This window comes from Leptosomus discolor, chromosome 4 (genome assembly GCF_034619465.1).
Source record: "Leptosomus discolor isolate bLepDis1 chromosome 4, bLepDis1.hap2, whole genome shotgun sequence".
Classification (NCBI taxonomy): Eukaryota; Metazoa; Chordata; class Aves; order Leptosomiformes; family Leptosomidae; genus Leptosomus; species Leptosomus discolor.
This window is the reverse complement of record NC_141394.1, coordinates 52,119,124-52,263,302: the sequence shown is the minus strand read 5'-3', so window position 1 is coordinate 52,263,302 and position 144,179 is coordinate 52,119,124. Positions and strand designations below refer to the sequence as shown.

The 144,179-nt window shown below is 40.5% G+C and overlaps 4 protein-coding genes across 6 annotated transcripts; 2 read left to right on the top strand and 2 right to left on the bottom strand.

Annotated features, from left to right (window-relative positions):
- The first annotated feature begins 16,294 nt into the window (after nt 1–16,294).
- Nucleotides 16,295–58,391, top strand: CRACD (capping protein inhibiting regulator of actin dynamics). Its single transcript, XM_086464452.1, has 9 exons — nt 16,295–16,455; nt 33,060–33,195; nt 43,270–43,434; nt 45,933–46,001; nt 47,274–47,456; nt 49,135–52,447; nt 53,868–54,058; nt 55,118–55,280; nt 58,231–58,391. The coding sequence occupies exons 2-9, from the start codon at nt 33,076–33,078 to the stop codon at nt 58,389–58,391; spliced, it is 4,365 nt and encodes a 1,454-aa protein (XP_086320578.1). The 5' UTR covers nt 16,295–16,455; nt 33,060–33,075.
- Nucleotides 58,392–61,457: 3,066 nt separating this feature from the next.
- On the bottom strand, nt 61,458–82,508 carry AASDH (aminoadipate-semialdehyde dehydrogenase). Its single transcript, XM_086463708.1, has 15 exons — nt 82,489–82,508; nt 81,247–81,500; nt 79,114–79,234; nt 77,757–78,097; nt 76,813–77,005; nt 74,190–74,431; nt 71,274–71,380; nt 70,649–70,821; nt 69,909–70,101; nt 69,282–69,400; nt 67,120–67,945; nt 65,846–66,009; nt 64,983–65,108; nt 63,829–63,960; nt 61,458–62,786 (listed from the first exon to the last, which is right to left on the bottom strand). The coding sequence occupies exons 2-15, from the start codon at nt 81,474–81,476 to the stop codon at nt 62,379–62,381; spliced, it is 3,375 nt and encodes a 1,124-aa protein (XP_086319834.1). The 5' UTR covers nt 81,477–81,500; nt 82,489–82,508; the 3' UTR covers nt 61,458–62,378.
- Nucleotides 82,509–85,363: 2,855 nt separating this feature from the next.
- PPAT (phosphoribosyl pyrophosphate amidotransferase) lies at nt 85,364–134,152 on the bottom strand. Its single transcript, XM_086463809.1, has 11 exons — nt 134,025–134,152; nt 100,310–100,376; nt 96,668–96,874; nt 95,207–95,319; nt 94,942–95,087; nt 93,666–93,738; nt 89,775–89,926; nt 88,398–88,525; nt 87,870–88,091; nt 86,967–87,087; nt 85,364–85,539 (listed from the first exon to the last, which is right to left on the bottom strand). Exons 1-11 carry the CDS (start codon nt 134,150–134,152, stop codon nt 85,364–85,366), a joined length of 1,533 nt encoding a protein of 510 aa, XP_086319935.1.
- PAICS (phosphoribosylaminoimidazole carboxylase and phosphoribosylaminoimidazolesuccinocarboxamide synthase) lies at nt 102,414–143,231 on the top strand. 3 transcript variants are annotated; one of them, XM_086463804.1, is made up of 19 exons: nt 102,414–102,801; nt 107,581–107,667; nt 111,009–111,488; nt 112,552–112,641; nt 113,381–113,452; nt 117,697–117,783; nt 121,088–121,159; nt 121,864–122,265; nt 123,716–123,781; nt 124,864–125,054; nt 134,749–134,797; nt 135,539–135,736; nt 138,314–138,492; nt 139,193–139,372; nt 139,463–139,576; nt 140,859–140,942; nt 141,047–141,227; nt 142,202–142,360; nt 143,065–143,231. In XM_086463804.1, the coding sequence occupies exons 1-19, from the start codon at nt 102,414–102,416 to the stop codon at nt 143,229–143,231; spliced, it is 3,246 nt and encodes a 1,081-aa protein (XP_086319930.1). The 3 variants fall into 3 exon arrangements, with proteins under 3 accessions (XP_086319930.1, XP_086319931.1, XP_086319932.1); XM_086463805.1 differs by having other exon boundaries at nt 107,581–107,669; nt 111,044–111,488; XM_086463806.1 differs by lacking the exons at nt 107,581–107,667; nt 113,381–113,452 and having other exon boundaries at nt 111,051–111,488.
- Nucleotides 143,232–144,179: the final 948 nt, after the last annotated feature.

Below are 144,179 nucleotides of genomic sequence, written 5' to 3'. Positions count from 1 at the left end.
TAGCTGAGGCGAGTGATGACAATTTTGCGTGCCTTGGTGGTCTGTTCACAGAACATGCTTCTGTGCTAGGGCTTTATTTTACCTTTTTTTTTCAGTCCCTTTTCTGTCCTAGTATGTGCAGTGACTTCTGAACTGTCTCACCTACAGCAAACTTTATCTCCCAAAATGGGTAAAAAGCAAATTTTGAAAATATTATGCTATCAAAATCTTGTTGGTAATATCTTGGGATATTTGTTTCCGATTCCTTAAGGAGCATGTAATTTACATGAGAGAGGAGTATGACTTAGCTTAGTTCTGCATAAGTATTAGAAGAACTTTAATTAATGATAGCATGAACACAGGTGATGTATACATCCACAAGTGCTCTGGATAGGATAGCAATGCTTTTTATACATGGAACATGAAGTTTTAATAGCGCATGGGTGGAGACAGCCACTAATTGTCTAACCTGGTCATTTGTAGCAAAGGCAGTCATTATCTTTGTTTGGTAAGATTTCTTTCAGAAAAGTTGGAATGTGTGGTCTGACTGCCTGTCCCCATGGGTCAGGGCTGAATTGCAAATTAATCCTATACTGCTTGAGCAGACTGGCTGCTATTAGAAATGCAACACTCAGCTAGGTGGAATTCTTGTCTGCACCAACCTTGCCATGCCTGCATTAATTTTTCCTAATTACTAAACAACTTACACTTAATGAGTTGCAATTAATCGGTACTTTTTGCTTTGCTACACATACAAAATTATATTTTCATTAAAATGCTTCATGAACTAATTAGAGATCTCAACCCAGCCTAGTCGGGAGAATTCTGCCCTCTGTTTTACTGCTTTCTTGTTAAATAGTGAGATTAAAATCTTGTCTCCTTACTCCAAAGATGCAATCTTTTCATATTGTTCTTCTCCCATGGCAGACTAGGTTTAATTCTTATTCTGGAATGCTGTTTCCCTAAATGACATGTCCTCTTCAGCCTATACAGCAGAGCACTTGTCCCATTTCACAACATAGCCTAAAGCAGGGATGACCAGCTGCTCTGTGGCTGTTTGCCTCAGCTGACTACTCAGGTGCTGGAGGATAATAAGAGGCTGACTCTGCAGAGGGTGCTTGGGGTATCCTGAAGAACAGGTACAAACAAACCTTACCAGTCTGATGGCATGGCCCAGGAGGGCAGGGCAGAGAAGCACAGCTATTCACAGTGAGGTCAGGTCCTTGCTAGCTCTGGCACAGAGCCCATTCCAGCAGAAGCCAGCAGAGTCCTTCAAGGCTGCCTTGGTGACTGTGCCCTGTGCCCTTGCCCGTCAGCACCTTGAGGGGCTTACAGCCACCTTGCTTTTCCCCGCTGTGGATCTTGGAACAGAAACTAACATGCTTTCAGTTAAAAAAAAAAAAAAAAAACAAAAACGGCAAAATAAACCCCCTTCCCCCTTCAATTTGGGCTTGTTATGCTAGAAGCCAAGTAATGCTGGTGATGACTCCGCATAACTTACCCAGGACTGAGGTGCCTGGAGCTGCTGCTTGGGCTTCTGTCGTGCTGTGAATAGGCACTGTGTTTCCACCATGCCTGCAAAGGGTCTTGTCTTTGGGAGAGTTTGTTTCATCGAGGGTTCTGGGGACTTTACTATGGGCAGTTTTTGTGGCAGACAGTATAAGTAAACAAACATTTGATGTTACAAGGAAGTAACACGGATTGCCTACTTCTTGGCCTTCTCTGAGATGTAGGGTCTTGCACCCACTTTCACAGCCATCCTTTCTGCCCTCTTCCTCAGTCCTGGTTAAATTTCAGGTCTTTTGGTTAAGAGGCTTTTGGGCTCCTTTATAGTGATGCGCAGTGCATGTGATGTCCACGCAGCAATGGGCTGCCAGGCTGAAACACTCTCCAGCCAGCGAGGCTTGCAGCTAGGTATCAGTTGCATGGCTGTACACATGGCCAAGGCACCTCAAAGAGGAACAGTTACAGGTAGATAAACTGTTTCAGCTTCTATCCAGTGTCCCCTTCCACTTTGTTATGAATGTTTTATTTAAATAAAATTGTGGAAAGCAATTCCCTCTGCTTTTGGAAGAATTTAGTAAAAATATTATCAAGTTTTTAAAAGCTGTTCATGTAATTTTTGCTACAAAGCAATGAAATCTCACTGCTCTCTTGTTTTCTATTGTTTAAGTAGTTGTCCAGATGTCATCTGCATTGCCTTACCATTATTGGAGCTTTAGAATAGAATGTGGGAACTGCCTTTATAGGAGTCTGTTTACCAAAATCAAGTACACATATTTGAACACCTTTTAGTCACATGTTTAACTGTGGTTTCCAGACTGGCACCTTCGAAGTAAATAGCGGCTGTCCTGCTATTAATGAATAGGGATATATAATGTCAGGTAGCTGTATATATTCTTTCCAGGTTTCTTTTTTCCCAGATTCATCAGTGATCTGCAATACATAAGTACATGATAATTTTTCTGTGCAGAAACGTGTCTGTGCTCATCTTCATTTCACATTTGTTGGAATGTTAATAAAACAGTGAGTTCTCAGGCAGTACATCAGATTAGTTGTCATTAGTTAATTTTCACTCTACAATCTGAAATACTTCAAACTCAAACCTGTTTGTGCGAGTCAGTCAGCCAAGGGAGCACATATATGTAGTATTAACTGTGACTAAAACAGTTAGAATTGCATTTGCACAGAGTAGTATTTTCTGCAAACAAATTAGGAACAGTCCATATCCTGGCATATATATCATCTCTCTACCATCAGGTAGAGACATACCTGATAAATCAAGCCAGACTGAAAAACAGAAGATTTGGAGTCTCCTGTTTTGTTCTGGTGCAGTGCAGTTGTGCATTTTACAGTTTGGCTACAAATGATTTGCAGCAGAAAAGCAGGAAAAGGAAAAGGAGGGAACTGCTTTTCTCTTGTGATTGAGACATACCCTCTGGTAGAAAAATCCTGGAGAAAATGTTGCTGTATATTGGCATTGCAATATATTCCCACCCCGCAAATGGCAACTGACATTTTTCTTTCTTCCATGGAATATGTAAGACTTAAGTCTTAAAAGGTGAAGAAGAGAGGACAAAGGGACAGGAAAAGCCTAAGCTTAACTTGTACATTGTGAAAAGTTACCTTTGTATAACTGACAGTGCTGTCATTTCATATACCTAAATTAAATGATTCTTTCCTCTGTCTATCCTGGGTGGGTGTTACTGTGCAGATGGCTTTTGGGCTTTAGCTCTGCTGTTTAAAGAACTATCAAGATTAGTACAGCCATTTAGAGCATCAGGATTTTTCTGAAAATGCAGTAGAAAACCTGGTATGGAGATCTGGGGATCTGACAGAGGGCCAACAGAGAACACTGGAATGACTATTCTCTTTACCTAGGACTTTTGGCTATAAATGTTAATTTTCTGCTTCTGTATGCCATGATTAAAAAGACTGCCTACAATGCAAAGCAAAAACTACTTTTGTTTCCATACTCACACTTGACAGATCTTTCAGAAACGATCATGTGAGGAAGGCTTCAAGAAGTGTGACCTGGATTTGCTTTGAGATGCTTTGCTTTGCGGTATCTCAGCTTCAAAATGTGTCAAGGGGAGAGATGTGGGAATCTCTTGAGGCTAGTTGGTCACATAATGGAAACTGATTATTTTTATAAACTTTTCTTTCAGCTTGTTTATGCTATTTTTATGCTGTTACATTTCTTTCAAACTTGCATGTGTTGTTGTAACCCTGGGTGGTGCTTCACAGAGATGGAAAAATACTGTTTTGGCTCCTGAATGCTTGTAGTCTAGATAAGAATAGATATGACACAAGTAAAACTAGATGAGTACTCACCTCTCTCCTCTGCACCCACCCCTTTCCCACATTTGCTCTCTGCAATTTCTTTTACCCTGATTGCTCTTGAGCCTTGAGTTTTCCAAGCAGAGCAGAGCTATCAGCTGAAAATGTGTTTATGCAGGGTGGCAGGAAGCCTATGGTGTCAGAGAAACAGTTAGGGAAGGGAGCTAAATACAGTTTGGTCAGCATGGGCTTCCCCTGAATCTCATTGTGAACTTCCCTTAGCTGGACAGGCAGGGTACCAAGATGCTTGCAGGGATCCAAAATGTGCTTCAACAGCTGGGAAACAAGTGTTCAGAGCTGCTGAAATGGAGTGCTGCCTCTATCCATGATTGACAGTCAGACCCTTGCACTAATCAGTACTGGGAGGAGAATGTGTTTCTTGCACTTGTTGCTACACTGGAACAGCTGGAGGATACCTGTTCTGCCAGAAGGCACCCTGTACAAGTGACATTTTCTGGAATGATGCTGCACCAGGAGACGTTGCACTCGGCTGGTCCTCTGGGCTTTTATGGCTGCTGTAGCACCTCCAAGTACAACAGACAAACCTGCACTCCCAATGTCCTTCCAAGGCTTATAAACTGCATACTTGAATATTTTTCACTCTAGGGGCCATATTGATGTCATATCCTAGAATCTACAATGCATTAACTTCCCTTGGTGGTAGTTATGTTTAACCATCCTCACTAGCACAGGAAATCTTATGCTTTGCCTGGCCACCTGGTTCCCTTCATTCTGTTTTGCTCTGGGACGTAGTAAATGGTAAATAAATTCCAATATGGGCAGGATATGTTGGAGAGAAAGTGCCATCTCCTTTCTCAGTGAAGTTTAATCACGTCCAACTTGTGTGGCTAAATTTGATGTATTTCACCATTCAGTGGCGATAATGCTTTGTAATCTCAGCCCAGTCAGACAGTGTGCAACTAGCGTGATCAGTCACACCCTGGCCTGGCAAATCCTTGCCTGGAACTGAAACAGCATGAAAATAGGAAATAGGTTTTTTCTTTTTGTTCCCACTACTTAAAGGAAAGAAGATGTTTTAAAAGGAAAAGTCTGGTTGTCCTTGTTCAGGGAAGTAAGAGTTGTTCATTTATGCAAAGGTCTTTTTATGTTTTAATTATTTTAGATATTTTTTAAATGTTCAGGTTTATAAATGCCCGAGTATCATGTCTTTATGGCTGCTTCTCTTCTCCTCTTTAAATTTGCCTCTTCATGAGTGATTAATTTTCTTCTGTCATCATAAAATAGAATGGATAGGGGAGATTTCACTTAGCATCACAGTGGTAGCCTGTTTTTTTCAATTGTGGCACAGGTCTTAAAAGAACCCTTTCTTGATACTCGTATTTGTAGTGTTCATGCAGGTATCTTACTTGGCTGACATTTAAAATAACACTGTTTCTACTTATTAGTGGTTTATATTAATAAGTATACCTAGTGTTAGCTAAATAAATTTGATGACAAAATACATCTATTTGAGTATTTTATGAAGTGAATATTATTAGTTTTGCAAAGATCAGAAGAAAAATGTTCAGAGGTTTTTGTTTCTTAGATATTTATAGGGAAGTCTAAGTTGTAAAATTCCATCAGATTTCTCCAAATTTTCCAGTCAATAAGTGTTTCAAATGATGTCCTGTTTCTCTGTTTTAATTCTGGAAAACAAAGGCGAACCATGATCACCCTCAATTCTTCAGTTGCCTTCAAAAAGCAAGAGCTCCACTGAAAATATACGACTCATTGATTTTGGTGTGTGTTCTGACTTTTTCTTTCTTTCTTAATAAACAACAGGGAAATATCTTCTTATTCCTTATATTTTATTACATTGATGACAAGATGAGGAATTGAGTTAATTTTAAGCTCCAGTTCTAAAGTAGATCTAGCATTTGAGAAAGTTGCCAGGACTTCAACCCAGAGACACAGTCCTCTTCCTGTAACAAAAATATCTTATGCACATCCTGTGTCAGTGCTTGTCCTGAGTGGTGAAGGCATCCTAGACTGAGGGCTCTGGCATGGATTTGGAAAAGCAGCTATGAGTTCCCTGACCTGTCTTTTACTCTGCTCGTGAGAAAGTTGTTCAAAATTTGCCTTTGTGGCTCAGCCTGTTGCCTACTTGCCATGTAGGGGCAGGTGATGAATAAGGAGCCACTAGTTAAGGTTTGTAAAATGCTTTGAAGTTGGAAATACAATGCTAGTATAATTAGTGATTAATAGTAATGATCAGTTTTGTGGTTTTGTCTCCACGGCCTGTTTAACTGCTCAAAATCTCATTACTGAAATTGCAGGTAACAGTGTTGGTTAAGTGTTGGCTTTTATCTTGGCAGCATTCAAGTCAATACTGAGAGACCAGTTTCATCCTTAAGCTGATAGTAGTCTGTGTTACAGAAACTGGCAATTTCAGAAAAAGGTGGAAATGGCCATCTGTCCTTGGCACTCAGAAGGAAGATCCACTGCGGACTGGAGTGATAGTGTGTCAGCAGGGGAGGTAAAAGCGCAGTACAGTGCTGGTCTCTGTGCAGCACGGAGGTGAGGCTGTGGTGCTGAAGATGTGGAGGAGCAGGAGGAATTGTAAGCTGCATGTGAGTAGAGGAAGAGCCTCTCTGACTTGAAGATCTATCCAGGTCTGACATATTTCGGTATTTGGAAGATCTATGACTGAGTTTCCTGCCTGCATGCCCAGGAGGCAAATCTTGTCCCTGAACAGAATAAAGAATGTCTCAGTGTCGTGCCTGCAGTTCCTGAGGAGGGGGAGAATCTGGGCCTGTGTAGGTAGTGAAAGCTGTTAAGACAGTGAAAAACCAGGTGTTGCATATATAGGCAAACTCACAGACTCTGGCCGGCTGTCTTGAGTCTTAATCTGGCCACAAGTAAAGTCATTTTGTGCAATGAGGATTTGTTGGTCAGAAGGAGTAAGCCTGGAGGAGTAGTTGGGCAAAGAGAGTGTGCAGCAGAAAGGTAGAAGAGGAGCAGTGAGGAGGTGTAGGCATCCTCCTGCCCTGGCTCTGCAGAGCTCCAGGAGAAAAGGTGGCTCCTTGCAGAAATGCAGCATTTTCAGGCTTTGGAGAGGAACACAGAGCAGATTCTTCACTCCTCTGTGTTGCTGACTCATGTTGTTTCTGATGATGTTTTGGTGATACATCAGTCTGGGGAATGAGTGCCATGATTTCTCCTGACCACCTTGCCCAACAGAATAAGGTGGTTGAGGTTTGGGTTTCTTCAGGAAAAAAAACAACAATGTAAACAAAACAAAAACCTTTCCATCTCCCTACTTCTCTTGACTGTGGTTTTCACCATGCAAGTGTTCACTTTGGTCTTTTTTTACCGAAATTGTCTGGAGAATTTCAGAATGCCGTGGTTCATGCATCTCTTTTCTTAAGATATAGTTTGTTTTCTTTACTTTGCTACCCAGCTGTAAACCACGACAGCATGATTTTAATTCTGTGGAAACAGAGATGGTCACAAGTGTTTTAATTCTTTTAGACACATTTAGCTTGAGTTCGGATTTGACTTGGCTTCCAGATCACTCAAATACGGGGTTTTGTGACTCCTTGCAAGATTTAGAGATGGTTCTGAGACTTCAGCCCCCTAAATTTGGGGAGGGGAGATAGATTTACTGCCTCCTGTTCAACCTTACCTTTATAAAATTTAATGAGGAAATTATTAAAATAATGTTTCCACTGCAGTGGTTGGTAATTTGCTTGGAATAAGATCCCTTTTACTCTCGGCTTTTCTGTATCGCTTTAGAATTCTCAGAACTTTGAAAGACAACACTCAGGCCTAAAGTGATCATAGGGGTTTTTTTTCCCCCCTTGTTAGAGTTACATGTAGAACTATGCCTGAACTTTTTTAAAGGTATTTTTACTTCATAGAACATATGTGGTAATTTTCCTTATGACCCATGGAACTGCTCTAACTCAAAAGTTATATTGATAGTTTCCAAAAAACCACCCTAACAGTCAGACATCCCTTATGACTGGAGTCTAAGTAAGGTCATAAAATGAAAATTTGACTCTTGATTTCATCTGACCTATTTAAAACATTATATTAGTTCATCTGAATTGCAAGGGTAAAATTTGTGTGTTTGTCATTGTAAAAGTATATTAAACTGAAACTGCAAAAATGAAAAAAAAATCACTTGAAGCCATTCTTTGACACTTGCCAGTCACAATGAATCTAAAAACCATTTTTTATCTGCTGTTTTTCTTAATTGTCAAATATTTTTGTGAATAGTGACACTGCTTTGAAAGTGCTCCATAAATTGCTAGGTTTTGTGCATGCAGCTGCTCTATGTCACAGTATAGTGGCATATATATATTGGTTTCAGTTTGTGTTAGGCAGCAAAAGCAGAAATAATGTATCTGATTTTGCACCATGATAAGAAATTTTTATCCAATAAGATTGTGTTTATGTGACATTCAGGAAAGAGTTTGTTCTGTGTCAAAACGCCTCAGCAATGTCTTAGTTTGTTCTTTTCCTTATAAAAGAAGGAAAAAATTCTGAATCCAAATCCACAATATATTGGATGTGCCTGATTGCTTTCAGCCTTGATTTATTATCACCTAGTGATTAATAGCCAGCTGGCTCTGCAACCCCTATCGCTTCTAGGAGCCCTTTTCATAGGATGACATTTACTTTTTTTGTAGCTGCACCACAGTGCTGGGCTATCATTATCCTGTGATCAGCTGGTGTGGCCAGGTCTGTCTTCTCGCCCATTTCTAGCTGATCAGGGACAAGTTATTAGAATATCTCAGCAATATGCCCTAAATGAATGAGTTGGTACGTAATATTTCAACATTGCCTCTCATTTCTCTTGTCCCAGGCCTCCCAAGGCACTCTGACTCTCCTTTGCATTCAGGATACTTCTCAATTTTGTCTTCCTAATAGATGTCAGTAGCATGCTGTTAGCATTTGCACCTTATCATTGAAGAGGTTTGGTCTATGAGTTTCATGCTCCCTTTGTGAAAATTAACATTTTCTATGGTAAGCCAGTAGTTTCTGTGAGGATGAAATGCTCCTTCTCTCACTGATGAAAAAATGAGAAGTGGTATGATCCGAAAGTGTTGACTGGTGCAATATAAGACTTGCTTTAGGGCTGGAAGGGCAGAAAAAGCAGTTCATGTAACACAATCCCCTGCAAGCATGATCTTAGTAATAGTGATTTGAGCACAGGATCCTTATCTGTCAGCAGCATATGCCAGCCTTGAGGAGGTACAAATGACCAGCTGTGGAGGGACAGCAAGAAGGTGTTTGGCTGGTTCAGGTTGTATTCCTTGGACTTTGGACCGCTTTGCAGCAGGGCCTCAGGCAAGTCCCTTCGTCTTTGTGAAGTTTATCCTTCCATCTGCAGCTTGGCCAGTAGTTCAGATTTTAAATGCTTTCAGGCAGGAATTGTCTCATGTAAAAAATGAATCTGCTGAGGGAATCCCATGTTTTACAATTTTTTTTCTCTGAGAAGGAAATAATGAGCCAATATCTCTTTACTGTATTGACTTCAAGTGTTTGATGCAGATCTGGAAACCTCTGGTAAAATCCAGCCTACCAAAAGGGACTTCCATCATGAATAACTTCAGTTAATATGTCTTGTCCTAGTAAAATAAAACTTTCTCCCTTCTGTTACGTAATGGATGAATGTTTTGTTGGTGAATCAGGAGCTATTGCGGTCTCTTCCTTTCTAAAAGTCTCACATGCATCACTGATCCCAGAGCTATTATAAGCAGGTTTTATCTTATCCCATATGTTCAGTATCACCCATACTGAGGTGCAGCCCAGCACCTCAGTAGCATCTATCACATTTACTTAACCCTTTTGCAAATGTCGTTATATGTGTGAACTCCACTAGCTGCTGTCACTGTGCTCAACATGCCTATCCCAAGTTGCTCAAAGCCCCCGACTACACACTGCGTAACCTGTATGTGGGGCTTCCCCCTGGAAGCTGGGAAAGAAGGAGGAAACTCTCTGGCAGCAATAAGGTTTGCTGCTGAAGTTTGTACCGACTTTCTCATACTGTCTTCCCTGCTGGGAGTCCCCACTATCCCCAGTCTATCCCACGTGTTTCCAAAGTGACCTGCCTGCTCTAGGTTTGGCTGCGTTTTTCAGAGAGCAGTGTCTTCCCCATCCCAGAAATGCTACCCGAGACTGGCAGTGAGATGGATTAAGGAGGCAGGACATCAGTGTCGGAATGAAGGGTTGGGTGAGGCTTTCTGACCTCTAGGACCATTCATTGTGATACTTAATAAAAATAACAGACACAGAAAGGCTGGCTGGGAAGGCTTTGATTCGTAGATGAGAAAAAGGAAAACAGGAGCTCAAAGAGGCAGGGAGATAAGACTCTTGCCAGAGCAAATGAGACTGAGCAAGTAGATAGGAGCGGTGTTTACTTGGCTCTGGTTCTTCTGTTTAATGCCATCTAAACACTTTAAAACTACTCTTTACTCCTCCTCTCCAGTAGTATCTCTTCCTTGCCTAAAGACCACTATGCCAATCCTCATGCAATAGAGGTTGAGTGCTTTTGCCTTGAAGTGAGTAAATTAAGGTTTTACTTTCCCTGTTACTTCCTTGTTGTGTGAAAAGAAGTGTTGAAATAGTTCTTTCCTTGCTCTGGATGATAAAGTTTATTATCTGGTGTTTGAACATTAATAGACTCTGTAGACCCTGTTATGCTGATTCATATGCGTTTCCTAACAGCTGACTATCTCAGCTACATATGGTTTCTTTGGAAGAGACAGTCTTTGAGAGGAAGAAGAATCACAAAATGGGCTGTTTATGGAAATGTTTTTGCTTCTTCTGCAGGAGGCAAGGGAAAGTAGATGTTTCTGGAAAGTAAGATTGGTTCTTACTGTGTTATGGATACTTTAGGTAGTATTACTAGTTTATATCAGGTAATCCAAGAATACCTCATCTTCTCTATGGGACAAGATTTGCAAGAAATAGTATCTCTTATAAGATCACTTGATACTCTTGGAAAAATCAGCAAGCATTGGCATGCTATTTTCCCTTTGCTTTGCCTAGGTGTTTCATGAGACTGTTGTGGCTGTAGCAATTTGTCGCCTTTGATCCCTCTCAATATTGTTTTCCTTTAACATTTCTCAGGTATTGATTACATCTCTGGTCATATTATCTCATCATATCTCTGTCAGCTTGGGACTATTGCATACTGTTCGCTTTACAAGTGTTATGTGCTATTACTAAATGTCTCACACAGTTGAACTCATTGCTGGGAAGTTATGTCATTGAATCTGAGCGTCAGTCTTTTTTTGTGTCAACCTTTATTCCCTTTGTGTTATCTTAAATGTTTCCTCGGGCTTTTTGGTGTTTGTGTCTGCTTCCTATATCTGGACTGTGTCCATCTATCAACCCCAGCTTTCTTTGTACCTACTTACGGAAGAGAGGGCAATGGACTGAGGGCAGGTCATGGAGGCAGAAAATGTCCAGAAACCAACTTTCCCTGTGAAATCTGATGAGCTACAGTAGTTGCAGGAGCTCACGCCTATTTTAAAACGTGGGAACATGGTTAAGCAGAGCCGAGTCTGCCCTCCTCCTCCTTGCTCCCAACAATGTGTTTCCCTTGCCTGGGGGAGTGGAGGCACCTCTCTGGAGAGCGCTGCTCACGGCTCTGAACGCAGATGTGTCAGCAATAACGAGCAGCTCTGGGGGCTCACAGAAGTGGATGTACTGAGATCTGGAGTGGGTGGGAAAGCTGGAGGCAAGTACCGATCCCGGTTTGCACGGGGAAGCTCTGTGCCCTGTGAGAACAGACTGGGCAGGGGGGAGGCAGGGCGGCTTTTTCGGTCGGGACCTGAAAAGCAAAGAAGTTTGTGCAGATGCATGGCCAACCCAGGGCTCAACAGGGCAATGCTTACGGTAGTAGCTAATCTGAGTTATTTTTTAAAAAGCATGAATAATAGTGTTAGCTTAAAATCAAGGTGGGTTTTTTTATTACCGGTACTGGCAATGTATATCATAACAGCCTTTTTCTGCTGTAGAGAAGTGATTAGAGATGTCAGTCAACTTACCCTCTTGACAGTATTTTTTAGTTCCCTTTTTTTGCCTTGGCTGCTCTATTGTGCCCGCAGCCCAGTAACACACCTGCCCTCTCCCTGCCATGAAGTTCTTAATGCTGCTTATGTGTGGATTTCCATTCTCTAAATTCTTTATAGAAATTCCTATTCAATTTAATAATTCATATCCTCATTCATCTGGCCTATTAGACCATATTTTATAGCCATTAAATTCACTAACAAGGAACACAGCTGGAGACAGCTCTTGTGCAATATCTCATACTACAGATAGGTATTGCAGACAGGTGCTGCATTTCACGTAATGAACAAAATGACTGTGAAATCTCCACAAATCCCATTGCAAAACTGAGGTTTGAAAAATCTTGGCCACAATACTTTCAACTTTAAAACATCACTATAAATCCTGCTTTTATTTATTTTTCCCCTCAATGATCATCTTTCTACCCACCAGCTGATACATTTGCTTGGTCAGCTCTGCTCAGAGAGGTCTCCCCCTGCAGGTTTTCTCACCCATGCTACTGTGAGTGCCCCCAGCACCACAGCAAGGAGGAAAAGCTGCAAAGAACCAGTACCTTGTTACATATTTAGGTGTCTCTTCTGTGATTATGTGAGACTTTTTGTTTGTCATGTGAAGCTTGCTTTTCTGGAAAATTGTTTTTCAGTTGTTTCTAGTGCCATTGAGATCTCCTCTGTTCCATCCAGTGGCGTAGCCCCACGCTGGCATTGTGCCTGTTGTTCAGGATACATTGATCACTCTCTTTCCAATCATCTTCCATCTGTAAGAGTGGTAGTTAAATCTTTATTTGACCTGTGCTTGTGTGGAGGGCTCTGTGCAGTTTTTGAAAGACACCATAGCCTAGGAATCCCAATGGATTTTGGTGACATTTGAGCAGTTTAACTACAAGCTATCCTGTGGGAATTTGTCAGCTGGTGTGTTGCTAAGACTTCGCCAGCTGGAGTCCAAAGGCTCTGCCTGATTTACCAGCAATAAAGCCCATTGCACCAGCCTTCATCTTTCTTGGAGAGCACCCTAGAGTGAAAGACAGAGTGCGAGAGGAGTAGCTGCTCCTACTGGTCTCCCCTCTGTCGTTGGGAGTGGAGGCACCATGTGCTGCCTTCATAATGCTGATGCTCTCCGCTTTAACTGGCTCTGTGTTAGGCACTGCGTGTCTTTATGCGGCTGAGAAATTACATGACAGGTTAAAGATTATTCTAATCTGCTCTGCTACTCTTCTGGAATAAGATGAGAAGGGAGCGTTTACCATATGTGCTGTGTTATTCTAGCTAGCGTATCCAACCTTGTTTATCTGTCGCCTTCACACCTCATGTTTTTCTGTGATTCAAAACTGATTTACTGTTAACTGTTTACAGTGATTTGAACAAGAGAGGCTTGTCAGACAGACAGGAAAAAAGGTTTAATTGCTGATTTCCCATGTTCTCCTGGGGCTGGATCTGTAGGATTCCCTTGTGAGTGATTAAGGAGAGATGAATAGTGGCCTGGGTAAGCAGACTTGTTTCCTGGCTGTCTCAGCAATTGTCCTTGACACAAGCCAACAGCATTGGATGTCCCAGCCCTCAGCCTTAGCATTAGAGATTCAAAAAGCTTTTGTGCAGGGCGTTGTCTGTTGCATTGCCAGTGTTTGGATTCCTTTTTGTACTTGTTTTACCGTTATAGGAAGTGTTTTACCCTCTAGGTGATATCTTCCCACATCTTCCTCCATAGCATCTTGTGAAAAATTTACATAAATAGACTTTGCCTTAGCGGTCAGGCATTGCCTCCTTAGAAACCTGGAAGGGCTGGCTGCTCCTTATCTCTGCGCTGGCAGGATGGGGAGTAGTGTGTGCAGCCTGTGCAGGGAAGGGTGTTCATTGGTTTTGCAATGAGTCATAAAGCCTAATTTAAAGAATTCATGCTTAGTGATGTGACAACTGTGATGATGGGCTATGGAGCAGGGAAACAGCTAAGGGATATGTTAAATCACATGGAGAAAAGCAGATCTTGGCTGGAGGTGTCCATGTTGGCTTTCACCCATTTTGATGAAATGAAAGTGGTGTTGACCTGTCTTATTTCTTCAACACCTAGATTCACAGTTGGTGAATCAGTACAGTAGATTTAGAGTTGATGAGATAATTCACAGTTATATCTGAAGACCTCCAAAAAAGGAGGGAACAAGGGTAATGTGGATGAATGACACAGTGAGAACCTTTTTTAAGAACACTGTAGCTGATTTATGCAGTAAATCATATTAACCACCAGAAATGGCATCACACAGCCTTCCCTTTCAAAGAAGCTTGAGGAAGCAGGCGAGGTCGAAACTGTGGAAAACTAGCTCTTTCACCCAGTCCTGTGTCTGGTTCTGGTGCTTTCTCTCCTGTATGCTCTACCATTTGATTTATGAGATTTGCAGGCTGTTTCTGAAGTGCATGAAGGGTGAGGGCAGCTGCGGCCTAGAGCAGTAATTTCTCTCTTTCTCTGCATGACTGCCTGCCTGTCTGTCGGGGGTTTAGTATAAGAATATGTTTCTCTGAAGTCGGAATTGAGCAGCAAGCAGTTGGTCTGGCTGGAGATGTGAGTTGGTTAGCTTATGGAAAGCCGGGCTAGGGGATGGGGAGAGTAAACTTCTGTACCCCTTTTTCTTCTACACTGGTAAAACTGCTGCTTCAGTGGTGGTTGTATTTCTCATCACTCATTGTGGGTCAGTGATTCTGAATCAAAAATTTCTAATGCTGGGCCTGAATTTGAGGTTCATAATTCAGCTTTTTGTTTTTACGCTGCTGCTGGGATGCCATGTTGTCATAATGAAGTTGCACAAATGCTGTGTATCTTGACTGCCCAATGAGAAGAATGATTCCTGTGTAAACTTCTTAGGGTTCTGTAAAGGAAATGCAGAATTATTGTCATCTGTTGCACCTTTGACTTTATAATTTCAGTCTAAATTTCCTACTCCATTGTCAGATACAGACAGATTCACAAATAGTAGCTTTCTTGCTCTTTGCCTAAGTTTGATCCCACCCATGGGTTTAGCTCGGGCTTGCTGGCACATGCTAGTTTGGAGACCACTTGTAACTGGAAGTAGTCAGATTGCAATGTGCTGGTGTGCATTTTCTCTCTCTAAATACCCTGTAGTTATGCCTCCAGCGACTACAAAGGGATGTTATCCAGATGTGGCTTTGCCATACATGGGTATAGCAGAGTGGAGTGTAAAACCTGACGTGGTATTGAAGAGTACTGTTGCATCACAGAAGATTTTCCATGTTTCCTGGTCAAACGTTCCTCCAGGGGCCTCTCTGTACTTTGCAACCAAACCGCAGCTTTCTGCCAAGCAACAGCTCATAGGAAGACTAGAGCGTGCTGAGGCAGTGTGTATGCATGCAGTCAGGGAGAAGAACACATGTAGGGATTTAAATAGCTTATGAAAATATTTGTCACCAGTACATGATGCTTCTCAAACTGGATTATGATAGGAAGCTAAAAGTTGGTTTTTTTTTTTTAAAAAAAAACCTAGCTTGTTTTAAGTAAATTCAGTGCAAAATTAAGTAGAGGCAGAAAAGAAATGACGCTCTTTGACAGTTACGATGTTTTGGAAATTCTTTCGTGCATCCTAGCCCCAAGAAATTAACTCTTTCTTGGCAATGTTTAACAAGAAACTCTTGGTACTTCTTTTTAATAGATGTGGGCAAAGTAGTTTGAAGCTGCCTTTATTTTCTTCAGTCTTTGATGGAAAAAAAAGTTACTTTTTTTTTCTGGTTAACTTTTTTATTTCTTGTTCCTGTCTTCATGTCTGTTTTGTCTTTTTGCTGTGCTTTTTTTGGTGGAGCTTTTAAAATTGAAGTGTCTCAAGGAAGAAATGTTTGGTCAAATTCTGTCCTCAGTTAAGTGGGAGAAAAAAGTCAGAAAAATGTCTTGACTTTGCTAATATAAAGCTGGATGTTTATTGAAGTAACCCACCAGCAAACAAACAGGACTTTATCCTATGCTCTTTGTTCATTTGTAAATTGACTTGTCTGGTTATGGGGCTATGTAAGTAAAATACAGCTGGTTATTGTCAATTGCTTTTAATTCAAGGCAGGGGATCCAGCACCTGCCAAAGTAAGGTGACCAAAGCAGTGCCTGTCTTTTGGTGAAAAGGTCAAAGGTGTAAAGCCTAAAAACAAGCCTCAGTGCTATATTCTGGCTCAGCAAAATTATTGTTTGTCTTCATCCATATATTCGGTTGCACTGACACCTCAAAGCAGATCCTTAAAGCCAAGAACAGATGTTTTAATGCTCTTACCTTTGCTGTGTCAACATGACGTGTCAACAGCAAGTTGCAGCCCTGCATTTATATTGCAAGCGCCAGGCTGCTTCGGGCTGGTGACTTGCTCTTTGACCTCATTCTTCCTTTGAACCTGCTGTGGCGGTGCGTGCTGGCCAGCCGCGTCCCTCAGCCCCGCGCCTGTCTGGCTTGTAATCCGCAGACAAGAAAAAAGCAGGCAAATTCCAGCCTTTCAAGAAGCTCTTCGGCAAGAGGAAGAAAAGAGAGCCTGTGTCAGACTGTGAGGAAGCCAAACTGAAGCCCAGCCACTCCTTCGGCAACGTCTGCAACGGCACCTTCTCCTCCGATGAAGAGCCAAACGGTGGTCTGAGGTAAGTGCACGTGGGCCTGCTTCCAGCCCCTGCAAACACAAGGCTTGTTCTCCCTGCTTTTAACAGAATTAAATCTAAATTCTGCCTCTGCTGAGTGGTAGCAATTTGTACATTGCTTTTTACAAAGCATGTGCATCTCTGTCCCTCCTCTGAACGTGATACCTGCCGCCGTAGAGCCCAAGGTCTCTCTTCTTGCATGCATTACTTATTGGGTACATGTGCTGGCCTGCAAAGAAGAAATCCTAGGGTGAAGCAGAAATTAATTTGAATCCAGCTCTGTGATTTAACAGAACTCCATGGTGGACATCTGAGCAGAGGTGTTGATGGCATCTGTGTTTTCTAAAACTGGGAAAAGGGAAACTTGAACTGGCTGCTACTGATACTTTATTGCATGCTTTTCCCTCCAAGCTGGTATCTCTGGGTCAGGAGAGACACAACCTCTTTCAGTCTATCCCGTACAGTTTTTGCATTGTAACTGAGGTCAACAAACAGGCTGCTTTTATTCTGATCCACTTTGAACATAGAGTAGAAGAAGGAAGAGAGAGGAGAGAGGCACCTGGAAATCAGATAATATTCCAGTGACAAGAGGGGATCACAGAAGGATAGTGTGAGAATTTTCTGTAGAAATAGTGGGAGAAAGAAACTGTACAGAGTTAACTAGTCAGCAATCTAACTAGGAACAGAACAGGAAAAACAAACAAACAAAAACAACAAAAAAATCCCTACCCCAACAACAACAAAAAACCCCAAGACCAATTGTACAAGCTAATTGGGTCAGTAATACTTATTTCACTTTCCAACTGAAAGTCTCAGAGAGGTTAGTTGACTCCTGGTCAAAGCCCGCTTTGGAAAAAAAGGAACTGTTTGCACTGGGGACTGTGAGTATCTGAAAGTAACAAAAAATATGAGAGGATCAAAAACACATACCAAATTAATCTGCTCAGGAAAGAAATGTATATAAAAAACATCACCCTGCACAGTATTTTCAATGGTGCAAAATCATAACTGTGAAAAACGTGATTTTTTTTTTTTTTTTAATTTTTTTAAGCTTCTGGATTTTTTAGTTCTATTCTATGAAATTCTGCGAGTTCTAGGTTTCCTCTTTGGTTTCTGCAGTGCAGTCTTGTATACCTCTTTTGCCTGTCCCAACTTTTCAGAAAATCAAGACTGAGCATTCCCACACTGTAGAGGGAGATATGACTGACTGCTGTTGCGTTGCATTACCTGTGTGCATGATGCCAAGCTACTGTAGGAAGTTACAGTACCTTTTGCCTCGAGCAAACTGGTGAACAAGAGCAAAACAAAGGGTATCATCTTGCTGTCAGGGATTTCCCATTCAGTGGAGCTGAAAATGCAGTACTGTGCCCAGGAACAGTGATATGGGAACTTATCCCATTCCTCAACAGCGAAGTGAAGGTGTGGCAGACCTCTGTGAGTCTGTTAAATGCTTGCATTTTTAAATGTATTAATTTTTTTTTAATTAACGACGGCATTACATGTAAGCCTCTGGTGGAATAAATCAGACTGCACAATTTAAATCACGGGGGATTAGCAAATGTGAAGGGTCCCACGTCTCATCTCAAGTGGAACATTTCTTTCTGCCCCTGTGATTTGTGAGAGGTTCTTCTGTTTTAGCCTCCTAGGAATACTCAGTCAAAACTCTGATTTCCCTGTCAGGTTTCATGGTGCAAATGTGGGTGCGATTTGATAATAATTTTTAGTGTCTGCCACGTTACTCGTCTCACAACCAGCACAGATGTTCAGTGCAGTGCATCAGATTGCTTTGGGAAGCTTAGTTTTTCTACCCCTTTCTGTTTTCAGCAGCATGGTTTCCATCCATTATATTTTTTTGCCTTTAGTATAATTGCAAATGTTTATGAATTGAATGCAGAGATAGACTATCTAAGTAAAGTATGTGGTTGTTTACAGTTTGTCTAACAATAGATACATTGCCATACCTTCCACTATTCATATAGAAATGGACCAGAGCAAATATAAATAACCAGTAGTATATTTATATATCCAAAATCCTGAGTAGTTTTATAAAACCATTTGCTTCAAACTCTTTAAGAATGTGCAATGACTGTATATTTACAAAAGCTTAATAAAAGTTCTGATTTTGCAAAAAAAGTTCAGGGATGTGCCCATTCCCTTAATAGAGCTATATTTCTTCATGAACCTGTACAGTACATTAATTTGTTATCTGCAGACGTTTCATGTGGACTTTTTGTTTTGTTTTGGGAAGAGGAGGTTGTTATTTTGAAAAGATATTAAGGAAGGTAGAGTATTAAAGAAGGTAGAGACAAGCAAATAAATGAGTATAGGCTAAGTAAGAGATCTGTATTGCTTCCAAGACCTAAGCTAGTATTTCACTGTGTGCTGTATTGGCTTACAAGCCTGCTCAGAGGTAATGCCAGAGTCTCTAATGGAGACTGTGCCAACCAGGTGATGCAGACTTACCGGGAGCAATTTAGGTAATCTGCATATGGTGTAGATTGACTAGCTGAGTTGGAAGCAGCCTGAGAGATCTGCCTGTCCATCCTTTCTTACAGATACTTCCTGGACTCATCAGATGCAAATAACTTGCTTGGTATCCTGATGTATGCACACGTCAACCTATTTATTCATCCATGTTGTTTTGCAGTTCCCACGTGGGAGGTTTCCTACTGCAATTTGTCTTGCCCTGCCTTGTGAAAGACTGGAATTCCTTTTCCCACTTTTATATTCTGCTTCTTGAGTTTCCAAAGTTAAAACTGTATTCATTAACTTTCTCTCCTAACCATATGAGCTGGGAGATGGAAGTGCCTGTTACAAGACAAATGTTATAAGCCATGTTAAGCCACCTTTGTGGAGCTTCACTAAAGTCTCCAGAAGCTTCTGTTCTGAGGCTGTGATATGCACTTTATAAGATTTTATATTTGACTTACTTGTCACAGTTGACACTAAGCAAGCACTGGGGAGACATACCTGAATGGGCACCCGTGTGGTGCCCTACAAAAAAGGTTGTCATTCTGGGTTGATGTGCAAAGGCAGTGGGAAATTAGGTTTTTCTTATAGAGAGTACAGTAGAGTGCCTTTACGTGGGCTGAATGCAATATTTCAAAGGACCTGGAATTAGATCTGTCGGGTCTTTAAGATTCAAGTGTGACAACACCGATCTTCCAGGGAAAAGTCTGTTGGCAAACATCAGTCTCTTGAACGTGCCTGTCCATGAAATGGGACCCCTTTATTTGTAAATTCCCATTAAATTCCACATAATCCCTTTAAAACTGTTCTCAGGACACCTACATAAAGTCATCCTCCTTACAAAGAAATCACCTAAAGATCTTAGTTCTCTCTATATGCTGAGGAAGACTGCCTGTAAAGAAGAAAAGTGAGAGATTTCCAGTCTTGTAAACAACTTTGCCCAGTATTCACTGAACCTTTTTTAGCATGAGTTGTTATCGGGACTGAACCGCGAATCACCCGGCTCTTTGCCTTGTAGAGCTGTGCTAAACTGTACAGCGGTTACTACGCAGCTAGTGAATTCAGATGCTTTTCTGCTTGTGGGGACCATGTGCATAAGCAGTGTGATTTCTCTGAAGGTATTAGTTCTTCGATAGTGCCTCATTTTGGCAAGCAAAGTTGGTATTTGCTATTCAAGCTGTAGCCTTCTTGCACTTGATCAGATAATTTGGAGAGACCGTATAATTGCATTGTGTCACTTCCATGATTGCAGAAGTCGAAAGCATTCCCTTGCAAATATGAAGTTTGATTTCTGACAAGTTTACCTGCAGAATTTCAAAATTGTCTTTCCTTGCCAGGAAACTTAAATTCTAGAAATGTAAACAGGCATATACAGAGGTGGAGGAAAATCTTTAAGTACTTTTTGTAATGTTTGCCCAGTGTCTGCACTCAAAGACAGGCTTCATGTGAGTTTAAGGCAAGGATTTTGCACAGTTCTCATCACTAGGCTATATAGATAAGCAAAATAGGCAATAAACTGTTTATGGACCAAAGCTGCGGGAAGGAGTACAGTGTGTTCCCAGGCTGCGTCAGGAGTTTTATTGCTTGTGATGGAAAGTTCCTGGGGGGAGGCCCCAGGGTGGCAAACGGGGTTGCCGTGCCAAAGATGCAGCACAAGTCAGGTCATGCATCTCTATGGAGCTGCAAGTTGTATGAGTGGCTGTCTCTTGGTAAGAACTGAGGTCTCCTGAATTTCTCCATGCAGTCCGTCTGCCAGCACCAAGAGTGACTCTTTCTGTTTGAAAAGAGCAGAAGAAGGACTGGGGAGAGGGAAAAAATGTGTTTCATGGTTGTCTTAAGAGGCCTGCATTTAGTAATTTGCTGAAGTTAATTTTTGTCAGAGGCTGGGTGGATTGGGCTGTTTCACTGGTGATTTACACCTGAGTCCAAATGCCCCAGACAGTCTGAAGGTGGAAAGGAGACAGTGGTTTCATACCAGTCATCAGCTTTTGTAGTGCAAATGTGGCTTCTCTCTGCTTAAGAGATGCCAATAGCAGTGGTGGAAAGAACGTCAGTGATGAATGGACTGGACTTCCATGGGATGGGATACCTGCACAGTGTTTTTCTTGGTGTACAAAGTATTTTTTAGAGGGGAAATCGTGTGATCAAGATTTGATCAGTCAGTTGAGTTGTGATACCGGCAGTAAATTCCAGACAGCTGTTGTTATTTATCTTAGAAGTATTTGACCTGTAAGGTATAAATTTTAATTTTACATTAATTTTTAATTCCGTGTCTGAATGGCCACAAGGGGCACAAGCACAAATCTTCAGGCAGAGAAAGGACAGGAAGCATAGCTATCAACATGGCTAAATCACGATCTCTTTAATGGATTGAAATTTAAGAGAGTAGCCTACAGAAAGTGAAACAAATGATTATTCACAGAGGGATGTAAAGGATAGAGGGGAGTCATTTTATGGATACTGCTAGGAGAAGGCCTATGCAAAGAGTTGGTCCTCTGAAAGCAAGGAGGATATGATGGCAACAAATAATGCCAAGAAAGCCACAGTGTTTCAGTCCCTTTTTAACTTTCATCTCCATACAAAGAAAGGGGCGGAAAACGCAGGGAAAAAAAAAAAGCAGCACTAGGTGTACTTTTGACATTACATCTTGTTTTAGCCTGTGTGAACTTTGTTACTTTGAGTGCAGTTTATATTGGGTTTGTGCATACGTGGATAGCAGGAATACGACAGCTTTGAGAGAATACATATGCCAAATAAAACTCAGGCTCTTCTGAAGGGTGCAGATTGGGACCTGTATTCTTGTGGTTGTTTTAAGAGAAGTTAGAGATAGGAGAGGCTTGTTCAGTGCCCAGCCACCCTTTCTGTGAGTGTTCCCAGCTGAGTGTTTACCTTGGAAAACAAAATTATTCATCTGATTTTTCTAAACAGCGCACTCAGCTTGGGAATTTCTGCAGGTATTTGTGGTCTTCCACTCCTCCAACAACAGCATTTTATGTAAGACAGGTCTAGGAGGTGATACAGTTTATTCACTATTACTCATCTCTTCTATCTCCATTTTAGTTTCTGAATATTTAATTTTCATTTTGCATTTCATGTGAATGAGAACAACTCATCTGTGTCAAACGTGGCCTTAGTTACTAACTGCTGATCAATGGCGTTAACTCTGGTTGTCATAGAGACTGGCCTGAAAAATTAAGGTAATTATATTTTCCTTGTCTCTCAAGTGGCTCTTTTATTATTGCTCAGGTAATTACCTGACATGTACCTTGAAAGAATATGTAGTGATTGATTAAGTAAGGCAAAAAAAAAAAAAACCCAATCCGGAAAAACTGCTCCATATCTTTCTTTCTGGACTTCACATTGCCTCTTGAGCAGTCCCAGCCTCTGCTCTGGTGGCGTATTCACCCTGCAGCTCAGATTTCCATGTTGTTTCAATGGGTAATGTGCTTCACCTGAAGAGTGTCTCCCATGTTACTTTGCAGGGTTTAGTAAAAAGAGTAGGATGGATGTTATGGTCTTCTTTTCTTACCATTGTCCTGTACTACCTGTAAATATCAAATTTGGTGCAGATGACATTCAGTAGCAGGACACGAAGATTTACGTTCCTGTTCCAGACCACCTCAGGGATTTCACTAAAGGCTTGATCCCAAGGTACAGTCTGGTTTTGGCACCTCATTTAGAGGGACTCTTATCAGGCAGACATATCAAAGTAGTTGTTGGCATACAATGTGTCCCAAAATTTCCAAAAGCAGCTCATGATATTTTCAAATCTTCATAAAGTGAAGTCTTGCTTTTACCTCCAACTCAAATTTCTAAGCCTAATGTATAAACTTTTAATGTCTGTGTATTGTTTTTCCTGCATGACTGTAAGAGCATTTGATCTCATGAAAATGATTCATCAACAGTTCAGCTGTTCAGTTTCTAAATTTGAGAGCGGGGAGGAGGGAAACCCAACAACCTATAAATGATAACTTGCAAGAATCTGTTTTGTTAAGATAGGAAGAATAAGAAAACTTTATTTGATATATTTGTTTATTAGCTGGTAGTATAATTATACATTCATAAATCCTTATGAATTGAAGGTACTGGCTAAACATGAAAACAAACAGACCTAGAGAATCACAAGATTTTGTGGTTTGGGTCCAGGGGAACATCCTGATTCCTTCTTGGACAATTTCAGCCACTACTTCTACAGTTCCATGGGGATGCAGCATTGGGCAGTTCTATATGAAGTAATCTAGATGAACAGTAAAAAAGTGATCTGTCTACCTCCTTGCACCTTCAAAAAGCTCCCAAGATATCTTCTCTCTGTCATATTCAGTTTTCATACCCTGAGCAATTTTATTTTTCTTTTGCTTATTAGTCTGACTTTTGCAATTGGCTTTTGCCAGTCTCCTAATTTGCTTTCTAAGTGCCTCATTTTTAGTGCCTTCCTGACTCCAGTGCAGTGCTTTGGTGCGGTGGTGCTTGGCGTCCACCTGCTCCTGGAGACTTCATCTTAGCAGCACTGTGATTTCGGTATCTCTTGAAGACCAAGCAGAGCAAAGCAACATACAGACATTGCAAGACTTTTAGAAATGAAGCACGCTTGGATTTTCCTCACTTGTGTCAACTGACGTGGATCCACGTAGAACAAGTTTCTTATTTCTGGGTTATAAGGTGTATTGTGCAAACAAAGGCTGTTCCAGGTCAGGAAAGGTTGTGGCAAAGAGCAGGTTTTCTCTCTCCAGTTCTTTGTTTATATGTATCTCTTTACAGGATTCGTTACAGGTTTTGGTGAAATCAGCGTTGTTTCACTTTTTCTGTAATTTATATTGCATCTGAGCAGCATGGGAATAGGAGCCACAACCACCTTGTAAGTGGCCATTTCTGATGTGTACTGAGTGGCATGTGGTCGGGGCGGAGGAGTGGAGAAAGCCTTCCTGAAATGGTGTCTTGACAGAACATAAGACTAACATCATGCTCAGTGTTTTTGTAGGTCTTACCCTGTCTTGACACCTGTGGTGGTTTGACCCTAGCTGGACACCAGGTGCCCACCAACGCTGCTGTATCTCTCCCCTCCTCAGCTGGACAGGGGAGATAAAATATAACAAAAGGCTCATGGGTCGAGATAAGGACAGGGGGATCACTCAGCAGTTACTGTCACGGGCAGAACAGACTCGGAGAAAATTAATTTAATTTATTACCAATCACATCAGAGTAGGATAATGAGAAATAAAACCAAATCTTAAAAACACCTTCCCCCCACCCCTCCCTTCTTCTTGGGCTTAAATTTACTTCCAGTTTCTCTGTCTCCTCCCCCCAGCAGCACAGGGGGATGGGGAATGGGAGTTGCAGTCAGTTCATCACATGCTATCTCTGCTGCTCCTTCCTCCTCAGGTGGGGCACTCCTTACACTCTTCCCCTGCTCCAGCATGGGGCCCTTCCACAGGGTGCAATCCTTCAGGAACAGAATGCTCCAGCATGGGTCTCCCACGGGGTCATAAGTCCTGCCAGCAAACCTGCTCCAGCGCAGGCTTCCTACAGAGTCACAGCCTCCTTTGGGCATCCACCTTCTCTGGTGTGGGGTCCTCCCTGGGCTGCAGGTGGATATCTGCTCCACCATTAACCTCCATGGGCTGCAAGGGGACAGCCTGCCTCACCATGGTCTTCTCCAAGTGCTGCAGGGGAATGTCTGCTCCACTGCCTGGAGCATCTCCTCCCCCTCCTTATTCACTGACCTTGGTGTCTGCAGAGGTGTTTATCGCACATATTCTCACTCCTTTTTCTGGCTGAAATTGCACAGGGCTGGGTTTTTTCCCCCCTTCTTAAATACGTTATCAAGAGGCACTACCACTGTTGCTGATGGGCTCGGCCTTGGCCAGTGGCAGGTCTATCTTGGAGCCAGCTGGCATTGGCTGTATTGGACATAGGGGAAGCTTCTAGCAACTTCTCACAGAAGCCACCCCTGCAGCCCCCCACTGCCAAAAGCTTGCCACACAAACCCAGTCCAACACCTCAACTCTTGCCTTACTCCTTCCTGTTACCAACTTGCTTAAGTCTTTGTGCTTCCAAAGCTTTCTTCTCAGGTATGGGAGCTAAGACTTTTCACTACTTGTTGCAACTTTATTACTTACTAGAAATTTGCACTGAATGCCATCAACTTGCCGTTTTTATTGTTTTTCAGCTGCTACTTTCCCTTTCCAATGTTTTCACTGCATTCCCCCTCCTAGTCATCATATACTTTATTTCCTTACAGATTCTGCATGGCACCTGGCTTTTCAGCAGCTGGTAAGGCCTACTGCTGGGCTTCTGAACCAAGCAGGGTTGTCATCTGTAGTTAGTGTACTGTCTTATTTCCTCTTCCTTATGAGCTAAATGCAATCACTATATAGTACTATTCCTGCCAGGGCTACTTAAACTTTTCACTTCCTTTTCTGTACATTTTGCCATATTTTAGAGCAAATGTTGCATAAACATATGCTGCTGTTTGATAGAATAGTGTCACAGGCAATGGATTGCCAGGTCAAGTGTGGAAGTTGGACCATTTGGAGCCCTGTTCCTTCCACTAGTCTGCATATTTCTATGATAACTCGTGAATTGTCCACAATCTTCAAGCTGCGTTAGGGATTCACTTGTAGAATTACTGGAAACCAGAGCGATGCCTTTCTTTGATCTGTATACTGAGACTTTCTGAGATTAGATGATTTGGTGAATAATTACATAACATCCATGTGTCAAGAACCATCTAGTCCCACCTCATTACCTTCTTGTCAGACAGCAGCAAGGACAGGGCTGCTCCCTTAGGGAATGTGAGTGGGGCACCAAGAGGGATCCCAGAGCAGGGTAGGGGCTTTGTTGCCCAGGGCCCAGCCCCACAGTATCTAAGCAAGGCAAGCAGGACAGATGCTGGGGTGGTGGCCAAGGCCGACCAGGAGTACAGATAAGGCAGATCTGAGGCTGAGCCAGGAAGTCAGTCTGTAGGTCAGGATCAGATTCGTTGATCTCACCTCAGGTCCACAGCTGAGAAGGCAAGGCCAAGGGCAAGCCAGGAATCCAGTCTGCAAATTGAGGTCTGGATCAAGGGGCTTCATGGCCAGGCACAGTTGGGGCTGAGCTGGAGACCAGCACTCCTCCAGCATAGCTCAGGCAGGGACCAAAGCCTCAACTGTGATCTTAAATAGAGCTCCTGGACCCATGTGGGTGTGTGGAGGTCCCATATGAGGCTGGTCCTGGATGTTAGAGCTTATTAGTACACTCAGGTCCTTGATACTTCCCATGATTATTTTTATGCCCTTAATTATCGCTGTTAGTTAGGTTATTACCATGTCTTAAAGATGCATCAGCTACTTAAGGCTAGGCTTGATCTCTACTTTTAAAATAAATAAATTTATGGTAAGTTCATAGGTTACAGATCCCCCGATGACATCAAACTGGAGCTTTGTCTAAGATACTGTTGCATGATGTCTTTGAAATGACCAGGGCTACTAACGCAGAGGGTGCAAAACAGGCTGTTTTCCCAGAGTTAGTGCCCTACGGTTTGGCACTTCCCGGAGGTGATATGGGTGCATCTTTAGATTGAGCAAAGAAATGATTTCTAAGTTTACTTTATGAAAAAAAGATCCCTTCAACTACCTTGCTGAAAAAAAGAATCTCCCTTTTGCCTGTTCAGCTTGTAAGGACCAGTTTACAGACAGTTGTAACTCAGAATTATGTTGCAGCGTGAACAGTATTCCCCATCCAGGCATGAGTTAGAAACAAAACTCACATGCCAGCATGACAGATGAGAGAGAACACACTAAAAATACAGCTCAGAATTACAATCCATTTTCTTCTATTACAGTATTTATGCATCTCTGGAATGACTAGAAAATGCAATTTATGTTTTTCATCTCTAGCTGCCTTGGGGACATTCATAGGAGATGCAAAGTGTTGGAATCAGATTCCATTTTTTAAAACAAAACATTAAGTAAAGGCAACCTGTCTCTGCACTTGTCATTTCCCTCAGGCACTATGCTGGGATGTGACTCTCAGATGTCTTTGAAGGGATTATACTAAGGGTCAATACCTGGCTAAAACAAATTCATTCTTGCTTTGCACACTTTGTGAATTTTTTAGTGTTAAAAATGGCTTTATCTTAAAAAGTTGACTCTGATCTCTAATGATTACAGAGTAAGTTTCTAATGGAAATCTGAAAGAGTGAAAGTCATAAGACTGGGGGTTTTTTGGAGTCAGTCTCTACAAACATAAAAGAACAGAACAACTCATTCTTTCCCCTTATTTTCCAGTTTCTATTTCTGACTCTTTAATATCAGAGTGGGAGGAACATTTATGACACACTGAAGAGGCAATTGGTGGTGCGAGCTTTCTCTACTACAGTAATGCACTGATAGGGGATTATGCAAGAGCTGAGACCTCATTGTTCCCTGCTGGCAAAACTTCCCCTTTTTAAGGACTCAACATTTGTCTTTGAGAGGAGAAATAGCTCTGGAGAAAAATGGGGTCTAAAACATAATAGCCACCAATACCAAGGTGAACTTAGCTTTGTATTCTGTGCCGTATTACCCCGGTACATACGCTGATGTACTTAAAGGTGCAGTCCCACAGCAGTATATGATGGTTGAAGTCTGAACTGCAGTTGTCCAACTCTTTCTGGCAACTCTCTGAACACGCAGCTATATGGAAGCTTGTGTCAGTGTTTGCTCAGACAAACAAGGAAGTTGTGTGGGTTTTTGACTTTTGTTGGGGTTTTTTTTGGTACTTAGTTATTCAGGCAGAACAGCTTTCTGAATTGTTTCATGTGAACCATGAGCACTAAGCAGGTGCAAAAGAGGTGATGGGAACACACAGGGAGGAGGATAAAGGGAGAAAAGATGATACCTCATCCAGTCCTGACTTCGAGTCTCTAGAGCTGGTGGAAAGTTACATCCTGAACAGATAACAATGCATAGCAGTGGATGGCTGATGGGGATCCAAACAGTGATCTCTCTCAGTTTTGTGGTCTTCATGGGAGAGGAGTAAGACTTTTGTAGGCTGAATGTGGTCCCATTCTGCTGTGAGGGATTTGTTTCACATTTCCTAGTTTCTTAGCACACACAAACACCTCAGCAAGAGTGAGTATAATGGAAAGAGGGGTTACTGCACAGAGGTTTTTGCAAGCCAGATTCATACATAGATACATTAGAGCTATGATACTTCCAATATCTAGGTAATCTGTTTTACCTGTGGTTTTCTGGGATTCTTCCAGAAGTCTGAAGTACCACAGAAGGTGTTCTCCCTTTCCAGGGGAATGAATTTATTGGCACTGAGTTAATCAAAGAGTCTGATAAACATACTCATTTTCTGCAGAAGAAAGCTAGTTAGGAGCAAGATGTATTTGAGACAACTCTTTTTACAGCTAAATACAGTTAAACCTGGGCTAGGAGTCCACGTCATGTCTGTGGTCAAGGTGTGGTGCTCATAGTCCATGTCTTGCTCTGTTTCCCACCTCTTTGACACTACTGGCTTCATTATTTGTAAAAATCCTGTGGGATGGTTGGTTCTGCTATACTTTTATGCTCTTGGGGTACCCTCAAGATAAAGACATATCCTGGTGCACTCTTTTTGTGCCAAAGCCCATGTGTATCAAAGAACCCCTCAAACATGTAGTGGTTCTTAAGCATTTCATCCTAATAAAAGAAGGTGAAAAGTATGTTCTTAGTTCTTAGTTTTGCTGAGAAACCAAGTATTCCAACCTATCTTCAGGAATCTGAAGAGGGCCACAGGTGTGGTAAAGAAAACTCTGAGAAAAAATGGAATTTTAACTTTGCTTTGAGAAAATCCATTTTGAAAATTTGTGCATTGGGACTGAAACTTGAACATGATACTTGGGTTGCAACACATCTTCAGTGAGATCAACTTTAAGGATTTGCTGAAAGTGCTTTGTATTTTGGTATAGCACATCCATAATTCATTTAATTTAGTCAGGTTTCTGGAAGTGAGTCAGATGATGATTCAATTATTTTCAGCACAAACAGCCTCTGAAGTGTCATCGTCGGTATTATCAACAGAAGTGCTCATAAACTGATGCCACTATTTTCCCACATCTATTGAAAGTGATATGGCAGTTTGACACTGTAATACCTTTGACCATGGCTGTGACTGTAGCCCGGGCCTCTGACATACCATGAATCTATCGAAAGCCGTTCCTGATGTTGGCATGAGTTTTGATTGAAGGGAGGGTTTTCTGAAGCGCAGTCCATAGATGCCGATAATGAGAATATTATTTTATAAAGGCTTCTGAGAAAAACTGCAGAGATAGGAATGGTGGTAGCAGTGAGGGACACTCAATTATTCATACTGTATTATGACTTCAAAGAAATTCAGTCTTTCCAAAAGTAGAACATGAAGGGAGTGAAAAAAGAGGTGAAAAAAGGAACTTTGTGATATAATCTGTCAAACTCTCAGCTGGGAAGATTGAAAGGATTGTGGGCTCTAAATAGGTAAAATAAGAGATCTTTCAGAAAGTTCAAGTAGCCTGGAAGTCATCTTAAATGCTATTCAAACTCACCTGTAAAAGAAACTAGGTTACTACAATGTGTGAATATGTTTTTTTTTTTTCCAATGTACTTTAGCCTACATAGACATTTAAGCAAAATTCTTACTGGTAATTGGACATGCGGCTATCAGAATTGCTCAGTCACCCAATTCTGAAATATCCAGTATATCTGCGAAGCATTTTGTGGGGATACAGCAGAGAGAAGTCTTGGGTTAATTCACTGTGGGTTTTTTGGTGAATGTTTCATGTGTTATGACAACTTGGAGTGTGTTTGTTTTGGTAGCAAGTTAATAAAAGAACAAAAGCAGACAAAAGCTTTCAAATATGTTTGGCCTCAGCTCTATGAAACAAAAATTTGTGATGCCATGTAATGAGGAAGTGCCTAAACTGAAAGCAGGTGGCTTATGGGAGCATGTCGGAGAGAGATGCTGAGATAGGCACTTGTCAGAGATAGAGTTGGACTTTCAGTGGTGAGGTACTTATGATTGCAGGTCACATGAAGCTCCCAAGAGGTTTCACATGACCCAGTGTCCCAAAATGACATTTTAACAAGTCTGATCAGCGTAGCCAAACCCCAATCTGCACATAGCCAAAAGCTAGTGTATTGTGTATCTCAGTCAGGAGATTCACTGGGTTAGTTCACAGGCAGGAGGTGAGACTAGATCACTAAAGTGTCCTCAGCTCTGTAGCAGGATGGGGAAGATCTTCATCAGCAGCCATTTCCTACGCAGTCCACCAGCAGTGACCTCAGCAGTTGCTCTTTTCTTCCATTCCAGGGACTCAGGTTATTGGGCAGTTCCCACTGCCAGAGCATCCCTGCTGCTGGTCAGCTGAAGTTTTGGGGTTTGAACTGCTAGCAAACCCTATTGAGTCCAAAAGCTGCAGGTTGGCTGTTCCCAACTTAAATATTAACAGATTCATTAGTAAGGTCATGAACAACTTGCAAACAAGTCACTGAACTCCTTGGTGCCTGAATTGCAACCTTTGCCTACTAATTAGTTGTAACAAACAATAGGGATAAACGTGAGCTGTCTAATTTTAAGTAGGAGAATGCCAACCCGCTGGACAGTAAAAGGGGAGAATGGTGTCATATGCACGGTGAATAGCTGTGAGACAAAGACACGAGTATCTAAGCCACAGTACTGCTGGAAAAACCTTTGAGAGAGGATCCTCTCTGGAGCACAATCTGACCTGGATTATGCATCCTCAGCAGATCTCTCAGCTCAAAGCTAAATCATAAACGATAAATGCACACTGGCCTTGCCTTCTGCACCTGCAGCAGTTTCACATATTGAACGATGTAAATGCAGGAGGGGTTGGCATCGTCTGGTTTGTCAAATTTTGCATGTTCTCCTCAGTTTTGGTTGTGAATGCAGACTTCTTCTCCCCTTGTTGAATGCCATGCTGGAGCTTTCAGTTCAAACAGACCTACATGGTTATAGGAAAAAAGCCAGTGTTCACTCAGCTTCATGCCAAACCACTCATTTTGCAAGCCAGGCCTGCTAGGAATTTGTATGTGTTTAAGGGGCATTTCTCAAACTGTGGTTCATGGGCTGATTCCTGGACAGTCGAGGAAGGTAGATATATTCAAATGCCATGCAATTTTAAAACAGCTCTGTGTACAGGTTGAGTCATGACAACTCAGTATAGAAACCTTTTCAGAAGAGGTTTTAAAAATATACTTTTATGGTTTCTCTAATACAAGGTTTCTAAAATAAGGCATTTTAGCAGCCAAAGACAATCAAGTTGTGGTTTTTATTTAAAAAAAAATAAATCTAAAATAGAGTATAGCATCAGTTAAATGTTCCTCCTCTTTGATGGCTAAAAATGCTGTGAAATATTGACCAGCTCTTTGCTTGATTGTGTGCTGTTTTGTTTCAAAAGAAGCACGTTGTTCAAATATTAATTCTGGATAAAAAAATTTTTTTTTCAGTTACTCTGTGATTGCACAGAGGACGAAATGATAGAGAGAGCTGTGTATGTTCTCCCCAAAAGCTTGGATTGATTGTTTTTTGAGTGCAGATGTATTTTATATATAAACTAGAGAGACGGAGAGGTTGTAGGGAGCTTTTTTGCTATTATTTTCAGGTTTCCTGTAAGAAATTTTGTTATAAAAGTTAAGAATAGCCTATCATTTAATCAGTTATAAAAGGTTAATGATACCCTATACAAGATTCTTCCTTGATAAGAAAAGGATATTGTTTTTACTTAAAAAGATTATGTTCACACCCCAAGAAAAAATGTGATGAAAATATAATAAATACATTCCAAATTTTTTTTTTTTCCCAAGGTATAAATAGAAATATCTTGAACAATTAGCACATTTTAAAAGGCAGAAAAAGATAATATACTGATTTTCTTAAATACGTAAGGATTTAATTTTTCTTCTTATTTTACTTACTCCTCTCTCTGGAAGTATCATCTTCCTTGCTTTTGCTGAAGTATTTGTTTATCATCCAACCCCTAACATTCTGTGATTCTGTGATCATGTTTTTATCACATGTAGAAGGTTGTGTTGGTTAGATTAGTATAAAAAGTATCTTTTTTTTCTTCCAGATTGTTTGTTTACTGAAGCTATAAATGGGTTCCATAGAGTTGCCAATAAGTTATTAAAAGGAGAGATTTAAGACAATCTCAGTTGTTTAGTTTTCTTCTACTGTGGCTTTTATCATGTTTTTATTTTACTGGCTTTCCACTCACCATGAAATATTCTAGGTGAGATAAAACATGTCTTTCAAACTTGAATATTTTTCCCCCAGAATGCCCCCAAAGCCCCAGGTAACAACTCACAAACCTTTTTTTTTTATTATTTCTCCATTTTCTTAGTGAGCGTTTAAAATTTCCAGTAAATTAAACCACTTTTTGTTTAATCCCCTTGCCTGTGGGTTTAGAACAGAGCCATATAACTAGGTCGTTCCTGATGCACTCTCCTCCTTGGCATCGATATCTAGTTTAACAGTAACACACGGGCATCTCTCGCTCTTTGTTGCTAATCAAACACACACAGGTTGGTGTAATAAGCTGGTTATCAGTTCGGGGGTTTGATGATAACATTTATTTGCCAGTGTGATCATACTCATGGTGGTAGGAACAGCTAAATAAACAGCTAAATGAGGTAGCTTTTTAAAAGTAGGTTACTATACTATACTAAGGTATGACCTCTTTTTGTGTTATAGAGCTACCTTTGCTTGGGGCCTTTCTTTGAATGTGCATGAGAGCAGGTCCCAAGCACTGGGACTAAGCACGAATGCAGGCATTCTTAAACATGCAGTCTGGTTATGTATGTATTCATCGACATCATCTACTCTGTATCCTGAAAGTAACATCGCAAGTAACAGATTTGAGACTAAGGAAAATTGATTGAACTTCTCAACACATCTATTAAAAACACCCCACTCTATGTCCTTCCAAGGAAGAAAACTGTGTGTGAAGGAATCATGTACCTTTGTTAAACTTTTGATAACAGAACATGTTTAGATATCTCTCTTCTAAGAAAGTTCAAAGCTTTTATGTAGAAGGCAAGAGGGAGGGAAAAATCTATACAGCAGGGCAGCTATGATATGAAGGGTCACCCTCATAGATTAATTGCTGTGCTTATTTATTTTTTAACCGTTTTTTCCAGGTCCTCCCATTACTCTATGGGCAGTCGAGCTTTTTCCCATGACAGTATTTTTATACCTGATGGGAGAACAGAGAGTGAACAGGCCATCCAAGCAATGTCACAGGAGAACGTTTTAGGAAAAGTCAAAACTCTTCAGGTAAGAAGTTGTAAGTGGGAAAAATATTAAAATGTGGTTGAAAATGGTCTACAGAATGTGTCAAAGGTGGCTAAAGGTGGGTTGCTTTTTCAATAGCCTTGGGGCAGTTTCTCAGCCATGTAAGTTGTCTGGACAAAAGCCATGTACATAATTTGGATAATCTGCGGAAGATCTAGGGTTTGGTCTTGAAGGTACATCAGTGATGCTGCAAGCAAATCTGCAGAAACGTCTGCGTCTTGTGGAACTCATTTCAATTGAACTCTTGATTTGGCCTGTCCTGATTTGCGTGCCTGAGACCTACGGATGTGGTACTGAGTAAAAAAAATGAGGGTGGTGTTGGCAGCAGGAAATAGCATGCAGAGTGATACTTCTTTGCAAAGGTGATTTAATGATCCTTTGATATGTATTACATTTTGTTCTCCTTTTTCTCCCTGTCCCTTGAGTCGTTCTCATGAAGGGTGGATATGTTTATCTCTCCAAAGCAAACGGCACATAAGTAACTACATAAACAACACGTTTGGGTATTTGCTTCTAAAGAGCTTTATATGACCTGCTTGCCCTTCTTTTCCATAAGTCTGTCCCAGTAGTGCTCTGATTTTTTGCTTTACTTGTTGTACATCTGTAAGATTCCCAGCTGTTTGCCTTTCTAGACCTTGAAAGAGCTGTCCTTCAGAAGCATGTTTCAGTTTATTGCTCAGGATGCTTACATGTCCCGTCAAAATGCTGATAAATTTTTTATGCTGTACAAGTGCCATGACCCTGTAGCTGACTAGTAAAATACCATTGATTGCTTTTACCTCCAAAGTCTACAAATGGTCCATCTTTTCTGGTGAGTGAGAGATCATGCACAGTAGGCGGATCTGACCTTCAGGATAAAATTGTTCCTTCTTCCTGCCTGGTGCTGTCAGCAGGCAGAGTGCCTCAACAGCACTGGCAGTGCTGACTGTGGATGAACTTTGAAGTAGAAACCACACTAGGACAGCTCCAATTTCTCTGTGCTGTTTTTTCTGCTTAAATTTCCCTGGGTCAGGTAGATTCAATGCATGCTACTGTCCAGGCTAGAAACCATTATATTTTAAATGACTGCTGACTCTGGACAAAGATGCGAGATAGCTGGACCTGTCTTGCAGCATGCTTGAGTGTCCTTTGGGTACAAAGGCCGCTGACTTCTGCAGGGAGCCATGCCCTCCCTATTTGTTGGATCTGTTGTCTTGGCTTCAGTACGTTAGCTTTTTTGTGAAGAACTTTTCACTTTGTAGGAGTGATTTCTCCCATTTCCAAACTGACCTTAAAATTCTCAGTGGAAATTATTGCCATCACTAAATTCAGAGACATGATAAAAAGTGCAGTTACTTCAGTTGCTAACAACCATCTTCACTAAGCAAATGGTAACTGAAGAAATTAAAGCAAAAATAGTCACCCTTGAAAGCTGCAAAATAAATAGCCAGTGATACACTTTTGCTTGTGTGAACTTTGCATAATCCTTTTTTTAGTTACTTACATGTATTTTAAGGGGGACTGTTGTTTCAGCTGCTTGATGTCGAAAGTGTGCTTACCTTTTTATTTAAATTGAAAGACAATAGTTCATTTTTATAATTTTAATATAGCTGCAGCCCAGTGTGTAACAACATCCCCAGTTCAGCTTTTCCCACTCTACTGATGATGGTGATATCCAGAGCAACGTGTTCAATCAGAAAGGAAATTAATAATATTGTAAATGACACTTTTAACTATTTACATGTTTACACAGAAATTATATATTCATCTAAACGTCCATGGATTTTTTTCATAACCCCATGGAAAGGCTCCTTATAACAAGCCCAGGGGCCACTTCTTGTATCTGCAAAACCTGCTGCCCAGCACATAACCGTCGCCGTTTCCCTAGCCATGATTTCTGCAACTGTTCCCTGAGTTTTAGGACAAGATCATGCTAAAATCCTATTTTAGGTTGTCCTTAGAGTTGAGTCCAAGATCTGACCAGTTATTTGGACTGTCATTCCTGTCTGAAGGCACTCCGTAGCCCATCCTTTTTTATGCTGTAGTATTCTAAAAGGAGACTGTGTTTGCTGCATGATTTTGCAGTCACAGAAAACACTGATACTCAGTCTCCAGTTATCAGAAGGTTGTACCTACTTTGAAGTCCCTTTCTGCAAGCTCAGTCCCACTGGGAATGTCTGTATTTCTTCAAATGGAGGAACAAGAGGAGACAATCATCTCTTCCGAGCAGCACTCCAGTCCTTAAAATCAATTCTGTGGCCACCTCCCAGTCCCAAGTCATTGCTGTGCCACCAACATTACTGTGGTTTTGCACAGACTTGTATGTTACAGTGAAAGCACAGCATTTTCAGTTTCCATTTGCCTGGCAAGATGCTCCTCAATAAAGAAGTGTGGCCAGGATTCAGTGCCTTGTACTGGCTCTGAACTCACTGTATCCCAAACAGAGATCAAAAGCTCTGCAGATTTTAACCTTTTTCAGGATTTTTTGGGGCATGGTATAATGAACATTCCTCGAAAACTTGAATCTTTTTTGGAAGAGGCACCATGCTTACCAACCCAACTGATAGCATGCTGAAAAGGGTTTTGAAGTCAGCATAGAAATGCAAGTCTTTTAATACTGGTGGTGCTGGATCTCATTCTGCTGACCAGTGAAGTGTTTCCCCCTTCTCGCCTTGCATTTCTGCTGACTTTGGAGTGTTGATGAACCCACAAAAAATGTTGTGTAATGGTGCAAAACTCAGTAGCAGTCTGAGCAGCTGGCCAGGTTATGCACCGGTTCAGCTCCTTATTGTAGGAATTCTCTCTTTCTGATTGTATGTAAGGTAAATTCATTCTTCTGGAATGGCTCTCATTTCTTTTTATTGATTTTCAGATTGGCAGTACTCATCTTATTAGGCTTTGTGTAAATGGATTTGGTCATGTTTGGAGGTTTTAGTGTGTGCTAGGAGTCAGGCTGAGAAAAGCCTGACTTCTTGTTAACCTCCAATAGCCTTTGTGTATCCTGAAGTTTTTTTGTGTTGGCTCAAGCCATCTGCTGTTGTAAAAGCAGTCTTTTCCTTGTCCTTTGGATCTGCTGAGATTTATTATTACCTAGTTTTTAAGGTTCAGTATAGAAAGCCAGCCTGAACCTGCTCCCATAAAGAGATGGTACTCAGGCACTGGTACTCTTAATGCTGGACTCATTTAGTTTCTTGGGATCTGGTGCTTTGCTTCTTGTACAGGACTGTGAATGAGACACAAGGAACATTTAAAGTCTACATCTAGCAGTGTGTCAGAACAAACTTAGACTCTGGGAGCTTGTTTTTACGTCCTTCCCTTTCATAGGTTAGTGGGTTGTTTTTTTCCTCACACCAAAGTGTATTAGATCAACTTCCTCACATTTTGCAACTGTGTCTCTTCTTCCTACTACTGATATTTGCCAGAAATGGTCAGCAAATGAACAGAAGACAGTTTTTGTTTCAGACTCACAAAAACTGTAGCAAATAAAATGGAAACTTGTTTTGAGTGTCAGTATCTTGATGCATCTAAGCCGTTATCTCCTTTTGCTTGACAATAATATGGTGGGGCATTGCTGCTGCCTCTGGAGGCAGGAGGACAGCTTGTTCTCCACCTCTTGCCTTCACTGGAAGTATCTTGGGTCGTCTGGCAGCCACAAGGCTGTGGCAGTCAGCTGCACGAAATATTAAAGGTTGACTATGACATATGGTTTATTGCATTTAGGAATTACTGGGCTACATCTTTTCTGTTCCGTGTGGCTACATGGTTTAAAACAAACAAACCCTCTGCTGTGTAAATGTGTAAAACACCCATTTATTACACAGATATTAATGATGATAAAACACACCTTGGGAATCTAGTCTTCTTGGTCAAATTCTAAAGGACCACTTTTTAAATTCACATTTCCCTGGCTCTGTAATGATGAATATCCTAAATCATTTTCTTCCTATCAGACCTAATGACTGTTCAGTTTTGGATACTGTTTCTTTTGCTCATTAGCATATCTTAGCTAATGATCGCTTGATGATGCTAATGATGCTTCCCCTACTGTGCTTTGCACATGCATTGTACATCTGTATTCTGCCAGCCATTCACATTGTTATTTCAGTCTGATACTACCCAGATCTCAACAAGGCTGTGAAGTCATTTGCTAAACCTCAAAGCTATTATCTTTTAACTTGATTCTCTGCATTTTACAGAATTGGGAGTGAATTTTCACTGCATGGTTGCCCAGCTTTGTATTTCTTACAATTAATTTCTTTGTTGCCAATATTTTCTAGTGCCAGTGCAGCCTAATTGTTTTCTTCACATTTGATAATTGTTTTCACTTTATTTATTAAACTGAATTTATCATTTTTTCTTAATCATTCTAGCATTTCTGGGGCAGAGCCTCATTTTCCTATGATCATATTAAGCCCTGGAAGTGAGCTTCCATTTTCTTTACATCTGCTTTGCTTTTGGTACTCTGCAAGGAGTACCAAATGCCACAGATTCTGTGAGTATCTTCGGGCTTTTCCAGAAAGTCTTGCTCTTAACATGTGAGCATCTATAAGTGGTCCATTGCCACTATATACTGAATTCTTCATTTGAATCTGGATTTGCTTCAAATACATATCTCTAGAGATCCATATACAGTTTTCTTCTTCACCATTCTTCTATTTTGGACTCTCCCAAAGTCTTTCTTGAAGTATAATGCCCCAAACACATGCTGCTCCAGCAATGGAGAGTGGGATAGTTCCTTCTCTGCATCTTATATCCAAAACACCTGTGGTAATACTTATTATTTTCCTACTTTTCAGTAGGTTTATGTGTTAATTTTACCTCTAGTTTACTTTCTAAAGCCTCTAGCTATACTGATGTAACTTCTCACACAATGCTTTCCAGTTTATTCTCTCCCTTTGACTTAAGCGATTTTTAAAATTTTTTATTTTTTTACGTGGGGTGTTTTGCTTGTTTAGATATGCTACAGATTTTCCTACTTGGATAAAGAAGTGACTCACTTCCATAGAAAGAACAATTAGGTAAACTGTCTTTTCAGCCTAGAAAAGAAATTATAAAAGAGAGAATATGATAGAGATGCATGAAATCATGAGTGGAATTGAGAAAATGAATAGAGGACAATTACTCAGTCTTTCACAGCGTGAGAACACATGAGCACCACGAGTAACACTTTCAAACCAAAACAAATATTTCTGTATGCGTAGTTGGACTATAGAACTCATCGTCATACAGCACTGTTATTTGTGAAATATTTATAAATATTCAAAGAGCAATTAAACAAATTCATAAAAGAAGAGTTCACAACTGGCTGTTGTCACGGTCCATTCGGTGGACTCGTGGTGGTTCATTTGCTGTGATCTCGAAGTGCAAAATTAAGGCCACCACACCAAAGGGATTTGCTTTAATCAAACAGTGAAACTTTATTGTTTGGCCATAAAGCGGCATGCAATAGGTAAAGAGGGTGAAAGGAAAGGGAAAAGTAAAGTGAAAAGAGGAAAGAGATCGATAGCTACCACCGTGGGTCCAAGGTATCCCTATGGTCCCAGCTCCAGGCAGTGTCCCACCAGTCCTAATGATTGTTGTTATCCTTGGCGGGGAAAGCTTCCAAAGTTTGGGTGCTGAGGGGCCATCTTTTACACCAAGTAACACACCTTGCTCCTCCTCTGTATCTCTGCCTGTTCTTGGCTCCATCGATGCTGATCAGTCTTTCATGACAGCAGTTATGCGGCCCACCTGGTCAGCTCAGGCTTGTCCCGTACCAGAGAACGGCACAGCACTCTTCGCGCCATGCAGCTCTCCCTCCCGGAGTGTTCGTACCACATTCCATTCTTGGGGTCAGCAACTGTGTCTCAGGCAGGCTGCTGCAGAGTCAAGATGTTAGCCTAACTTTTGGGGTACCTTATTGTCCATATCCCTGATGACAAGGTTGAGACAATGCTGTTTTCCGGACGGACTCTTACAGCTGTTGACTCCAAAAGTCCTTGGATGCCACCACAAGTCCTTGGAGCATTTACAAGGAAAATCCCAAATTTTACAAGAAAAACGGGCTTGCCCTGTTCGTATATGTTCCCAAGGCATTTGATTTTTGGGTCACTGTGAGAGACCGTACAGGACCAAGTGGAATTTCAACAGTATGGCTCTTCTTAGGAAAAGTATTATTAAGTCATTATTTCATAATTATATATAACTAGAAAACATAATTTCGTTTATTTATTTATCCAGGCATTGCAAACTGATATAAAAGATAGGTGTTTGAGTTGAAGGCAAAATATGACCAGTGTTTCTTCTAAGACTTGTATGAATAGAGTCAGCTGAAATAGTACACTCTGTTTTAATGATTTTTAACTGAGCAGAGTAAGCAGCTTAGCTGATCCGGTTTTGGATTCACTCCAGGCACAGAGCCATAAGAATGATGTGGTTTCAGGGGGCTGAGTCCAACATGCATGCAAGCAGGCATGTACACAGAAGAGGAGCCAAACTGGAGCGAAAGAGGAGATGTACAGCCTGATCTGGGCTCTCTGCCGGTTAACATGGAAAGTTTGTTCTTTGGCATTTCCTATGCAAACACAAAGAGTGCTTTGAAAGTCTAAGCTTTTTAATTTGCTGCAGGTGCCAACCCATACAGAGCAATTTGACGTAGGAATTTTATTTCTGAAGTTATTAATGGTAAGGTGGTGTAAAGATGTCAGTTAAATAGTATCACATTTTAGGAAATTATTTTGCATAAATAAAAGTATGCCTGTGTCATGGTCCAGTTACTGAGGGAGATTTTAAAAATTGGATGAGTGTGAACTTTTTTTTCTAAATTCCCAGTATTTCTTTTTCTTTATTAGATGCGCAGTCCTGCCCCTCACCTCACACTGAATGGCACTGCACTGATAGCCACCCGGGCTGGGTGTGAATAGACAAGCTCTCTTGCACCTCTTGAATCTTATAGAAAAAAAAGCAGGGATGAGGTAAACCTGGTCTGGAGAACAGCCTGATGATCCCATTCTGAAGCTTCCCTCTGTGTGTGATCCCTCCAGCCCCATCATCCTCCTGCTGTCAGCACAGTGAATTCTCAAGTACAGAGGATTTATAGTTTTGTGTTCAGAAATACATGTCTAACTGAAACTTTTGAGAAATTTAAAGCAGATGCTCCTTTTCAGGGAATATGGCCTCTCCTCAATGGCCTTGCACCTTAAATTGATGTATCTCTCCATCTCTGGGTAGGCCTGTCTGTGTGTGTTCTTCCAAGTAAAAGTTGTGGATTTTTTCTTTTCTTTTAGGGATTTTAGGATTGACCAGGTAGAGAACATATCTGTATGAATTTTTCTGAGAGAGGATAATTGCATTGTAGTTACATTATAAAGCACATTTTTAAAAAGAACAAGAAGCGGGTTTAACATTGCTCTTTGAAAGCAGTAAGAACAAATTTGCTCAGCAGTAACAGTAATCTATTTGAGATTTTGACATTTCGTATTCAGCATCAGCTCTGGAGACTAGAATGCACTGAAAGAAATTGGCCAGTGGAGAGCTATTAGTGGAAGATTTTTAGGCTTTTTTTTTTTTTTTTTTTTTTTTTTTTTTTTTCCCCAAAAAAGGCCAATAGTAAATGAAGAGCCTTCTGTCCTGGAAGGAATGTAAGGGCTACTAGGGTTTCTTCTTCAGTCTTCAAACTAATTTATGCAAGTCTGAGCAAATAAACTTTTAAAACTTTGAAGTAATTCAAACAAACAAACAAACCTGTGTACAGTCCATAAATATTGAGGATAGTCTATTTCCTGGAAATACCAGGAAAATAACATTTTAAACTATTATATACACAAATACACATTTTTACAGCAGAGCCCTCAAGCATCCTTGATGACAATTAAAAAGGCCATTCTTGTTCAAGCACAGACCGTTCTCCACAATAGCTCCATCACCATACAACTCCCACCATGCATTGCACACACATACTAGATCAAGAACTTGATCAGAAGATCAAGAGAGTAACATGCCATCCCTTCCTCCAAAACACGTTGCAAGCAGTATGTACATGCTTGCACGTTCTCACCATGGAACAGATGCACAAATCCTTGGTTTCTGGGGTAGTTGCTCAGGTAATGCTGGCAGTTCCAGTTTTCTGCCTGGGAGAACTATTTGTCTAGGAATATGGCTTTAGGAAGAAGAAAGGAGCAGCATAAACTTAGAAAATACGTTATCAAATTAAGAAGCTGTTCTGAAATAATTTTCTACTAGCATCAGAGGGCCTGCAAGAATAGAGCAGAATTACAGCCTTCACACTATCTAATACAGACCCATTTGCTCTCTCCAGCTCCCATTTACGCAATGGAAACATGTAAGATTTCAATTCAGAGAGCTGCACTGCTAACATGAAATTCTGGGAGGACTTGGTGAAACCCTTGCCTTTACATTATGGGTGCACTGCCAGTAATCTAGACGGGAATAAAACTGCCATTCAGAACTGCCCACTATGCCAAAATGATGTACTAGATGAATTTCATTCTTTCTGCCAAAATCCAAATGGGCATAAATAATGCATCACTCGATGAGGAGACAGAAAAACTATTCTTATTTAATAACCTGATTATAAGGAGTCTCTGCATGAACTTTTTGTCTTAATAGTTCATAGAGGAATCTGGTAATGTTTGGGGGTAATATGGATAAACTTTATACAAGAGTCTAATCCACTGGGCAGTGATGGCAAGCGAGGTTGATCTGACCTAAGTCCTTTTAGAAGTCCATCCACTGCTACTAAAGCTTATCTTCCCTTGCCAAATGTTCACCTAAGCCATGCTACAGATTCTGTGCTATAGGAAAAAAATAATATATTTGTTTTACATGTTGTCTGCTCCAATCTTCTGCAGTTCTCAGTGGCAAACTCATGTGAGGGGTCCGTGTATTTACCTGACGTTTCCACTGAATAGAAGCTGCACAGTTGAATTGAGTATCACTGAGTTGTAGATGTTCATAGTAATATAAGACAGAAATGGGAGATCTCCTTTGGAGAATTTTCTGTGCTTGAAAGAGAGTAATGCAGAAAAATAACTTCATGGTCCCTTCCTTCCTAACTGAGAGTGATTCCCTGAAATATTTCAGGAAGAAAAATCTGTCAATAAATGTTCCTTACTCCATTTACTCCTCCTGGAGAATTTCTTTTAACTCTTTTGCAAAAAATTCACTTTCAAAGACTACATGGTATGTGTCTCTGCAGTAGCCAGGATTGTAATTTCTCTAATTCACCCTACCAGAGGACAGATACTATATGCTACTTATTTTACTCATCTTACACTTGATATAATTCAAGAGTACTTTCTTGTAACCCTTGAGAGAAGATTACTTCAACAAAGAAAATAAATGGTGGGAAAGCTCTTTTATCCATTCATCTACTGCATGTCCCCTGCATAAAATTCTTTGTGCAAAAGCAATGGTGTGGCAGTGCAAGTGAGCATGAGCAGACATGACTTTGTGTATTGTTCCTGAGATCAAACATCTAAAAGAAGCTGGGTTTCCCCTCGTTTGAGAACTTGCCTCCTCTAAGGCAGGGTTATGCCAAACCCTTAACATTTAAAACTTACAAGTAAACATTACAATAAGGCTGTCTTTTAAGAACTACAGATGCATGAGATGCAGGGTTTGGGGGCTGGAGAAGAAAAAGATTGCCTTCTGTGGCAGTTTTACTCAGGGTACACCTGGCTTATAACCTTATTTCTTAGCAACAGTAAGGCTTCATAATTAGCTTTTATAAATAAAGTCTTATCCTAGGACATAGATTAAAATAAGAGAAGGGATGTTTCAAAATTCACAGTAAGTTTGCAAAAGTTGGCCACACTGACAAGAACTCAAGCTGATTATCCAAAATCAGAAATTGTGCAGAAAATTCCTGACCTACGTCACTTCGCGAGGAGAAGGAAGAGGGGTGCCCACCGTGTTGCAGCAATGTGATTCACAAGTTGATTTTTTTTTTTGTCCAGAGTCAGAAGTTGCCCTGAATGTTTCTGTGCCACTTCCAGGTGGAGAAGGGGTGAGTGCTAGACTTGGCTTGTTTTGCTCATAATATAAATACCTTTTTTTTTTTCTTTTATTGTTTTTCAGCAACAGTTGGCCAAGAATATAAAATTTGGGCAGCCTCCACAAATGACAATTTCCGTGAGGACAATGGGGGAGGCAAACACTAGTATAGAAGAGGATGTGTTGCTCAGTAGCCCCATGGAGATTGAGACTCAGCAGGATACAGCAATCTCAGACAGTGGTATTAAAGTAAGCACTTTAAATCCACATATTGATGGCATTATAGCAGTACTAAAACAGTAAAGTTCACTGGGGCGTAGCAGATGTCTCCAGTGAGGCGTAGCTGAGCTCAGCGGGCTGTTTTATGTGGGTGGGATCTCTCAAATTGTGCTTCTTAGACTGGTGAGAAGCGTGTGCTCTTGGCATCCTGAGATGAGTCCCGCAGAATTACCGGTTTGAACATTTGCTGTGAACTTCCAGCAATGCAGACATCACTCACAGTACAGATAGAAGACAGAAGATTTTTCTGAGACAGAAAATGTGTTGAAATGTGGATCTCCCAGCATGGAAAGTTGTGTACAGCATCAAATGGCAAAAGGGAAAATCATTCCAAAATGAGAGGGGCCTGGAACCTAAACCTGTAAAATCCTGAGTCTTGGGGTAAATATCCATTATTTCTCACGGACAGGAACCAAAGGCAAAGAAGGGGGAGAAACATTTTGAGAATGCTCCCTAAATCCAAATGTGCAGTGTAATTCAAATAATTATTCAAATTATCCATGAAGATTTTGATACCAGGAACTGTGGGCATTTAGGTGTACAGAAGGTTACAGACAGCGAAGAAACAAAATGAGTGACAGAAGCTCTCTGGAAACCCTCTAAGGCGAGACTGGTTCTTTGTGTTGCTGTAATGGCTGAAGGGAGTGTGGGGGACAGAGGGACATCCTTCCCTGCCTGGAGGAGGCTGACTTCGTGCCTGGGAACCCTTGGGGAAGGCACGCAACAACCCACCATGCACATGCAACCCTTAAGATCCTGGAGAGACACTGGGGCATGAGCCTCCGCTCGTGTGAAAGACAAAGGCAGTAAGTCTCCTCTGCAGCTCATGCCTACTTTCAGCCAAACACACAGAAGGGAGATTTATGGCTGAGGTGGCCAAAATTCTTCATCAGTGTTCAAGAGGCAACGTAGCTCCTCTGTGACCACTTCCTTCATGGCTGTGGTTGGATTTGTCAGGGAGCCAGGCATTTGGATAGGACCTGCACACTCGCACCTCTCCCTCTGCAGTCTGGAAGGACAAAAATGAAGCCAAAGTAAGGTATATTTTTTCTGCTTCACAAATACTCTTTTCTGAAGTTAAGGTAGATCAAGATCATCCTTTGTGCCTTAGACCACAAAGAGTGCAGTGGGACTGGACAGGTTTTGGCTATGTACCCTGGTATGGGGCAGGACTCTGTGTTTGAGACCAACATAGATTCTCTGCAAACAGCCTTCTTACTGGGTCCTGCAGGAGACCCAAATGTCACCTAGTGACCTCCAGCTCAAGGAAGAAAATAATTCAAGCACTAAAAAACCACTAGAATATCTTTGTGTAATAAGGAGGGAGAGATTCAATCCTTACCACCTCCTGTTTTACATATTACATTTTGAAAACAAAATTAATTCCCCTTTGCATAATTCTTTTTCCAAATAATTAAGAAGCAAACATCCCTACTCAGAGGAGATTGCAGACACAAACAAACTGATGCTACATGCATAGGTTCAGCCAGAGCACTCCTTTTCTCTTTCTGTGCACTATTCATTAGCTGCTTTACCAGACATTTCTGGTGCACAGCAGCTTGCCTGGTTTCTGCTCCTGTCTGCTGTTGGCCTCGTAACTCCTTTCCTTGTTTATCTTCATAGGTCCTGGGGGTACGGGGTGGCTTCTGTCAGGTGTTGGTGGTCAGGACCACATAGTGCTGCTCTACTTCAAACAGGTTTCCCATGTTGCTTTGTGACTTCTGATTTTCCCAACTGAGTAACTTGGATCGATGGCAAGAGTTCTGGGTTTCATGTAATCTGTATTTGGAAATCTGATTTTTTTAGGCTTTATACTAACAATCGTGTGCACCTGGTGTAATGGCCTCCCAACATTCATTAGGTTATGAAGTAATACTATGATATAATGATTAAAACCAATGTTTCTGGGTGTGATGAATGCTGCTTCAAGCCCTGCGCCTTAAAAATCCCCTCTGGTGAGATGGCTTGGAGAGGGACAGTAGCTAAGGAGTCCTAGTGACTGATAGGCTTCAACCGCTTGGGCAGGGGGTGGGTTGCTTTGTGAGGAGTCATCAAGAACCTGGAGTTGAAACTCCTTGCAGCAGAGGTAATGCCTGATCAGGTTCCTATATTTTTTCCTTAGTGTAGGTCAGGAGAAAATAAAGTTACTACAAGTTGATTGAAATCCTGCAATGCTGTGCTCTTTCTTTTGATTTGGAACTTGGTTATTGTACTAAGGAAGAGTGAGTGTTTTGCCTTTTTTAGTGTCTTGTAGCAGCAACTGCTTCTGTATAGACAGCAGTGATTCAAAAAGCAGCAAAATGAAACTCATAGCATTTAGGAACAAGAATTGTTTATCCATCAATCCTACAGTGACAGGAAACAGGATAAAAATCGTACCCTTACACGCCTGATTTCATGAGTCCTTTGAACCATATTTATTAGATGCTTTACATTTTAATTTTAGCTGTGGTAATCTTGTTTTCTAGTCCACTGAGACTTCGAATTTGTTGAGAACAATGGATTTGCCTGGAATAGGACGTGAAGTGGAAGAAAAGGTAAAAAAACTTTGACACTTGGTTTGCACTGAATTACTTTCCAATTTTAGTTATTAGAAACCTCACAGTCAGTTTTTGCTTTAATAGTTATTTCATTGTTTCATTGATCATCCAAGATTTTGTGAATGTTGTGCAGTTTTAGGGCTAGTAAATAGGCAATAACTAAGATTGAGAAATCTGTAAGTTGATTGCAGGAAACAGCAGAACTTGGTCTCTGCCAGTCTTGCAGCATTCCTGCATTCGATGTATTAATCATAGAGCCGTAATTTTCATAAATACTTCTACTACTTTGTTATGCCTACATGTAATTCAATAAGTGTAAGCAAAATGTTCCATCAGCTTTTAAATAATTGGTTCCCTGATTAGCATGTGTTTAACCTCAGAAGATTACAGAGCTGTCTCGAAAACAATGTATGTGATTTTCTTTCCTTACAGAAGATGTTTTCTCCTTTTTTTTCTGTCTTGATTTTCCACTTGGATTGTGCCACATACAAGATGATAGCTTGGTGACTTACGGGAGAGACTGATGACAGGCTCACTTTTACACGTCTAGACATACAATTTGCATTTATTCATGAGAGGAGTCTCACTAAATCACTTTGCTTTCATTTGAACTTTCTGAACCAAATTTTGAAGGGCAAGAGAAAAAACCACCAATCAAAGCCAGTATTGTCTTATTTTATTTTTTGCTATACTTTGGTGCTAGCTTGGACAACTCCACATGGCTGTGAAGGGAAGGTTTCCTGCAGGCACTGTGCCGCTGAGATCCAGTACTGTAGTCATCTCCCATGCAGATAGCACAGCTCTGTAGCTGTTCTGTTATAATGCTTTGAGAAGTCAATCTGATTTGCCTTTGCTTAAAGTGTATAATCTAAATTATCGAAAGATGTAGGTATTTTCTCCACAGTAAGCAAACTTTAAAATGTCCCAGTGTTTGGTGTTGCTTAAAACTCTGCCTCTATCCTTCCCATTCCCAACAACTTCAGAGTGGAACTAAACAACTGTGAAAAAAACTTCAGTTAGAATGGTCTAAGTAATTTTCAAATGAAAAGTATAAAAAAAGTGTAGTACTGGAAATAGGAAAATATTACAGCTGTAACTTTCATGTCTAAAGTTCATGATTTCTATAATGGAAAAACAGGTTTTAAAATATTTTCTGCTAATAACTCCTTTGAATTCAAATCTGTAAAGCTTTATTTTTTTTGTTTTATTTATTTATTTAAATGGAACAAATAGCTAAATAATAGCTTCTTGTGTTTGTCATACAAACAGGTCACTCCAGTCAAGTCGCTTCGGCCAAAAAGACAATTTTCCTGTTCTGGCACAATTGAAACAATCAATTTGGATGCAGTTCCCCAGGCCGTTGCTCGTCTAGACAACAGTGCAGCTAAACACAAGCTGTCAGTGAAGCCAAAAAAGCAGAGGGTGTCAAGAAAGCACAAGAGATTAACAAAGGTATTGAATCACTGGTCAAACAGCGAGAGGAGAGGGGTTGCTTTTGGAACTGGCCACAAAATAACCATAACTGAGTGCACCAACAGTAGCTATAGACAGAGGACTGTCTTATGTGATTAATGCTGTTAGAGATAGCTATTGAAAGCTTCATCAACAAACCTGGTGTCTTCAAGGCAAAACAAAATGCATGCTTCTTTCATTTTGTCTTGAATAGACAGATAGAGAAAGATAGAGACCTAAAGATGAAACCCTAGCTGGAGAGAAGATGCAAACAAGTTTTAATATAGCCAGCTGAGACAACTTAAACCTGAAGTACTCCCACTAGGATTTTACATTGGGAAATCTTTCTCATTCTAGTTTTTCTAGTAAAAAATTTAGGTCATAAAGATCTGAAGGACATCTGCTATGGTTAATGCTTCTCTGGTTTGGGCAATCAGTGCAAAATTCGGTTGGGAAAAAATTAGATTCTCTAAAACTGGCGTGGGTTCTGACAGTGATAATAGCATTGCCTTATAAGAAGGAATAGGACTTCAGTAACACAGCTCTTGCTACAGCTATAGAATGAATTATCAGATCCTAGCTTTGTACGCTTACTGCATATGGCTATTTTGTTTTTTCTCCTGACATCTTACTAGTGCTTGTAAATGGGACAAGACTATTGAAGTAATACAGGGTTCAGGAGAGGTCGCTGTCCTTTCTTCCGCACCATTGTACTTGCATTTATCACTCTTGCAATGAAGAAATTAATTTTAAACCTCTTGTTTATACAGAATGTTTAACTGGAGCCAAATGATGGCTGAACAAATGATAGCTAGACAGGGCATTAGCCGAGCTGTTTTCGAGCTGTTTTTGTCACGGAAAGTGCTGGAAAGCACTCTGCAGGTGCATCTCACTTCAGACCATGTGGCTACAGAGACAATGAGTAAGCTGTGAAGAAGATCTGCATTCAGTTTATTGCAGGTATTGCACCCACATGCCAGGGCTGTGGGGCAAGCTCAGAGAACCAGTCAGCAGTTGGCACATGCCTCAGTACAGTACAGTATTGCTGAGGAGCTCTAGGTTCTCTGTCCTTGCATGGTTCCACGGTTTCTGCAACAGAACTGAAGTCTCAGCAGGGCTAATGAGGAAGATATCCTGGCTCAGGATTTGTGAAAAGCAACCAAATTGTGTTTCCCTGAGCAGTGTTCTTTCTTGGCTAGCATTGCAGAGCTCTTTTCTGCAGGCAACAGCTTCTGTCTCTGCAAGTAACAGCTAGATTTGCCATGAAAGAACTGGCAAAACAATGCCCGTAAGCAGGTGCTAATTACTTCAGGCTTAAAGGATGGAGTTCTAAGTAGTAGAACAGGCATATGAAACTTTTGCTCTATTCCGTAGGCTTCTAAAAATTTGAAATGGCAGGTCTCAGTCTGGATTAGCTCATCTACACCAAATGGTGACTCAATATTTAGCATTATACTGTTATCATGGTTGGGATGTTTTCTTTCCTTTAAAGGCTATAATCCAAACAGGTGAGAGGCATGGGATCTTTGATGATGTGATCCGTAAATTAGGGTGGGTGTTTTGGCTCTGGTTTAAAAAAAAAAAAGTTTTGCATTTGCAACTGATTGTTTGTTCACTGTAAAGAATAACAAGCCAATTGGCAATATTCAGTAACTCCAAACTTGTCTCCCAATTTTAGGGATCACAAAGTTTAACAATAACAGAATTTGAGCCAGACGACCTAGAAACTCAGCTGTATGGAGACAGATACCCAGGTTATAATGGACACATCATAGCAGACAAGCTAATCCAGAACAGAGATAAGCAGAAGCAGCTTCAGCTGGAAGAGGAGAAAAGAATTGAGGATCACTGGGGTATTGTTGAGGCTGAAAGGATAAGGCAAATTGTAGAAATGGAGGAACAAAGAGAAATGGAAGAAAAAAGGTGCCAAGAGCTTGAGCAGATGCAGAAAGAGCAGGAGAGAAGGCATTGTGAAGAAGAGAGGAGGCAGTATCTCCTTGAAGAAGAGACATCTTTGAAAACAGAAGAGCAAACATGCCATGAAGAGGACAGAAGACTGCTGGAGGCTGAAAAGAGGCAAGAGCTGGAGGAGCAGAGGCGCCAGGAACTGGAGAAGCAGAGGCAGAAGGACTTGGAGGAGCAACAGAGACAAGAGCTGGAGGAGCAGAAGCTCCAGCAACAGGAGGAGCAACAGAGACATGAGATGGAAGAAGAGCAACAGAGACAAGAGCTGGAGGAGCAGAAGCTCCAGGAACTGGATGAGCGACAGAGACGACAGCTGGTGGAGCAGAAGCTCCAGGAACGGGAGGAGCAACAGAGACGAGAGCTGGAGGAGCAGAAACTCCAGGAACAGCAGGAACAGCAGAAGCTCCAGGAACAGCAGGAGCAACAGAGACGAGAGCTGGAGGAGCAGAAGCTCCAGGAACTGGAGGAGCGACAGGGACAAGAGCTGGAGGAGCAGAAGCTCCAGGAACAGCAGGAGCAACAGAGACGAGAGCTGGAGGAGCAGAAGCTCCAGGAACGGGAGGAGCAACAGAGACAAGAGATGGAAGTGGAGCAGAAGCACCAGGAACAGGAAGAGCTGAGATGTCAGGAGTTAGAGGAGCAGAAGCATCAGGAATGGGAAGAGCAGAGAAGCAAGGAGCTGGAGGAGAAACAGAGACGAGAGCTGGAGGAGCAGAAGAGGCTAGAGCTGGAAGAATTAAGGCAACACCAGTTTGAAAAGCAGTGTCAAGATGAAGAAGAAAGAAATTGGCTGGAGGAACAAAACAAACTCAAGGAACAATATAAGGAAGAAAAACAGAGACGAGAGCTAGAAGAGAAAGAGTTTCGAGAAGCTGAAATGAAACTGAAGTGGGAGAAAGAAGCTGAGACCCTCAAACAACAGAAGAAACAGGTGGAACAAAGGCAGCATTTGAAGGAGAAAGGAGAAAAGACAGAGAAGGAGCAACCCCAGCAAATAATGGTTAAGAAAAAGAAATGGGAAGAGCAGAGAAAACACAAGCTGACAAAACAAATGCACATGGAAAGTGCAGAGGGTGTGCAACAAGATGAACTGAAGCAGCAAAACCAACAAAATGACCAAGAATGGAACATGCTGGAAGAGCATAAGGTAGACACAGAAGGACAAAATCTTCAGCAAAATCAACAAGAAAAATCCTTGGAACAGCAACAGCACAAGGATCAGTTGTGTTTTGGAGGGGCTGATACGCATCTGGTAGAGGAGAAACTCCAAGAAGGATCAAGATCCCAAAAACTCAAACAGCCAGAAAAAGGTAGTAGAACAGCAGAAGAAGTCCTAGCCCAGAAACTGAAGAGAGAAGTTGAGGCTCAGGAACAAAAGCGAATAGGGGAAGAACTTCGTTGGCAAGAGGTAGATGAAAGACAAACTGCATCCAGACCCTTCACATTTCAGGTGTCTTCTGGAGATAAACAGATCATATTTCAGAAAGTAAATCTGAGTCCAGTCATGCCTGTCAAAGGAGCAGGACTCTCTTCTCCATCTGTCAAAGACTCCAGGATGCACACTGCCAGCAAGGGCTCTCATACTCTTCCATCATCTGTGTGTGTACCCCATACAGCTATTTTGGTTACTGGAGCACAGCTGTGTGGCACAGCAGTTAACTTGAACCAGATAAAGGACACGGCTTGTAAATCATTGCTTGGCTTAACAGAAGAGAGAAAAACTGTGGATATTCCTTCACCAGAGAAGGCCCAGAAAAAGACGCAGGATCCCAAACCCAGCAGCACTAAAATGAAATATGCACAAGAGTCATTGAACAACCAGGCCGTACTAGCTGAGTGGGCCTCTATCCGCTCCAGAATCCTAAAGAATGCAGAAAACAGCAAATATAATGAGAGAGACCGAGTAAGTGTCTGCAGACACAGTGACGACTGGACACCCCGAGGACGGGGTGCTCCCCATGGCAACTTGAGGAAAACCCTCTCTGCAAATGCAAAGTTCTCGATAACACCAGCATGGCAGAAATTTTCAGAAGCTTCAAAAAACAATTCAGATGCTGAGAATGTCAGTGCAGCAAAAGGCAATGAAACAGTCACTGTGGGAAGAATCACTGGTTCATGCGCTGATTCGAAGAAGGATGTGGCTCCCACTTCTAAGGATAACTTAGCTGAAAAGGCTGAGAAGAAAATGGAAACCCATAGTGAAATGACAGACAACACAGAAGGCTGTAAATTTGCAAAAGATCTTCCATCTTTCCTTGTTCCAAGTTTTCCTCATTCTCCGGGTAAAGAATTAGCCCAGGCAGAACTTCCCGGTGCTGTGGAGAATCAGCAGAACAATAGCACGAAAAAAGCAGATAAACCAGCACCAAACGGAGAAGAAAATGTTTCTCCTTTTGGGATAAAGTTACGAAGGACAAACTACTCTTTACGTTTCCATTATGACCAACAGGCAGAGCAAAGGAAAAAGAAAAGATACAGTGCAGGAGATAGTTTTGATGGTGTGCCTGACCCACTAGTTACAACAGAAGGTGAGAAAGAATCCGCTGTTTTTGCTCCACAAGAGAGTGCATCCCCTGGCATGGGGAGAGTGAATGTCCCTTGTAATTTAAAAGACTCCAAAGACTCTTCAGTTAATGTGGTGGAGATCCCACAACTAGTGGGCACACCAGTGGTCCTACCAGCCACCGGCCAGAGTGCTTTACCCCCTCATGAGAAACCAGCATGCAAGTCACTGGTCCCACAGAAACCTGCTTTAGCTCCAAAGCCCACCAGTCAGACACCACCGTCGTCTCCTCTCTCTAAAATTAACAGATCAAACCTAGCCGATACATTAGGGCAAAGGTTGGTTAAAGCTGAATCAGATGGTGGCTGGAGAAAAGAAGACAGAGCAAATGCAGTGCACCCCACACCATCCAATGAGTTCAAAAATGAAGAGGAAGAAATCAGAGAAAAGAAGTCGTTTTTCCCATCTATAAGTATTCCTTGGAGAGAAAAAAATGACAAAAAGCCTGAGCCAGTGAAGAAAGGTATGTATTTTTCAAAGGCCATTTAGCTATTGTCTGCACTTCCAAAATGAGGTACTGGAGGTCCAGAGGAAGACATTTCGTCTTAAGCTATATTTTTACCCGGCATGTTATTTGTGGAGGACCACTACTTTGCTTAGGTTATCTGAATGAATGGGACTTCCCATCCCCACAGCTGAATTCAGAAACACACAAACTCAGCCTGACCAGCGTGACCTGCCTAAGAAAGTTCGTTTCAAGGAAGTAACTGAAGTGTGTGTGTGTTTTCCTTGGTAGAGATGTTACCTAGTCAGAGGATGGACTCTGTGTTCCATGTGTGACGGTGTCATCAGAGCAGAGGGAGTAATTTTTATAATTTACATTATATTGTTTCTATTCTTTAGGGGAATATTATCTAGCTTAAAAAATATTACGATCTAGGCCCTCTTATAGTGTCTATCTTGAGCAAATTCTCTATCTAGCCCAATATAGCTGGGCACAGGAGTCTGCCTTTCAGAGGCACTCTTCAGTGATAGAAACAATTACAGTAGCCATAGTGGCTCTTCAGAGGACTGAAAGCCCCTGTGTCCTGAAATAGTATTCTGTACAAGAGGAAAAATTAGCCTCTCAGCATAGGGACACTCAAAAGAGCAAGGTGGGAATTCACCATTTAATTGGGAAATCCCATTTTTTAATTTTGCAAACATCAAGACACTTCTAAAACCGTATCTCACTGGAACTGCTGCTTATTTTTTACATTTTTTTTCACTTTTGCCTTTCACTTCCATTTTAAAATGAGGATTTATGGAAACTAGTTGGAGGCACAGCTTGAGGGTTTCTGTGCTCACTGAGCTCTGCAGGAGCACCTTTGCACCCCAGTGCTGCTCCTTGCCACTCACAGCTCTACACTGGGTGCTAGCCCCAACTTCATGCAGGGTACAGAAAGGCAAATGCTCAAATGACAATAAACCCGCCCATTTTTGTAAGGGAGGCTGCACTTACATTTCAGCCCCCTTCTTTTGGCTGAGGTTCAGACACTTCGCTTAATTACGACTAGAAAACCAGGGAACCGCAGTGCAGTACATAGTGGCTGGATCCCTTTCATCAAAGGCATAAACAATCAATGCATGTGTGTCACTTTCACTTAAATATTCACACAGTGTGAATATTTGTAGTAAATGAGGCTGTAAGTCTAAGTGTCTGGGGTAGGCCTTTTCAGAAAAAAATATAAATTTGGCCAGCTGTATGAGTGTGTTGAATTATGTCTTGTTCTTGAGGCAGAAAATCTGTTTCAGGATTTGGCATACAGTCCATGAAGGTCTGTGAATGGCATGGCATTCAATGGCTTAGCTCCAGAGTCTTCACAAGGTAGGGAAGTTGTGCGGGTTTGCTTGAGACAAGAGATGTGCATTACTCAACCAATTCTTGTCATGTTTTCTTTCAGAAAAGCCCGTCCTTCAGAGCAGGCACTCTTTAGATGGCTCTAAATTGATGGAAAAAGTTGAAACTTCACAACCCCTTTGGATTACATTAGCACTGCAAAAGCAAAAGGGATTTCGTGAGCAGCAAGCTACGAGGGAAGAGAGGAGACAAGCCAGAGAGGCGAAGCAAGCAGAGAAGCTGGCTAAGGAAAATGTAAACAAGCTTTAGAAACCTGCCCATTAGAAATAACGATACCACAATTCTAACTATTAGATAGTTTTACTATGTGAAAGGGAATTTTTTTTTTATGTCTGGTTTTTAAGATTTCATAAAAACCAAAATGACAGTGAGTAAAAAGTAGTCTGAAACTCTGGAGTTCCCTTTTGCAAAACTGAGACCTCCAGGAGAAAATACTGTGCAATAGTGTGATGATTTTAGTGTAAACTGGTGCCTTAATATCAGATAGCAGCAATCATAAGCACAGCCACTGTGCAGCTGATGGAACAGCAACATGGTTCTTTCAAAGCTTGAGTAAACAAGATGTTAAGCCTTAATGCTTGGGGAATAACAGCTGGAATACTCATTTGTAGGTGAATATAGGTGAAAATTAGTAAGTTTGAATTTATTTTTATTGTAACATGTATCATTTGGATAAAATGCAGATGAATGAAAAAAATGAACCATCACGTGAAACACCCAAATGCCTAAAGCAGGCACTGAGTTCAAGTATCACTGCTTTCCTGTTCTCTAAATAGGTATTTACTATCCATGGTGTCCTATTAGTAAGAAAAACACTTCGACTTACAGTACAGAAGTGATGCTACACAAACAGATTACATCTGCTGTATACAGATCGTAAAAAAAGGAGATTATGTGGATAACTAAGTATATTTTGATGTTTGTTATGAGTACCAAATTTCTGATGGACACATGCATAACTACAGACATAGATAACTGGCAGCAGTGGGTGTGAAGTTGCCCACCGAGGCACACTGTGTTTCAGTGCTGTATTTAACAGGTAGGGCTGCCTCAAACTGTTCAATATTTTGACCAAAATGACAACATGACAAATTTAACTTTGTGGGGTTTATTTTTTTACACTGTCTAATAGCTGTTTCTTTTAGAAGTATTGGTGTGTTTTGATCCTTTGCCAAAAAGGAAGGTTAAGGAAAGGACAAGTGATGAATGAAAGCATCAAGTGTGACATCTCTTACTTATAGCCATTACATGACAGACTGTTTCTCATTTAGCACTCTTCTTTCTCTTTTCTAGGCTGCTGTAAGTAATCAGTCAGATAAAACAGGCAGCAGCAAAACAAGCACACTGCAGAAATCTACACCTCAAGAAGGGGAGAAGAAAATTGAGACTGCTGCGTCAAGACTAGAAAGAAGGGAGCAGCTAAAAAAGTCAAACACCCTTCCAACTTCTGTGACAGGTACAGTGAGAGATTCAGATTTACTCTAGGAATAATGCACTTCAGCAATGGTATTGCATGTTTTTGTGAAAATGAATGATTTTTTTTCCCTCTTATATTACCCCCTACAATTACAAATGCTTTCAGCATGGAATAACACAACTTGTCCCAGTCTCATGTGCTGGCCATTATGCTGGAATTACATAATTTTAACAGGTTTTTACCAGGTTCCTCAGGTTATTAGGGTGGTACTACTGCATCTCCTTAGAATTGCCCCAGTTCAAAAATCAGGCTGTCTCCCCAAGCCACATCCAACAGTATTTTTGGAACATGGCTAATGAACATTAGAAGGATTTGATTTACTGTAAATTGCAATTGCAGTACTGTTTTGCCTTTAGGTTGGTTGGGGGTTGGCGCAGAGGCAGGATGATACTTAACTTCTACAAAGTGTATTTGTGTAGGAAATGAAGCATATTGTGCTCCTGCACCCCACTTTGCCAAGGAGAAATACTCACCCCAGAATATTTGGAATGAATATTCTTGTTTCATTCAAAAATGCAAAAACTAATCAATTCAGTTGAAGGTAGCCCATCACTTTGAATTTAGGAATTCTCCCTCCCATTCAAGTATTTGGTATGGGAGGTTGGAAGCAGAACCTACTACTTTATCTGGCACTTCAGTTAAGCTGAAACAATTCCATATTCAAAAGGCAGGCACATTAAAATAAACACTTCCCCAAAGGGCATAGTATTTGGGATGGTAAAAGGTGATTGTTGAAATACAGACTTGCCTAATATTTCTCTAGCCAACATTAGTCCTAGGCAAAAGGTTTTGGAAAAGAGTACAGACAGGTTTTGAAGAAACCTTTTTACAAGTTGCACAGTAAATAGCGTGGGCTTCTTTGAAAGTAAATGCTCCTAGCAGCTAATCTATTCAGTACCACTCCACACCAAGAACTACGGAATGCAACTACTGAAAGCGATGAGGTGATTCATTTATCTGATCTGTAACAGTAAAGGGTAAAACAGTGCAGCTCCTACAGACTGCTCCAAGCTGACCAATGCTGCTCCAAGCTGACCAACCCCTACGCATGCCTATATTCAGTTTGTTCAGCAGCTGCGTGTCCTCACTGCAGCTGCACACCAGTGCAGATACCCCTGAGAACTTGTTTTACTTGCAGCATCTTGGGTTGGACGAGATGACCTTTAAAGGTCCCTTCCAATCCAAACCATTCTATGATCTCACACAGATTGCCCAAAACTTTCCTGCTCCCTGTTAGCCTGCTTCCAGTGTCCAAACTGGCTTTGGAGGTACAGCTGGAGAAGCTTTACAGCATTCCAGTCAACCTGTAATAGGGCACTCTATTGCAGCCCTACCCAAAAAGATTCGGTAGTGTGATGTTACGCTGTATAATGTATGATGGTCAGTTCTATAAGGAACGAAACTCTAGCACAACAGCTGATGTCAAATTAGACCAAAGAAGGGCCAACTATCCTTGGTCGGTCTGTCTGCATTAGAATGAGAGTTTTGGAAGGAATTACCAATTTTGAATTACCTTAAGTGAAAGCATAGAACTGTGTTGGCCCTAAAGCAAATAGTGACTGGATTTATGTCTGATTACTGGCTATATTTGGAGCCAGGTAGCCATTAGCAACTACAGAAATATGCTACACACAATTATTTGTTTATTATGGATGATGACACTGATTTCACTCCCACAATTAGGAGCGCATTTAAGTCAGAACATGGTTAAAATAAAAGTTTGCTGAGTCCTCCTCTAAGGTCATTAAAAAAACACCCAAAACTTGAAGAAGTTGGTATATTTCAGACTTGCACTTGAGACTTGTATGGCAGGAACTGGTAAGAGGGTATAACCTTTAAAATAGCATAAATTACCATAACATTTAAAATAATTAGCTTTTCAAAGTGTCTGTCTTCAGCAATAGCTGCTGCTACTGTTCATTTACTTATAGCTAAAAATACATGACTAAAGATGTACTGAAAAGAAAACTAAACAATTTTTGCCATCCGTGCAATTTTAAATCCTTTTAAAACATTCAAAACCTGAAAATGAAATGCAACTGAAAGTAATTGGACTGAATTTGAACATTTAACAAAAAGAGCTTTTTTACGAGCAAAAAGAAAATGTGTAAGGGAGGATTAGTGAGGATTTATTTTGTAACTATGATTTTTTTAGAGTTACTCCACAGGTTTCAGATAGGACTCATTTCTATCCAGGCTGCCCTCAAGGGCATTCACTGTCTCAAAATCAAACAGTCTTCCCACCTGACTGCTTCTACAGTTCTACTCTGTAAAGTTGCTTGTTAGAAATCAGTTGCTTATTCAATCCATTTTCTTGCCGAGACAGCTATTCGCCTTAAATATACTATTTTCAAGAAAATGTGACAAGCAGCTATTGAAGAAAGCCGGTTCATTTCTTCTTCAGGATCGTCTCACTGGCATGGTTAACTGAGGCAGGAAACTGTAGGACTGCTTTCTTCTCTGTGCTTATTCAAGAAACCTAATCTGAAGGGGAAATCTAAATCCTGCTGAATACAGTTGGGTTACCCATGTTCAGCAGCTGCATTACCAAAGAGAAAAAAATAATCCAGCTTTATTTCCCATTGTTTGCTATACTGCAGATGTAATTAGATAGTTTATGTAAAGAAGAGTAGCAAATTGGCAAATGTTTTCTCTGGATATCACAGAGACTGAAAATTTTGACCATATTTTTGTGAGTTACCTTACTTGGGAGTCACCTCAGAAAAAGGAAACTCAGCTCCTCCTAACTTGATTATTTACAAATACAATAAAAATTAAGATTTAACTCAAGAGTTGGAAACAAATATGAAGTTTTAGATCAGAAGATCTTCACAGAAAAAAAGCAAAATCTCTAGAATCCTGCAACAAAGTACAGGGTTCAAATAATGGTTTTTTTTTTCTCTTCTCCTCCCCACCCCATCAAAACCAGTGGAAATTTCAGATTCTGTTCCGTCAACCCCACTGGCAAAGGAGGTGGCCAAGAGATTCTCTACGCCCGATGCTAATCCTGTGTCAACAGAACCAGCCTGGCTTGCATTAGCTAAGAGGAAAGCAAAAGCCTGGAGTGACTGCCCACAGATCATAAAGTAAACTGTAAAATTACATCTCTATTGCTATTCCTTGCTTTCTTTTTATTTATTCAGCTTTCCACACATGACAAAACTGAAAATGCATGTCTTAAAGGACTGAAAACTGAACTGATTACCATTTTGCTCTAGCTCATTGTAAAGTCTACTGAAGTCATATATTCCATTGCTTTGACAAATGGCTAAATGAGGTCACGGCAAAAATTTCAGGGCCAGATTCTCTCAAAAATTTAAGAATGCTTAGATACTGGATGTGAATTTTAGTGAGTATCATAATAAGGGCCAGAACATCAGTTCAGAAGCTCCTTAAATTCTGTGGGTATTTGGTTCTGGAATTTTAGATCTCTACACTTAAGTGGAGATCTCAGAAACTTTTTTCAACACTCCATTGTTGAAAATTAAGGAAAGATGCATGTTCCCTTCTCTTATTCCTGATTTTTTTAAAGTGTTAAAACTGTATGAACTGTCAGTTCTACCTGCTATTTGAAAGCTTCTTCCCTAATGAAGAACTTTGGGAGATATCATTCCACCTGCAAATGGTAAGTAGAAAGATGGTACTACCCAAATGCTGAGGTAATTTCTTTCATCATAGGATTAATACACTATGTCTATATTCCCTCACTCCTAGGAACAAAACAATTTCTCCTACTTAACAAAAAACCCATTATTTAAACAAAAATCAGAAAGTTTTCAGAAAGAAGCCAGGGAATCAGTGTTTCTTCTAGTCATTTAAGTGCATCACTGTTTATGCTTGGCCATATTTAAGATGCATATAGACAGTGATTGCAGATTACAACTTTAAATCAATAGACCGGAACTAAAATAAGTAAAACAATTCCTGTGCTCACATACTGTAGAATTTGTCTCCGCAAGCTCCCACAGGAGTAAGACTTGCAGAACTGAATTAACTAAGAACAGAAAGCTACGTCAGTGAGAGTCTCAGGAGTTTTATCTCTGCATTCTTCCTGATTTTACTCCACGTGCAACTTCAGGTAGTTCAGACAACTTCCTGTACTTTGACCAATACAGCCAGAACACTTCAGAAAGAAGTTTACTTACTCCATCTCAGGTATCTGCTGTGGCAATGGAACACTTTATTACTTCTTGTAACTGAAACAGAAATGTTCACGCCCTCCCTCTTACAAAAAAGGATAAAGTCCATCATGTAGTAAAAATTTTACTACCCTCAACATCCCACAGAAATAGCTGGGTCTACATTTTAAAAACGAGTAACTAAATCTCTTACACATCCAGGTTTGTTTTACAAGGAAGTCCTTAACAAATTTGAACATCTCCTTCTTATAACCATAAGGGTCAGAGGAACCTTTAAGCCTGCAACATCATAAAGGGAGACATTTTCACAAGAAGAAATTGCATCATTATAGAATGATAACACACGTTTCATGGAAGTATTTTAGCCAAACTGCTGTACGCAGCATGAGGAGTAGCACTTTAAATTATGCAGAAAACAGAATGAAACTTGCCATGTCCTCCCATTCCAAGAATCAAAAGGGCTTGTCAGCAAAAGTCATTATTGAACAGATTATTTCCCACCAAACAGAAAACAATGGTTCAGTACCATGGTTACAACAGCACAAGCACAACGGATGTGTTAGATTGAGTAGATGTGCAGCAGCAAGATGGGTTTTCTTGGGTCTCTTAAGCCATCAGTTTTGCTCAGTTTCATATTTAAAAGCAGAATCTCTAAAGTAACTTTTTACCCTTAATATAAGTATTTCAAATGTTTTATACAGAGATGGGGCAATGCTGCTCTCAAATGCTTGAGGAAAAAAACCCAAGCCTTAATGCCTTCAAAGTCAAATCTCTGCAAGCTTATCTGAAGAAAGAATTGGGCCCATCATTATTTTTGCTCTGCTAGCACCTCGAATTAGTGCATCTCAAGTTAAAATTTTCTGAGTTTATAAGCCTGCAGTATGTATTTGTAACTACAAGAACTAAACTGCCTGAAATCGATCTTTATGATTATTTCTTGGGAAAAGGAGCCAGGCAGAAAATTGAAGTAAATCAGGATTAAAGAATTAAAGATAGGGTATTCTGAAAAGCATAGCAAAATTAGGTGCTATTGTGCATGACATAAAGATGCAATTTTTCAATACAATACATTTATAGCACATAGAATAGAGCTTTCATTAAGGATGGTCTTAATCTAAAGCTTCAAAGCAGAGTGTTTTTTCAACCATAAAGGTATCTAGTGTAATAATGGAAACTGTATTATGTACAGTACTCAATGGAAACATTTCTAAAGTGTACCTGTTCAACAGTGACATTTCATGTTAAATTAACAAAAATTTGCACTAAATACCAATGAAGTGAAGTGTTACTTTGCTTTAGCTTTGTTGCAACCATTTCGGATAAAGTGTTGGAAATCTGTAAAAATAAAACTAAAACATTACTACCGAGTTTAAAACAGCAAAAATGTTTTAAGAACTGAACAAACCACTATGTAGTATATTGTCTCAATTTTTTGTAACTTATACACACAAAATACCATTTCTTCTGACAAGGTTATATATCATTAACCTCTATGTTCATATAGTAATGTATAAAAACTATAAGATGTATAATTGTGGGGTATTTGTTGTGTACTTTTTTAATTTTTCAAATGTTTTAAAGTGCAATTGTTTATTATACTAATGTCATTTTAATTCTTATTAAACTATAACCCAGTCAAAATTATCTAATCCATGATGTATGCATTCTGTGTCTCCTTTTACTAATCATATAGTTCAGGTTTGCTTTATAAATGGAACTTTTTACAGTGCTGCAAGTGTCTTGCCTGTGCATTTCTGCTAAATAAAATGGGAGGAACCAGACATGATGAAGCAACGCAGCCAGTGCAACTTCTACTTTACTTTTCAATTCAAGATGTTAGAATTCCAAGTAGATGGCTCAGGAGAGACAGAGAGATAATAGTTTCTAGTATAGTTCTTTTAGAAGACTCATAATCAGGAAGATACTTTCAGTTAAGTGTACTTTTGTCACTGCAAATACTTGACTCACCTTACTAAAACCACTGGTAATTCATTTTAAGGCCTTAAAGACAACCAAAACCAATTTACACAACCCTTTATTAATAGTTCTCTGTAGAAAGCATTCATTCAAATCTCTTAAAAAAATGATTTGACAATGGTTGAACAGTGCACGTTTCATCTTGGAACTCATACTGTACCTGTCATTGAAATTTAATAAACAAACACACGCAAGTATATTCTCCACTTTAGAATACAAGAAGTAATTCCTACTGACTTCAAAGGAGTTTAAGTACGTGCTTCACTGAGTTGAAGCCAAGGAGGGCCTGGGCTCACAAGAGATGAACTATTCAGTTCATACAAACTATAGTAAACAGGTATGTGCATATAGTATACCAGGTAGTGCAATGCAGGCTATGTCTTCAGAAATCAAGTTAAAAGTTAAGATTCAAAAAAGGACTTGGGTTACCTTGCCACAGCACAGAAACCTCATCAGACTAGACAAACACCAGTCTGATGCATGGAAGAGCCAGGCACAGGTGAGGAAGGAACCTCGGGGCAGAGGCTAGGCTGGACTTAAAGAGAAAAATACATTCCTCCCTCAGGAAGACAAGCATGTTATTCCAAGACTACAGCACCTTACCACAGTTCATCCCAGTCCTGCAAGTCTTTGAAGTCAAACTATTGACTTTCATTTTCTTACTACACAGGTGAAAGCACAACATTCAAATCCAAACCATCTGAAAAATGTTCTTTCATGAACTGGAGCTGGAAAATGAGGGAGGGACAGTGAAACTTCTGGCTGGGTGCTGAGCAGCCATCCTCCTTCAATCAGTACATCAAGTCAACAAACATCACTTTACATACTCTGGACAGTGCCTAGTGCAAAATGTCACCCGAAAAGTCTGCAAAGAGCACCTCTTGCCTACAGTAAAATAGGCAGAGAGGTAGAGCGCACTTGTGAGTTCTTAATTTACAAATGTAAACAACAAGGAAGCAGCCTAACATCTTAGCTGGTCTTTTTTTCCTGTTATATACAAATCTAGGCAATAAACATAATCATTTCTACAGCCAACAACAAGCTTTGTTCCCCATACTATGGGGGAAGAGAAAACCTCTCCTGGAAGCTTATCTACTCCTTCTGCTGTTCCACTCTTGGCATTCAGGATCCACACATTGCCATCTGTAGACACTGCTGCCAAAAGAATTTTGTTCTTTAAGTCATCACTTTGGAAAACGAATGGTGTTCCATATACACTTGAAGTGGCTTCAAATTTCCACAGTAAATTACCCTCCATGTTACAACAGTAGATAAAGCAATCATGGGAGCCAAAAAATATTTCTTCCTTAGTTAAACTTGAGATGCATGGAGATGAAAACACCGGTCCATTAGTTGAAAACTGCCAAACCTACAGAAAGAACATAACCACCCATTATCAAAGGTTGTTCAAATTATCAGTTTGAAGCAACTGTCATTTTTTAATAGACTAGTTGTTGACAGGAGAGCATTTTATTTCAAAAGCATACTAGATATCAGTGAGGGCTGGTAACTTGTCAAATTACAAATTAAGTTTTACACACAGAGTAAGTGATAACAGACTCATAAAACAGATGTGCAAGAGTGAGGCCCACGTAAAGATGGCCAACTTGAGAAAAGCATATTCTTGGGCTGTTGTATCATAATTAGTAATGTGATGTATCACAATTAACGATGAACTTTGAGAATTCTGTAACATGCCATTCTTTGCCAATATTCCTTTTGTAATACAATTTCCTCTGCTCATGCTAATGATGTGCAGATCCCTCCTCAAGAGATTATCAGTTCTGCAACACTGCTGCAAGCAGAGAGCACAGCATGAGCTAACATGTATTTTATAGTCAGAAAAGGCTTAGGAATTGCCATGTATACTGCATCTCAGGCAAACAAACAGAAATACTGTCAATTGTTTTAACACCAGATACAAACCACATTCATCTCTGAGGAACTACAAAAATATTTGCGTTTAATTCAATGTGAAGGCTGACACATATTTAGCCAGAATTAAGATTTGGCATTTTTGATAAATGCATAAACATTCTAAGAAACCTTTACTTCTGAATAGCCACTACCTTAAGGAAGAGATGGCTTTAAACATTCTTGAACAATTCCAAAACCAAAACCATACCATTTCACTTGCTGGCAACTACTCTTGACCATTTACTTTGGGTATAAGCTCTGAACTAGAAATTCTGCATCAAGGAACTTGAGAGTTTGTGGTTTTGCCATGAAAAATGCACAGACTACCCCAGGCAAACAATTTTTCTACTTTCTCCTCTCTGTAACAATACACGATTTATCTGGTTCACAAAAAGGTGTACGTTAATCATTAAACCTCAGAAAACTGTATTAATAAAGCATCATATTCAGGTTTTTGTGATGAACATAAAAAACCCCAACAATGCCACTTTTACCTTTTCTCCAGAATGAGTGTAACAATATAAGTTTCCATCCACACACCCAACACAAACATATTTCTCATTGCAGTGAGGAGAGGAGAAGAGTGGTTTTCCCAGGAAGCTTTTCCAAATCTTATTCCCCATCACCTGTAAACAGCAGCATGTAATTTTTTATTCCATTCCCAGCTCCTCAGTATGTAACCACTGGAGTAGAGGATATATTGAAAGCAAGTCATATTATGTCATAAACTATAAATAGTGTAGGAAATGCTGAAACCCACAATCTATGATTGTCACAATAAGCTCCCAACGTAGCTTCCTATTTTTATAATCACTTGGAGTTACAGCTGGGTTTCTCAACTACCTGTTCCTCAGGATTACAGGGAAAAAAAAAAAATCTGTTTTCTCTTAACCACAGCCACTAGATCTGCAAAACCATACACTGGTTTTCTAACACTAGGTTGGGTATTACTGAGAAAAACTTGCAGTGGGTGGGAGATAAAGATGGTTAGGACTGATGCTCTGGGTTGTGTGAGTACAAAAACATGAACAGCTGCTCCGAGCGACTGTTCCTTTCATCAGGCAGGACCAGCTGTAAGCTAAAAATGCCTCAGAAAACCATGAAATTGTTCCACATCTATCAAGAATGCCACTTCCCCAGTGCAGAGAACAGAACAGCAGTCCAAAATTAAGGGGGACAGCTCTTTAAATGACTATGGGAAAGGAAAACCTAAGAGCAATAAAGGGCCTTCTTTCTCTATTCTGTTCTGATTTCAGTAGGTTGTGTAGTTTTTCTTCTCTAATCCTACTGTCAAAGGGAGGGAGGGGAAAAAAAAAATAATCTACAGACATGCTCTCACTCACTGGTTTAACTTATAAGGTATTGTATGGGAATGAGAAGACACTGATCCCAACTTTGGCCTACAGTCAGCATGAAAATTCGAGCAAGTCACTTCAGTTCTCTTTATCACCAGATAGCATTCTGAAATACAGGAATTATTATGGTAACCTTGTGTATAATAATAAGGCCCTCAAGTTAAAAGTATGTTATGGTAACATATGATCATCTAGCTCCTTTCATCAGAAAAGTGATCTTAACTTCAGAAATGCATTTTGGTTTCATTTAAATTTGAGATTGGGATCAAAGACAAGTAAGCAAATGCACATACTGGGTTTACAGCCAACAACAGTCCTCCTAGTGTAGCAACATAAAGTTGATATGGAATAGAACTTAGACAAGGAGATGAAAACACAGCTCCACCTTCGCAATGTAACTTCCATATACATGTCTTTTTCTGTAAGCACAAGAAAAAAGAGAATTTTTTTTTCAATTAGTGTTAAAGCTCTTTATGTTTACAAAGACCTTTGACTGTCAAAGCTTATCAAACATGGCATTTACTCAACAAATACTAGTTAAGAAGTGAATATATCGTTTAGATGCTATTATAGCAACATATATGCCATTGGTTACTTTCTCTTCCACTAAGTAAAAGAAATTGCCCAGAGAAGCTGTGGATGTCCCGTCCCTGGCAGTGTTCAAGGCCACGTTGGATGGGGCTTTGAGCAACCTGGTCTGCTGGAAGGTGCCCCTGGCCATGGCAGGGGGGTTGGAACTAGATGATCTTTGAGGTCCTTCCAACCCAAACCATTCTACAATTCTATGAAATTCAGCTAATGAAGAGGCAGTATCTGCCCCTCTTATTTTCCATCTCCCTTCATCTACTCTTTTAGAATGTAAGATTCTCTCTCCACCATTAAGCCATATTCTGAAACACCCACAGAGAATCTAATAACTAAGAAACCTAAAATTCAGTTTCAACCAGGACTAGTAACAGAAGAAGCACATCTAAGAACACCACTAAAACTATATACATAATCCTAACCCCTCTTTAAGCAGGCCTAAATACCTCAAAAGTGTAATTGTGGACTCCTGAGAATACGAACACCAGTGGAGCGTCATCTGGTGAACTACAAATAGGGTTTAAGTTGGGTATTCATTCTTCTATACATAAAAGTTAGTCAGTGTTCTTACATAAATATCCAAAGCATATACATGTTGATCATGTGATCCTATGTAGACTAGTCCACTGGAAGGGTCTACAACTGCAGAGCTTTTCACAGTATCTTCTGTGACAAAAGTCCAGTGTATTTCTCCATCACTGCTTTGAAGCACATACACTAAGCCATCATAACAACCTGTGTGAAATAAGACACAACAGGGGAAAAAAGGATAATGAATATTTGTATTTATGGTGTGATCTATGCTGCTAGCTGCATCACTGCTGGAAAGACGATGACTCATGAGGTACAGTTTCAAAACATTTTCCAAAGCTCCTCCTCTTCTTTTAGCTCGAAGTCTTTGCTGATAGTTCAATTCAAAGTTGATTGTTCTGTGTGTTCTTTTCAGGTTACATTTAGAACACGCTTATTTCATTGCCTTTCTATCAAATTTTACAGTAATAACATTAGAAGACATGGAGAGTTGCTGAAAAGGGAGAATAAGAACGTTTTATTAATTACCTCTTTCCCTAATTTTCCTTTCTGAAAACTAAGATGCTGAAAGAATAAAGCCTATATGTTTTGTAATGAAAATTGAACTGTAGTTCTAAAAACTCCTTCAGTTTTAATGAAAAATTCGATTTTGTTTTCAGAGTAAATAGCAATCAAAATACTTGCAAAAGATGGTACCATTACCTTTGCATATAAAACCTCACTATCTGGACATCTGTGCTAACTAGTGATATATATGTATTAGCTAAGAAGATAACACTAAGATGAATAATGGCGACTCCATTGACGATATGACAAAACTAAGAAACTATACAAATGTGTTCTTTACATTTCCAAAAAGAAGAGTCAAAGGAGATAATTAAACTCTGTGAAAAATAATCTTAGGCACCATGTACTGATTTCTACCTCTATCAATTTTTGAAGATGTTTCAAGACTGTATCACCTTTCCATAATTTAAAAAACAAAACAAAACAAACCAGTTTAAAGGACACACCTTAATCACTCAGTAAAAAGAAACCATACCCATTGACTTAATAATGCCTTATTAATACATTGGCATATAATAAACCACAAGTGTATATGTTAGATAAGCTCCATCACTGGCTACTGTGAAACTTAAATTACTTTCTCCTTCTGTTTCTATTTTACAATAAATTAGCTCTGAAGCAAATATGGAAGTTTATGGATAAGTGTAGATGGAGGGCATTCAGAGGTAAGAAATAAGATTCTCTGTCATTTATCCTGCATTTAGCAGAGAAAATAATTTAAATTGAAGGCTAAAACAAAAGACGTACCAACAACAATGAAATTTCCACACTTCGATGCGGAGGCAGATGATTCAATACGATCTCCAAGGTTCCTCTCCCATTTTATTTCTCCCAAATCTAGATCAATTGCCTGCATTGCATGAGAGTGAGAGCCAACATATACTGATGCAGATACTTCTTCTTTAGATGGTATTATAACCAGTGGTGATGCATCAACACATTTTCTTGTATTTGACTTCCATCTTATGCGTAATGCCAACTCGGCCATTGTTACATGACTACATTCTGCATGGATTTGCTGTACAGAGCAACAGTCAGTTTTATTTGCCTTGTTTGTGACTGTTAAAATTCTGTTCTCCATTTCATACCCTTGTGCATGGCTTTTCATGATACTTGGAGTCACTAAATGCAGAAAGGATGGTTGCTGTAGCAGTTCCACTCCTACCTGTACTGCATTAGTGGGTTGCATAAAAGATTTGGTTGAAAAAATCCGATTTCCTCTGCTTAGCGCAATAAATGAAATTAACCCTGAAGCAACCTCAAGACCTGTTTCAGGTTTCAGTTTAATATATTTTCCATGGAATTCTCCACTGTTCCCACTTAATTTTCTTTTCACAACACTGCCACAATTCATTAATTGGTCTTCATCTGGAAACAGAATGTTAAGAATATGTCTATAAATCTCTTCAATTGAGCGGCTGAGAATAACTTCAAGGAGTCCAGGCACAGCTTTGCCTACTAGCATCTCAATTTCATCATAAAATCGTAGAGCCTTTAAGGAGTCTCCACCACTGTACAGAAATACTGCATCTTTAGGAATGCCGGTGGAATCATCTAGGAGACCCAGAACAGACTAGAGAAAAGAAGAAGGAAAAACGTTAACAGTCCATGGGTGTGACACCATGTCACACACATGAAAACTCAAGCTGAGTAAAATCCACCTGAATACTTAGAAGTCCCACTAAAAATCAACTACCAAGGAAACTCACTACTCTGCAAAAAATCAAATGAAACATGTTAGTGCCAATAGAGGTAGTGATGGAACAAGAGTTGGGAAGCAACAGAGAAACAGGGAGATACTAGTTCTGTACTACATTCCAATTCTGCAGTCTAATGAATTAAAGCAAATTGTACCGTATTTTATTGGCTGTGTTCAATCTTGATACCATTTATCAATAACTTCGCAGATAAAACATGGATGCCTTTTGAAAAAATTGGTATAGGCACTTTATTTTATTAGTAACACTTACATAAACTGGTATCTTTGACTTCTGAATTATTTAAGTAACCTATTTATTTACCTACTTTTGAAGCTATATCCCCTTCAAATAATGAAGGATTTTGGATTTGGCATTGTTACGACAATAAACAGCAATTACTAATGTCTCCTCTCACTGCACTCTCTGCTTGTTAAGTCTGGGTGTGAAATCCAAATCCTCTGGTTTTGGAAGTCGCCTTGTGCTGTCCATAATGAGTCTAGGGCACATCCCATCCCTTGGGATATCATTTCTATTGCCACCAATACGGTAAGTATCAGCACAGGCAAACTGTGTTACTAATTTTACTGAATTTACTTGTTCAAGCCCTAGCCACAGCAAATCCCACTTCCAGGTGAAACTTCGAAGTCTACCTTTGGAAAAAAAAAAAAAAAAAAGGTAATACTGTTTGGCATCACATTTCAATACCTTAATAACCAAGTCTCTAGCACAGAAATTTAGAAACAATACGCACAGACAGTCCAAGAGACAATTACGCAACTATGTCATCTATTTTAAAAAAAAGACTCTTCAACTCGTAATTATCTTGAGAAATAAGAAACCCTAACAACACAGTAGCTATTTTGTACAAAGTTTCCCTGTCCCAGTTCCTTGTTTCCCTTAGGGGGATACCTTCTTTGGCATGCGAAGCAGTATTCAAAAAGCTACTGACAGGTTACGTCCTTCCTATGCTAATTGCTTATACCTCATAGCCTGCAGTTTTATCTGATAGAGAAATAGAAAAGACTCCCTCTCAGCCACTGCAGAGCGACTATATTTAAGTATTAACTGAACACAAAGAGCTGTACTGCTTAAATCTATAGGCAGCTAGAATGTTCTGGTTGCATTAGTCATACTTCTTAAAGCTGTTTAATTCCTGACACATGTATAATGATCCACTTGCAAAGATAAAAAGGCAGCTGAAAATACTACCTTCCATAAATACTGCAATCTTTCCCACAATTCCTCTGCGCCACTCAGCTTACTGTCACGCCTTCTGGAGTTTAGATGGTTCTGGTAAATCTTGTTCAGTTCAGATATATCAACTTTGCCTTTGTAGAAAATAAAGTATGATTTTTTTCATTGCTCTTTTAGCATTTACACTTCCAAAACTTGCTCTGCCCAGATAGTCACTGTATTCTTGTATATACTTCCTTATTCATACTCAACTGCACCTGCAAGTTTTTTACCCAGTCAATCAACTACACAGAACCCAGTAAGGGTTTTGAAAATTTACCCTAGCCTCCCACATAATCCCACCTTTTAGGCCTCATCTTTTCCCAGCTGAACTCAGGGTTCTGTTGCAGACTGCAACAGGAACCACAGAAAAGAAATGTGCAGTGTTAAAACTAAATTGATTTTACCACTACTCTTTGACTCTCAAATGAAACAGTATCAAGAAAACATAATACATGGTCATGATTTCCTACTAGGATTTAGGTATCTAATCTACATATTTAAAAAGCATGAATCAGGGACCAGATTTTGGTCAATGAAAAAAAGAAAAAAGAATAGAGACTATTAAAATAAGTGACAAGGGTACTTAACAGTTTCATTTACCATGTGATGTTAAAGGCAAAGCTTTAATCAGTACAAGCTCATCAGGGACTGCATAAGCTGGTACACGTTTCTGAAGTTCTTTAAGTGTTTCTCTCTCTTCTAAATCATCTTTGGGTACAACAAACAGGATAAGTTTTTCCTGCTGATACCAGGTCACTGCACAACCTTCTACCTGACAAAGATCTTCAGCAGCCTGTAATTAAAAAATATTAGTCTTGGTTTGAAATGCAGTTCATCAATACTGTAAAAGGAGTAAAAACCACAATTTAAAAAGTGCATGTTTAAAAAGTGTATTTGTGTCACATTCCTACATAGCACCCCATGAAATATCTTCTTGTAGCTGAAGTTTGTACTTGTTCACATAAAAATGAACTCAGAGATAAACGTATTATTTGCCTAAATGCCACGAATGAGATATAACCCACAAGTCTAACATTCAGACTTGTGCAACAATCACTATACAAGCACTGTATTGCAGCGCTCAGTATTTTTCCAAGTGTTTATACAGTTCTCAATTCTGCTGGAAGAAACCATACAACAAAGCAGATTTCCAAGAACTCAAAGCCAAACTCCTCCCTAAATTATGTCTCTAGGTTTTTTATAATACAATCTCCCAATTTCTTTTAGACTCCTAAAAGTCACCTGAAAATGAGTAACTATCTATTTCTGATGATAATGATGTGTTCCTTATCCCTGCTTTTTTTATACTGGCATACTCTACTCGGTAGATGTTTTATTACCTGCTGCAGACATTCAATATTAAAACGTTTGCCATGACGTTTAATCTGATTGTCTTTCCGACCCAAGAAGAACAACTTCGCATCCTGCACTCTTACAAAATCCCCTGTTTCTCTCATTGTGCCCAGGGGTATGGTCATTTCATCATCAAGAAAGCAGATTCGTTCTTCACCACCTGCACAAGAAAAGACTGTTGTCATATATATTAAATGGCTAACTGTAAATGAAAATTATAAACAGTATTTTATCAAATTCTCCTAAACTCTAACTCATTGTAAGAAGTACTAAAAGATTATTATCAATGTCTAAACTTCTGTAATGTACAAACTTGGCTAAGCAGTTAATTCAGTTAATACACAGAAATTACTTCAACTGAGAATGTCAAAATGCAAGCAGGAAAAAAGGTCAACATAATGAAAGCACAGTCTGCAGATAAAACGATGGTAATTTCCTGTTCATCATTCCAACAACCTGAAATACCATCAGAAGGTTCCCAGCTCAATGGGAACTTAAAATGCTGTATTAATCTGTATATCAGAGGCAGACACCAAGTAAAATAATTAATGTATCATTAAAACTCCATCAATTAAGAAAAGTATCTTAGAAGAATAAGAAATGTAAAATAACCTATAAACATTTGTCCCTCGCCTTCTAGAACTGCAGAACTGTTGGTATCTCTGACCTCAACTTTTGTTCCAAGGAGCGGTGATCCCAAAGGTACAGGGAAATCAGTTCTAAATATATTAAAGAGAGAAACAGTAAAAATCTTTCCCTTCTGAACACAAAACAACTGTTTCAGAAACAAGTTAGCATACAGTCTTTTAATGGACTGGTATTAGAGCCGAAGCAGATGCCTGGGGCTTCTTTCTACAAATGTTTCTTCTTTAAAAATGTCTCAATTCGTTCGAAACTAAAACCCTCATGCATGTGCATGGGTTTCATTATCAGATACCAAAAAATCCACAGAATGATAGGAAAAAAAGGCTGGAATGCACTCTGAAACACAAACCCCAAGAGTTTCAGACAGTTTATAAGTCCCCCAGGTTGACCCTTCCATCAAGTCAACCAATTTAAACACTTGTAACTGCTTTCTAATTCATTTTCTCCCTGTCCTACCTAGTTTGAGCTTTTATTCTATTTTATTTCTAATGTTGTGGCAACAAGTACAGTTCACTCCTTCAGCAAAGACTGAAATAAAAGAAACTGCAATTTTAATGTATCTATTCTAGATGATTTCTGTTGAGCTGCAGACCAACTCCTTCCTTTCTCTTCACTCTCTAGCCTCTTCAAGCACTTGCAGAACCCTCATTTATTGAATATAGACACTATTTCTGAGTGGGAGTAGAGAATAATATATTTTCTTCAGTAAAGCAAAACTTAAAAAGCAAAGTAACTTTAAATAACTTTGGTAATATATGAAGTTAGGCATAGGTTCCAGTTAAATTTCTATCACAAAGCATCATATTTTAACCTAACTGTTCAACTTCTGTTATGTAAGCTGTTGAAACTTCTCCTTTTCTCTGATCAGTCAATGAATTCTTTATCTCAAGTTGACCAAAAAGCAGTCAAATTTTGAAAAGCGTATATTTCTACCAAGTAAGTATCTTCTCCTCCTTTTCTTTCCTCTGGTCAGCTTCAAAACACAATTACTTGACAAACACGTATGAGAAAGCATCCCAGATATTCTGCTGCATATCATGGGAAAGTCCCAACACAAAGACAAAACAAAACAAAAGAAAAGAGTAAAATTTAACATCGCCAAACAAAACCCAAGATACTACATATACCATAGAACAGCAAAAATAAAAGCCAAACAACACCTCGTTTGGACATTATTATTAAGAGACTTGGGATTAAACATTTAATTTTGCCAAATTTATCTCAAACACAGAGGGGTGCAGACCACTAAGGCACTACCTTTGTGCTGAATTTTTTCATTTTCTGGTGTTCTTCAGAAACTCTGCCAGTTTTTCATCATTCAGCTAGCAAAAATAGTCTGTGCTCCAACTGTCCAACCAATACTAAGAAATGAAGAAGACAAAATGGTCTGTCCTGGGTTTTGGTGCATCCGGGGCTGCTTAGTGCAAAGGAACCCTAATTCCCTTTGCAATGAAGCTTAGATGGAACAGGCTGTGAGGTGAAGGGTGGGAGACAACAGTCAGAGGCTATAAAACCTTCCACCTAACTGCACCTCAGTAGTGTCTCTGGAGCACAGAAACTTTAAGTAATAAAAACAGTTTCGCTGATGAGAAGGTAACATTTGAACTCAGAAAAAACAGAATGAAAATTTAATAACACTGTATGACCATCCACCATTTTCAGTCTTCAAGGGTTTAAGTACCAGGTTAATATATTGCATCAATTGTTCAAAACATCCCATTTCACATGACACATCAAACTCAAGTTGCATGTATAGTTATCATGCCAGGGAATAATTACACATTTCAGAGAGCAAATGAAACAGTAAGCTATCTGGAAGTACCTTTCACAACCTTGACACTCCTGCAACTCTTTTTATAAAATACAATTAACAAAGACAAAAACCAAACAAACCTAAACAAACCAATCAAACAAAAAACCAAACAACACCTCCCCCCCAAAAAAAACCCAAACCATAAATTGAGCGAAAAATGGCAGAGTGATAAATGATGAAAAGAAAGCACGTCTGTAAGTCCAAGTAAAATTACTCTGAGACCTCAGGTGAGCCACTTTGGACAAGTTGCTGTCATCCATACCAGCCAAGTAATATCAGTGGGATCATTTACTGAATAGCATATTATCCAATATTAGAAAAAACCCAGTACCTAGTCTCCACTTAATCAATTAAAGTGGAGCTTTAAAAACTGTAGACAAAAGCACAGTAGCAGTAAGAAAAAAACATGTATCTTTCTGATTACATTTGAAAGCAACTTCTGAGCATTTTTGCTTAAAAGAAGTAAATCTCAGCAGTAACATACTGAACTGGACAGACCTAAGCTATGAGTATATCTTTGTTCCGAGGCTATGATTAAGAGTTACAGAGCCTCGTTTCTTCACTCTCACTGAAGCTGCCTTAGGTTTCTTTGAACGTACAAGATCTCACTGGAAAAGCCTCATGATAAGCAAGAGTATGGCTAACTGAAGTTACTGCCAAATCGGGTAGGAGCCATTTGCCTGCAGAGGTGCAGCACTGATTCAGCATTGCCTCTAGGCTAGTCCGGGTTCAGCATGTGGAATCACAGGTTGGAATGAGGAACAGGTCTAGATACAGAGATGACGAAAACAGAGACCATCACAACATGTGAGACTTAACAGGTCTACAAGTACACAGACTTTCAGACTGCTGTTCTGTCGTTTAAGAATCATTCATCAGCAACTTTTACTTGAGGGGGCTGTATTAGAGCGATTGAGTACGGATTAGTCTATTTCTACATAAAACCCAAATGTAACTTCTACCAGCATCAACACTGAAGAAGACTCTGTAGTCCTAGAAACAGAAGACCTAGGTTCTATTTCATTTTCATTATTCGCATGCCAAGCCATGAAAACAGTGACATTTTCTACCTAAAATCAGCACTAAAAACCTCTTCAGGAATCTTGTAGCAAGTGGCCCAGCTTGACACTTCAGTAATACCATACAGATTAAAAATACTTGTTTTGTTCTCCTTGTGCCTCCAACTTTTCAAGAGATTCAGTGCGGGAAATGCTTCACCACCAAGGGCTAAGACACGAAGAGAAGTATTTGCAGACAACACTGTTGATTTAATAATGTGAGCTCCAAACCTTCTGAGAAGTGTTGGTGTTGCCTGAATGGTACATATTAAAAAAAAAAAAAGTAAGAGAAAGACCTGTTATATTTTTTCAGCATATGTGTACACCTTTTCCTGCTTTATCATATCCACTGCATAGCTATATTATGGATGTACTTAACAATCATCTACATATAATAGATGGCATCAACCATCAGATACCGGTATAGATCCCACTGGTGTTTTGCAAGATTTTGTTTCTTATGTGAAGCCTTTAATGAATACTATCAGCACCAATTTACATTCTTCCGCAGAGTTTTCTTTACTTAGATGTGTTATGGGTTCCCTGTTGCGTTTCAGCTATTACCTAAAGTGTGTGCACATTAGTTCTTATGTTAATTACTTTGAAACAGAAAGCAGCACAATATTCTCTTGATGTTACTGTTTGAGCTTTTTTTCCTCACATTCCAGCATCTTACAGCAAAAATATAACCTATATATCTGATTAACCTGCATACAAAACATTTAAAGACCTTTCCGTAACACTAAAAAATCCTAGGATGTCAGATGCTGGGTTGTTCCTGTTTTGTGTAAATGTAACAATTTACAAAGATTAGTTTTTCTCAAAGCTTTCACATCACACTCTAAAATAAGCAAGGGAAAAAGAAAAAAGAAAAAAAGAAAAAAAAACAGCTTCCTTTAATACAACTACTTCTATAAAACTATCAGTGACATAGAGCCTTGTCACTGAAGGGAAAAACATCAAATCATTTTAACAGAGACACTTCACTCATTCTTGCTTACTTTTTCTAATAAAAGGACTGGAAAATTAACCGAATTATTTCTTACCAGACTATTTTCTTCTACTAATAGATGAAGACCATCACTTTTCAACTGATTATTTTAACTTTAGTAAATTATAGCAAAGAAAAAAAAGAGGGAAAAAAACCTACTCTTCCCCTCCATCCTGAAAAGTGATTACTTTTCAGATTTCTCAAGTCTGTGCAAGGAAGTCAAGAGGGGGGAGGTAATGTCTTCCTGTAATTTAAGAAATTTCATAAAATTATTCATCATCATTTAAGCTATAAGAAGAATGTTTTTGTCATTAGTTCACCTGAGAAGCCCATCCTTCACTGATTAAGACAATGATAAAAAAAACCCCAAAAGATCAAACTTTTCTTAGAAAGATGTCTCAAATTCCTTCACTCACCAAATCTCACCTTCCTCTACTAATTCTTAAAATGTTTTAAAAAATATATCTTAAAACATCTTAAAAAAAATACTTAAAAAATCTTGCTAATAGATTAATATCTCAGAAATTTTTTTCTAAAAGTGAGCTAAACTGATCAAGAAACTTACATATGCTAGGAAAATCTGTATCATCAAGATTTATATCAATCATAAAATAAAAATAAGAGCAGAGAATAAAGCTACAAAATATTTGTAACTAGTGGATTTTTTCTGCTGTGGAATCTTCAATTACTCACTAATCTTAAATTTATAGCCTACAATCTCAGCTACCACAATTCCTCCAAAAGAGAAGGAAATCTCAGCATTTCTATGAGCACAAATACTTCCGAATTACAACACCAGTGACAAAGCAAGGCGTAGGGGTTGATTTATCACAAATAACAGACTAAACCGAGCATACTCATTTTGTTCAAAGTTGGTTACAAGTGAGATCCAGTTCCAGTGACTCTTTCCCCCCACACCCTGATTTAAGTATCTATACTCAATTAATAGTTTAACGAAATACCTTGTTGCACTACAAGGCAAAGGCTAGGCTTATTCAGCCATGTTGGTAGCTCATAACTTCAAGTAAATATTCCAAAAATGAACTTTAAAACTATTAAAATTGAGATCATACAGGAGATGATCTATTCCAAGACATAAGAGGCACATGAAGCCTCATATAAACAGGTGGCCTGAAAACAGTAAGTGTTGCTGTGGAATCAATTATTCTCTCTCTCATTATTGTAAAAAACAACAAACATTTTATCACCCTATAAATGGCACTGGTTTAGTTGTTATATTTTTAGCACAGAGACTACCATTGAAACTTAAAAGGTTGTTTACGAGGAAAGGCTCTAAGATCAAGGCCATTAAAAAGTGCTAAAAATGTCTATAACAGGTTACTCCATTAACAGATTCTTCAGAACTAACTGCTTAATTAAGAGAAGGATCCAATTATTTCTTAAGAATAAATGGTTTTCCAAGATGAATGTTGGTTTTATCTTTAGTTCATTGTTTTCTGTCACAAAATGTTTGAGGCCTCGATCAAATGGTAATTTTATAAACAGCTAACACTCTACAGTAAAAAGGACAGCATGAGCTGTGCCTTCAAGGAAGATCAGTAGCGTCTACAGATGAAAAAGTAGTACACATTAGCAAAGGTGAGAAGCAAGACACCGAAGACACTTATCTTAGGTGTTGCCTACCTGCAACACTGTCACATGGTGACGGTGAAACAGAGCAGCAGACAGCTTCACAGGCATCATTTTAACAGTGTTTGGTACTATAAGAATAGCGGCTCCGCTTGTCAGAGCGACGAACAATTCAACCACAGATGGGTCAAATGTTAGGGGCGAAGCCAGGAATAGCATATCATCCGGTGTGATCTCAAATATGGATCTAAAATAAGAAAGCTAGGAATTACAAATCTGATGCACTTTGTTAAAAAACATTTCCAGACTAGAAGAGCAGCACGAAAGAAATGCGCTAAGGTCTTAAGGGCTCCTCTGAGTACACAGGCATATGCAGGCCAGACAATCTGACCAAGAGCTCCTGCATCAAGCCTGTAACCACTGATTAAACTAATTAAGTCCTTTACAAACATATCCACCACAGCACACACCAATATAGTACGCCGAGGGGCATATTTCAACTAATGGATGCTCATTTAAAAAAAAGGAAAAAAGGAAAATAAAAGATGGTATTTTCCACAACAGATTTTATCAGAAAGTATTAAATGAAGCAGAAAGAAACCTAGGTAGCCTAAAAAAGGAATTATGACTTAAAAACTACAGAACACAGTAAATATAACTGTGAACAAGTAATCAATTCTGTTACCTATTTCTTTTAAGCCACAAGCCAGAATACAATACTTACAGCATATTATTTGAAGTACACCCCTCAAAAATTCAGGTAAAGCAGCATTTAAACATTAAAAATAACAGTTAGAAAAACAAAATTTTCTATGATACTATTTAGACACAAAAGAAACAAACACAAATAAATCTGAAAAGGCAGTGAAGGAGGAAGAAGTGAAGCAGTGTTAGCAAAAACCCAATCTACACTCCTCTGAAGTACTTTAAAAAAAAAAAACTCCCTAAACATCAAATTTGTAAAAGCATTTAAAAGGAAAACTGGACACCACACTTACTTAAGATGCTGAATATTTGGCACTATACATTTATGAGGCACTCTGACTATTTTGGGGATCCCTGTGGTTCCTGATGTACGCAAAACGTATGCTAAAGAGTATTTCTGGCCAAGGTCCACGTATCTTCCTTCTGATGTTTTTACTTCGTTTTGATCTGGGCAAATGGTATATCCTGGCTGCAAGTTACCCATAGTTTTGAAAGGTTCACATTCACTTTTCATGTTGTCTACTTGTGAATTTAAATCAGTGTTGCTCGAGCTCATTTGGAAAAGTGTTAAACCAATATGTTCTATTGTGGAAGAATTGCGGTGAAAACAACCAACATGGGACATCTGGAATTTCTGTAAGAGAAAATAAACAATTTAAACAGTGGAACTCAGGACACACTGTTACTGTTCTGCTATATGCAATGAAATATGAAACAGCATTTCATACAAATAAGCTCTGATTTTTCATGCCTCTGCTTTTGGAAGACATGTATCAGAAGATTTAAGCTCATGTATTTTTATGTATTAAATAGGAGTTAACACAGACTTTAGAAATGTGAAATTAACAATTTTCTCAGCAAATAATGAGAAGTAAGGGAAAATATACAAAAGAATTCTGCAGAAGATAAGGAACTCTGAATTGTAACTAGATGGTCCAATCTTGTCTATTCCCTTTGCAACGAGCGAGGGTATAAAATTTGGGAGGAGCTGGACAAAAGGAAACCAAAGAATTAAATGGAGGTTTTTTTTTCCCAACTACTGCAAAGATTTCACAGAATCACAGAATGGTTGGGGTTGGAAGGGACCTCTGGAGATCATCTAGTCCAACTCCCCTGCTAAAGCAGGCTCACCTACAGCAGGTCACACAGGAACGCGTCCAGGTGGGTTTTGACTATCTCCAGGGAAGGAGACTCCACAACCCCCCTGGGCAGCCTGTTCCAGTGCTCTGCCACCCTCAAAGGAAAGAAGTTTTTCCTCATGTTGAGGCGGAACTTCCTGTGCTCCAGTTTGTGCCCGTTGCCCCCTTGTCCTATCATCAGGCACCACTGAAAAGAGCGTGGCCCCATCTTCTTGACACCCAACTCTCAACCTCGATATATGGAGAAACAAGCTTGGAAAAGTCTTCCAACACCAGCGCCCAACAAGCTTGCCTGGACAACATTGTAACAGGAAAGCAGGCAACTTTTTCAAAGAGGAGAAGCACTTTGTACTTCCAATTTAAAGATGTTATTTTCTGAACGAGAAAGACAACCTCTTGACCTGAAGAAACAAAACAACCCCACACAAACTTATTAAAACAGAATACAATCTGAATAGCTACTCATTTCTAAATTGACCTTTAATCTTCCTGTAGAAGGCCGAACACTTACATTTATTTTGTCATTCTCAACAAGAATATACTGAAGATTGCTTTTCTTCATGAAGTAAGTGGATAACAGTGGTGGTGCATCCGGATCAATAGGAGAATAGGCAGCTGGAACTTGAAGGATTCTAACAAGACACAAATGTTTTAAACTTATTTTTTAAAAAAATTAAGAAAATTGTCCTAAATTTCACTAACATTTCTTCTATACTTTTATAGTTCCCAGAGCTAGAAAATGTAATCATACCATGACTTTCAAAGATTTTGTTGGAAATAAAGTAGGAAGAATAATCAGTGTTGTCTTTTGGTATTTTACAGCAAGGAAGGCTATTAAAATCAGGTGAAAACATTCAACATTATCTCTGGCCAAGAAGGATGGTGATGACAAAGATATCACTAACATCAACAGCACCACCTTTTAAAAGCTTCTGCTATTGACTAAGAACAGAAATATAAGCTTTTCATTTATACATATACAACATGTATAAACATATTTAAAAAAACACCAAAAAGTCTGCACACTGTAAGCTTTTTCTGTTCTCACTAGTCTAAAGAATACAGCGTAAGAAAATCTGAGCACGTACTGGAATTTCTTCCCTAATGCACAAGCAGATGAACACTATCATCCTGCTCTCATTCACTGCACTGTAGTGCTTCCTCAACAGTAGGTTACTACAATCCCCCCCTCTAGTGGCTCCATTTGATAAAGACAAGCACTTGAATTTATTAACGCCACAAAAAGCCAAGGCTAGTACTAAGTGGTAACTAAAACACGAACAGTTCCCATAAATCTTCCCGTTTTTTCTGCGGCTGGGTTCTGTTGTATCACCTCTTTGTGCAAGTGATTTATCACTGCGTAATGACGGGATCCAGAATGAAGACATGGAAACTGCAGTGTTCTGCGTGCTCAAATAGCCACTGGTACCACTAAGCACCTAAGCCTGCCCTGCACCATATACATTAGCAGTTAACTGCTCAGCAACAATAGCTGTAAGAATCAAAACGCCCAGGTAGTTCCCAGTTATAGTTCAAAAAAACCTGTGTTGCTGCTCAGTTCACTGGGATATAGGACAAATCAGGTTGGAAGGGACCTCAGGATGCCTAGTCCAACCTCCTGCTCAGGCAGGGCCAGCTGTGACACCAGACCAGGCTGTTCAAGACTTTATCCAGACAGGTCTTGAAAACCTCCAGGGATGCTGCCAGAACAACATCTCTGGGCAACCTGCTCCACTGCTGGGCTGGGGGAGAAATGTTTCCTAATCAGTGAGGAAGTTCCTCAGCGCTTTTGGAAGGTTTAAAATTACAGTGCTCGCTCACTCCACTGAAATCTTTATAGTCAACTGTGATACACCTTGCGCTGTTGTGTATCTTAGGTGCAGTGTGACAACAGGAAAATACCGACACAGACAGCCCCCCTCAGAAGCATAACTGCTGCTGTATACATCAGCTGAAGAAAATATGCTTGTGATGCTGCAATTCTATATTACATCATAAATGCAATGGCTATAAAAGATACAAACATCAGAATTCAGCAGAAGTAGGATTTTTTAAATTGCTGAATTAACATGAGTGTTGAGATCACAAACATGTCAATTTCATAGCCATCAAATAATCAATGTCACTTTAGCATTGCATTATTTCTCATTACTTTTTTCTTCAGTATTTGTAATGGAACTTTAACTGTGTACTCATTTAGCTTAAAGCATGAAATCTGTTTTCAATGCTTTTTTTTTTTTTTTTGCTAGCAAGGCAAGATTAAGAAACCTGCATATTCCTTTTTCTGTATAGATACATTTATTCTGTTAGATCACCTTCATTTTTAAACAGGAATAACACAGATACTAGTCATTAATTTTTTACATTTCCATAAATACGCTTAATCACTTAAAAAAAAGGATACAGTTACACACATTTTAGAGCAATAAACTTACAATTCAAAACACTTTAGCACTGGCTTTTCAAAGGATTATAATCCTGCCATCTTTTTTTCTTAAAGAATGCAAGCCTCCAGTGCCTCTTGACTGTGTTACTATGTTATTACTGCATTTTTGTTATTAAAAATATAAACAAACTGAAAATTTGCTTTAATAGAGATGACCCTTAAAAAGCCAACACAGATTGCAAGCATTCAAACCATTACCCTAAGATCCAAGACGGTAAGTTTATTCCTGGGTAGCAGTAAAGGCCTATTTCACATTTTCCTTGTTGATCACAATGCTTTTGAAGGAAAGCTGTTAATTCCATGGCAAGCTTAACCACTGTCGCATACGTGTAGAAAGCTGGAGGTTTGTCATTGCATTCATCAAACCAAACTGCTTTTCTATCAGAGTACAGGCTAGCTGCCTGATTCATCATCTCCTGAAGAGTCATCTCTGCTGCACATCTTCAATCCCCCTGAAAGATCAGCAAACCAAACCGCATTGTCACCTCCTCACTTTTAACATTAATCAAATTATATGAGCACACAGAACACTACCAAGCAGCAAAAAGGATACTTGATAACAAACACACAGCTTCACCACCCCTTAGACTGCAAGGGTGTAAAGCTTAACCCTTTAATCGTTTGCCGTGGGTCTCATCCAAGGGCCCAGGACACTGCAAGTCACCAAGATTTCACTGCACGGAGGCAGTTCGTTTCTCACCTTTACACCTTTACTTTTAAACATGCGCACAACTGAATTAATCACTTTATTAGCACAACTTAATTATTTTCTCTTTAAAGAGGTGAAATATGGATCTTTCCTTTGCAAGCAGAAAGCCCAACGCGTCGATGGCCAAGGCTTTCAGAGTGCCACTCCTGCCGGTGCACGCCGCTGCCCTACAGGCCCTGCCGTCCCGCCCGTACCGATGGCCGAGCCGCAGACCGGAGGGCTCCGGGCTCAGGCCGCCACTCGCCGCCGCCGCGCCAGCGCTCCGCAGCGGCCCCGAGGGGGCCCAGGCGGCTCCTCCACGGCCCCGCCACGCTCAAAGGCCCGCCGTCCCACACACGGCCTGGCCGCTGCCGGGGCGGGCGGCTGCATCACGACCGCCGCGGGACCGCGGCGGGGCGACCCCCACCACAGCGGCCCCGTCTCTCGGCGCCGCGCACACCTCTGCTCCGCCCCCACACGGCAACGGGCAGGAGGTCAGCGCCTCCGATTGGCGGGACAGCGTTAGCGGCGCTCTCATTGGCCGACGGCCGTCGCGCTCTATGGGCATCCACAAGCTGCGCCGCGGGCACCAGAGGCCTGCGTGGGGCAGCGCCATTTTTTCCCGAGGGTGAGCGGAACGGCGGCTGCACCGCAGCCCGCCTAGCTCCGCCGGCGGCTTTTTCAGACGCGAGAAAGGGGCTGAAACACGCAGGGACCCGGGGTGAAGGGCAAGGTTCCCCCGCCACACTCACAGTTTTTGTGTGTGTCTGAGCCCGTCCCGGGAGGTGGAGCCGGCCTTCCTCCCGGTGCTCTCGCCGCTGGGCCGGAGTAGCACGTCATTTCCGGGCGGACGGAGGCGGGTCAGCCGGTGCCGCGGCGGTTGCGGATGATGCGGTTTCGCTCCTCTGCCCAGCTGCGGTGGCGGGGAGCGGGGCCCGGAGCAGCCCCTGCCGGGGCGAAGGGGGGCGGCCGGGCCGTGCTTCCCCCGGGGTTGGGGTTAGAGGGCCAGCGGGGCGGGAGGCGGCGCTGGACGGGGCACCGGGAGTGCGGCACGGGCTGCGTGCGGGGGAGGGAGGTGTACCGTCAGACACGAAACCGTTTTGCTCCAGCTTCGAGGCGCTTTCAGGGTGACACTGTTAAACCTTTGAGGCGTGCTGCCGGCCAGCGCAGTGAAGAGACGGAGAACGAGAAGCCCAGTTCATAACCATTTTTAATATTCCGCACGGGAGAAGTTAGACATTAGCTTTTTACTGTTCTGTCACATTTTGTAAATGACAGTTTGGCACAGTTGGACATTGGTAATACAGCAGAAACAGTTTCACAGTAAAACTAAAACAGTACAAATAGCAACACCTATAACCAGAGGAATTTTCTCCCTCAATATACTCATTGCATCTGTGTGTCCGCTGGACGTGATGAAAAAAGGCTGGTAACCAGAAGCACAAATCCAGCCGTCACAGAAGAAAATGACACTTGAAGAGTATCTCCCCTTTAACTTAAGGAGATTAGGCATGTAGTGTATCTAAAAATCACAGTGCTTACAGTAGTAGACCTTGTAATTTCACGTGCATAACGGAAGAGAAAAAAGCATTAGGACTCATTTTATTGAAATCAGAATTACGCCACCTAACGCTCAAATCACATTTAAACAATTATTACCAGACTTCAAAAATAGTTTTGTTGAAAACATGTTAAAAGAGTATTTGCACAAGTTTCATTTACAGTCTGGTCTATCGAGAATTTCGGATCAATCTGTAGATTTCCACCTGCAACCTTGTTAAACTGCGCTCCTAAGTTTTAATCTCAAGTGGAAAGGGCTCCTCACACATATATCCTAAGAGCTCAACCTACCCCTTCTTTTAACAATTGTTTTTTTGAGGGCAGGAAAGAAGTAAGGTGAAAAAGGTTAATGACAATTTTTCTCTTTTCTCACACTCCTCCCTGGTTAATCTGGAAGAGAGGACAGTCAGAGAGACTCCACTCTGTTCTTTTTTTTGCTCAGTTTACTGTCCAGGCAAACTGTTACGGTTCTGTTAAACAAACAAACAAACTTGGCAATTAGACAGAAGAGATCCATGTACATCCCCCAATATGCAGGTCTGGGCTTTGGGGAAGAACACACGGTAAGAGCCCAATGCTTGTGAAAATCTGGATTCTCCCATAGGCTTGACTGAAATTTAGGTTCAGGTTCCACTGCACGAGGCACAGTCTTGACTTCATTAAACACGTTTACGTGCTTTCTTGAATTGGGACTTTTGTGATTGTCTGTCAGGCACAATTGCTGCGAATCCCACGTAAGAAAGCTCCTTTTTGAATTTAATCACCAGCGGTGTAATTCTCTACTGTGCAAGATGATGGGGAAGGAAGAAGCTCTTAAACTTTTCTGTTTTTTTTTTAACAGTGTCACAAACAATTACAAGGCCAAAGTACACAATATTAAATAGAAAATCTAAAATTAAGTTGCTGGTATTCGGTGAAAAAAAAATGAGGTATACAAAATACTTTTGCAATTGTGCGTAAATTTGCAAGAGTTTTCAAAAGGTGCTTTTCCATTTTCAGCTACTGATTCATTGTCCAAGTGATCTGCATAACTTGTGTAACTGTGTAATCGTGTAATTGTGACCAATTAAAAACCACAGTGCATTCAATAGCTAATGGTTCTTCAGCACTTTTTTTTTTTTCAAAAAAAAACCCATTACATTTATTGTCACAGCAGTAATATAGTAAAAATAAGACTATACCCAAAACAACTCATAATCTTCAGTTGATATATCTTTTTTACGGATAAAAATGAAAAGTGACTTTATTTTTCAGTTTACTTTAGATGTTGACATATGAAAAGCACACTGAGCATTAGCTCAGAAATTGTCAGGACTTATCCTGGAGAAAACAAGACGTAAAACAGAAAAAAAAAATGGCAGTGCCAAGTATTTTCCTCCTTCCACATCCTACTGGCAACTAATAAAAGCACACGAAGCTAATGTAATTACACTGGACTTCCAAAAAGAATTTTAAAGTTATTAAACTAGAGAGCTTTTGGCTGAGCATTTCCCTGAGTCTTCATATTTTAAAATCATATGCTAGACATCGTGTTCATAGAATCTGTAACAAACGTCTTGATTAATCAAGGCTGTTTAGCTATATATGCCAAAGTTAGGTACTTCCATTCTTAAAAAGCCTAAGCAAGAACTGCTGAGGAAGCAATTTAATTCTTCAGAATCTGGTATTTTTCCTAGGAAGAAAAGCAAACTTCAAGACTTTGATAATCTAAAATTAAACCACATGATTCATGATTTGTGAACAAGTCTAATGGATACCTTTCAGGGCAAGACCAAAACAAAAAACTCTGGGACTGTTACATAATTAAAAAAACTTTGGGTTTTATAATATTTTATGAGAAAATAGAAGGCACAACTGATTTTGTATTTGAATCTGCTTATATTGTTTTCATCAGCACATCAGACTTTCTGTTAAGTCTTTACTGTAAAGATGTGTTTTAGTACCAGAAATTAGTTAGCTGTAATAAGCTCTCCTTACTACCTAAATGCAAGAAGACTATTAGCAAGAAGGCACCTTTGAAAAAGGTACATTCAACAAGGGATGAACTGATGTCCACCCACTAAAAATTCACCATTCGAGCTCCACGGGGTACTCTCCGGTGAGACAGGCTGTGCAATGACCAATCTTCCCCAGACGCGACTTCTGGCTTTTAAGGCTGTTTTCATTCACTTGTCTCGCTTTGATGCTTTCTTGCACGGATGATACCAGCCCCTCCACAGAAAGGTAGACAACGCTGTCTGCTCCTAGAGGAAATAAAGAATGCGCTAGTTCAGGCTGTGATACTGTACCGAATGCCATGCTCTTTGGAAATGCAGTCGTGTTACTGTGTGGATTATGCTGCCAGGTGGATCACCTTACTTGAACAGAATGGATATGAAAAATTATCAGACCATAATAAGCCTTGCCCTTCTCAAGTTCTTTGTGGAGGGAACAGACTCACTGAAATCTACACAGAAGGTTCTGAGTTGGCAACAAATGTGTCACAAAAATAGAAACAAAATCCAGAGTGTGTGTTAAGGCTCCTTAAACTCCCTGTAGTTTCCCAGTTACCCTGTAGTTCAGGTCTGGAAGCAGATGGGTACATGGCTGGTGCTTCCCAAACTGAGCACATCTAGGGCTACAAACCCTTACTGGGGCTTGGGTGAGGGGAAGACCATCATGGTAAAAAAAAGTCAGCATGCAATTCGTGCAAATGTTCCAGCAGTAGGAAAGTTTGAGAGCCTTTTCACATCAGTTTTCTATTGTTTGCACTCATTATTTTGTGACTAATGCTTACAAATGAGAACCTACAAACTTGAAATGTTTCAAAATGCCTTCATAATAATTTTGGGGAAAAGAATCCATTGCAATATTAGACAGTGGGAATTAGTATTCAACGCAGGAAATCTGAGTTTACAGTTTCCTAACTAATGACAGCTATGTTCTGAAACCATTTTTTAAAATATTTTGCAGCACAATAGGCCATATATAGTAGATCTCCTTGCTCACAAGCCTTCATATGACTTCTGTTGCTGATATTCTGATGAAGAGTGTGTTATTTACCCCATCACAAGCAGCATAAGCTGGCGGTTCTTCTTTTGTTCTGCTGCAAACATGACTCATTTTAGAGATTTGAGAATGTATTTAACATTCTTTGATTAGTTTCAGATGACATTTCTTTCAAAGTGAAATACATAATGCAGTTAAAATTATTTACATAAATTTAAATTTGTAGAAAAATCAGTGGTGTTACAAATTCTGAACATATTTTTATGAATTTCTCATCAAAGTGAAACTACATTAGCTTTTCATGACAGGACAGATTTTCACCACGTATTTTCTTCCTGGTATTTTGCCTACAGTAGCTCCTTGTAAATACTTTCCCAGGAGGAGCTCTGAGCTGTGTTGTCACACCTTATTTGTAACTTATGATTATGCAATTATTCTAGTGTTTTCTGTTGTTTGGAGAAATATAAATCACTAACTGTTTAAAAACATGTGTAGCTAAGTTGTTTGACCTGTAGCGTACTCACAATGAAGAGGACTTAGTGTATCCACCTTATGATTTTGTAGTCAGTTTTGCCACTGCTGCCTTGATGTGTTGGCCTTTATTTTAATGTAAACAATAAAACACCTACAGGTAAAATCTCTCAAAAAAAAAATATAAAAAGGGAGAAAAAGTAGCATTTACCTATATAGTTTGCAAGATCATGAAATTCAGGTCTGTTAGCAATGAGTTCTTCTTTAGTTGGAATGTTTATTCCCATGTAACAAGGAAATCTTATGGGAGGTGAAGCCACACGGATGTGCACCTGAATAAAAATAACATTTCAAAATGGACTGCTATAACGTAAAGGTCAACAAATCATAACACAATTGCCAAGTCCCAGTTCTGCACAATAATCATGAAGAACAGAACACAGCACTACACAGAAATCATGGAAGGTTTAAAAGTAAGATAAAAGGGGTTTTTTTCAGATACAACACAGCAGGAGAGAGAAAGACAGTTTTAGAATTTATTTTTACAGTATTTCCTAATATGATTAAAAGGTTCCATCCTGATTTTGCTTTTCTTCTATGGTGTTCAATTCTTGATGTGCAGTTCAGTTTACAAAGTCAAATAATATACAGAATATTTTCTGTCCAGTGACAGACTTGCATTCTGTTTCAATTAAAAAATCTTAATTCATTAAAAATTTTGTGCTCTGTTGACTTAAGGCACATGCCTGTTTACTGCAGTGTATGTTGTACTTAATACAGTACCACAAGTCACACGTATGTCAGGAATACCACACCAATACTTGCTTTTCTGATCTTACCTAATCTGTTTTCCGTTCTCTCTTTATTTGCCAGATACTGCTTTATAAATGGAGACCTGTTCCTCCCCTCTTAACGTCCCAAAAACCACAGTCATACAACAGAAACTTCTCAACCTATCTTCACAGTAAACAGGCACTAGCCATTGTTCTTTTGCGCATTTGCTTTCTTAAATAAGGAAACAATGCGTAGTACAAATGAACGGAAATCCCTGTGCTTTACCCTCCCATCAATCTTCTATTTACATCTGTATTGTACTGACTGAAAATTAACTTACCTCTTTGGCACCTGATTCTCTCAGTAGTTTTATTATGGGTGAAATGGTATTGCCCCTCACGATTGAATCATCGATGATAACAACTCGCTTGCCTTTAAAATTATCAGACAGAACGCCAAACTTCTTTGCAACACCAAGCTGCCGTAACCTCATATTTGGCTGGATAAATGTTCTTCCTACATATCGGTTTTTACAGAGTACTTCAACATATGGTAGACCACACTGTAAACAGGAGACAGTTAAACAGAATCAATATCTATAAAGCTGGTTATTCTCACTTACTGTTTTTTAAAGCAACCTTAGGACTTAGTATGACTTTGCAGTAACCAGAGAACTTTGAAATGCCTTAATATAGTGGAATAACGACAGAAAAAACAAGTGCAGATGATTCAATAGGAGTGCTCGGTGTACTGAAGGTAAAAAGCTTTATCAATACAAAACTCTAATGGCCTGTACCATAGTAACCCATTACAAAAAGAGGTCTGTGTAAATATGCTTGAGGAAAAAAAAAGGCAAGTTACCATATACCTTTTGAGCATAACCAAGAGCTGCTGGGGTTGCAGACTCTGGAACAGTGCTGACCAGGTCTGCTTCCACGGGTGCTTCAATGGCAAGCTGCTGCCCGCATCTTCTCCTGACGGAATACACCATCTGACCTAAGAACAGCAACACGTATTTTTCCTGGTATGCAGAATTCAGATTTCCTCTCAGTTTGCTGTACAAATTTCTGTGGCGAGTTGCAGGCTTCAAAGTCAGTGAGAAAAGCTCCAGAACTAATTAGCAGTCACTCACATAAGGTAATTTTTAATTTCCTTCCATATTGTCATATTCTTATATTCACGTTCATATCACTACACAGAGAATTAAAATCCAGTTTGCCCTAATTGGGTAACTAAAGCTCCTGTGGATGTTACAAAGCCTATTTACAGGAGGAAAGAAGTAGAAATTATGCCTGCCTGTTCATAACGTGGATATTCTATTTTTAGGCTGTTTCTCCAGCAAAGTTTGTGCAATCCTGTTGTCTGCCTCTGCCTGCTTATTAACTTTGAGTCAGTTGGCAAAATTCACCGCAAGTCTAGTAAGGGGATAAGAGGCTTCAGAAGCTTTTAAAGGTCCTACAAATCTGCAACATGGGAGGGAACTGGAGGTGTTGTGATGAGATGAAGCACAGCAAAGGGTGCAGCAGCAGTACTAAGGAATGTAAGAAGTCAGGATACTGAAGGGTAAGAGGATCACGAAAAGAAGAGATGTGGGGTAAAACTGGCTTTATAAAGGTGGGGAACTGTACAGGATCAACAGATGGCATGGCCGTAGAAAACACAGAGCTTGTTTGTTAGATATGAAAGTCCTTGCTATTATCTTGTCACTGAGACAATTTTGGGGGGCTTCTACTGAAATAATAATAAAAGCATTAGACTGACAACCCCAAGTACTTAGCTAATGCATAGATTTACAAGTTATACTACAAGCATCTTCCTGAAATAAGCCTTTCTTGCAAAGAAAATGCCAAGATAAAGCTGTTTTGCAGATCCTGTTTCATAAGTCTAATTTTTAAAAAGTTTTCCAAGAACCAATAAAGTTCCTTTCTTAAGTCTCTTACTTTTAAGGGATATTTCCTCTCCCTTAATCATGTTTGTGGCTCTTTTCATCCCTTTCATAGGACTACGCAGGCAGCCTGACTGAGGCTGTATGCACAGCCAGGAACAGGAAGGTGATGTTACATGCTCTTCCTAATGAGTTTTATCTCCTTGAGAACTGTGCCAACCCATTCTGTCCCAGCTCTGCTCTGCAAGCTCACATTCAGTGGTACCCTACTATGATCCCAGATCCTTTCCAGAGTCATTGTTCTCCAGGGTAACATCTCCCATTATTTAGGGAGGAGCTTTGTACATTACATCTTCTTACCTTCAAAAATACTGTCTGGTCTTGCAAAATAAACATATTCAAAGATGCAGAATGCTGATGGATCTCCTTCAGGTCTTGGTACAACATCCAGTGTTTGGACATCATATCTGGATATTTTCACAATCTCTCCAGGAAGGACCTCACGATAGTACCTTGAAAGAGTAATACATAGCGTAAATGCCCTGAACCTGGAAGATAGTTTTGAAATATAAACAAGATTCAACTGACAGGAAAAAATGCTTTTGAACATCCTAACATGACAGTTTGCTTCTATCTTAGGATTTGACCCTAAGGTACCAACACGCTAAGACAAGTGACCCTTACTAAAAAAGTCTGAATTAATACCCAAAAGCAGTAAATTAAGCAGTTTAAGCAAGGACAGGTATTGTGGGAAGTGTATAGGGACACTGCCTGGTCGTGTAGGGATATGGTCAGGAAGGCCAAGGAGCGACTGGAGCTGAACTTGGCTAGAGATGTGAAGAATAACAAGAAGGGCTTTTACAGGTATGTCAATCAGAAAAGGAGGGTCAAAGAGTGTGTACCTCCCCGATGAGAAAGTCTGTCAAGATGCTAACAACAGACAAGGAGAAGGCTGAGGTTCTCAACAACTTTTTTTGCTTTGATCTTTACTAGCAACCTTTCTCCTCGCACCTCCAGAGTTGAAGGACCACAAGACAGGGACTAGGGCGACAGAGTCCTTCCCACTGTGAGTGAAGACAAGGTTCGTGACCACCTAAGGAACCTGAACTTACATAAGTCTATGGGACCTGATAAGATGCATCCCAGAGTCCTGAGAGAATTGGCTGATGCAGTTGCCAAGCCACTCTCCATGATATTTAAAAAGTCACGGCAGTCAGGTGAAGTCCCAGGTGATGGGAAGAAAGGAAACATTACACCCATTTTTAAAAAGGGCAGAAAGGAGGACCCTGGGAACCACCAACCTGTCAGCCTCACCTCTGTGCCTGCGAAGATCATGGAACAGATCCTCCTAGAAGCTATGCTAAGGCACGTGGAGGACAGAGAGGTGATTTGAGACAGCCAGCATGGCTTCACCAAGGGCAAGTCCTGCCTGACCAATCTAGTGGCTTTCTATGATGGAGTGACTACATCAGTGGACAAGGGAAGAGCTATGGATATTATCTGTCTGGAGTTCTGCAAGGCCTTTGACATGGTCCCCCACAACATCCTTCTCTCTTAAGTTGGAGAGATATGGATTTGATGGGTGTACTGTTCAGTGGATAAGGAATTGGCTGGGTGGTCGCATCTAGAAGGTAGTGGTCAATGGCTCAATGTCCAGATGGAGACAGGTGACGAGTAGTGTCCATGCTGGGACCAGTGCTATTTAATATCTTCATCAATGATATAGACAGTGGGATCGAGTGCACCCTCAGCGAGTTTGCAGATGACACTAAGCTGAGTGGTGCAGTTGACATGCCTGAGGGATGGGATGCCATCCAGAGGGACCTGGACAGGCTGGAGAGGTGGGCCCATGTGAATCTCATGAGGTTCAGCAAGGCCAAGTGCAAGGTCCAGGGCTGGGGTAATCCTCGTAATCAATATAAGCTGGGGGGTGATGTGATAGAGAGCAGCCCTGCCAAGAAGGACTTGAGGGTATTGGTGGATGAAACAATGCGTGCTTGCAGCCCAGAAGGCCAGTCGCATCCTGGGCTGTATCGAGAAGCGTGGCCAGCAGATCAAGAGGTGATTCTCCCCCTCTACTCTGCTCTGGGGAGACCCCACCTGGAGTGCTGCATCCAGCTCTGGAGCCCTCAATACAAGAAAGACATGGACCTGTTGGAGCGGGTCCAGAGGAGGGCCACAAAGATGATCAGGGGGCTGGAGCATCACAGGCTGAGAGAGTTGGGGTTGTTCAGCCTGGAGAAGAGAAGGCTCCGGGGGGACTTTATAGCAGCCTACTGGTACCTGAGGGGGGCCTACAGGAAAGCTGGGAAGGGACTGTTTACAAGGGCACGTAGTGATAGGACAAGGGTCAGTGGTTTTAAACTAGAAACGGGTAGATTTGGATTGGATGTTAGGAAGAAGTTCTTTACTGTAAGGGTGGTAAAGCACTGGAACAGTTTGCCCAGAGAGGTGGTAGAAGCCCCATTCCTGGAGATGTTCAAGATCGGGATTGATGGGGCTCTGGGCAACCTGATCCAGCTAAAGATGTCCCTGCTCCCTGCAGGGGGGTTGGACTAGATAGCCTTTGGGGGTCCCTTCCAGCTCAATGCATTCTATGATTCTATGAAATTAATGCTTAGTACCAAAGAATTATAGTATTCTTCCTGTAAGCAAGATGTACAGTACTCAGTCTAGCACAGGCTTAATAAAGATTAAATATATATTAATAATTTAGTCCTGGAGCAATACTAGAGGCCGTTTCTATGAAAGCTGATAATCATTATAATGCAATATAAAAAAAATAATCAAGAATAAAGATGGTAGCCAAAAAAACGCTGCCCCACAAGCCAGTATCTAGAGAAGTATCTGTCCAGTGGTGACAGGCAGCTACCTGCGAATGACATAAAGCTGACTGGAAATGTACATTCCAGTTCTCATATCTGAAGAAAAATGGATTAGTACTAGGTTTATTATATTACAATGTTTAACCTTGTTAAACATTTTTCTAGATCCTTTGGTGAGTCCTCAGGTGGCTATTCTAACAATTTCAATGTAAATTTATCCCCAAGTATTAAAACATTCTGAAGATATAAATCAGAGGTAGGCAAATTGTGATTATTCGCTGGTCAAATACTAGCATTAGGAGACAGCAGCACTGGCTATAGCAGAAGTTTAGATAAAGTTGCTTTTTTAAAATCCCACAGGCTTCAGCTGATGGTCCTACATAGTAAGCTTCTCTTAACAGAGATTTTGAAGAACTTTCAGAAAATGGTTATTCTTATCCATATGTAGAATAAACTGTCTCAAGAAAGTCACTGTTACCAACAGCTAATAGTTCCTACAGAGACAGGGTAGAAGTTAACAGCAAAAGAACACAGAAGACCACACCTACAATAAAACACTGCAGAATGAAATAAAAGCCCTTTAAAGTACAGTAACGTTGCTTCCTGATTTTGGTTCACTTTTCTTTTTATTCAGTAGTTGTGTTCCTAATACAATTTTTCACAGCTTTTTGTTTGAAGAGACTCCAACTTTACTTACTAGTCTAGTCCCTAAATGCACATTTTGATAATGTTCAATTAGGAAATTAAATATGCTTCCTTATAATCTTTCTTACTTTATTTATGTTCTAGTTCACAACTGCCTTCCACTCCAAACTTCTAAAGATCAATTTGTGGTCTCCCAAAGAGCCTCTTACCCTTCTCTTTTTGTCCAGAGAAAGTATCACACCTTTGTTTTCAGAGTTTTAGAGAGGTAATGTGAATGTCCTCTCATGTTTTGGCTCTCGTGGGTGTTTGCACGCGTGGAAATAGTTTCAAATGCCCATCATTATTTTCAAACAAGACTGGCTCATTGGACAGCATATGCTACAGCTCAGGTCAGTCCAGCCTGTGAGCTACCAATGTAACCTTTCTGTAGTTGAAGAATTATTTCGTAGTACAGCAATTCTGCTGCAAACGAGGCTAAAATTTAAAAGTTATATGGATAACCAGGTTTAATGCAACACGTGAGAAGCAGTCACTTTACAGCAATAAAGTTGCCTTTACTGTTACTTTCTGAACACATAATTGTTCTTTTACATTAATGTGTTCAAGAAAATAAACTGGCAAAAAACAGGACTGGCAAAAAAAAACCCTCCAAACTGCCCAACAAACTGATCCTTGATATCTTTTACATTTTTATAGATTATGATATCTGGTAATTTGAGGTTTAATGTTTAATCACTACCTGAGGAGAGCTTTCAGATAAAGTGAGAATCAGGGCACTTACTCTGCACCAATAGACAAAAAGCTACAGGATTCAGAAGAGACTACCCAACCTTCTGTTTCACTGTTATCTTTTCCTGAAACGAAAGACTTCAGTTAGAGTCCACAGTTCTCGTTACCATCCCCCCTCCCAGTTGCATTTCTACTGCAGTATCTGGCTTGCTATGGTTTAGGTTGCCAAGTGCACAATTAAAGACTGTTGTAATTTCTAACTGAAAGGTATAGCATTCCAAAGTTTCTGTAATATTACTTAAAAAACCCCCAAACAATTTAAACATCATAAACCTGTTCTAGGCAGAAGTGGAAGTAACAGCATCGTATTCACCACTCATGAAGAGGGACAGTTCAGGTAACTACCTTTGTTATCCCTGCACTATTTTGAAATTTTCCAATTCTAGTTCAGTGACTTTAGATCTATAGAATTACTTTTTTCACACAAGAAACTCCTTACTTTTCCCGTGCTAAATGTGATGATAAGATAGATGCTTTTGATTACAATCAATGCTGGACTGAACTCCAGTAAGGAGGGTTTTCAGAGACTGGCACAGTAAAGATCAAATAGTGTAACAGAGGGTAGGAATGTTTGTATGCTTTAAAACAATAATTTTTCTTGTGGTTAAAATTACCAAGTTTTGTGAAGATATGGAAGAATTTACTACTTTGCCTTTGGATTATTTTATTTTTATACAAATGAGAGGACTTTAATCTCACTTCATGGAAAAGGTTGATTTGAAGGCTAAACAGGAACACAACAAATTTTTCCCATTAACTGATTATATAGTGTTCCATTACCATATTACGTGTGACTGGGAGTGCTTGGAATTTGGAAGTACATTGCCAGTAACCCAGCACCTTTCAGCCACCTTCCTACAGAAGAAAGGAAGAGACCAGACTTGTTTCTGGACTGGACATAGTCCTGAGCAGCTGGCCCTCCAACTCTTCTGTGAATCTGTTCATCCCTGCTTTCCTGTTTAGATGATGAGATGTTAATTAAATTTTCACAAATATTCTATTACAGTTGGGCTGCCTAATTCTGGCGCTGTCATGAGGCAACTAGGATTTCCTTTTGCTGGGAACAGAAAAGATGTTTGTAGATTTCCCACATATTTTCTTTTCCTTACCGACATATATTTTTGGTTTGAATTTTCAAAACTGACTTTTGCATCACATATTTCTATTTACACCTCAGTAAGTGTAGCTTTAATTACTTATATCAGTGATTTCAGGCACAGACTATATATATACATATATATGTATATTTATATATATGTATGGTTTACCTTTTCCATTCATGTCCCCTACTGGAATAAGGCGACCAATGCAGAGTGGGCGATTCCCATATGGATCACGTACTGCATAGATTATGTCTTTATGCATAATTAGCAATGAATATGAAGTTGGAGTTTCATTCATTAAATTTTTTATTCTGAAATGAGACATAGGTGAACATAATGGTGTGTCACACAAACAGCTGTGTGCATTTACAGTTGCATATCATACTGAAATTAGATTGCTGTTCTTTATTCTGAAGCCCATCCTCCTCACCTTGCTACCCAATCAGCTGTATCGTCATTTTCTAGAGGGGGTGTGAAAGCCAGCAGCTGGGTGATCAGTTCACTGTCAGAACTGGTCGACAGTCCCACACCATGCCGCATGAGCTTGTAAGACACAAAACAAAAGAGTTACCAACATTTTTAAAAAAAAATCCCACATAACACTGCTCAGATTTTAATCTAACAATCCCTTTGTGCAATGAACAAATGTTTTAAAACATATCAGTGCTTCAGGTGATCAGATCATAATGTCAAATTTCTTCCATCAAATCAAACATGTAAGAAGAGTTAGTATCAGTATGCCTGATACTACGTTTCTCCCTTTGCAGCTCATTCTTTTGCTCCACATGCAACCAAAATTAAATACCACCAATATTCAGGGCATAAATTCGTGTTTGGACCATTTAATCAGCTTTGTGCTTCTGCTTGCCCTGGAAAAAGGTAAAATATACAAAGGAAAATGTGAAATTACCTATAGCAGAATGGTGGTTTTGGCACAATGCAAGAACAACAAAAAAAGAGGTGTGAAGGGAAGCAGAGTGGGATTAAAAACCTGAAATCCCACAATTTAAAGTCTGCTAGACCTGGGCAGTCAAATTGTTCTGGCTTGGCATATTTACATTTCTAAAGGAGAGGAGAATCTGCAGTGTATCTAGCCAACTATTACAACTCATTCAATGCTGTACGCAATACAGTTCCTAATTTTTATCTTTAGAAATCATTTTACCTCTCATGTAACTCTGATCTCCTCTCTCCATCTACATTTCCTCACCACAGTTTTTTCTCCCATCCATGCATACACTTTTGGCTCTGATTAAAGATGGGCTGGGTTCCTTTGGGCATGCCACACATTTGCCTCACTTCAATGCAAGAGTATGTCCTCTTGCTTTTGGATGGAACATACCATAGAAGAGATTTCACAACGAAACATCTGCTAAATTTTAATTTGGTTCTTCAACACATATCATTCTAGCCCAACATACTATAAAATTTGGCCTTTGTTGGTTTATGTCCTCACAGTGCTCATGATTAATTTTGCAAGCCAGCAATAAAAATAACAACAATATTCTAAACCAGATATTTCATATTACAATTACCTCACCTTATTATGCCTCTCCTGACTTTAAGCATATGATTTACACCTTCTGTCAGTCACCACAAAGGAGCAGAGCTTCAAGCCAAGCTACCTTTTGTTATGGCTGGGTTAGTTTTCTCACTTGATCAGTAGTAATGTGACCACCAGGCTAGAGGAATGATGAATTATCCCCTGTGACAGTTTCAAATGTCTCCCCTCCCCAGGACATTTTTTCCCCCAAAATGATCGATATTGATTATGGGGCTCTTTCACTACCCCAAGCAATCTGGTATGACAGAAAAGTCATAGCAAACTTGTTCATTGCTGCCTCATACGCAGAAAGAAACGCTGCCAACGCCTCCCAAAGGAGACACTAACCTTCCTCCTGAGTCGTACAGCGTTTGTTAGCTCCCCGTTGTGTGCCACAGCAATCTTCCCATGAAGAGTCTCTACCACAAAAGGCTGGCAGTTCTGCAGCTCCGAAATTCCCGAGGTGGAGTACCTCGTGTGCCCAATACCAAGGTTTGAAACATACAGCTTCTTCAGGCTGTCTGCGTTGAAGACATGATTTATAAGACCCATTCCCTTTGGGAGAAAAAGGAAAAAAAAATCTATTTAGTTTTGTTTTCTTGGCACCTTCCTCATTTCTCCCTGTGTTTGTTTTTGGTACAGCATTAATGCAAGCAACTTTAAGAGAAAGGCAAATAACCTGAAAGCCGTGGGGAAGAAAGAAGCTAGAGTAGGTGTCACAGTGATGTATCAGACCCCATTAGTCCTGTTTTTAAATAAAGCAATATACATTTTTGTGCTGAGGATTTTCATGGAACAATCTATTCCCTGACTAAAAATACATCTTCTGAAAAACACTACCAAACTGTTGTTTTGTTTAAAAACACCAGAAAAAAGACTGCCAGAAGAGAGACGAAGAAGAAAAAAGTTCCAAGAAGGAAATTCTATGTAGATAATACCTTTTACAAGTTAGCAGTATATTGGAAATACTTTTATGCTGGGCCCGTGATAACGTTTATTGGATTCCACTGTCATTCTTGCCAATGTCAGAAGCAAAGCTTTTTTCAAGAGGTTTTATTGTTTACTTAAACTTTTCATGTAGCCAAGTTGCCTTATGTCTAAAGCAGAAATGCATCAAAACTTTTTAGACAGCTGTCAGGAGCTTCTTTTGGCAACAAGCACTATGCGGCGACAATTTAGCAGCACTGAAAAAACTGCACAGAGAGTAGAAATTAAGACTGGATTCCAGGCCCTCCTACAAACTCTTGCTTCTGCTGCTGCCTGTGGAAAATATTTACATCCTTCTATGCTCAGTTTCCCTATCACCTGTGGTAATTGTGATATACCTGATAGCACACATGATAACACTCCTCTAGGACCATCAAAGATACATGGGAGAGGTCTGAAGCTGTGAATGGTTCATAACCTGTGCTGTAGGTTCAACACCAAGACAGCTGGATGGTACAGGAAGGATGGAAATCGGTTTAACTGTTTTCAAGGCTCAACCAAAAGAGCTGAAATAAAGCTCAGCTTTAGGGTATTTTCTGCTGTGACTGCTATAGACTCAGAATACTAAGAGGCTGTGGTTGCACATGCGGTTTTAGGATACTTACTATCATGTTAAAAAGTTACTGCCTCAAATAGTCAAACTGGTATAAGTTTCCTTTAACCGTTGAGCAAAATTTATGCCAGATCAATTACCATCTGTTGTCTCACAGATGACATAAAGGTGGTCTAGAGTCTATGTCATGTACTCATATATGTACAGAAATGCAACCATGCACTCTTATTTTACTTAGGCCAACTTTATCGTAACAGGAGATCTGGCAATTCACAGGTCCAGTATTAATGGATGTGGCCACGTTAAGCATTGCAATAGTTTAAACAATCAACGTTGTTTTACACCAGATTTGGTTACGCAAATACATAATCTTTTAATTGCAATCTGAAGTATTCCTGTGATTTAGATTGTGCTAGTCTGGGATGGTGAATGTGAATTACATCAGTATAAAAAGTTCCCAATGAAGACAATCTAATCTTTGTATTATACAAGGCCTGGTACATGCCAGTACACGATAATGGTCTGATGAATAGCTACTTGAATATATTTTTCTGCATATACAAGTGTGAAACAATCAGACAAAGTCTTTTTCCTACTGGAATCGCTATGTCTATACAAGAGATTTAAGTTTTTCCACATCCTGAGCTAATAGAGCTATGACAGTAATGTTTTGTTATGGAAATCTAGCTAAAAGGCTCTGAGAGACAAATCTGAACAAGTCTTTCTGGGTGAGAGTAAAACAAAGGCTGGCAACAATCAGAAGGGAACACATACCCATGCCTTAGGTTTCCAGTTCATACTCTAATACATGTATTGCCTTAAACTGTTGACAAAGGGGAGTCTGCATGGAAGCATTGGGTAGTAAATCAATGCAGTGAGAAGCAAGCACCTTTTCCATTCTGTTGTCTCTGCTATGAAGAAAAGTCAACCGGAGTTTGGAGGACAAATGGATACAGTACCATCTTAGTTGCCGACATTTTTATGGAGTAGTTTACAAGTCAGAGTCCTAAATATATTTTCACTAGTGTAACAGCCCCAAATGTTTGTTACATTAGCACTACTTTCAGGATTAAAAAAGTCATATAAATTGTACTCCATAGGCTTTTTATTACACTGTGGTTCTTAGAGATTTTAAAAGTGCTGTAGCTGAGAAACATTTCAAGGATAAAAGAAGCCATCACATGCTCTGCAGCTCTTAAAATAGCAAAGCTGATATGATGAGATAGTCAATTAAATTCTTAGCATGACAGCTAAGTATTGCAGCTCAGTAACATGGAAACACTACAAATTATGATATCACCTACTGGAAGTTCATTCTTAGAAGCTTTTACTACGGGATACATACAGCAGCCCACTAAAGGAGGCTGGAATTCCTGTAAACCGTAAGGAAAGCTGAAACCCATGCATGAGCAGGAATGAAGAACAGATAACACTACGCTGAAGCTGAGAAAAGCTACGTTTCGAAGTGTGTGTATGTGTGCATGTGAGTCAGGCTGTAAGTAACAGGAGGGGGGAAATGCCTGAAGAGGTGACAAACACGATGCTTGATGAGACAAGACTTTACATTGAGCAGTCACACATAGATATACATGCTGCAGCAGCAAAGCAGTTCTTACTCTTGGACTCATTTGAACAGCTTAATTAATCTTCCTCAGAGACCTCTGAACATGAACACAAACCACTTTCTGATTGTAGTCAGAGAACACACATCAAGAATTGCCCCATGGTTATTTTGCTGATGTAGTAGTTTTATTTTGTGTTCTTCCTTATTTCCTTCCTTCCTGCTCCTCTTTATTTCTCTGCTCTTCCAGGATGGAATAGGCTGATGACTGTTTTTTTCCTCATCACTATTCAATACAGAATGGACAGAAATTCCCCAGAGCACACAGGTATTCTCCTGGCATAATACTTCTGAGGCTATCGCCATTTCCTGCCTTTTAACATCCCCTGGGATTCTCTCAGCTCAGCAAAGACTGCGTGATCTTCTCAGGCCTCCATTCAATCTTTTATTCTGTTTATTTTTACTTATAGGTAAAGTGGCTATCACTTCTTTGAGTCTCAAATGAATTAGTCATCCATTTGCTTGTGCATAGCTTGTAACTGTATTTCTTTTCTCTTGATCTCAAGTTGCATCAGTGCTACAGAGTTAACACCTTAGGTGCGGGCTGACTTTGATAAGTAGTTTTTGTGACATTAATAGCCTGATCTGGATAATTCCACTTGTCTGCCACTGTGTGCATGGATACACCCAGCAGGATAACATTGGCATATTTGTTTTAAACATGCACTTCAGACAGAAGTTGCACAAACAGAATTAGATACTATTACTGACAAAACCAAACCAGTCCATCAAAACATGTTGCTATCCCTCTAATTATTCCATTTCCTAGCTGAAACGAACTTTCATGCATCTCAGTTAGGCATCTGCAAAACATTCATTTACGCTTTACCTTGTGCACTTTGAACGCCTGGGATGACTCTCCATCACTTGTCACAATTCCAGCACTCTCCTGGCCCCTATGGACAAAATATAATTAACATAAAGCACTGAACTGCTTAGAATGAAAAGCTGTAACATACAACGGATTGGTGGTTTTTCCTCTGTTCTTTACAACATGAAATTTTAATGTAAGCTTATTTATTGTTTTATTTTACAGGCTTGTAATCAAAACTGGTTTCTTGCCCATGTTATGCTTTATTTCAAAACAGTCACATCACATTTGTGCCTAAGCCCACTGAATTCAGCAGGAATCTTTCCACTAATGAGCACTGGCTCAGGCTCTTACTGCAGTCCTATTTCAGTGTGGGCATAAAATAACAGCAGATGCTTAATCTGAAAAGCCACTTTGCAGCGATAGTCTAGACTCTAGTAGAGCACTACTCTATTTCTGCTTCGGTTTGGGGAGGGGTGTTAAGAAAGGGGTGGGTTTGCCTGAGGGAATGCGTTGTCTCTTGCACCGACCACATATGCAGAAGCTTTTGCATTTTTGCCCTTGAGCAGGCAAGCTAGCATTTACACCTCTAAAAGGTATAGGGACCTGCTGATAAAAGTGTTTGAGCACATAAAACTAACGTTGCGGCATCACGGCTTCCGAACTCAAGCAAAACAAGTCTGGTGTACAGCGTCACTGCAAAGGGAGATATTTCTCTTAGAGCAGATCAGCCTGAGGCTGGCCTTGTGCTTTGTGGAGCAGAAGAGCTGTACCAGCTAAAAGGACGGAGCTTTCCCCAGCCTGCTCCCTGCTCTCCCCAGCCCTGTCTTCCTGCTGGGTCCCCGGGCGCAGTCCCAGCCCTTGGGCAGGCAGCACCAACAGGTTCCCTGTCGCCCCCAAAACCACTGCCATGTACCATCATATACTGGTCACTGGAATTATTTAGTATAAGCAACAATAAAATTTGGCACAAAACCCCCTACAGAATGGATGCTAATCTACAACTGACCATGCTCATTACAAATTTTCTCCACTTTCTGAAGCCTCGTTGTACGTAAAGCAAAATTTTAAAGAACATTTGCTTACAGAAAGCAAAGCAAAACAAACTTCACACATATCTGAACGCATTTATGCTGTTGTTATTGACACAAATCTTCAAGAGAAGAATCAGAGATAAGGACATTCTTAAACCCATTTATTTTAACTCAGGAAGATGTCCCGTCTATAAATGCAAAGACTGGTAGTAAAACTTAAGGGTTGATACACTGCATCCAGTAACTTTTAATTCCAGTGTTAATATTACAGGCAATTTCCATCTAAATACTGACACTGTCCCTTTAAACATCAACAAAATCAACAGTGAGAAAGAGGGAAGCAAACATCCTGAGCAAAAGGCCCTTGTCAAGCGGTTGGATTCCATCTTTCACATAGCACTAAAGAAAGAAATGGGAGTTCAGTTTCATTACCACAAAGCCTACACAATTTTACCAGTTTAGTCAGATTTTTTAAGTATGCAAGTTTTCATTAAAACATCCCTAATAACCAATGAATATTAAAGATGTGTATACACGACCATCAATTCAAAAGCAAGTACTACCCCGGAGAAGCAAACGAGGACGCTGCCGTGCACTAAACTAGGGCATCAAGCTGCCCGACAGGCTCAGGAGCTGCTGCCGTGCCCACTCCGCTAAGGGCAGGCAGAATGGCTTGGGGGGGGGGGGGGGGGCAGGATTTTTCGTGGTGTTTTGGTTTTGTTTTATTTTTTAAGGAACAAGAAAGTGCGACTCTCTCTCTCGTGACAGCACAGCGCTCGTCGCGAAGCCCTCCGTGCCAGGAAGGGTTAAGGCAGCCCCATGCAGGCGCCGCCGGGCAGAAGGCCGCCAGGCCGCCCGGCCTCCCCGCCGCCCCCCGGCACCGCTCCCGCCCGAGCTGCTTCATTCGCCGGCCTCTAACACCCAGGCTGCTTATTTGGCAGTTTCTCAAGTTACTCCCCTCAGGCAGCTTGAGCCAGTAAAACTAGATCCTTTCATCTCGGCGGAGCTTACTGACAACCAGCCGTCTGGTTTCCTAGGAAACAAAATCTTGGCTAGAAATAGTGAATCATTTCCAGGTCACTTTCAACATGGAGAGTGGAGCAGGGAAGCATTGGACTGAGGAGGAGGTTAAAGCCTTGTTAAGCGTCTGGTCAGAAAAAAATATCAGAAAGCAACTCCATGGCACGCTGAGGAATAAAGGAATATTTATCTACATTGCCAAAAGGTTGCAGGAGTTAGGAGTTTGCAGGGATTGGAAACAGTGCCGTGCAAAGTATAAAAACCTGAAGTATGAATACAGAACGGTTAAATATGCCCACAACTCTGGGGATGTCACTAAAACCATGAAGTTTTTCCATGATCTGGATGCCATATTGCGATATGAACCTGTCACACAATTAGCTGCAGAAGAAAACGGCAGGTGTTCTGCGACTGAGACGCAGCTGAACACAAGCCCCACAACAGACAGCACGCAAGGTAAAAAACTGTTTTTGCTTCTATTTTTCTCTCTTTGCTTAAGAACCAAAGGGAACAAACCCGAAGCCTGAGTTTGCTGGAGCCGAAGCGGAGGTTGCACAGCCCCAACAGCGCTGTTAGAACTGACTGGATGCACTCCTGGCACAGGGGAATAAAATGTTAGCACCCACCAGTGTCGAAGTCTGTAAATACAGCGTAATTCTAGCAAAATTCTGCTAACTGCTTGTATTGCAGCCTCGGCGAGTCAAGGCTCCTGCACTGGGTTGAAACGTTAAATTAGGAAAAGCTGCTTTCTTTCCCTTTGACATTCGTTTGTTGAACTTTGGAAGCAGATTTTGTAGAGCTCCAATTCAGATGTAAACTTAAAGAAAGATAAAAGTGAGGGCTGAAACTGTCATAATTTTTAAAAAATGGTTATTTGTAATACAAGTGAAAATTTGGATTTTTATCTCTCTGTAACTGAAAATTTAAGTATGATGACTAAAGGTAAATTAAATTATTTTGTAAGCAATTCCACTTAAATATGTGATACACAGCAGGGTGTTTAATAACTTCTCATTAAAAAGTAATGTAGCGAGGAAAGTAAAAATCATCATGTTTATCAGGCTATTCTGACGCAAACCAAATGAATACAACTGCTTTTATTCTGAAAGGGTTTTTATCAAATGATTTGCATCTCTTCTTTTATTCAGCCCTCTCTACATATGCATTTAAGCTGTGCTTAACATTTCATTAGGGTCAATCTGCTATCTGACATCACTCAAATCTCCTTGTCACATCCTAAATGTCACTGAAGCATAAGCCTCAATAATAGTTATAAGTACCAAAATAAGAAGGCTAAAAGAAGAAACGCAAAGCTTAGCCGTTTGTTCCCACAGTGTGTGGCAATTTACATTATTTAATTGTGAATCTTTTTTAAGAAAACAAAAAACAGTAATATCAGGGTAGATTGCCAAAGGCACGGAAACGAGCTGGACACCTAGCTTGCCCTTGTACCCTTCCATGGCTCCCTTTACAATGTTGTTTTACAGTTCTGAGGAAAAGAAATAGCCATTTTTCTTTTCATTGTTTACCTTAACAAAAAGCTTGACCTTAATTTGTCATCACTAGCAGAAAGCCTCTAACCTGTCAAAGTCACTTTAAATTAAAATGGCAATTTTGTAATATTTTAACATGCTCTCTGCACTGTGTATTGCAATCCATTTTTATTTTTAAACTTGCAGAACTGAGACTAATACACTTTGGAGGACTACATGAAACTGAGATAGTGTCCTTCATCTGAGGACCTACCCTTAGATTACCCTCTGTGTTTTGGTGTAGTTTGCACCAGCTGTTAATACTAATTCTCATCTGCATTAGACCTCTAGCAAGTTTAAATCAGAAAAGGTTAATTTCAGTTGGGAATCCCAAAGTAGAACATATATTTAAAAAATTACCCCTGGGTGAGACACACCTCATTTTGAAGCATTAGGACAGTCTGGCTTTGAAGGTGATATAATTAAATATATCTCTTAAATGTACGAGCATTTCTATTACTCCCTTAAAAAAAACAATAAAAACAAACACATTTTCTGGATAAACAAAAATTAAATGCAACTAACTGTAATAATGCAACACTAACGGCAAGAATTTAAATGCAAAGATTTTCACAACAACCATAATTCGGCCACAAAGAAAACACACTAAGATGGAAACGTGTCCTGCAGCTGCGCAGAATGTGTATGTCCATACCAAGGGGTGGAGAGAACAGCTGAGAATGGCAACTTTCTCCGTTTCGGAGTGCAAGCCCAGCAAGGGAGGCCTTCCTAGAGGCCCAGACCTTTTCCGATGGTGGTCAGCGGTACCGTGTCTGCCCAGCTCAGCACTGGGAAGGGCACTTGTAAGGCTAAGATGGCATCTGTGGCTCTGAAGCTGATGCTCACTGGTTCTGTCGCAGGGGCAGACCTGGCAGTGTGGCTCCCACAGAAGGAAGGGTGATGCCCAGCGCAGGCCAAGGCAGCCTGCGGCCCCTGCCCGAGCACTCGGCCTGGCTGGAGGAAGGGGACCACTCTAATATGGGTGTCCTCCTCCATAAGGCAAACCCACCAAAGCGTATTTGCATCCCTGCAGGTCTCCCCCTGGGCTTCTCCCTTTCAATGACAGTGTTATAGGAGAGGAGGGGAAAATGGTCCCTCGCCTCTTTAAAAAGAAGTCGAGAAGCCTTATTCTGGCAGAGCTGGAGGAACCAAGGATGTCTGGGCTTGTGACTCGGGCAACAAGCACAAAATGCTATCAGCAAACTAAAACCTGTGCCAGATAATACTGTCCATCACGCACATCTTACTCTACTTTAAGAACGCAGTAGCTATACTAATTTATTTTGTTTAAAAAGCATGACAAGGGACAGGGCATGCTCCCAAAGAAATTCCTTTGTTTTTACCATTCTGCTTAGCCTCAGTCTAAATATTCATACCCATCCTTAATGTAAAGCTACAAAAGCATGTCTTTGTGTTTGATTTGCTTGATTATCTCAACTACTGGGAGACTGCTGGGGAGGGGGAGGAAGAGAAAGGAAGAGAAAAAAAGAGACGACTTTTACAGGACTGGGTGGTATTTCTATCATGTTTTCCTGAGGCTTTTTTTGTATCTTGTAAAATCAGTTTTCTTTTGAAAGTGTAATTGAAGAAATGAATAATGAAAATCACAATCAAATCTGAGAGAGAGGTGTCTCCAGACAAACTTGGTAGCACCACATGCACCAATTCCCAGCTTGTTCATGGAAAGATGACACTTTTTGCATAAGCACATAGAGCAGTACAAGCCAGTGATCCTCGTGCTGTCCTCCCAAAATACATGTTTTCAGAGGCAAACACAGAGCCGTGGCTTAAATAATACTTAAAAAAGATGCAACTCAACATGTTCACTTCTCTCAAAATTTAGTTCATGTATTATGCCAGTAATCAACAATGAAAAAAATCCATGCGGCGATTGATGATGCACTATGAAAAATGGTGTCATTCATTACAGTTCAAATGAATGATCTTCCCATTTTGTTAAGCAGTTGTGATTCTTTCAAGTCAAATCAAGTATTACAAATCAAGTACTTGATGTACAAAAGCAAAGCTCACCTAGTATTTTATGTTAAGTTACTTATGCTCTTTTATATTTCTATGCTTAAATATTAATGCACTGGCCAATTTCCTTGCCCTTCACTTTACCACAGCAAATGCCGAAAAATTATCAAGTCTGAGCAGAAATGCATCAGCAATGCAGTATTATCATATGTATAAAACTCAGACAGCTAATAGTAATGCAAAAAGGTCCTTCAGAAATGCCAACTTGAAAATGCCACTCATACCTAGTTTTCTGTGTCTGGACTTTTAACATTAAACATGTCATTGACAAGAATTTTATATATGTATTTTTTTTAATATGTGTGCAATACTCTTACTATCTTTTTTTTTTGCTCATCAGATGCTTTTTTTCCCCATCAAATATTCTAACATCTTTTTGTGTTAACCATTGTTATTTACTTAAAATTTTGTTTCTCTTTAATATATCAAAGTAATTAAACTTGCTTATCCTAGTACCCATGGCACACTCAGCAGCCTTCCAAGAGAGAATTTATTTCCCCTCTCTGTAGTTTGCAGTGCTTAGGCAGATAAAATGCCCATCCTGCCTCTGGAGGTGGAGGCACGAGCGTACCTTTCCCTCCTCAGCCCGGGCACCGCGGGTGGCAGCTCCTGCCAGAGAACCAAGGCTGACAGCTGGGAGCAGTTGGAGATCTGGCCACTGCATCTATGAGTCATTCTGAGCCTTGCTGAAAGTCAGGAGGGTTTAGGATAATGTTTTCAAATTAATCCAAATGCAGTTTTCAGTTTCACCTACGTCAGGGATACCAGGTTGCATCCTCACCGCACCTCGTTACTGTTCCTCGTGACCCAACTACTGCCGTACCTTTGAACAGGCAGCTTTGATCTGTGCGACCTGCCTCGCTGGAGCTGACAGTAGCTCAACTCCCGTGAATCAACATTTCAAACCTCCTGTCAACAGCTGAATACAGCGTATTACTGTAGAACAACTTAAAAGTTTGTCCTATGTGAAAATTAAGCTGATTCAGAACCTGACTTACATATGCTGCTTTCCAAGCTTACATAGCAATTGCTACAATACTGCTTTTTAAACACATGTAGGAATGCTATACTGTGAATAGCTAATTTGAATCCTGTCAGCTACAAATAGGTCTGTTCTTTAGTCACTATATTTTCCCACTTTCCCTATGCCATTAATGAATTCCATAGATTTCCAGAACTTTTTGCAGAACATTCTTGTTTTCTTCATACTTTTCTCTAAAAATTGTTCTTGGATTTTTTTTTTTGTTGGTTACATAAATGGATTTGTAGTTATCTGAGTCCATGTGCAGAGTCCACTTTTATTTGTATGTCTCTCACTTTCCATTATCTACTTTCAAACTGTACTTTTAATGTGCTGTCCACCCCAAATACTGAGTCAGAAAAGCATACAAGTCACTAGAATCAAGTCTCTTTCTACAAGACTTTTAAAATACATTTCGAACAGGCTTCATAGGCAAATATAAACTAATTCAATTTACCTCCTATAACTCGTGTCCCTTTATGGGGACAGGCTAAATTAATTTTAAATTCAATTTGAATACAAATTAAGTAAGTGGAGATTACAATGTTAATAATCTTCTCATTGTGTATGGACATTTTCAGTTAAACTAATTTAAGCTAATTTAGTCCATACCTATTTTTCATCTAAAAACTCTTTCCTTCCCAGGTGAAATATCAGTTTCTTTAGAAGATGATGAGGATGCTCCAGGAGATCCACTACTTTTTATGTCCCATGTCAGACCAGTTCAACTAGGTATAGTATGATGGCACAGAGAGATCGAAAACTAAAAGGCAGCATGGCTTTCAGAGCACTTCCTGATAGCTTCAATACGCCATCATTCTGTTTCTGATCAACATAGCTTTAAAGTAGCCACACTTCTGACACCATCTCCTTCCCAGTTTTAGCACTCGGCAGTCTCGTGCATCACTGGATACTGACCACTGTATATGATGTAACACCTGCATGACCACTGTTTGCACTCAAAACACATCCCATGCTGTAGCTTAATCATATTAACCACATTAACCGCATTAATTTTGTTAAATGCTTATGGAAAGTATGCCAAATGGTAGTGTGCGATAACTGCGTCAACTTGTGGATTTTCTCTAACTCATGTAATTCCTGCTTAACGCAGCATGAGTGAATGGCCTGAGCCAGGAGAGATACACAGAGGTCAGACCTGTCCCACTGAGCAATCCAGATTTGCAGTGGTCTTCAAAGCAACTGTATCCTCTCTCCAAGTGGTGGTTGATGAGCAATGCTTTAGTCCAACCACCCATACAACAACTCAGTTGGAAATCATCCTACTGTAGTAGTTTTGCTCAGGAAAGTAATTCCAGAGCAAGGGCACAGACCGGGCAAGCCAGAAAGAGGAAGAAGATCCTAGGCATGAGCCCTTTCAAGGGGCTGCTAAAGGGAATGGAGAAACCTGAATGCATTTTAGGCAGAATTAGGCAACCGATGAGCTGATTCCTTGCCTGGATGAACAGCAGCACTGTCCTGAATTTCCTATGTGCTCTTTCCATTTTTTACATACCCTCTATGCCCTGGTATACATCCCAGTCCAGTTACAACAGCTTTCCCTGTTTTACCTCTAAGGTGTCGCATTCAGGGAGAAAACAAGGCCCCAGCTAAACCCATGTTTTTTACATTACACCCCTCTTGCCTGGCATAACAAGAAATTAAGGAAGAGACAAGAATCTCACATGGAATTATATGCATATATATATATAAACAAAACTTTTCTTGCAGTAAGTATCTGAATCAAGTTTTACAGGAATATGTCTGTGTTACTGAGTGCGCTCTTGCTGGACACTGCCAAGTAGATTCATTTGGCCTGCTGAAAAATCCTCAATTCTGAGAAAGCTGCTTTCTACAAAGCCAGTAAAATAACTTCAATTGCATGGGCTCTCAAGGATGTACTGATACTAAAATGTCTTCTCCAAGTGCCTCTCTTAGTCTTTAGATTTCAGGCACTGTTTCAGACAACCACTGAAAGAAAAATGTTAAGCCCTTTGTATCTGTATTGCTTAATATTTTGGTTTCATTTCAGCAGATTTCTCATTTTGAGGAAGCTTAGGAAAAAAATCAAATATGGAATAAACACATCTTTCAGAGATTAAAAAAAAAAAAAGTATATCCTGCCTTAACAATTTTTTTAAAACAAATTAAAGCTAAAATACATTTGAGACATAAGGACAATTTTCACAGTGACTTAACAACTTTGTTTCAAAGTGGTGCTTGTGGGTAAGATATTTTGAATCACAATGTTTTTTAATGGGAATGAGGAACTGACAAAGCCACTGTTTTCCACTCTGCATACAGCAGAATGAATGAGCGATACACAGAGTCACTAGACCTCACTTGAACTAATATCTACAACCAAAAGTCAGCTCAGTTGCAAATGAACTTACTAGTGAGAAATACTGGTCTACACAAGAACTAAAGAAACCTTATTCCTCCCAGATTGCCCCATACTCTGTGGCTTTGACTGGGAAGTGCAGGGAGCACCTTCCGCATTTTTCTTCCTCTTTTCTTCCCCTGGGCCGTTTCTCTGGTCTCCGAGGCACTCTCTGGTAGTAAAGAATGAACCTGTCTGGAAAAACAGATAGTTGAAATACTCTCGGTAACACTGAGCAGAGACTACATCAAGCCTATCTAATGTTGGCAGTTGTCAACCGTGGCAATTCCTACGCTTGCATCCACCTGTAAACAAGCATTTTCTTTCACTCCCTTAGGAAGAAATGAAGAAAGTATAATTGATATGTCACCTGAAAATTACCCTCCTCCACAACATATTAGTGAGCTGGCTGCTGCAGAGTCTAATTAACACAGGACTAACAGGGAAAAAACTGGTATCTGTTAGTACAACTTTTTCACAACTAGAATGACTTATGGAGACTTGCAAAGAATGCCTCTATCTAGGACAAGTCTGTCCCCAGACAGGTTATTATACACAAGTATGCTCCACTGAAGCTCTGTGTACAAGCAAAGGTCAGATATTTTTGCTATTGCACAAAGCTCAGTGACTATAAAGTATCCAACCCCCATAACCTTGCTTGCCCTTTTAGAATAAGACACTGGCAAAGGCATTTATCATTTCAGTATGAGTGCAAAAAACTGTGTCAGTTACTCTGTGCTTTCATGGTTGCTCTCTTTGATGAAGCACTGGAATTGTGGGGGTTTTAAAACAGTTATTTTTGCAAAGATTTAGCAAATGCATGAGAAACCACCTTCTAAACTAATTGGATAATCAAAATGAAGTCTTAAAGCAAACTCATAATTAGAAACAAGGAAACATTAAAAAACTGCAAGAGATAATTTTTCAGTGTTCTAAGTAAATTGCATGGCATCCTTTACCTCCTGAGATTAAAAAATAAAGTTGAAAACTTGAGAAAATGAAAAATATATTAGTTCTGCAGAGTAAGATAACTCAAACTTTTATTTTTACTAAAAAAACCCAAATATTTTTGATTGACCTGCACTGAGAAAGGTGGAGAGTCTGTACCATGAGAACCGTGTTCATTATCACACCAAAGTTCTTGTGTAACTTAAGGCAAAAGTCTCCATCCCTCAGCTCCCCACAATCAGGATCCTTTCTTAAGAGTTAAGGATCAGATTCTTCAGATCCTTACAGTTTAAATCTCTCCATGTATGTAAAACCACAAGTATGGCATGAATGCAGAACTTAAGTCTTGATGATAGCGCTAGTGACTCAGGGGCCCATTGATTATTGTTCTGATGCAGCACTTTATCTTCCAAACAGCACTCTTCTCCTCTCTAGTCTGAATGACAAAACAGCTCATTGGTTATTCTGAAAGGTGTTACAAGTAAAAGTTCAGTGTTCAGGGCACAGAAGAAAGAAATGTTCCTCTTAGATTAATTAAATGTGCATGTGCTATCTTAATATCAGTGTTCAAGAGAAGGCAAAAAAGTATGTCAGAATTAACAGAAATGCTGGCAAATTAATAACTAATAGCTTGATTTTAATGTCACCTCTGCTCTGTCTTTCTCTGGAGAGACAAGTCACAAGGAAACAGCATACTTCATTCTCATTCTCTCTGTCCTTTCCCCACCCCAACCACCCAATGCAGGTAACCGCTATCTGTGTCTCTCCCCTGCCCCACACGATGCAGGTAATCCAACATCAGCAATAGAGGCTTCCAAAACACCGGCTTTTATTCCAACAGTAGCAAATGAAGGAGGAAAACACTGGACTGTTAATGAAGTCAGAGCTTTGATACGCATATGGTCAGACAAAAATATCCAGCAACAACTGGAGGGGACAGTGAGAAATAAAAGAATATTTGAACAGGTTGCTGCTAGACTTCAAAGGTTCGGAATTGACAGGGACTGGAAGCAGTGCAGGACAAAATATAAAAATCTGAAACATGAATACAAGAGTGCAAAAAGTGCCCAAGACTCAGGGAGTACAAGTAAAAGTATGAAATTTTTTAATGAACTGGATGCAATTCTGGGGCACAGCACCATGGAACAAGCAAGTAAATCAGATAATGATGAAAGTGAGAGGCCTCCAGAATGGACAGAAGCAAAATCAGAAAAGGACTCCATAGGTAAGTACTTCAGCTACCCATATATCCTTTAATTTTTTTAGTTTTCCAGCATTAGAGAGCCCTAAAAAACCCAACCAACCAAACAAAAAAGCAACCAGCTAGATTAACCAATTTGCTGGGGGGGAAAAAACGAGTGGAAATTTACTATTTTGTTTAATAGTTTTGTCTTACATTTTAAGGTAATCTTTCAGATTGAGTGATTGCCCCAAACTTTTTTTAATAGAACTGAGAAACAAAAGGAGGAAAAAAAGATTAAGACGTAGGATAAGATAAAGTGATACAGAGAGACCATTCCAGTCAAAGTCGTGTTTTGAGACTGTTTCCTGCTTAGATAAAAAAACGGATCAGAGAGACGGTCAGGTTGTGTTACTGGAAAAATGAAGACATTGACAAGACAAAAGAAGTCTGTAGTTATAGACATTGGTTAAAAAATTAACATTTAAACTGTCTTTCTCTTACGGTCCCCAGTAGCCCAGTTTTACTGGCCTTTGTAAAGACTCTCAAACTAGTGAGACAACTATGGTGAAAACAGCAAAAGGCATAGCACCAAGAATGCTGGTGGAGCTTGCCTTTAGTTTTGTGTGAATATTGATTAATAACTTGGTAATGGATGGTTAATGCAGAATTAGAGTACACTGATGAACCTACACTAACCAGGAGTTTAACTCTCAGGAGTTAAAACATTTTTTATTGGTATGTACAACCAGAAACATGCCTGTTGTTTAAGAACAGAATAAACATAAAACTCTATTACACAGCAAGAATCCTACACAGGGGATGATATTACAGTGGCCAAATATAAGACTAGAAGTTAGTAAAGTGATGGAAAGAGTCAAGAAAAATACAACACAAAGACAGTCTCTGGCTGAAAACTATGAGAACATTTTGGGGGAAGATTCACTCTTCAGTTGCTGTATCTAGGCTTTTTGCTAATGCATCTAGTACTGCCTGCAGGCGTAATGAGCATCCTAGGTTGGACAGATCTTTTGATTTGACACAGCACAGCTGTTCTTATGCAGTACACGAATTCGGGGCCCTAATTAACATAGCATTATTTACGCAGAAATGCCTGGAGACACAGGTGAAGAGGACTCTGTTAGTAATATGTCAGAAGACCTACAGGTTGCAGATATAAAGAAAGTTTCTGACTCAGGTAAACTGAAAAGTCTTCTATTTTATATAAATCCCTAAATTTAGTAAATTAAGATGGATTTCTAAAATAAGCCCATGTTGTAGTTACGGTTAGAAAATGCTGCAGCCTAAAAAACTTATAAGCAGGAGATAACATCATAGTGATAACCATACTTTCAGTACAGATATATGTGCACATTTACAGTGCTTGCTATATTTGATAAAAACAGTCTAGTAAATCTTTTCAAGGATTCATAACTGAAGATGTAAAGAAGAAACTGTTGGTTTAAGCAAGTTGAGTGCAATGTATTACTGCAGTTACTTTTATTTAAACTGTGTCTTCCCAAGGATTAGAATTGTTTGGCCTCCTGTGCATGAACAGCATTCTCTTTTTCACAATATAATGTGATCAGTATTTAATATAATTGTGTAAACGCTCATGTCAGGGAATGAAAACTTCACTTAAGAGTATCCTACCACTGAATATGAAGGTCATATGCTCTTTACAAAGAAACATTATGGTTTACATCTGAAAGTGTAACTTTCAGGGGAAGTGGGAGTTTAACATTCAGTAGAGACACATGAAAGTCTCAAAGGCTGACAGACTTGACTCTCCACAGCAGAGGACCTCATGGATCTCTTTCAGTAGCATGAGGCCGAATATGGTCTAAACTAGGCACTAAGGAGTAGTCATACAGAACTGAAAATGGTCTAACATGAACTTGAAAGATTTTAATATCAAATTAAAAATCTTCTGACAGATGATGTTACTGTAAATGCTACTCCAGAGAATCGCGCAGCTCTGCATATAACGAAAGAAACAGCTATGACAAGTAAGTAAAGACATGGTTGATCATGACAGATAATTTGAGGAATACTGGACAGTAGCATTTTTGTTTTACCATTCAAGAGCAAATACATTTATTAATTTAAATTTACTAACAAAGAAATATATAACTGGCCTTTTACCACATCACCATGGGCACTTGAGGCATTCATTGGAGAAAAATAGGTTGTCATGAAAAGTGCATGCCTATAGGGGCCTCATTTTGAGAGAGACAAAATACATAAGAAATCATAAATGGTACTTTGTGGGGTCCAGTTAAGACTACTTGCAAAATAATCCAATAAGACTACTTGTATTAAATTCCACTTCTCCCCATCAACAAGTAAAATTACTGCATATACATAAACAGGAGTAAGACACTGTAATAATACACAGATTCAGCAGTGCCACTAAACGTCATCTGCCTACGGCTATGTAATATTTTAACTTTTTGGACTGCAGTCTTCCAAACAAGTTATTTAAGATAAACTGAATACTTCTAGTAAAGTCCTGGGCACTCGTTGACACTTTAACATTCCTTTAGGATAACTGTAGGTGTTAAGACATCCATAGCTTACCTTGGTTACCATTTCCCTTCTCAAATATATGTATTTTAACTTCTACTTTGTTTGTTTCTGGGTAATTGTAATTACAATCTGATTTTATGGGGAAAGATTAAAATAGCAAGTGTTTCAGAAGTGTCTCTGGCTCAGCCGATCCACTCTAAAGACCACCATTCAAACTTTTGTGGGGAAAAAACCCACAGCACTCCATCATGAAGAGATGCAGTTTCAGTTTCCAAAATTCTTTCCCTTATTCCCAAATGAACAATGCAGACTCAAATAATTTTATCACAGGTGGTAAAAAACACCTAGACTTTAATGTTATTAATGGTAACATAATTACGTATTACATAAAGCAGAGAAAAGGTGCACACTTTTCACTTTACAGTATCACAGGGACCCTTTATTCTCTAATTATGGTACACACCTTTCCTAGACAGTTCAAATAAATTTGAAGTGAGAAACTGGTACGTAAAGAGATTGTATGTTCCTCTGAATTCATAAATTTACTTGCTGATAAATAATGAAAAAGGCAATCAGGCAGTGATATATTATATTCGTTCTTTGGTATCAGTAGCTGACAATTGATAGCCTTTAGGATGTGACTTCTTAAGGACTACTCCATGTTCAACAGAACTTTCAGAGAAAATTGTTTCTCAACAAGCATGTAATTATAATTTATATATAGTCAAGTGCCTTTAAAAAAAATTGTCAAAAACCCCAATTTGATAGAAATAAGAATTTAGAAATTCTGTTAAGCCTGTATCAGGGTATCTTCCTATCCCCACACCAGGGTATGTTCCAGAGCACATGGAGTTAATGTGCTCTGCAGTCAGGGCTATACATATGCTGGTCTAGGTAGCTACTAGCTACTAGCCTGGGCAGACATCTGCTTTCTGGCAACAGCAGCTTCGGAAATGCGCAGAGGTGCACACGCTACCTCAGGCGTGCACAGGCTTCTCACGATCTTACATGTGAATCTGAGTTATTAGCCACAGTAACATTGTCACCACTGCCAATCTTTATAAACTGTCCAGTAGGGTTTGCCATACTCTAGTAAGGAAAAAATTCAGAGGGTATTAGTCAAAAACCAAATACAACAGTTTCAGGAAAATACTTAGTTATTTGATGTTTCATGGTATTGTTTTTCTCCTCTGCCCACATGTATTTGCTACTTAAAGAGCGGCAAATGCCCACCTGAGAAGCAAAAGACAAAGCTAAATACATCCTTACATGTTCTTTTACAGACTGTAACAGTTCACTGCGATTTCTCTAGCAGCATTGCCCTGGAGTAGCTTTCTCAGCAGAGTGGCCAGCAGAGGGTGCAAGAGCATCACAGCAATCACAAACCCATTTAGTTTTTAGCAAAAGCAACCTAGGAAAGGGGCCACTGTAAATTTTTCTCTTTTCTGGTAAAAGACACGCGTATTAAATCAATCTGGAAATAAAACCTTATTTAGTCATTTTGACTGATGCTTTCCATTTCATGAGATCACTTTTAAGAGCAGTTAATTCCAGAAATCTATTCAGAAGAGCCAATTGCTTCAGCTTGCACAGGCAGCAGTCAGTCAATTCAAACTCCATGTACGCGTACATTCCACATGTGTCAGACTTTGCAGTACAACCACAGACTGTGTATACGTGTTAGATTAAATCTGAAGTGCCAGGGAACAACAGTTGAGATGAAAACAAGATTCTAAGAAATGCCAGTAGCCTGATGTTCTTTAGAAATATCTACAGCAAGTATTTTGCTTCAAACAAATGACTTTTCTTGTAATTATTTTTTTAGAATTTTTGGTGCTCTGCATACTTTACTGTATGTCCCTCTCAGAACAAATTTGGAATAAGTCATTACACTGCCAAGATACATTCCTAAGCAAGGGCTTTTTAAAAATCCATTGCTTAAAGTTAGGATCTTAAGTCGGTACATACTCAGGCACTTACGTTGGCTTGAACACTTACTGCTGTGTGCTTGGAATTTTAAAACGTACAGATATAAAGTCAAAAGATAACGTTTTAATACATATGCCCCAGGCTGGTGTGAAGTAGAGTGTTTCAGAGAAGTGCAAACCCAAATGTTCTTGATTATTCACTGGCTTAGCCCAAGGCATATTTGGGCTGCAGACACAAACTCCTAACTGTGCATCCAAGTTGTCTGTATCCAGTCTCACAGATCTGCATGACAGAGACTGCAGCAACTTTACAAGCTGTTGGAGAGTAAACATAGGCCACACACTGAAAACTTCCCCCAGCTTTGACATTTCCTATTCCCCTTTTATACTATGCAAGACACACATGAGAGTAAGGATTAGGAGACAAATTACTAATCCTGGCTCATGAGCCAGAAAACAGGATAAATAGCGGTAGTGACAGACTGCCAAAAGAGAACAGAGCTTGTATCAGTCTGAGCGGGCAAAAGGAAAGGCTGCGACAAGCATTGCTCTGGTGGCCTTGTGAGCGATGCTTCAGACACAACGTAGAGATCAAGCATATTTGCTGGCAGCTGTCTATAGCTTCGCTAAACAATGCGGATGGAGCCACTGTGTTTTATCCATGCCAGAAACTGCCGATGGTTTGTTCTGTTTGGCTCAGTCTTGCTCTGCTTGTGCGCTCCCTCCAAAAACTCTGAACGGTGGCTTAGCAAAAAAGCCAGGCTCCCTACCCACATTCTTGGCTAAGAAAAAGAAATAAAGAGGTGCATGATGCTGGTCACACCGTAAAGAACATCTGATGCAAAAAGGGCCGTATTGATTTGGGGGGTAATTTTTAATAAAATGGCTCTAGATTATACTTTATTGCTCAATGTTTAGGGGCAATATTCTTGAATGGACTGAGAACAGGCTGGGAGCCAGAAACTGCTGTCATCGATCCGCGGTGTGGCCTTCACCACCTAATCTCGGTACGGCAGTGTCCCCACCTGGAAAGGAGGATGGGAGAGACCCCTTGCATCACCCGCCCGTCTGCCCCAGGGCGGGGGGTGGAGCTCTCCCTTAAACACCAGAGGCCAATGGCAGAGGAGCGGCGACCTCCTCCTCCCCGTGGAGAGGAGCCCAGGGACACCTCTGCCACCGTGCCCGGGCGCCCAGCTGTCTGATGTAAACCCCGGGCAAGCTGCAGCAGCGGGGATGCTCTCAGGACAGGCGTTTAGTACTTTGTCTTTATCCGCAGGCAGGCAGCCCTGCAGGTCCAGCGTCCAGGCACAGCACCCCAATGCAATGTCAGGATCCGTGCCCCCTTCGGGGCTAATTCAGCGACCCTTAGCATCAGTCGCCTGGGAGTCTTTCAATGATTTCAGCACGTACTGAAGCACCGCCCCTTATGAAAGTCACCGTCTTGCCTGTTCTGCTGCATAGAGGCTTGCCAGTTACTACATACCTGACAACTTATGATCAGTGAACCATTCTACAAATTCTGATCCAGGTGTAAATAACTTAAGGGTTTGCACATTTAATCCATAAATTTATGTTATGCAGCTGTTATGTGGTGTTCTGGATTTATTTTAATATATAAATGCATACACTCTGCTCTTAAGCCCACTACTGTGGAGAAACGGCAGCTTTAATGTATTAAGAGATGAAATCTTTAACAGTAGTTATCATTAATGGCATTCTGAAGTTGGTGAGTCTCAAGACATTAACTCAAGACCTGTTTAGTTGATAAGAACTCTGTAAATTTTTTTTTTTTACAGAAATCCTTGAGGATGATGGGAACTTTGCCAGTTCCACCCCAGCAGCTCTGGAATCTACACAAATAAAGAAGGAGACGATTGACATAGGTAGGTCAAGACTGTGTCTTGATGGTTATAACAGCACATTCTACTGTACTGGGAACTGCAGATTTCTAAGGTTCGTATGTTATTCCCACACATTATACTTGTTCTGCTTCTAGGTTATGATAAAATCTGGGGTTTGTTTGATTTCATAGTGACAAAAATGCATAAGCATTTATTTCTCCTTCCCCCAATTAATAACATCTTATTTTCCCAGCCAACATACTCTTTCTTATGCTAGATGTGATAAGTCTGCATTTGATTGTGACACAAATACTGTTTTTCTTCACACAGTTGCTAGAGAGGATAAACTGGAGAGCTAAATAGCTGTCTCAGAAACACTGAACATTTCATACCTTGTCTGTCTTTTCAAGCTACTTCATGACAGTGCATTTAATTTCAGACTATTCACTATCAAACAACTGCCATGAATATTCTGAATTATTTTACTAGTGAAACTGCAATCAGAGCCTCAGCAATATGTAGAAGTCATGCATTCAAGGACAAGTATTCAGGAGAAGATTTGTTTTATTAAAAACATTAAAATTTAACATTAGAATACAGCAGGGATATCTGGAATAAATGAGCATAGAAACCATGGAATGTCTTAAAAAAAGGCATCAGAGGAAATAACAATGACGTTGAAATCTACTGACCTGACATTCTGGATCAAATACTTTACAGTAGTGCTGTTTGTACCCAGAAGTTAATGAAAAGAATAAAAAATTCCATTATAATGATTCTGTGAACAATTCTTTGGCCTTTTACCCTGAAAGTTTCTACCACAATATTTCTATTGTATAGATCAGTATTTCTGTGATCCAGGCAGAGCTTCCTTCTGGGCAATTATGTTATCTGGAGTTTAGGCGTTGAGACACCCTATCCAACACAGCTTTTACAACTGTTTGCATAGGCTGATCTTGATTATGAAAAATGACTGTAACTAGTATGACACTGAGGACAACATCAGAGCAATGCCGTCACAGCAATGACACACAGAAACACAAGTTACATTGAGGATAAAGTAAAGCTGTGTCCCTGAAAGTTCAGAGACATAGCGAGGTCACACTAATGCAAAGAGAAGAGTTCATACACAATGACACAGAATAAAATGTTGTGCAGATCAACTGGCTGCCTTATACACACAAAATCCCTGTTCCTGTCATGTAATATCCAATTGAGGATAGTAATCACACAAGTCAGCGGTACAGAAGTGCTGTTGCCGAAGGCAGAAAGAGATCAGAGAGCCAGCACGGTTGAGAGAATGAGTGCATAAATGAAAGCCATGGGGGGTTTTGGTAATAGTTTTTTTTAAAAAAATATTCTTTAAGAGACCAGGAGTAGACCTACTGCTCCATTTTGGCTGAAGGTTGTATTTCCAATAGCTGCAAGTGTTAAAGGAAGATGCAAGAATTTTCTTAAGAGTTATGGTGTAGCCTATTTATGAAAAACCACTTTTTTTCCAGTACCCCAAGTAAATCACACACACATGCTTATGAGAGTATAATTTCTGATTGTAAGTTTTCCATAAGTATAAAATTTATTCCTGCATATACCTTCTGAAAAACAAGTACTTGCCAAATCACTTAAGAGAGAGCAAGTTTTAAAGCAAATATGAATTCCAAGTACTACTCTGTGCATAAGTTAGCAAGTACCATTATAGAAAGCATGTAAAATGAACCTGCTTGTTTACGAACAATCTCTTATTTCTAACAGAGTCTAAACCATGCACTAAGTTTTCTAAAACATATAAGGAATATTGACTTCTACCCTTTACTGAAAAATATATTGAAGACAATTGGTCTATGACATCCCCTACCAAAACAATGAGAACTAATCTTTCTCTCCCTCCCAACCCAAAAAGTAATTCCACACAAAAGTGAACTTTCAGCCTCAGAGAAGTCCAAGCATGAGGAAATGAGCCCAGAGTCAGCAGAGCTGGGTTTTGATGTCCACAGATGGCTTCAAGAATTCTGAGGGCTCCTGAATTTTACTTCTGAAGGGAATAGTTTTTATGCTGTGAAAGAATGCAAAGGTATTACAGCCTCAGCTCTGCAGTGAGGAAAAAACTGGCATGTAGACACACAGAAAAATAATATAATGATGTTTCTATCCTGTTAAGGATGGAATTTTGAAGAGAACGCAGATGCTGGTGGAATAAGAAAGTTCTTCTGTCTTTCCCGTTTTGTCATTTAAGCCACATAGTATACTTTGGGATAAAGCCATCCCTACATATAGAAAGTGCAATTTAAGCTGAGGCTAAAGATTTCCACAAGAGCATTAATGAATTGTTTGTTTTCCAGTTTTTCTTCTGCTTACGTTATCTCCATGACAAAAGCTCTGTATCAGAGACTAGCCTTTCACCCAAAAGTAAATAAACATGGCTGTCTCCTAAAGGAAGGCAAAAGTATGCAACCTTCCCCACAAAACCTAGCATCCCTCCCTGCCCTCCCTCCCAGAATCAGGGAAAGGCATGCCTCTAAAACGGACTCTAAACCACTTCTTTTTTTTTTATTTTTGTGGTAGAAAGGAATCCTGAATAGAGGAGAACAAGTAGGAATAAGGAGCAAAGTCCTCTCTTCAGTTTGTTTCTCTTGTACCAGGGCAACTCACAAAGATCGGAGAAAAGCCCCATCGGCTGTATGAAATGCAGCTTGTGCAAAGTCACACTGCGTGCAGGTCTGCTGACAGGTGCCTGCGCCTCTCACTCCTCATCGCATCCGAATCATGTGCACAGCTTCCAAACTTGAGAGGGGGGCAGTGGTCTTCTAGGGCTCAAGTCCCTGCTCATTTCATGAGACCAGTGAGGGAGCATGCATGATGCCACCAAAGGAAAGGCTGCAGGCCAAGCCTTGTTAGGTGTGAGTGAATCCGCTGACGCGTGCCCATACAAATGGCACCAAAGCCTCCCCAAGCTTGCCCTACCCGCCTCGCCTAGGAACACAACTGGAAGGCACACCTGTGCTAATCAAGGTGTACAAACTTGTTGTGCAAATTGACTTATATGTGAGATACAAACCATCCATGTATGCATGTGTTTAATCGAGTATTTTAAAACTGTGTTACATCCACAGCTACCTTTTGGGGAATGTAGGGGCAGCAGGAAAGATAGGGCTTACAAGAAATGCCAATAAGTAGTTTGATTTAAGGAAGCATGTGGCAAAAGACTTGTAATAACTGATGGGTTAGACTAATAGGTTATGACATTTTTAATTGAAAGTAGGTGTTACCTGCAGAGGATGACAATAATATTAGCAATTTATTTGTCCAAGTCCAAGTCTACTTTATTTAAAACCGTGTGTTTCTGTAGATGATGATTCTATAAGCACTACCTCAGAAGACAGATCTTGTACGCCAGTAGCAAAACGGATGGTTGCGACAGGTGAGGATAAATTTCTATGCATTTATTCTGAAACAAAATCGCATTGTAATTTCAGTACCAAAGCTGGAGCAACCAGATCTCTACTGTAAGCACAGCTCTATTTTCCTACTTCTGACTCCAGTCTAGCCTTATCGCTAAACTTAAAAATTAGTTTCATAGCTCTATTCCCTGTCACTTGCATTAATACTGTAGTTCAACTTTGCATTCTATACTTAGCTGATAAGCAGCATCACCTTACTTCTGAATATGTAGGTAAGATTTTTTTCTTCCATTGAATCCCCAGTAGCATTTTCATGTGCATATTTTGCCTTGCCATTCTAATTTGAAACCATATTGGGAAGCCATTTTCTTATGGGTGGCGATATCTTGTTGCTTTAAAGCTTAAAGCCTATTGCTTTCCTGCATGTAACGTTTGGATGCATCTGTTTTTAATTTGACAACGGCAACAAAATTACAGTGACAAAATGTTGCATTTTAGATGCCCTGGAGAAACAAGAGATTTCACTTGCTACATATTTTGCATACTTAAGAGAAATGTAATCATGTATGGATATTAACCTTGTAACATTAAAAGATTTTCATAACAAGAGATTGTTATAAACACTAATTAATCCTTCAGCTTGTTACCGAGTCATTAGCTACAATTACACTTTAATGCATGTATATTCAGCAATACTCAGTTGTTGTTTCATTTATATTTTCAGACAATCACATTCCCTTGGAAGAAACACAAAATCACTTTAAAGTTATTACAGTCAATGATACTGGAGCAGGAAAACACTGGAGTGATAATGAAGTCAGAGCTCTGATAAACATATGGTCAGATGAAAAGATACAACAAATGCTTGAAGGGGCCACAAGAAATAAAGAAATATTTGAGGAAATTGCCAGAAGGTTAATGAAACGTGGTATAGACAGAGACTGGAAACAATGTCGCACAAAGTACAAGAACCTAAAATACGAATACCGTGCACTGCAGAAGGAAAATGAGCACCTCGGTAATCCCAGGAGAAAAATGAGATTTTACGATGAAGTTGACTGTATCTTAAGAAGACAGCCTCTGGGTCCCTCGAGCTGGGGATGTGAAAGTTCAAGTCTCCTATCAGGTACTAAAAACTTCAGTGATGAGATAAAGCACTTAAAATGAAGCTTAAAGTTGCGGGTTGACCTGTGCTGTGGGGGTGAAATATGTGGCCAGAATGGAAAGGGAAAATAACTGAAGAACCTGTAGAACATGGTCACATAGGCAATATTCAGTGAACAGAAATTGTCTTCGGAGGAGTTTAGAAGTCATAACATTAACAGAAAGTGAAAGCACCTGAAGCGTTCAATGTTATTGGAGAATATGTGTGCATTTGGAAGCTTAAGTGAGATACAGTGAAACGGTGCTAGAAAACGTGGCAGGTTTTAGAGGTGATCTACCAGGCATGTAAAGTCTTACAGACAGAGAGCTGCATGCTCATCTCATTTAGAACTGCAGAATTCTGTAACAATCAAGCCAAGTGCAAGGACTCCAAAAAACCAAACTTCATTAATTCAATTCACAGCACAGTCAAGAGAGAGAAAAATCCAGGGCAGTGATGTTTATTTGAGCACTTGTAATTATTATATTAATTTTGCTAAAGCAGAATCAGTTTTCTAAGTAGAGTTTGCTTCTGTTTCAGTATCAAAAGACCTGTGATCTAGGAACTACATAGCTAACCTTGTGCCTGCTCTAAGGGCTCTCATGACTGGCCAACTGCTTCAGCTCTCGGGGGCACCTGCCCCTGCTCCAGGCAGATCAGATGCTCTTGTAGAAGGAACTTAACCACGGCAGCTTAGAGCTCAGTGAGTTATGGTAAACTAGAACTAATTCTGATTTTTCTCAAATACATGTTAGATAGTAATTTGGAACATCACAAATGTTAGTGGAGGATTTGAACCATTTCTGCAGCAGAAGCCAGATGGACAGCTTGAGCAGAAACTGCTGGAGCCATCCTTAAGCCAGCTGTCCTTAGTCACGAATCGGAGCCCATATTGGTGTCCAAAGGCACCATATGGTAGTGCCATTAGTTGAGGCTGGAATGACATCCACACAGTCATGGGATAACACCACTGCTTCTCACCTGCCTCATTCTTGTGTCTGATCACATTCTTAAGACAGGTATTTTCTTCCAAATCCAGAAACTGAAGATATTACTGCTCATTTCTGCTCTCTGTGAATGGAATCTGTCAATACCAAGAATATTTCAGCCAATCTGGCTGTTTTGCATTTTAACATGCTGGAAAAGGACTGTGTAATCTGTGTTGTGAATGCTGATGGAGGAGACAGTAAAATAATACCCTTTCAGAAAAAAAAGCTTTAGTTATTGTTTGAGGCTTCTGCCCAATAAATGTGTCTCCACCCTGATCTTGTGTGCCAGCCCAGCACCTAACTTTTCTAGAAGATTCTCATTGCTCCAAGTCACTTGTCCCAATGCATTTGCTTTTGGCTAGTATAAAGGTTTTTTGTGTGTGACTGACTGTGCTTTGAGAATCTCTGCAAAATACTTAGTCATCTTGCTTTTCTCTTCTAAGTTTCAGTGGGAGATGTTACAGCAAACACAGGATCCTTGAGTATCAAGAGAAAAACATGGAGTGATGGTAAGAGCCCTGACTTTTTAAAGCATCTGTACACAGACTGCTGTTGAACTGGATGCCAGATTCTAGTTTCCAGTACTCAAACAGTTAAAAAAGTCATACAAGAACTTAACACCAAGCCCCAAACCAACATTCTTCTCTCACCCTCAACTATCTGCAAAAGAAGAGTCCTGATAAAAATGTGGGCCTAAGGAAAACTGCAATTTCTTTATTTCAGTCCTTATCCCTGGTATAAATGATGTAAATGTCAAGAAATACTTGATTTATAAGAATCAAGTGCAAGGGAAAGATAAAAAGATTTCAAAATGATGATGTCTTAATTACCTCTGTTGCTCAGAGGAAAATGGGAACAATATCACAGTCATGGTTGTGGTTTCCTCATATTATACTATATGCCAGTAAACGAGAGGAGAAATTACATGTTTAGAAATATAATGTCTAACATATAATGTCTAACATGTTGTACAAGAGAAAACAGGTTAAGACAGCTATTCCAAAACAAATATATGGTATAGAATCAGAGAAAAATGAAGGGATGGATAGAAATAGGCAGCATGCAATCTGCTATAGGAAAGGTCAGGACCTTAAGTCTTCCTCACAGAATTGTCAGGCCCTAAATAATCAAAAAGTCCAACAATGAGGGATGACAAACTTAGTTTTTTAGGAGGCTCGCCCCTATCTGTAATATTAAAATGATGTCTTGCCTACAGACAGATGAACACAGCAGATCCAAATACCACAACATTTCTGAATTGAACCTGCTAAGTTCACCATCACAAACTCTACTAACAGGACTAACTCTATGTGATTAAATATACTTTCACTTACTGCCTATTAGATAATTATGTCTTGCAGAAGGCAGTAGCTAGGCAAAGCTGAAAGTTTCAAATATGAGTGATTTTTTACAAGGTCTGCTTCATTCCTACTTGCCATTCTACAATGACGCCTTGCACAACACCAGGCAATGCCTGCCAAAAGAGCATAACAGGAGGACAGCATTAGGAAAACCTAGCATGTGCTAAACTTCAGTGTCAGCAGTTCATTGACTTGTGCACTCTAACTACATACTTTGCTTTTGTCCACAGAGGTGTCACCTGTTCCACTTAAGAAAAGTGCTTCTGAAAACACCATACTCCACTTCCAAAAACTATTAACAGAGAGAGTGCACGCAGTAACAGAAGGCAAAAAGTTACTGTTAGAAAGGCTTTGTAAGCAAGAGGAAATTCAAGACCTCAACAGAACACAGCTGTATGCTGATCCATCAGCCATACAACAGGTTGGTTTAATGAACTTTCTATGAAATTAGCATGCAAAGAGATTCTTGCAGATAGTAAGAAATTAAATAAGACTTACTTATGTGTATAGGTCACCCACATGAGTACATGCTTGCTCCCCTTTAATATATTCACCTGCAGTCATTTAAACTAAAATTATTATGAGTTCCCATCATAATCCTTAAGATGAGCTTTTAGCAATGATATCAGTTAGTCTAATAAAAGATATAACCTCTACCTGCATGCCTTGGCTCACCTACATGCCACAATTAACAGGCTTAATTGAAAGAAAAGAACACTTTGACTGATCAAAGAAAACATACAGTTAAAATTTCATCCCATCACTTCCAATTACCATCTCTATGACCTTCCTAGCAAGTTAGTCCTCTGTAATTAACCAAACAGTTGAAGCTGTAAGAGAACTTTCTTTTTGGTTAGGCAAGGCTGGTGGGGAAAACACAACACTTAATTCCTTTATCAGCATTTACCCTCCTCCTAGCCTTGCCACCTGCCTATGCTACTAGGGTGGGGGATGTTCCCCCTCTGCCCACTGAAGGTATGACGCTGTGCAGCAATGAACTGGAGAACTCAATGAGCCAGAAAGAAAGTACACAAAGTTGATGCCCACCTAGAAGGGGCAGGCTTGGGTTCTGGTCCCTGTTCTCTTCTGGGCAAGGGGTCTGGTTTGTGCAGTAACCAAATGAAGTACAGAAAACATAGAAACAGTGCAGGGAACAGTGACATGTGACAAGTGCCATGCCATAACTAACCATTACTCTGCAAAATCCTGCTAGCAACTACTTAATTTTGTGGTTGTGTAAGCACTCTACAGCCTATACAAGGCACGCATTTCCAGGGTTTTCCTTTCAGTGTATTCAAGCAGAACAACTCATTTTTGGATCTCAGTCATGTTTGGGCATAGACCTACACAGCCCTGCCAAAGCTAGGACAGTTCTGGGCACACGTAAGGGCACAAATGAAGTCAAATAGTCAAGTCCTTACTGCAGCAGCAACAGCCGCCAAGTTTTTTTATACACAGAGGCCTAAATTCCACCCAATTTCCTCTTCATAAAATCTTACACAAAAATATTACTGGATATAGTGCTTTGTTTCCTGCTCGATGGTTAATTATTTTCTTGTTAATTCTTTTATGAGAGACATTGCAAAGGTAAATAATTTCCACTAAGGCAGATTTTATCTGCCATTGGACTAGCATTTTTAAAATAATTCTGAGAAGTCAGAGAAAGATCCCTAGAAAATCATAGGGGTTGGGTCATACTCATTTATACAGTGACATGGACATACGATCATTCCAGTGTATGCTTATCTATCACTTTTCAAATTTTACATTGGTTTCTCAGTATAAACTTTCTTTGGCTTGTAATATTAGTATCATTGTTGGTTTAAAAATCTTTCTTCTCTCTTTGCAATGAGTTGGTTCAAAGATACATCCTTGACCTTGCATCGTATTACTTGCATACTGCTGTCTTTGGTAGGAGAACAGGGGCTCTGTCCCTGCCATCACAGGAGTTGGGTATCCTTCTGGAACATGCTAAGCCAGCTGAAGACCTTGCCGTTCCTAGCAGTACTAAAATCACAGGTTACTCTTTCCACACGTGAACCAGAAAAATGTGTGATCCAAGCCTAATTGACTCCAGTAAATTTAAACAGTTTAGTTCAATTTAGATTTAAATTAAGTTTTTACAGTAACCGTACTGAAAATAACATGAATCACTTACATGTTCTGTTCTACCTGCTCTGTTCCATGGGTGCAAGGCTGAAGTTGATTTGGTAACTCATTGCAATAAGAAAATCCCCTTTTCTCCACGCCACTCTGAGCAATCTGATGCTTGCTGGATCCCCAATAAACCAGTTCAGCTCACTAACCTGACACAAGACTAGCCCAGTTGGGAAAAAAAAGCACATGGTTTTCTGTGTGAGTTGAAGCAGCCCAGCAAGTTCTCAGCTGTGCTAGGCCTAACTTTGAGCAGCTCAAAGGTTGTTTTTGTTGCGGTGTGACTGCCCTCGCAGAAGAAAGGCTAACCTGAGGGAGGCAGTTAGCACTGCACAGAAGACAAACTGCACTTAAAATTCTAAGTGATGCATAATCACTCAATCTTTCCAAAATTTTGCTGTCATTCAGTACAATGTCCCACAAAAAACTTTCTCTTCTTCCACAAAATAAAAAATAAAGACTTATTTTACTCATTAAAAGAAGCAGATCTTTCCAAAAATACATATCTGTTTTTAAATGCTGTTGTTTAGGTGAGAATTGCACAAAAGCACTGAGGCAAAGGACTGTTTAAATTCTTACTAGGTCAGAGCAAAGAATTGCAGAGCACATTTGCAGTCTTAACTTGGAAACTGTTCATATCAACACTAGAGGGTAGACATGAAGCAAGAACTGACAGGGAAAAAAGAACACAAGTGGTTTTCCAAGTAAAAGGGGTTTTTCTCAGAAAACTTTCTAGAGAGCAGGATTTATCTGACAAACAAATGCCCAAAGAAGGTGGACTTCCCTTTGTGTCGGATTCCACTTCTATTCTGCTTTGTGGCTGCAAAGCACAGCTTGCTTTTTGTAATTGTTTTGTCAGAAAGCTATTTCCTTCTTTCCTGCTGTCCACGTTTATTTTCAGTCAAAGATGGTAAGAGATGTCAAGTGCATGGGGCATTTGACATGGTCTAATATTTATGTGCTACTCCCATTTATACAGATAACAATTCATTCACTTGAATATGTAGGACGCTGAGATAGGTAAATCAAAGTGGCATCAAGACAACCTTTCTTCACTGCAGTTGTAGTTATGATTCCCTATTGCTTTTTGCTTAGGGACAAAATAACATCAATGTTGCACATTTAGAATTCTGGTTGTACAGAGCTATGGTCTGTCTCCTTTTGACAGCATTTCCCGGGGTAGTGACAATGGGCTAAATAGAATGTTGCCAGAGTGAGGGATTTGTCAAAAAAAAGTCCCTTTGAAAGTAGCATTAGTTAATCCAACTCATCCTTCCAGTGTATTTTTCTATCCACTTGAGCTTGTGCGGTGGCTCTGCTCTGATCACAGATTTACATTTATTACAGTCACACAATATTTAGTCTAGGCACACTTATGGGTGAGTTAAATGGAACTTGGGACACCACCTGACACATGCTAAATGGTTATGTGTGAGAGCACTACAGAAAGACAGAAAGGGTTTGGGAGGAGGGGCCCTCTTAGACATAGATCCACAGCATGGTTCCTTTTTAGCAGAAAAACCAGACCAAGTTGTTTCCATGTAGCTGCTCCTGTGAATCTTAATATAAATCACATAATGAAAATGATCCAGCTTAAAACTCAAAACCAACACCAAGTAATGATGGCAAGAGCAGCAATCCTATAAAAAACTTGAGATCTTCTCCCTCCTCAAATATCTGCACTATTACCAGGGGGCCATTCAGATTACTGCGAAGGCAAATCTTCTCCTCCCCAGTCTGCAAATGGCAATCCTGAATTTTTTGAGGTGTGGCAGATAAACGGAGCAATCACCGCTCTGACCTGTACTAAAAAGTTCCATTCTTCTCTAAAGCACACTCATTCACTGCCATGAATGGGTCACTTTACATGTCTTTGATAGGGCTGTTACCCCGGAAAGTCCTCTGAATGCCCCATTTAGATTATTTCCTGGTAGACCAAACTATATTTGAGCCAAATGTAGAAAATGAGCTTCGGGGAGCAGAAATGCTTGCATTGTTGGTGGATCCACAAGCACTATCAGCATCACAGTGGGCTTAAAAGACTTTCCCTCCAGACCGTCACCCTTTGTTCCTTCTCCTGCCGCAAGGTCTCCTTTGTGTTGGCACAAGCACTCGTGGCCAAGCAGTTAACCAACTGACTTGAATTAAAACTAACCTATTAAAAAGCCCCTCCAAACAACCCTGCTTTTTTTAAGTTCAAGGAAAGTAGTGTAAGACACAGCAGAAAGAGCAGCCAGGACAGTTTATTTGAACTGGACTACCCAGCCTGAACCTCCCATGCTGTGTACAACCCTCCCTCCATTCATCAGGCTCAAATTTAAGGTATGGGCGGAGAAGCGCACAGAGCAATCCTGTGAAAGTTATTGGAGAGCTGTACCATGCCTACATGGATGACTTAACTACAGTCAGTGTGAACAGTTTCACCACAACTCTATGGCTAGCTTACTGTAATGGAAAGTCTGTTGGCCTCAATAAATATAATGGCTGTCTCTGCAAGGTCCTCTTGTAGATACATTTTGGCACCACTTCCCTCCTGGTTTTTCCACCCCTTCTTGCGTTATCTCATTCCAGTTGGTTACTCCACAGCCAGAGATAAGAGCTGAGACCGAACTGCATTTTGTGACATGTACCTCTAAGAGATTTGAACTTGATTAGAATGGAAATCTAGCTTAGCTTCATTTTCAGAAAATGAGCATGGAGGAGCCTGAGCCCTGTAGGAAGTTACGTAAAACAAGTGAGAGGATACAACAGCTCAGGACAGCAAAGAGGTCTCGCTCTTCCTCTCTTCCTGCAGGAGCACACTTTGTGGCATGCAATTAAACTGGGCTGTCAGCACCTAGCAGCCCAGAATGGCCTAAAAACCAAGGCAGAGCTAAAAGATAACATGTTACTATATCCTCGTTCAGCAAGTGTCTCTGAAAGTACTCAGGAATGTTTTATCAGCACATAAAGCATGAATGTTCTGGTAAAACAGCATGCAGACTCAATCACTACCTAGACAAACATCTTACCCAGTATATTCTGTAGGGAATTCACATAGAAATACGGTTAATTACAAAATTTGGCATTTAGACAATTAAAACATTTCACATTGCAGTTCTTGCATCTGAGGATGGGGAAATCTGCTGAACCCATAATGGGTTCTTGAGATGAAATGAAGAGATAAATATGTTACATACCAAATTACCAGGATCATTACCTGTAGAATATCCATGTTCCTCAGAAAATTCCCATCCAAATACTATTGCAATTTCAAGCTTTCTGTTTGAAAGATCCACGGTGTAAAATGGGATACCAACAGCTAAATAGCCTTTTAAAAAATCTACCTGGTAGCCAAGAGGTTGTATATGACAAACACAGATAAACACTTTCATGATGCCATATTGAGTGTAGGTATTTGGAAGGATGGCTAATGGGAAGCAACCAGTAATTTTACTAGACTGAAAGAGAAGTAAAGATTCTTAACTTACATTGGTGATTATTTGGGTTCTGTTGTGTGGGGTTTAATAGTGGACAGTAACAGGGAAGGTATCAAAGAAGGATGCTGGCCAAGCCGCCACTCTCCATTTACTTTGATTCTCATAACAAATCCCATACATAGACCCGGCCGAGTTGGGACAAGGAGTATTCCCTGACTTAGTAAGACTTGCACCTGCACAGAAGAGGCCTTTTAAAGACCTTTTCTAAAAATCAGTATGAAGCTGGATACACTCAGGTTTCAGTACACAGTATTACTGCCAAAAATATTTTCCAGGGAATTTTGCAAAAAGTTAACAGAAATCACACTTGTTGCAAGATTAACTTTGCAAATTTGTCCTGGTCAAGGACTCAAATGACGTTTAATAGATGTGTAACTCAAAAGTACCCCTCCTCCCTCACCGCCCCAAAGTAAGTCCTCTCCTTACCAATATCCTCTGACTTTATTTTGGCATGCTGTCAGTGGATTTTGCAGTGACTTTGTTCCCTGGCTTACGAACTGTAAAGATGATTTAGAACGTCCATTTTTAAGTGTTGTTAATGTTGACGCCAGAGTAACAGCATTAGCTTTCACAACTTTGAGGTTTCCAACAAAATGTGAATTCACTGCTAACATAGCTGTAAAATGCGTTAAAACCAGATGAAAATCACTTTAAAGTGGTCTCAAGTTAAGCTGGTACAATGTTCTTAGTGTGTGGAAGGCCTTGATTAGCCTGTGAGTAGGAATACACTGGTTTCCATTTTAATTCAGTTCCGATTATAAAGTAAAGCCCAATAAAAAGCCATGTTCTACCTTCTGCTACAAAGGAGTGCGAATTTAAGCCTCATCAATCTAGAAGCTGTTTTTTAGTTTAAAAAAACCCCACAAACCCAACAACCAAAAAACCAGCCTCCACCTTTTAAAGTGGTTGCGTATGTCAAGACAGTGAAATTCCAAATCCGTCTTTTATCTTTCATGATGTGCCCTCTCCAGAATCTTGCTTACAAACACACCCCAATTTTTCATGCAGAATAGCTTCAGTGAAATAACGAGCACCACTCGAGCACGTGCTTAGATATTTTGGTGGCTTGATCCAGCGTACGGAGTTTCAAGATTTCAGTAAATCCCTCTGGTGCCGTAAGATCTTTTTAACACTGTAATACAATTAACTCATTTTAGGCTGCTTTTCAGAAACAGCGAAGTCCTTCACATGGCTGCAACCAGCTATATCAGAACATAACGCACAAAGAATTTATGCTGCATGTTTTTGTGGCATGATAACAAATGCTCTGGATCTTTACGTATACCGATACAATTACAAAGATTAGAAATTATAACATGTTCCTAACAGCTACCTCTTCTTTGTGGATCAGTCATCTCAAAAAACGCTACAATGCCATGCTTCGATATTCTGATTTTTAAAATCTAAGATGAGTTAAAGGCCAAATTCTGTCATTCAATTTATTGCACAGGACTAATCTGTATATAAAAGAACATGTCTATGAGTGTCTAAGGCCAGTGGCGATGACCTAAACATCCTTACTAATTTGAAGGTGAGGCCTAAGGACTGTATTTTCTAGTGGCCAATGAAATTTCTGTTAGTCGCTTAGGCCTGACGGGTACTGTCCATTAATATTTACCATACCTCTCTTCCATATTTACTTATTTTTAAAGACATACGGTTAAGAGACACTGTTAGTTTTTAAGTTTAAAAGAACACGCTTAATGAAATTTACTGATACAGTTAAGGCTAAATCGTAATTCTAGTTTTGAAGAGACATTCCAAAAATAATGAAGACAAATAGCTGTTATCTTATGACTTGCTGGTAGGGATGCCACTGCTTCTGCACCTCACAGTAGGAAAAATACAAAGAGGTTAGAGAGAGACAGTTAAAGAAGGAAATAGGAACATTAACGTCTCAGCTATTTAAGAGAATTTTATTGAGTGCTTGCAAAGGTGTACTCAAGTGAACAGGCTGTTTCACTTTACAGATGCAATAATGTTTATTTCTCTAAGAAAGCATCCCTTACAAATTTTGACAATTACTGAGTTAGAAGACCAGAATCAGAGGCAGCGCATCTGCCCTTAGGTGTGGATCTTCCTGCAGATCTTGTGAATTGCTTACAGTTTCAATCACAACGTTAGTATTGCTGTCTACTGTTGTGTCCTCCACAGGGGATATTTGATATTAAAGAGCTCATGGAAATCAAATATACTTGTCAAGTGCCCATCAGAAAAAAAAAAAAAAAGGAAAAATGTGTATTGAAAAATCATGAAATAAGGTTGCAATGAAAATTGAGATAATAAGATGCAAAGTAATGAAAATACATCAATCAATTTATTTCCACCTAAGAAACTCCAGGTCCACCTGTGTAACTGTGTAAGCACACACGAAGTAAGATTTTTTCCCAGCCTCCTCATAGAAAAATGGCACAACCCAAAATGAGACTATCGATTATATGGCTTTGTTCCTTGGATTCTGTGGCAATATCGCTCCCAATAAAAACGTTGTGATGGACACTGGCAAATATATATAGTTTATGAATGATAAACCTGCAAGCCAAAGAAAATGGTTAGTACATGAGAGTCATGTAGGGACGCAGCATTTTACCAGTGAAAGCATATGAAACTCAGCCGCAATAAACAGAAAATCTCCATGTAAACCATTTTCCATTGTTGGTCCAGAACAATTTCAGGGCAACCCTTACACGTCTGTGACCTCAAAACCACAAAGAACAGACCATTTATCTGTTCAGTGCCTGTGTACTCAGAGAAGCCCACCGCCCAGACTGTCAGGAATGGGGTTATTTAGCCCACTTTTTGCAAACAGCAAGTTAAGGATAGTCTTTTTTTTTTTTTTTTTTTTTTTTTTTTTTTTTCAGTACAGAAGCCTAGCTAGTACAAAACCAGCCCGTGCGGGTTTGGCTGTGCACGGGGGCTGTACCTTTCTGGCTCCGCTGAAAAAAAAAACCATTAGTGCGTGTCAGTGCCTAACCCTGTCCCTTCCAACACCAAACGGCAGCAGAACCCAAACTGCATTTTGCAGCTCTGCACCCACATGGATCCCAGTGGATCTAGCCTGGCTGACGTCGCCAGAGGCATGGCAGGTAGAAAAGGTGTTTTATCACACCATGGTGACGAATCTGAACAACTACGGCTAGTAGGCACCGAAAAATGCTTAAGAACCGCTCCGTTTCGGTGGGCTCGGGTTGTGTGGATGACACTTTAACGTAAGCACCTCGGGTAACGACGGCCGGGCCCCGCCGCGACCCCGGCGGGAGCTCGGCGCCCCTGCGACACCGCCGCGGCGTGCCTGGGTGCCCGGGACGGGGCGGCTGGCGCGGCGCATCTCCGCGCCCGGTTGCGCGGCCGCGCCTCAAGCGAGATGCGGCCGAGGTCCGCGGCACGTCCGAAAGTCGCTCCTTCGGCGGGGCCGGCCCCGGAGGGCGGCAGGCGGCGGGGCGTTCCTTGCGCTTCGCCACAGGGATGCTGCCGGGGCTCCCCGCCGGCGCGGAGCGGGAGTGGGGGACGGGGCGCTCCGGAGCGGGCGGCATCCCTCCGGCCGCGCCGCTCCCCGCCCAGCCCGCTCCTTCCTCCGCCGTCGGCGGCGACCGGGGTCCCTCCCGGCTGCGCGTGCCGGCGAGGGGTCCCGACCACCCCCGGGGCAGCCGCGGCGGCGCAGCCCGGCCCGACCCGCCACGGAGACGCCGGTTCCGGACGGCGGCCTCGTCCCTCCCGATGCCGACCGCCGCGCCCCCCCCCCCCCTCCGCCGCCTTACCTGTGCTGCAGCCCCACCAGCCCCAGCGTGATCACATGGGGCACGTCCAGCTCCGTGGGCCACACGCCGGAGGCGATGCAGCCGAACACGCCGCACTCCTCCCGGATGCCCAGCTCCTCCAGCTCCATGGCGCGGCCGGCACGTGGCGGCGGGCGACCCCGGCCCGGCCCCGCTCCGGCGGATCCCGCGCGCTCCTGCCCGCGCCGCGCGCAGCCGACAGCGCCGCGCCGCCGAGGCCGCCGGTAGCCTGCCGCGCGGCCTCCTCATTTACATACGGGGGGGCGCCCCCGGCCCCGCACCGCCGCCGCGCCCGTGCCCTCCCCGCCCCCTCCCCCTCTTCCAGCCAGGCCCGCGGCCCCGCACACGCCGCCCCCCCGGGGCACAACTGGCCGGAGGGGGGGGGGGAGCGGGTTTGCCCGTGGGGTGGGGGGCGCAGAGAGCCGGGGGCCGGTCGCGGCGCGGCGATGGCATTGGCCGGGAGATGGGCCGGGGCCGTGTTTGCACGGGGGTGGCGGCGGCTGACGGAGGGGGGGGAGGGAAGGGGGGAACGCCCGGGGGGCTTGGCGGGGCGGAGAGGGACGCGATCCGTCCCCGCCGCGTTGGGCGGCGATTGGCGGGCGGTGCCGCTGCCCGCTGCCCCGCCTGCCCGCCCCTTCCGCCGGCCCCTTCTTACCCCGGCGGCGAGCCTCGGTAGCGTGTGCTGAGGCTCTCTCCTGTGCTCTAGGTGCCTGCTCCTGCTCCCGCCGCCGCAGCCATGGCCCCCGCAGCATCAGGTAACCGCCTGCCCCCGGCGGGGAACCGGTAACGGGTTGGAGGGGGCGGGTAGGGGGGCGCCACTCCGGCGGGGCTGGTGTCGGTGCCCGCTCAGCCGGGCTGGGGGTGCAGGTGCTTGGGAGCGAACTTCTCCCCGCAAAGTTTTAATTATTTATCTGTGTGTGGCCACGCCCCACCCCGAGGGGGGCACGGCGGCCCCCCGTCCCGCAGGAGAGGCGGCGAGGGGCAGGTGGGCGCTTCGTCCCGGAGCCCCGAGGCGGAGGGAGGATGCCCCGGGCGACTGCTGCTGCCGACTCGCCCTGTGTGGCTTTCTGAGCTTCGTCCCGAAGCTAAAAAAGAATAATTAAAAAAAGAAAAATTGGTAAAACTAGCGCGGCTTCGGCCGGGGGCAGCTCCCGGCCGGCGGTGCGGGCGCGGAGGGGTGCGCAGCCGAAGGAGCGCTCTGCCGCTGCCGGCGGGAGGCTGCCCGCCCTCAGCCGGGGCGCCGGAGGGGCTTGGGCGGGAGTCCAGAGCGATCGCTGTCGCCTTCGGTGCTCGGGGGAACCTGGCCGGAGTGCCCGGTAGACGGGGCTTGGCGGCTTTGCGGGGCCACCGGCTGCAGCGGGGACTCCTGCTGGGTGCCGCTCCGCACGCAGCCGGTCAAGTGTGCGGACTCGGTGGGCTTACGTGCGCTGGTAAAAAATTCCTTTCAACCCAAAACTGATTCTTTTGTTTTGTTTTGTTTTTAAAATTTTCTCTAGACATGAAACTCGGTAAAAAAGTTAATGAAGGTAAAACGAAAGAAGTGTACGAGCTGCCAGATATGCCGGGATGTGTTCTCATGCAGTCAAAAGACCAAATAACGGCGGGAAATGCAGCCAGGAAGGACCGGATGGAAGGGAAGGCTGCTATTTCCAATACAACAACTAGCTGTGTGTTTCAGTTGCTTCAAGAAGCTGGTAAGTATTTCCAAGGTAGAATACATGCCTGCGTATTACAGATATGGTTACAAACCCAGTTGTTTTATATATTGATTTATTCTCCCTTGAGGCTCTGATGTTTTTTTCCGAGGGTGTTTTCTATTAGTTTGTAGTTAGACTTTTCTCTCTGGTACCGCAGAGCTGGGTAGGCGACTTGTTCATTTGGAATGTGAGACTATCTGAAGTAATTTTCCTACCGCAGATAACGCTGCGATAGTTTCTCCTGCTTGTTCGGACACACCCCTCGTCCTCCCCTCTACTTTTGTCAGTTCTTCCCCACCCCCCTGGCCGCACTAGGCACATCTCGGCTTTCTTACTACATCTGCCTGCACAGAAGTCGCTGCTAGCTAGTGGCACGACCAGACTAAGCCGTGTGAAATTTGTGTATGAGTGTTAAAATTAGAGTATCTTGTCATTTTTTTTCTTTTCCCCTCTCAGTTGTGTGTTTCATATCAACATAAAGTTTCTCTACGCTTTGTACTTAAACACTTACAGGAACTGTATCCCAATGCACGTTTTGGTCTGTATTGAATGTATGAGGAACTTAACATTTACTTTAGAAGACTCAAAATATTTCAGAAGCTGGAAGCTAGCTTTCGTGGAGTACGTAACTTGACTCACTCTTAAGTTTTGCACCATACTTTCAAAAATGGAGCCAGAATCTTTGCTTTAAGAAAGTGTTTCAAAGTGTCTGTGACTGAAGTGTGCAAGTAGAAAGAGGAATTTGCACTGGTGGGTTTCTGACTTGAGTCTGCAAATATTACTGTAGTTACAGGCACCAAGTAAACTTGGTTAAGACCACTTAGAGCTGTGTGCTCAGCGCACTTTGAAGCGTTTGCACAAAAATTGCTTCGAGTACCAACTGAGCTACTCTAAAAGTTTTATTATCTGTTATAAGGTGTAGTAATAGTTCTCAGTCAGTCAAACAGTGAAGTCCTAATATGTTGCATAAATGGGAAAGAGAAAGATGGTTTCTGTAGAGTTGCATGTACGTATATTTCTGTGCAAGTAGTTCTTAAAATACGGGCTGAGACAAAGATATGTCAAATCATTCAGTATAATCCTCAGTCACACTGACTTTCTTGGGAAGCCTGTTGTGCATACAGTACAAAGAAGCCTCCAAGGTCTTTCAGATTATATTTGCAGTTGATTAAAACTACCAGTTTCCATTTAGGAACAATTCATGAGATGTTTTGCCACTTAGGAATCAGGCAGTAGAATGTTTAATATCCTACAATTATGAACTTTAGCTGTAAAGAAGCCATGCTGTAGACCTCTGGTACCTTCAGGTTCTGTGGAAAAATATGCAGAGTAAACTGCAGCTGCATTTTAAAGCAACAAAAGAACTTTTAAGGGTTCTTCTCCAGTTTGCTTATCTGACTGGCATAAATTGCAGATAATGTGAATGCCTTATCGTAGAAGTAGTTTGCTTTGCGCAGCCTTTCTTAACCTGCTATTTCAAAGGTGATGATTTACAAAGTTCTGTTAAAGTTTCTCTCCCTTTTATAGTAGAGCTAATGTCAGCTCTTCAAAAGCGTGCATCTGCACTGATGAGAAATGTAGTAGTAAAACCATGTGGGGGCCTTAATACCTGGACTTAGAAAGGACTTAATGTGCAGTTGGTTATTTAAGTCATTCTGCCCTTGAGGGCAATGCAACAAAATCTGAAGGGTCAATGTTAATACTGTATTTTAAGACTTTTAATTCTTCCTTTCTGGCTCTGGAAGTGGAATGGAATTGAGCTACTTCTTGGATTGACTGGATGCAGCTCCTTTGTCTTCTGTCTCTGGTGGATGCCAGTTGGGCTTGGCTGTTGTCTTGCCCTGGGGGGAGGAAGGTCAGACTTTCCTCAAGAGTTAAATTTGAAAAAGGAGCCATTCTGCACTTCCTACCCGCACATGTTGGCTGTCCCTATTTGATATGGGGTCATCTTAGCATGATGTAAGAAGTTTGACTTGCTGCAGCAGGTTTGTGTGTGTGCCTACACCTCTGAGCCTTGAAGTCTTTTGCCTAACAAATTACTAAGATCTAGTGCCCCAAATAAATGTTAGTTTGTAAAGAAAGGGAAGACTGTGTCAGTCTTGTCCCTGCCCCATGCTCCCTCATTAAACAAAGTAGTAAAGACCACTCCTTTGAAAGCCTCCAGTTACTGTTCCATGTATAATGGATCTTCTACCAGAGAGCATGGTTGGGTACTTGGTTGCTGCTAACTTCAGTTTAAAAACAAACCATTGTGAGGGATGTGGATTTTTTTTAAAAGCTCTCTGAACAAAATTATTTGCACGAATAGAATTTCTGACTAGAGCATAAGGTTCTGAGCTACAAATGAGTGTTGTATGACAAAATTTGCAAAACTAATGACTTGTGGAAGATAATGGCATTGATTACCTTTTGCAAGGCCAGAGTGGGCTTAACATACCGTTAACAGATTCGATGTGTTGCTTAAGTCCAGAGAACAAGATTCAGTTGTACTTGAAAATAAAAGATGTTTGTGACTCTTGTTTCAACTATGGAGTGTGCCCAGTAATGGAACTAAGCTGCCATCTTTATATTTAGGAATCAAAACAGCTTTTGTCAGGAAACAGAGTGACACAGCATTCATAGCAGCTCATTGTGAAATGATCCCAATTGAATGGGTGTGCAGAAGAATTGCTACTGGCTCCTTCCTCAAAAGAAACCCTGGTGTCAAAGAAGGATATAAGTTTTACCCACCCAAAATTGAGATGTTTTACAAGGTAAGTTTCCTTTCCTGTGCTGTTAATCAAGCTTAAGCAGAGCTAGAACTCTGTATTATCTCCTTTAAAGTACTGACAAATAAAGCAAGTAGTGCTAGTGGCTGACCAATCCTCTTAGTTGGTAATTTTGCCGTTCTAATATTTTCCTGCCACCTTGTCCAGCAGCTGCTTTGTCTAAAGTGCACATAACATACTACTGGCTTACAGGAACATCAAAGAATAACAAGCCGAAATGTACATAAAATAGAAAAATGTTTTATTTGTAAGGTATAAAGACTTTTTAAGCATAAGCCTAATGCATCAGTTGAAACGGATGTGTTGATATATTTGAAGAAATCAAAACAAACAATACTTGCGAGGTGAGGGTAGGTAGCTAGCTAGTCACATAGGATTCTGAACTTCTTTGGGAACGCGTGCTGGAAGAAAGGTCTTGTGAACTACAACCTGAAGTGTTGTTTGTAGTGTACCCTGTCGCTCTTGGGGTGCTGTCCAAACTTGAAGTGCTTTTAAAGACGTTCAGGTGTTACAGCAAGTTTTTTTTCAATGTTGCTGTCACTTTATTGATAATCATAAAATACTGGTTTGAAGCCTGTGTTTGTTTTTTTTAAAAACACACAAAACCTAGTATTGTCTTCTAATTTTTTTTTCCTCTTACAATAAGCTTAAATTACATGATGTGTATGTTTTGTTTTCTTAACAGGATGATGCTAATAATGATCCACAGTGGTCTGAGGAGCAGCTAATTGAAGCAAAATTCTGTTTTGCTGGACTTACTATAGGCCAGACTGAAGTGGATATTATGGCTCGTTCTACTCAAGCTATTTTTGAGATCCTGGAAAAATCATGGCAGCCCCAAAACTGCACTCTGGTAGACCTGAAGGTATAAGAATCTGATTCCTCATGATCCTGGTTCTGCCAGGGAGTACATCACTGTATGGTTCCTAAAATAGGATTCGTATTGTCTTTCTAGATTGAATTTGGTGTTAATATTCTGACAAAAGAAATTGTTCTTGCTGACGTTATTGATAATGATTCATGGAGACTGTGGCCATCAGGAGACAGAAGCCAGCAGAAGGACAAACAGGTAGTGTTTCAATCTTTACCTTCTAAATCAATTGTGAAGGAGAATGAAAAAAAAAAAAAAGAGTAAACCCTACAGTTAAACATCTGCTTTCAGAGTGACTTTTTTGTAGATGGTCTTATCTTGTTCCAGAGTGGCTCAAAGGGTGCCTAATGTCCAGTTCTGTTCTCGCTTTATGGTAGAAAAAAAAAAAAATCCCCCGCCTTTATCTTCAGTAGGAATGCCCAACAGCAGTGATGACTGGAGCTATTGTAATGAAGCATAGTGTTTCCAGGGGTAATAAGAATTTCTGACATGTTGTGAGGCTAATTAAATAGATGGGAAACAAATTGGTAGGAAGAACAGAAGTTTTGGTTTCCAGGTTTGCCTCCAAGTTTCTCTTTTTAGGTGATACATAAGAGGGATCTGCAGAGAGGATGCTTTTCTTCATTATTTTGGTTATGCTTGAATTCAATGTTGAGTTGTCTCTAAGTGTTACTAACAGACTGTGTCCACATGCAGACTGCAAACATAAGTTTGAAATAAAACTTGTCCTATATTTAAACTTGTAGCAATTACTCTTGTCAAATATCTCTGAAATACCAGATAAGTAGTTATGAAAGAACCAGCTTGGGAACACTGCTGCCATGGAGCTTGTGTGACAGTCATTGAGACTGGTAACAGAGACCCTGTGAGAGAGAGTGGCTGTAAGCCACAGTGGAAGAATTCAAAGTGTGTATGTGGGGAGGAGGGGTATTACTTTTAAATTAGGAAGCTGGATCGCTCTATTGTTTACTTTACCTGAATGATGTAGTAGCATGCTTGAGTAAATTGCCCTGATGGTGCTTTTGCTTCTCCCTAAAATAAGGTGCATCACAACATCGTGCAGAACCTAGGTTGGCTAGTGCAGTGCTACTGCAGGCAATCATGGCATTAAAAATCCAACCTTTAAAGAAGTTGGATGTCTTTCCCAAAACTTACCCTTTGGGAAGCTTCCAAAACCTTGATACCCTCATGGCTAAAAGCTTTTCATGTTGCAAATGGCCATGAATTGTAATGTAGAATGTTGTTTATACCTACTGAGATGGTTCTTTGTTAAATAGCTCCTCCTTGCTTCCACATCCACTCTCCCCTATATCTGCACCAATCTCTGTTCTTCTATCTGTGGAATTGATAGAAACTGCATGAATATTTCAGCTGGGGTGTTCTTATCAATTATGATGGCAAAAGGAGTGCTTTGTGTACCCAGAAAACATTAACTTCAGTTTTTGATTGGTTTGGTTTTTTTTTTCTCTCCTCTTTTCAGTCCTACCGGGACCTGAAAGAAGTGACTCCTGAAGCACTGCAGATGGTTAAGAGAAACTTTGAGTGGGTTGCAGAAAGAGTGGAGGTATCTGTTTTTATGAGCGACATATCTAGACTTCGATAACTGCATGTCTTCAATCGTGTTGACTGCTTTTCTTTCCTTTGCCCCCTCTTCCCTCCTTTCCGTAGCTGCTTCTGAAAACAAAGAGCCAAGGTAGAGTTGTGGTGTTGATGGGATCTCCTTCTGACCTCAGTCACTGTGAAAAAATAAAAAAGGCATGTGCAGCCTTTGGAATTCCTTGTGAGTTAAGAGTGACCTCTGCTCACAAAGGGCCAGACGAAACCCTGAGGATCAAAGCAGAATATGAAGGTAAATGCCAAAGAACTACTGATTTGGGTTGAAACAGTATCATGTGGAAGAATGAGTTGGCAACTTAGGGTTTGTTTCCATTTTTTGTTAAACAGAACACCACGCTGTTACAAGGCTGTTCTGTACTTGCTAATTACATAATGACAGGTTATAGACCGCACTATGCAATTATGGAGTAATGTATTGTCCTACTGCCCAGCCACAACTTCCAGTACTCAAAGTCTAACCTCTGCTTTTATCCCAGTACCAGAACTGCTTTGCCCAAGCCTTGATCATGTTAATTCAGTTACTGTAGCATCCTGCTGGTGATGCCAGCCCTTCTGATATGAGGAGTGATAGTTTCTCTAGCTGACTCTGAATACTCTTATATATTATTTACAAGGCAGATGTTGCTGACATAATGTTTTCCTGCCTGTTTCATGAAAACATTCTTGCTTTTTAGATCCCATGATAAAAAGATACTTGTTTTAAATTCTTATCTTTACCCAGAAAACTTGACATCACTTCAAAAGTGTTTATATCCTAGCAGAGGAGAGATAAGAACTATTTATTTTTGTGCAAGTATACTTTCTACTGGTGAAACTACAGATGCTGTAATCATAGTTGAGAAACACTTATTTTGATGTGAACTGTCTAAGATTTAAGGAGAGGAACACTTAAAGATGCCAGAGGTTTAATGGCCATGTTCTCTGCAAAGCTAAGGAGCACCTATTCCTCTGATACTGAGACTTTCTGTCGGAGGCAAAGACAGACATGTTAACTTCAGTTGTGTAAACAGTAGCTGGGACTTGAGGCTGCAAGATCTAGAAGATACTTTTGTGAATGGGGAAGCTAGACAGAAAATTCTAGTGCTGTGTAATGGAATTGACAAAATAACAGCAAACGGAATTGCGGACTTGGATAAAGTTCCCACAAAAGCAAGTGGTAGGGAATTAGGTGGATTGCTTAGTTCTGAATGTCTTCTTTCCCACCAGGAGATGGAATCCCAACAGTGTTTGTTGCAGTAGCTGGCAGAAGCAATGGTTTGGGACCGGTAATGTCTGGTAACACTGCTTACCCAGTTGTCAACTGTCCTCCACTCTCAGCTGACTGGGGTACTCAGGATGTGTGGTCTTCTCTCAGACTACCCAGCGGTAAGATGATCTTCAACTTACACTCTTGTTCTGACCTAGCTCTATTTTTGTTGTCCTAGTGTATGTATGTATACGAACACACACAGAGCAAAACACTAGAAAAGTGGAAAAAGTACTGGATCAGTACTGAACAAAGTCTTTACAAATATCTTGTGTACAGTCTTTGACTTCTTGATGGCAAGAAGCCCAGTAGACAGAGCAAAGATTACATAGGAATAGTCTTCAGAAAAATATAAACCTTGGCTTATCCTGGCTAAATATTTAGTTTGAAATTGGAACTAGTATTAATGGAGATTTAAATAATTGGATTTTGTTCAGTTAGAGCTATATTTTCCTTATGATCAAAGGTGAAAAAATACCTACACTGACAGTGGAGAAAGGTAAGAGCTTAACTGTTACGTCAGTTCATTGCTGCCTGTATGCTTCTTAACTTTGCTAGGGACTCAAAGGGATGCTGGGCAAGTAGGAGACCCAGAAGTCTCTTATCTCTATATAAGGAGAGTCATTTGGTATGCTGGCTTTTGGCTTAAAATGGCATGAAGCAGTTAAAGTAGTGGAACACATGACACTTCAGTAGCAGCTTTAAAACTAGATCATGTGGTTCCTGGAGGCTGAAACAAACATTGTTTTAAATTTTCCTTCAGAGGCAGTGTTTTGTTTGACTCTCAAACATGCTTTGGTAAGTGGCATTCTCTTCTCTGCAGGTCTTGGCTGTCCTACTACTCTGTCACCTGAAGGAGCTGCCCAGTTTGCTGCCCAGATATTTGGGTTAAACAACCATTTGGTGTGGGCAAAACTGCGATCAAACATGTTAAACACCTGGATCTCCTTGAAGCAGGCTGACAAAAAACTTCGAGATTGCACCTTGTAAGTCATACTAATGAGTAACTTTTGTTACTTATGCAAAGATAATGGCGTGCGTAGTCATTCGTATTGGGATTTATATTTGGATGAGCTCAAAAGTCCTGCATCCTTTTTTACAGAAGAAAGCATTGTTAGAGCAGCAGATGAAGTCTGTGTTCTCATCGTTCCCTTGTGTATTTTTTTTTTTTAATATAACAACTTAGTAAAAGATAGGGAAGTAGTATTTTAGGTATCTCTTTCTGTTGCTCCAAAATGGTGCTGCTCTGCTTTTTAGTGTATACTGTTAACTACAGACTCTGGCAAGAGAATGATTTGCTGTGATCTAAGTAGAATTCAACTAGTCTTCTGTATTTCTGTAACACTAATATTCTTCCATAGTAATAATGTATGTCTTGAACCTTACTAACTCACCTGGACTGCTAACTAAGCCAGTGCTGATGCTGTTCTGTTTGTAATGATGGTATGCTTTCTTTAGCAATAAAATGGCGGCATATGCTGTGTTAATACAAAAAGGGGCTGGAAAAATGTTTTAAGAGCCTGAAATAAATAGTTGCCTTATTTTAAAAATGTATATGCATACATGTGCGTTGTTTTTTTCTGTATGTGTGTGTATACATTCTCCATTGGTATCTTCTGGAATGATGTGATAAAAAGTTGACACCAATTCTCTAGTTCATAACAAGCTATAAATACAAATGGTTTGAGTGAACTGTAGCTAGGCTTGTTGCCAGTTTGCTGTAACTCTTGCCTAGCCCAGTCTTTGCCCTTTTAAATACTAGGCAGATCTATACCTTCAGTAGTTCTAAAGGGCGTATGTGATGTTGTCAAACTGTCTTCATACACTTCAATAGCTCTAGAGATTAGATATCTGTATTTCCTCACTCTGTTTCTGTGGCAATTTTACTGAACTGAAGGGGGGAATAAATAGTAAAGCAACAAACTACTGGGGGGAAAC

Coding starts and splice junctions, on each gene's coding strand:
- CRACD (XM_086464452.1), top strand. CDS start 33,076: ATGGGCAGTCGAGCTTTTTCCCATGACAGTATTTTTATACCTGATGGG. Junction 43,435..45,932: donor TCTCAGACAGTGGTATTAAA/GTAAGCACTTTA, acceptor CTTGTTTTCTAG/TCCACTGAGACTTCGAATTT. Junction 47,457..49,134: donor AGCACAAGAGATTAACAAAG/GTATTGAATCAC, acceptor TCCCAATTTTAG/GGATCACAAAGTTTAACAAT.
- AASDH (XM_086463708.1), bottom strand. CDS start 81,476: ATGACTCTTCAGGAGATGATGAATCAGGCAGCTAGCCTGTACTCTGAT. Junction 65,109..65,845: donor TATATGCTTTGGATATTTAT/GTAAGAACACTG, acceptor TTGTGCTTACAG/AAAAAGACATGTATATGGAA. Junction 62,787..63,828: donor ACACTCATTCTGGAGAAAAG/GTAAAAGTGGCA, acceptor TTCTTTCTGTAG/GTTTGGCAGTTTTCAACTAA.
- PAICS (XM_086463804.1), top strand. CDS start 102,414: ATGGAGAGTGGAGCAGGGAAGCATTGGACTGAGGAGGAGGTTAAAGCC. Junction 113,453..117,696: donor GAAAGAAACAGCTATGACAA/GTAAGTAAAGAC, acceptor TTTTTTTTACAG/AAATCCTTGAGGATGATGGG. Junction 134,798..135,538: donor CATGGCCCCCGCAGCATCAG/GTAACCGCCTGC, acceptor AATTTTCTCTAG/ACATGAAACTCGGTAAAAAA.
- PPAT (XM_086463809.1), bottom strand. CDS start 134,152: ATGGAGCTGGAGGAGCTGGGCATCCGGGAGGAGTGCGGCGTGTTCGGC. Junction 100,377..134,024: donor CTGGTGGGGCTGCAGCACAG/GTAAGGCGGCGG, acceptor TTTTGTCCATAG/GGGCCAGGAGAGTGCTGGAA. Junction 85,540..86,966: donor TGATCTTGCAAACTATATAG/GTAAATGCTACT, acceptor TATTTCCTCTAG/GAGCAGACAGCGTTGTCTAC.